Source organism: Pseudozyma hubeiensis (assembly GCF_000403515.1).
Source record: "Pseudozyma hubeiensis SY62 DNA, scaffold: PHS53, whole genome shotgun sequence".
Taxonomy (NCBI): domain Eukaryota; kingdom Fungi; phylum Basidiomycota; class Ustilaginomycetes; order Ustilaginales; family Ustilaginaceae; genus Pseudozyma; species Pseudozyma hubeiensis.
The window spans coordinates 1-131,560 of NW_012133835.1; the positions used below are offsets into that span (position 1 = coordinate 1).

The following is a 131,560-nucleotide window of genomic DNA, read 5'->3' on the forward strand; positions in this document are numbered from 1 at the left end:
CCCCCCCCCTTGCCTTGAACCTAAGCGCGCTCCCTCGGCGACTCTGCCTGCCACCGACCATTCCCACTCTTGCGCACCTACGAGACGCGGCATCTTCTTTCCTTGCGCAACAGCCCGGACGAATGAGCTCAAGATGACGCTGAAAAGCAGGGAATTCTACCAAAAAATTTCGCCATTGCAGAGCTCGTCTCGTGTCGCTGCCCCTTTGATTCCTTTGCAATCCCTTCGCCTCTGCGCCTTAGTTTGCCTTTGCTTCCAACCGACCTTTCGCTCATCTTCCCCACTTTTGAATTCGAGGAAGCGTGCGCGTGATTGCTCGACCACGACAAGTTTGAGCTTCTTCCGAACTCGAGGCAGAGAATAGGTAGAGAGTGAGAGCCAGTACCTAGCTCCTGACGGACCCTGATTCATCCTGATTCATGGTTGAGAAGTCCGAGGTAAAGCTGACTCCTGAAAGCTGGCTGAGCTTTCGTCGTCGTGGACCGGAGCGGAGGGCTTTCGAGCCTCCGTTTCCTGCAGTATTTTTGGAATTCGCCTTTTTCACACGCTGCACCGCGCTGTGGGTAACGCAGCCACGGAAACCTGCACGCTGAACCCTGCTGCAGGCTCCGTGCGTCGCACCCTTCAGTTTGCGCCACTCTCCACGCCTTATCATAACTGGCAGCACACGGCAGTCTTTTTCCTACCCTTGATCTTTTCGCTGTGGCTCAGTCTCTCGGATACTCCTTGCTGAGAATATAACGGTCGGTCAGCCTTTACTGATCGCTTATCAGCCTCCAGAGCAGCACCGCCCACCCATCTACTTCAAAGGCTCCTTTCTCACGCTCGCGCCTTCCCTCCGACCCATCATCACGATCCCTCATCAGCACGTTCGACACACCCCAACGTCGCATCACGATGTCTGCCGCTACCCAGTCCGCGCCCGTCACCAACGGCGTATCGTCGTCGCCATCCAAGGTCGCCTACGACCACAGTGAGGCGCTCAAGAAGATCGCTTCGGTACCTCTGGTGTCCGACTCGCTCTCCTTTGCGCATTCGACCATCCAGTCGCACTCGCTCCTGGCCACTACCTACGGCTACGGCGAGAACATCTTCAACTCTTCACTCAAAGCTGCCGAGCCCATCACCAACCGTCTCCACCCACAGCTTGCCTACGTCGATTCGCTCGCATTCAAGTCGCTCAACTTTGCCGAGAGCAAGTGGAGCTACCCCTTCCACGCCAACACCAAGGAGCTCATCGACGTAGCCAAGCTCCCTGCGGATCACGCCCGTGACTTCGTCCAGACGTACGCCGCCGCCATCCAGAAGGCGTACGGAGAGCGCGTCTACACCCCCGCCAAGTCGGCGTACGAGTCGCACGTCGTTCCCGTCTACGACACCGCCTCGACCAAGTTCGACGAGATCAAGAGCCAGAACGCCTACCTCCAGCGCGCGACTGACATCGTCAAGGATCTCCAGGCGAACCTCGCCAAGACGCTCGAGACCATCTCGTCGCGAAGCAAGCAGGAGGGCGACCAAGCAACCGAGAAGGCTCAGGGTCTTTCGAATGCCATCTTTGCCGAGCTTGAGCGTGTGCGATCGTTCGCACAGAGCTTGCCCGCCGAGAGCCGCAAGCGCGTCGGACCGGTCATCGAGACCTTCACCGAGACGTACGAGCGTCTCGCCAAGGAGGCCCGCAACCCCGAGGTGCCTGCTAGCACCCGATTCCTGAACGTTATCAAGTTTGTCCGTGAGCAGTCGCTCCCTGCTCTTCAGAAGGCGATCATCAACCCTCCTTCCGAGACGACGCAGAAGGCGGAGGCCAAGGTTGGTGCTACGGTCGGTAACTAAGAGCGAACGTCCGCTCTTCTTAGCGACGATTCTCTCAAGCATGGTCCATTTGCCCACACTACGGAGTGAAATACATGTGCACCCTCCGTTTCCCTATTTGTAGTTGACTGTTTCTCCGCCTGACAACCCTCAGAATACCCACAACCATGTTTTTCCATCATGATTCATCTGTTTGGTCTGCGTGTCGAAAGGTTTCCGTGTGAACGAAGGTGTATGAGCAAATGTACAAATGGATCGGCGAGCTCAGGTCGTGATTCTAGAGACGCGAAGTGGCATCTGAGGGCCTACATCTTCCTGTCCGATGACTCTGCTCCTTATGACTGCGGTTTGTTTGGCTTCGACCTTCCAATCCGCGACTGTTTCAAAGTGGAAGTTGCCCACGAGATGACAGAGCATAGCCTTGAACTCGGCGAGGGCGAATCTGTTTCCGATGCAGCCTCGGGGGCCGGAGATGAAGGTCATGAGGTGCATGGGTAGACCGTTGTGTTTTGCCGATGCGGGTAGGTCGAGCCATCGTTCGGGGACGAAATCGGCAGCGTTGGAGCCCCAAATTTCCTGGTCGAGGTTGATGGCGGAGATGGGGATGATGATCTCTCGACCGGCGGGGATGTGGACCGAGTTGAAGGTGGATTTTCCGTCGCGTGTGGGGTAGGGTTTGGAGAGAGGGATGGTGGCCGAGGTCTTGGCGACTCGGATGGTGCTGGGTACGGCGGATTTGACTCGGAAGGATTCCTTGCAGACCGCATCGAGGTAGGGCATGGACATGAGCTCGTCGTAGTTGGGATCACGCTCCATGCCTTTTCCAAAGTGGTCGTGGATCTCAGCTCGAAGTTTCTGTTGGGTCTCAGGTTGTTGTGCCAGCAACCATAGGGTCCATGCTGTTTGGTTGGATGTGGTTTCGTGTCCTGCGATGAGCAGAGTCGTGATCTGACCAATGAGTTCGGCATCGTCGAGCTTTTCACGTGGCGACACATCCGCTGCCATGTTAGCTCGCATCATCAGATGCAAAAGATCCTTGCCTGGTGTAGACCCGGTCATCGAAGACGATTCCTTTTCGTCGAAATCAGCTTTGGTGAAGCCATTGGCGGTCTTGCTGGATCCACGAGCTTCCACCTCCGCCTGCATCTCGTTTCGAATCTCTTTCTTCTTGCGCTCTACAATCCGCATCGAAACCTTTTCGAGCTCCCCGTATGCTGATTCCGTAGCGCGTTTGCGTTTGTTAGGGATGGAATCGACCCATTTCAGCAGACGGAAGTTGGACAGGTAGAGCTGCAGGAATCGGAAGATGTCGATCTTGAGTGTCAGTTTGAACAGCGTGTTGAAGGCATCTCCGAGCTCGTCGCCTGCACGTTTGACGACGAGGGAAGGGTCGACGTCGACTTTGAGAGCTTCAAAGTGATAGCCGAAGCCTGCGTCACCGATGATGTCGAGAGCTGCTCTCGTGCACCACCAACCGATGTCGATGACCGGTGCTCCCGGTCTGCTGACGTTTTGTGAATACTTCGACTGTGCGACAAACGGCTTTGTTATACCGTTGACGGCCTCTTTCTCGGAAGAAGAACGGTCTACCATCTGACCGATCTTTTCCACCAGATCCCTAGAGTACCGCATGAAGATCGGGTTCAGCTCCCGGATCGCCCCAACGTTGAATGCAGGCTGCAGAATCTTTCTCTGGCGTTTGTGAACATCGCCCTCGGCAACCAATACACCTTCACCGAGAAAGTTCTTGAGGACGAGTCTGGTGGAAGATGGTTTCTCGTAGTTGTACGAGTTGGCTGCACTGAGCAGATGCAGCATGGCTTTGGCATCGCCGATCATCAACCGAGGCGAGTAGAACAGGCCACGGTAGACGTATACCTTAGTGTTGAGCTCGCGTTGAAAAGCAAGGTGACCTTCGACGGGTGGCGCTTTGCGGATGTGGCCGAGATTACCGGTGAGGAGCGGGTAACGATCGGTGCGAGCAGGGCGAGGAAAGTGGGAGTACATGTCGGTGGCGAGGATGTGAAGTGAGATGTAGCGCCATGTTGCGATGCTAAGGAAGCCGAGGGCGGCTGTAACGACGACTAGAAGGGGGATGAGGACGAGTGAGGCCAGAAAGGAGGAGATGGGGTAGGATCGGATTAGGGAGATGGGTGGTGATAGGACAGAAAGCAGCAAAGACGCTGCAGAGGACGGTGCGAGCTCGAACTTCATCTTGTCGAGCTATGTATGGCGTGGTGATGATGACGACGACGACGACGACGATGATGATGATGATGATGGTGATGATGATGATGATGATGATGAAGGGTGGTCTTGGAGAGCGCAACCAGGGAGGACAGACGAAGCGGGCGCTTCCGTAACGGAAGTTGGCTTTATACGAAGGTAGTGTTGGTGGTGACGCCCAGAATGCTGATGACGCGGCCACTACTTAGCGGAACAAACGCGCAAATTCTGTCTGAGGCTGCAAGTGATCATGTGGTGGATGATGGTGGAAGGGAAGGGGCATGTTCAAAGCTCCGACGACGAAGATCGCAAGAGTATGGAAGCGGTAACCAATCTCCGGGACGGTCACCGCGCCATTCGGACAGCTGTCACAGCACCGCCCTCAGACAGGTTCTTCTAAACACTAGCGATCAGGGCCACTGTGCTGAACCTCGCAAAGACGGGCGCAATTGTACTGTGAAGGCGATACGCGCTGCACACCGGGGCTATCATGCATACTGCACATTGCTTCCACGGCAGCCCCGCGGATTTGTGGTGGACACGTTGTGCTTGGATGGTACAAGCGCTGGTGTTGGCGGAAGTACGTCAGCGGGATTGTGGTCACCGCCGGCTAATGTTAGACCTGCGCTTCTTCCCTCCACACCGAAAGCCGAAACTTCGGCAAAGTTGGACCCTGAAGGCTTTGCTCGTCTTTGCTTCTTGACCAACTACAACAGGCAGACACAGCACAATCAACACACTGCAGTGCGACCCTATACCGATGCGGTGGACCCTCGAGCAAGAAGTAGCGCAAAGGCTCGCTTCCAGTCTGCCCAACGCCAGCGAACTGCTCGCACAACGTGTCATCTCGCTCTCGCGTTCCCTGCCATCGGACAAGGCTTTCGTCAACGCTGCTCGAGCTTTTGGCAGATTCCAAGACAGTTTCCTCGTCGAACTGCGCAGCTTCATTGCGTCGCATCCAGATCAAGCAACGGGCAGTAGCGACAGCAGCAATGGGATCGCAACTTGCCAATCGAACCCAACGACGACGGCCGAACCACAGCGCGAGAGGGCTGGTCTTTCGACTCTAGGCGGAGAAAAACACGTCTTCAAGGCCAAACCGGCTGTGAACAAGCGCTCAGAGGCCAACAACAGCTCAGCGACTGCCATAAAGCGCCAACGTGTTTCTGGTGCACAACTGAGCCATTTGCATGATGACCTCGACTCGTCCGACTCCAAGCCAACCAACACAGACCCCATCTTTAAGGCACCGTCTAGAGCAGCCTCTGCCGTCCGGGCTCAGATGCGATCACGCGGCAGCGAGACTCCAAGTCATACCGGAGGCTTGAGCGACACAGCGGCTCGAAGACTCGAAGAGCACCGGCGAAAGCGTGCGATGGCGGCCGATGCAAGGACTGAGGCATCCAGCAAAGGGAAACAGACCGCTTCATCCAACAATGGTAGCGGCAGCGATAGCCATGTCAAGACCAGCTCGAGCTCACAGTCAACAGGACGTACAGCTGGGGACTCATGGCGGCCATCGGAGCGGCATAGCGAACAAGCTCAACGACCGAGTTTCGATCGCAGTCGCAACGACGATCAACGGCGCTCGCAGTATGGCAGAGACGATCCCCAAAGGTTGGAGAGACGCACTTGGGACTCGACGCCACGAGGCTCCACTCACAGATCGAACGGAACGGATCGCTGGACACCGCAGCGCTCAGAACACAGCTCCAGAGCACAATCATCCGATCCTTCGATCGCATCGACTCGTTCAGCTGGCTCCCGTCGCTGGGACGAAACACCATTGCCACGAGGTGTTTCTCCGACGCCCTCCGCTTTCGGTCGCGATCTCCGTTCAGAGGATCGAGCGTGGGACGAGGACGACCGTCAGCTCGATCGCGACTGGTACGACATGGAGGAAGGTGGTGTCGCCGCAGACGAGGAACACAATCCCTTCTCTCAGTACGAAGATTTGGCCGGTCAAGTCTCTGCTCCTCTCGCTGCCAAGAAGGAAAAGGTCACAGCGCGTCAAGCTCAATACAACGCCGACTCGGACGCCTGGGAGCGCAATCGACTGCAAACAAGCGGCGTCGGCCATCGAACAGCCATCGACCTCGACAACATGGACGAAGATGGCGAGAATCGCGTCCACTTGCTCGTGCATGATCTCAAGCCGCCGTTTCTGGATGGCAAGACCGTGTTCACAAAGCAGCTGGAGCCCATCAATCCCGTCAAGGATGGATTGTCTGATATGGCTGTTTTTGCACGCAAAGGAAGTCGTCTCGTGAGAGAGACCAGGGAGAAAGCTGAGCGCGCTAAAGCGGCAGGCCAGGTTGCTGCCATGGGTGGTACCACACTCGGCAACATCCTCGGGGTCAAAGCGGATGATGATGAAGACGATCCTTCCGCGGCCTCGAACGGATCAAACAAAGCAGAAGCCCAACACGCTAACGGCGACCCCAACGACACCTCGGACAACCCATCCGCTCCCGAAGGCAAAGGCGACTCACAGTTCGCCAAACACCTCAAGACCAGCACCGGCGGCTCCGAGTTCAGTCGCTCAAAAACCCTCAAGGAACAACGTCAATACCTTCCCGCTTTCGCCTGCCGCGAAGACCTCATGAAGATTATCCGCGAGAACCAGGTGATCGTCGTCGTCGGCGAGACGGGGTCCGGCAAGACCACGCAGCTGGCGCAATTTCTCCACGAAGACGGCTACACCAAATACGGCATGGTCGGCTGCACTCAACCGCGTCGTGTAGCCGCCATGAGCGTTGCGAAACGCGTGAGCGAGGAGATGGAGTGTAAGCTCGGCGGAACCGTGGGCTACTCGATTCGTTTCGAGGATTGCACGAGCAGCGACACCAAGATCAAGTACATGACCGACGGTGTGTTGTTGCGAGAGAGTCTGAACGAGGCGGATCTGGATCGGTACAGTGCGGTAATTCTGGACGAGGCGCACGAAAGGTCGCTGAGCACTGACGTGCTGATGGGTCTTCTCCGAAAGATTCTGCAACGAAGGCGGGATCTCAAGTTGATCGTCACTTCGGCTACGATGAACGCGGACAAATTTGCTTCGTTCTACGGCGGCGCGCAGACGTTCACGATTCCAGGAAGAACCTTCCCAGTCGATGTGCTGTTCAGTAAGACCCCTTGCGAAGATTACGTCGACAGCGCCGTCAAGCAAGCGCTCTCCATTCACCTCTCCCACCCCAAAGGTGATATCCTCGTCTTCATGACCGGTCAAGAAGATATCGAAGTAACGTGTCAGATCATCACCGAACGACTCTCTCAAATCGACGATGCACCTCCCCTTCTCGTGTTGCCCATCTACTCTCAAATGCCGGCCGACCTGCAGGCCAAGATCTTCGACTCCTCGGAAAATGGAGAACGCAAATGCATCGTCGCAACCAACATCGCCGAAACGTCGCTCACCGTGGACGGCATCATGTACGTCGTCGATGCGGGATACTACAAGCTGAAGGTGTACAATCCCAAGGTGGGAATGGATTCCTTGCAGATCACGCCCATCTCGCAGGCCAATGCGAACCAGCGTTCCGGTAGAGCTGGTCGAACGGGTAGCGGTACAGCGTATCGACTGTATACCGAAATTGCCTTTCGGAACGAGTTGTTCGCCAACACGATTCCGGAGATCCAACGTACGAACCTCGCGAACACAGTGTTGATGCTCAAGAGTTTGGGAGTGAACAACCTGCTCGACTTCCACTTTATGGACCCCCCACCGCAGGATACGATCCTCAACAGTATGTATCAGCTCTGGGTGTTGGGTGCGCTCAACAATGTGGGAGAATTGACTAGTCTCGGAAAAAAGATGGGAGAATTTCCGATGGAACCGAGTCTATCGAAAATGTTGATCACGAGCGTAGAGTATGGATGTTCGGTGGAGATGTTGACGATCGTCAGCATGTTGTCGGTTCCGTCAGTGTTTTATCGACCGAAGGAGAGGATGGAGGAGAGCGATGCTAGCAGGGAGAGGTTCTACGTTGCAGAGTCGGACCATCTCACGTTGCTGCACGTGTACAACCAGTGGCGCAACAACGGATACCGCGACTCTTGGTGCAGCAAACACTTCCTGCACTCGAAAACGCTCCGCAAAGCGAGGGAAGTTCGAGTTCAGCTGGAAGACATTATGAAGTCGCAAAAGCTGCGGTTGGCTTCATGCGGTACGGACTGGGATGGAATTCGAAAGTGCATCACCGCGGGGTACTTCCATCAAGCAGCGAGATCGGCGGGGATTGGAGAGTACGTCAACTGTAGGACGGGGATCAAAATGTTCCTGCACCCTACTTCGGCGCTGTACGGTTTGGGTTACAGTCCGGAGTACGTGGTGTATCATCAGGTGGTGTTGACGAGCAAGGAGATGATGAACACGGTGACTCAGGTGGATCCGCACTGGCTGGCCGAGCTGGGTGGTGCTTTCTACTCGATCAAAGAGAGGGGGAGTACGAGTGGACTGGCGCGCAAGAGGAGGGAAGGGGATCTGGATAAGTTGACGAGCTTGGAGCAGCAGATGATGAAGGACAGGGAGGATGAGGTTGTGAAGGAAAAAGAGAGGAGAGACAGAGAGAAGAGAAAGGCGGCGGGTGGCGAGACTCCGATGATCGCGACTCCGGGGGCCACACCGTTTCGGTCTCGTGCCAGGCGGTTCGTCTAGCGTTGTCTCAATGGACTTGCAATCGATTGTTCACACGCGGACCGCGTGGAGCGTGTTCACAATAAAGCTTGATTGGTGAAGTGGATCTATGAGATGACTTGACCAGACTTGACCTCTTTGCCGGTCTTTTTGATCTTCTCGAGCACGGTTTCGTAGGGTGCTGAGCCCTTGACTACGACGGATTGGTTCTCGAGTGAGACGTCATACGAGTCCACACCTGTAACGGCAATATTGATGAGAGTCAACAAGTATGAGTGAGGGCTCCTGCGAGAAAGCGGAGCCGAGAAGAATTGCCGCACTCACCGTCGAGCTTCCCGAGGACACGTGAAACGGCGCCGGAGCAGCCGGAACATGTCATGACGACCTCAAACTTGTATTCGTGCTGCGGTGCGTTCCAAATTCGATTGGGACGGACGGTGTATTTACAGAAGGCCAAGAAAGCTTATCAGCAACTATGCTTCTCTGCTGGGTGAGTGGTGAAGGTGGCTTACCTGACTCATGACGTCGAACGGAAGGAATAAAATTGATGGTGGTGAGGATCAACGATGGTGCGGGTCCACGAGTGCGAGTTCTCGGAAATCCAGGGTCCATTCCAGGCGAAGCCTGCTCTGCTCCACACGGACCGCCTCAGCCGGACTTAGGATAATTTAAGGTTGTCTGTCGCTGTGCAGTATGCGAGCTCGGAGCGTTCATGGCACGCGTAGCAGAGAAAAAGGCGCCGAGTTTGGCGTGCACTCACAAGCCAAGACCAGACAGCGGTGCCCAAACAGTGGTGTATAGTATCTTCATTCAAAGTTGAAGACGACGGCTACGTACCCCAGTGTCTGGCCTTACCTCCGTGCTGACCCTTGTACAGTCTGCCGTACGGCTCTGGTTCCTTCCAGCCCTTGAGTACTGTCTCCTTGTCGACCAAGTCGTACACTTCAACACCCAGAGGTCTGCAGCATTCCAGCGTCGGATCATCACCATCGTTGCCCTCCGAAGCGGATCCCTCTCCCCACATTGCTTTGCTCAGATCGCCTCCTGGGCAGGTGCTCAACGCACACAGCAGATCTGTCTCGGCAAAGAACTCGAAGAAGTCGCCCTTCTTGGCAGGACACGTCTTCATGAAGTACTTGTCCTCCTGATTCAGCCCCGTGCACTGGAACACGTTCAGCACGTCGTGAACGTCGCTCTCTTCCAATCCAAACTCCCTGACCGCTCTGGTCAGATTCGAGTGGCAGTGATAGTCAAAGTCTTCACCGGTGAGCATGCGGTTGACGTAGGGATCGCATCGTGTACCCAACAGATCGTGCACGCGGCCACCTTCCGCGTCCATTCCACCACCTTTACCATTCCCACCCGCTCCATAGTCGGCAAGCGAATCCCCTGTGATGGTGCACAGAGGTCGAAGGTATGGTAGGCAGCTCCAGAGCCGATCGTAGATGGAGACGTGGGCTCGTTGAAGTTGTCGTGTTCGGGAAGCCCAGAATCGCTCTCGCGGATTGGAGAGCGACCACACGTTGAGATCGCCAACTTGAGCGCCAGAGACGGCTACGATGCGACACACTTGCCCCGCTTTGACTGGCCATGCTTTGCCGCTTCGGATGGGTAGGATGAACGAATGCGAGAGTGTGCGAGAGCAAGATCCGATCCGGTCGTACAGTGCTTTGTCGACGTCGAGAGGTGTGCCGGGTAGCGCTTGATAGGCTGCTTGAGTTAGTCGCGGGTTCGAGCCGGCCATGGTTGCTGGAGGCCGATCCTTGGCTACGGTTACGCTCGTCGGTGGACTCTAAATAGATGCTGTTTCCAAAGGTCAAGCGATATCGTTGGCAACCGAGGACATGTTTCTTCTGATCGAGGCGTAGGAGTGACAGCTCACTCGTGCGACATCCAGATGCAGAAGCGACATCAGATGCAGAAGCGCCAGAGATAAGATACGAGTCACCTTCGACGTTGTTTGATCCGTTCAGGCGTGAACAGCAGCTTCTCCAGTGCCACGGCTCAACTGTTTACGACATTAGAAACAATTGGCATGAACCGGGTCGTCGGGAACTCTTGGCACGGTCCAACGTCGGTAAAACTGTCCAACTCGGCATTAGGCGCTTAGCTGACTTTATCTGACCTGCTCCCCCCGCTTCTGAGATAGTAGTTGAGCGCGTTATTAGAAAGGAGCATCAATGCGACGAGCAGTCTCTGATTCGCCAGATTGCTCAGCCAGCTGCATCCCTGCACGTCTCCGACAGCGCCACTTTTTCTGGCTGCTGTCTAAGTTCTTCATCCGAGCTCGATCGGTCGCTACTTCATCGGGACACTGCTTCTGTTGCGCTGCACGGCCACATGACATCGAGCAATGTTTCTTCCGACGCAATCGTCACCTTAGCGAGAAAGGCTTGGCATCAGATCAATTAGAAATCCGAAGCCATTGTTCTTCCAGCCTCCCACTCTTCATCTTCCCAGAAGCCTGCAACCGAACTTGTCCCTTTTTCTGAAGCACAGCGCATGCAACTTACACCTGCTCGCTCTGCCACATTGGTGGGTCAACCGTGCTGATGCTTCCTCGGCTTTTGTTTATCTTTTTCCCTGCGCAATCGGACCAGCCGGTCGTGAGCATCGTCGACCGACGCCGCCCCGCAATCGTGGACACCGTGCGTGGCTGCCATGGCCTATCTATTGTTCTCATTACAATCATGCTTCCATTGCTTTGTGTGGCATTCGAGCTATCTGGTGTGCACACCAATCAGGAAGCGTCCTTAAACCGGCCATCGAACGTGATGCAACGCTCGCAAGCAGCAATGCACCCATTGCGTCCATAGTCGCGACTCAGAGTATCGGTGGGAGCTTCGACTTCGCCACACTGATAACGGCGTGAGTGCAAAAGTGCGTGAGTGAGACCCATGATGAAACGTCGGGGAGATGATGAGAAAAGGTTTCATCATTGGTCACCGGCAACCGAGAGCAGAAGATTGGGCGTGCAGGTGCTCCAACACTCCTATCTTTCGCCAAGTAAGTAAAGCTGCTGTCGACCCACCCAACATACGAATCACTGCCTTCTGCGATTCTCTCGCCCCTCCTTCCCCACAAGGAGGTTCACTGTAGTCATCCTTGATTGGACAGCGTTCCTCATGTTCCCTCATGATCCATCATAAGATATAATGCACTGCACAGACATTCGCGTTCCCCCTTTCCTCGACACGCTCCCCCTTCGTATCTCACCTCTCGCCAACTGCAGGTCCGTTCGGCCGCAAAGATGAGCGATCCCATCACCAAGATGTCAACGCCGCCGTCACCAAGCGAAAAGGCCTCGGGTCTCTACGGAGAATCCACCGTCCTCGAGTCCCAGGTTCAGAACGACCCTACACAGCCAGTGGAGGACCATGAAGAGTACGGACTCCAGAAGGCGCTCAAGCCGCGTCACCTCATCTTCATTTCCATCGGAGCCTGTATCGGCACTGGTATCTTCCTCGGTGTCGGAAGCGCCCTTAAGAGCGGAGGTCCGCTCGGACTCCTCATCGGTTATTCGCTCATCGCTTCGGTCGTCGTCGCTGTCATGCTCATGGTCTGTGAGCTTACTACCTTCTTACCTGTATCCGGCGGACACATCCGTCTTGCCGGTCGTTTCGTCGATCCCGCCCTCTCCGCCGCCATGGGCTGGAACTACCTCATCTGCTGGACGCTCATCTTGGCCGCCGAGCTGAGTGCAGCCGCCGTGCTCATCTCGTACTGGGTGCCAACGTCGCAGATCAACCCTGCCGTCTGGATCGCCATCGGCTCCATCGTTGTGCTGGCCCTCAACGCCTTCAGCGCAGGGATCTACGGCGAGGCCGAGTTCTGGTTTGCCAGCATCAAGGTCATCACCATCATGGGTCTTATCTTTGTCTCGATCTACATCACCTCACGAGGTGGTCCCAACGGTGAATCCATCGGCTTCAGCTACTGGCGCGACCCAGGTCCGTTCGTCCAGTTCCGAGGCATCGAGGGCTCCACTGGCCGCTTCCTTGGCTTCTACTCGGTACTTGCACAGGCATCTTTTTCCATGATTGGCGCAGAGATGCTCGCGCTCGCCGCCGCAGAGTGCCGCAACCCGCGTCGCGTGCTCCCCATCTGCCTCCGCACCGTCTGGATCCGCATTGTCTTCTTCTACATCGTCTCGGTCTTCATGATCGGCCTAATTGTCCCCTCCAACAACCCCAGGCTGGGCACAGAGAGCACCGCAGCCGCCTCTCCATTCGTCATTGCCATGACCACGGCGCGGATCCGTGTTCTTCCGAGCATCATCAACGCCGCAATTATCACATCAGCGTTGTCGGCCGGATGCTCTGACCTGTACACGACGTCGAGGGCGCTGTATGCGTTGGCGCAGAAGAAGCAGGCTCCCAAGATCTTCACGCGTACTACGAAAAACGGTGTGCCGCACTACGCTGTGGCGGTGTGCTGGCTCGTCGGCTGCCTCGCCTACCTCGGCAGCTCTGCCGGCTCTGGTGTGGTGTTCAACTTTCTCGTCAACCTCACAGCCCTCTCGGGCATCTTGACGTGGGTCTCGATCGCCATCACCTACCTGCGATTCCGTGCTGGCATGCGAGCCCAATCCATTCCGCGCGAGTCCTTGCCTTGGAAGTCTCCTCTGTCGCTCTTTGCAGCATACTGGACGCTTCTCATCGTCGGTGTTGTCCTGCTGTTTTCCGGATGGGAAGTCTTCCGTCCCGGCAGATGGAACTCGGCCAGCTTCTTCAGCAACTACCTGCCCCTCGCCTGGTTCCCCGCTCTCTATGTCCTGTTCAAGTTTTTGTGGAAGACAAAGGTGGTCAAGGCTTCAGAGATGGACTTCGTCACGGGCATCAAGGAGATCGAAGAAGATCAGAGGAGGTGTGACGAGGAAGATGCGCTCAATCAGCCCACCACCATGCTCGGGAAAGTTGCCAAGTACTTTGAATGATTGTGGTCTGATCGACTTGCCTGTAGGATACTGCCAATGTACATAGATATGGTTGTCACGGCTGAATAGATTAGACTTGCCAGCTTTGCCACTTCAAACCGTTCGAATTGAGCTAAGGTCCGGTATGTTAGAGAGTCGAGGATGTATCCCGAACCCACTCGAAAGGTGGACTTTTTGTCCACAATGTGCTTTGGCCTACAATGCGGCTTTCGAGTGGGACCGACCCACTTCAGGCGACCTAGCTTGGCGGGTGCTCGAATTTCGCTGTCGGCAGTAGCCTCGAATTAAAAAAGGTTGCATACAGTATCGTGTCTCTGTGTCAATGAAATGACTCGTGTCGACTGACCGTTCTGATGCGAGCGGCGAGCGGTCTGTTACACGTGATGAGAGCTTGAATTGCACCCACCAACCATCACCTGTGGCGTCGAGGCTGCAATGAACCTGCCTGATTAGCATGGTTGGAGCAGCTTGTCCCTGACCTTCGAGCAATCCCCTCAAAGGCATCTTTGAGTCCTGATGACATTTCCTTTCCGCATCACTACCAGCCGGAACTCCTGTCTTTCCACCTTCAGCTCGATCGACTCGCATCATGAAGACCAGTCGCAAATCCCGCTCTTCCTTCGCCTGGCTGCTGCTCCTTGTTTTGATCGTTGCTGCTAGTGTCTCTGCCGCTGGAGCTCCTCCTGCATCAAGCCCTCAAGGCGGCACACCTGAGCTGAAAGAATCCCCGACCGAGTCCACCTCTCCCACTGGTCAGACCGGCAACAACGAGGGCTCGATCTCCGCTCCTGCCAGTGGAAATGACGTTCAGTCAATCATCGCCAGCTCGCAGCACACGATGGGTACATCTGACGACTCTACCGACAGTCAAGATGACGACAAGGCTTCGACTAGCGGTCCTCAAAATGGTCATCAACCTGGCGGACATCACGGTCAGTGCGTCTCCGGTTGCGCCACGCGCTCCATCACCGGGGTTGGATGCGGAAACGACTTCAGCAAGCCCGACTGCTTCTGCAAGAGCGAAAACTTTATCGACCAGACCTTCGCCTGCATCAACGCTACCTGTCCTCAACAGTTTCACGGTGCTGCCGGTGTCATCACCAGCATCTGCGGCGGAGTCGGTGTGCCCAAGCTGAACATTCCAGGCTACAAATCTTCGGGCAATTTGGAGAACATGCCGACGATCACTGATGATCCGAAGAACAACGGTACGAACGCCACTTCGACTCAGGACGGCGCCAAGGCTCCAACGCCGGCTGAAGGTGGTCAGAACGGCTCTGGCGGAGGAGCAGCTGGGGTCACATCCACTTTCAGCATGCCGGTTGGTGTGCAGACACCCGTCGCATCGGGTCCGAGCAAGAATGGCAGCGGCACTGCCACCGTCCAGGGTAGCTCTGTTGCGGCTGGTGTCAGGAGCGAAATGATCGGTGTCGCGGTTGCTCTTGGTGTTGCTGCTATGACCACCTGCATCGGAGTCTGGTCCCTCTTCTAGGCGCGAACGATAGGCTCGTCTGAATTCTCTGTTGTTGCTTTTTGTCGTCTCGTGTCGTTTTGCTTTTCACCAATGACCAAATCGATGTCTGCGTAGATGTTCTTGACTGGGATCAAAGACATGTGCAGTCTTGTCACGGCTTGTTTTCGACTGAAACTTCATAGCGTGACTCATTTGCCACTCGAGGTTTAGATTCACTGAGTGAGTTCACTTCTGTACCTCGCGGTGTATTGTACATTCCAAGCAGAAGATGTTACGTGAGATCAAAGAAATGCCTGAGATCCCATGATTCGACTTGGCCTCATCTCGGCGAAGTCCCTCGAGACCTTGTCCAGTCCATCGGAGCTCCTCTTTTGAGCCGATCCAGTGCTTCCGCTAGCAGGGGTCAACTTGTACAACTTGATACCGTGGGTGGGCACGGTGACCTCCGGCAACTTTCCAGTAAAGGGCCCACCTTGCACCTTCATCGTTTCCATAGCAACAGGCTCCGTTGGGTTCTTGCTAAAGTCAACACCTTTCCAAAGATCGTATGCATTCCAGGGCTGTTCGTTGAGATCTTCGTTGTCCAGATACTCGTCGAAGAAAATATCGTCCATGCTGATCGATACATTCTTTGGCGATTCGGAGACATTGATAGCAGCGACAGCGTAGGTTCCATTCGACAAGGCGATCTTCCACATCTGAGTGTTGCCATCCTCGTGTTGCTTCTTCCAAAGTCGAACACCAGGCGATCCCGTGGGATCCTGCGAGATGTCGATGACATGCTTGTTCTTGATGATCGCTCGAGTCTGGTTGGTCATCTTTGTGAGGTCGTTTCCGAGGATGAGGGGCGATTTGAGCATGGCCCACATGGAGAAGTGAACCAGGCTTTCGTCGAGGTTGAGACCGCGGTTTCCTACTTCGAGCATATCGAGATCGTTCCATGCACCTGGATACGCTTTCTGGCCTAGGGAGGCCGCAAAGTCGAGGATCTTGGCGATGGAGCAGTGGAACCCTTGCAAATTGCAGTGGGTGATGTCGGTGCATGGACATCGGTCGTCATCGCGGTTGAAGGTGGGGTAGATATCACCGGAAATTCGCCAAGAATTAGCAATCTCGGTTGCAAAGAGCCACGGCCAGTCCTCTCCCCAGTTGCACATGGAGTAAAGGATGGGCTCTCCTGTGGTCTTGTTCAACGCTTGCGACATCGCGTTGTATCGATCGAACGAAAGTTTTGGGCTTCCAGACTCTCCTTGGTTGAAGCAGTTGTCGTATTTGAGGTACTCGAATCCATCGGATGCCCACGATGTGGCGTCAACTTCTTCGTAGCCAAGTGAGCCGATGTGATGACCGCACGTCATGACGCCGGCCGAGGAATAGATTCTGTTGCGTTGCGCAAAAACACCTGTCAATTTGTGCTGCCCTGCAACTGCGTCCCTACCGAAACTCCCTGTACTTACCCGGCTTTGAGACCCATGCTCTTGATTTCATCGACGACAGCCTTGAGCCCATTTGGAAATTTCTCCTTGTTGGCAGGAAGGACATTGGTGCCATTGTCACGCTGATCGGCTTGCCAGCAGTCGTCGATGACCACATAGTTGTAGCCGTATTGATCTAGGTTTTCGCTCTTGATCGCTCGTGCGGCGGAAAGCACCGTGTCTTGGCTGATGTTGCAAGCGAAAGTGTTCCAGGTGTTCCATCCCATTTGTGGGGTAAGGGCGAGACCATTTTGGAGCGCTGAGGCGACGCTGGCAAATGCCAACGGCGAAAGGGTGGCAAAGGTTGATGAGAGCATGATGAGAGGTGTAGGGAAGCCTTTGGTGGCGGAGCGGTAAAGGACTCGTCTCGGAAGAGCTCTTCTTATATGTCTCCTCGAAGTAAAGTGCACCTATGGAGAGAGCTCCGGCATTGCACCTGGTGGTGCTTTCACTGTGCAGCTTAAGGCCCGGAGCACGGCGGCAAATCAGCACGAAGCACCTAGCGGCATGAGTGTGGGGGACTTGCTCGGCAGCGCGGGGTCCCCAAATTTCAAGAATCACTCGTTAGGAAGGTGCTCGAAGACCGACCGAGACCGACCACTCCTTCGTACGGATTATCCCGCCTTGCCAGTTTCGGCAATCATCGGCATGGGGAGGAAGAATCGAAAGTACGAATGTATACAGCCGAAGTCCCGCCAAGAAAGTCTTTGGTCTCCGTGCCGCAGCGAATAAACTCGACCTGATGTTCAGCATGACACCAAAGACAGAGCGGAGCAATCTCGGTGTGCTCCATGCCGCTTTTGGTCATGCATCTTCGCTTGACAGCTAAGCGAGGTTTCTCTCGACAAAAGACGGTCAATTCGGCTGTGGCTATTTCGCCGAACCGTCATCCTTGACGAGCCGCAGGTCTAACATTGTTCCAAATTTCGCCGTGTGCGTCGAAGGGTCCACCGACGCACGGATGCAGATCGCAAGGGTTCTGTCTCGCTTCTCCGCGTTTCTCCTGACCACTTGCTTGTTTCCTTTACCCAGGCTACTCTTTACTCTTGGCACGGCGGACGCATGGCCATGAAGCTCGCCGCTCGCACATCAGCATGGAGGCCGAACTGGCCAAAGAGCTGCGCGAAGCGACCGATCAACTCCTAGACATTGCACCTGCTCGACCTTCTGCCTTCGCCGCTTCGCCCCACCTCCAGCAGACACGTCGAGACGTCTCGCCTTCCAAGATTGAGCCTGCATCGACGCGAAGCACTGCAACATTCTCTGCATCTTCCAAGCTCGAGGTTCTACATTCGCCCACCGACGTCCGACCCTTCCAATGGCCAGTACCACCCACTTCCACTGTTAATAGTGGCGTAGACAACACTGGCAGCCCGTCCAACACTGTTGCATCGAGATCGCATGATCCGATCAAGATCGAGCTTGGCACAAGCCTCCTGGACGATGCTGATGACAACTTACCTGCACGCGGATTGAGCTCCCGAACGCGATCCGTCAAGGCTGGCACAGCGCAAGAACATGATGATACACAGATCCTTGCATCGTCGCATCTGTCGGATGGGTTCGACCAAGAGCTAAGAGTCCCATCACCTAGCAAGCTCAGAGTCCGCACTCCAGTCAATGACATCTACATCAACCAATACGGCGAGCGCGTCGTTCAAGGTAAGGTCGTTGGTCGCACCTTGGGTGGCAGGCCACGACCCCAGTCTCGCGAACGCGATCCATCTACAGCAGCGGACGAATGCGGTCCCGATCCATCATCCATCCTCCCGTCAACGTCAGCAAAAACGACATCTGAATCGACGACTACAAGCACATCAACTCCGCCCGCCTTCTTTCTCGAGTCGTTTCCAGATGCTTTCCAGTCTGCGGCTGGTACGAGCCCTACCAAACCTCCCCCTCCGGTAAAGAAAAAGGCGCGCAGACCGTCTAGGGGCGGTCCTCCAAGCATCATTAGAGCGCCTCGTGCTGTCGCAGGTGCTCTGACGCTCGCGCACTGGGACAACAATGACGATGTTTCTATTGTGTTGGATACCAGCTCCGACATTGCGTCGGATTTTGGCTCCCCTTCTTCGGCCTCGTCCAAACAGCTTTCGATGTCACCCAGGCCACGGAAAGCGAGGTTGTCCTCGAGCGCCTCGTCAAGGCCGGTCGACAAGAGCTTGACCGAAGGACTGCTCGGTCTTCGACTGCAAAGCGAGGATCGAAGCAAGAGTCAGTCGACCGGTAAAGACACAGCGCTACTCTCTCCCGCTGAAGGCGTCGCAACAGTGGACAGCACCAGATCTCAGCTGGAACTGCCCTCCATTCGAAGGCCGACGCCAACCATCGAGCTGAGTCAAGCAAAGGCAGATCCAGTGGTTTTGCACGGCAACAGAAGACAAGCGCGTGCGTCGGGAATGATACAACCGCAGGATGAGGCGAGAAGCGGGAGCAGCTCAAAACTCAACTCGCCAGCTGTATCGCCGCCGACCAATACAAGCGCGCTCCCAGCGACCTCAAGCGACCAATCCGCACAGAATCACGACCAGAATGGCGCGCGTACGCGGCTCGAATCAGCTTCGGAACCATCGAGTCCACTCATCTCTCCGCGTCGCGAGCGAGCTGCTTATTGGCAAAGCAGTGAACACCACGAGCGAGCCGAGATTGTCGGCGACAAAGATGATGTCGATAATGCTTCGCTCGAGTCGGCACCATCTTCGCTCATCTCGCTACCTGTTTCGACTCTCACGTCTTCTTCGCGCTCACCGAGTCACCACAGCCTCGAACGTCGACGTAGCGGCGGCAGTTCCTTTTCACATAGGCGACGTCAATCATCAGCCTCGATTCGCAACGGCTCTTCCGACGTCTTTGCGCGCGAAGTGCGCATCCGTGGATGGTCCGAAGTGGGCTCGCAAGCGCGCGGCTGGGTCGTTTTCGAACTGCGCATCATCACGAAGCAAGGTACACCTATCGTTGCGCACAAACGCTTCTCGTCGTTCGTCAAGCTAAGAAGTACGCTGCTCAACGAATGCAAGGATCAGGCAAAGTGGTTACCTCAACTGCCGACAAGAAGGACGGGGTTGTTGAGCAAGTACGATGCAAGGTATCTGGAGAAGAGAAGGAGGGCATTGCAGAGGTGGTTGGAGGTCGTGGTGTTGGATCGGGTGTGGGGCGCGAGTGAGGGGTTGAGGGAGTGGGTATTGGCGAGTGATTAGAGCCTGGCATGGAGTCGGAACGTGAATAGGAGTCTAGTTGTTCTTCGAAAGAGTGTGCTGCCCGTGTTGCTTGTGTGAGTCATGTCGTGAGTGCGGGCGGGGTGAACGGGATTCTGTGTCATATCGTGTGCAACCCAGCAAGATTTATGCTTTCCGGATTAAGCTCGTGCTGTGTCATGTCGGTGCAGCGATCTCAAGCGTAGCGTCCCGGTGTCGAGTGCGTGCAGCAAGGGGGAAAGCGACACGGCCTAAACGCGAAGCAATTCGGATCGAAACGGTATGTGTGATTTCTTGGACAATGTTATCATCGCAGTGTGTGCCTTACTCCTCGTCAGCCTCTGCCGCTGGGGCAGCGGGAGGGTTGCGGAGCAGCGAATCCTGACGAGTCTTTCCTCGTAGTTCCCATCGGTCGTCGGTGTACTGAGCGGCGTAGTAGGTGAGGACAGGGACGGTCAATCCCCAAAGAACGACATTTCGTGCTTTCGAAGGTGTCAGACGGAAGCGCTGGTACATGGTCGAGTGCATGTTTTGCCATCGGTCGAGCGCCGGATCGGCCTTGTATGGGTCTGTCGTTGTCGTAGCAGAGCGTAGCGAGGCAATGGAGGGTCAGTCTGGCTGTTGCAATGCTTACTACTGTACGACCACAGCATTGAGTTGTGCACTGTTGAGGTCGTCGTGGTGTACTTACGATATCCTCCGCCAGCCATCTTGATTGTATTTATATATCGTCGACTTGAGTAGAGGCGTACGATTTTTGCTTCTTGTGATGCGCTTGGAATGGAACGCAAAGTGGATCGCTTCTGTGGTGATGATCAGGTGCGGATGATGATGAGTGGTGTTGAGAATGTGTTGAACTGCATGAACCTCGAAATATCGCAGAATCGCGCTCGGTTCCGTTTCAGTTGGCCATCCCAGTTTTCTCGCGCGAAAAGAAGAGCTTTCCTCCACCTTGTGCAGCTGCATCGTGAGTTTGGACCCTGATTTCCCGCTCTTTTGAATTCGCTCACCCTTCGTTGCCTCTTGTTACCATCACGATTACATCTCGAAACGGTCCTCAGTATCCAAGCTCGTAAGGATGAGCGGCAGGCGCAGATCTCCACCACTGCCTCCACGGCCATACAACGATGCGCCAGCTCGTAGAGACTACAGGGACGATCGAGGTGCAGCTTCCTCTTCTCATGACTATCGAAGACGGCGCTCTCCGAGCCCGCAACATTCAAGATCATCGAGTTCGAGGTATGAGTCAGACAGACGTGATCGCGACGACAGGGACGATTGGAGAAGCCAACGCAGAGAAAGGGACAGAGATGACTATCGATCCAGAGACAGAGATAGGGACGACCGACAGCGGGATCGTGCCCCGCCTCCTCCGCGAGACAGACCAGACGCGTATCAGCAGGACGCATGCTCTTCGCGCGACTATCGCTCTGCGCCATCAAAGCCTCGCCAGAATGACGATGCATCAGTGAGCTCGAGTCGAGGTACAAACCAATCATCCGCGCCACCATCAACACGCGCACCATCGACATCAGCACCGAATGCAAGCGATACCCACAACAAGCCGATCGAACAAGAAGAGCAAGATGATGGGGAGGCCGGAGAAGAGGACGGCGACGAAGACGCAATGGCCGCCATGATGGGCTTTGGCGGGTTCGGCACCACAAAAGGCAAAAAGGTCACGGGCAACGCAGCGGGCGCAGCAGAGGTGAAAAAGGAACGCACTTGGAGGCAGTACATGAACCGAAAGGGTGGATTCAACAGACCGCTCGACAAGATCAAATAAGCCCTCCCCGAGCTCGTTGAGAACACGAGCGTGATCGACAGCATCTTCGAATTCCACTTGGGTCAACCGCGATTCCCGAGGGTGACTAGTTTGACAATACAACTTTAAGCATCTCCGCACCAACCGCTCCTGCCTCTTGAAATCTGTGCTCGAAGAAGCCCCTGGTCTCTTCAAAACGTCTCTGATAGCTGTCAAAGTTGCCAAATTGCACTGCCTGTGCCCATCCGCGGGATGCGATGACGAACTCGGTGTCGTCTGCTCTGAAGCTGTGGTCCCTTGCTGCGGCGTGGCATGCCTGACGGAGACGCTCGGGCGAGCGGAAGAGATACTCGCAGACACCGATCCATATTCTGAAGATGGGTGTCGCGGCGAGGTCGAGATGATCGTAAGGGTTGATGCCGAGCGAGCTCCAACAGTCGACAATGGCGAGTAGCGAGAGATGCGAGTTGGGCGGTGATTGACTCAACGTTACACTTGCGCCATCCCCGTCGCTGGTAGCATCTGCGTGCCCAGAAGTTGAGGTTGCTTTGCGAGCAGCCATGTGGAATCGGTCGAGCAGCTTGTCGCTCATGAGAATGGGTTTGCGCTCCTCCCTCGTGCCTGTGCGCGAGATGATGCTGTTGCTCTCCTCGTCCTTTTCCCATCCAAACACTTTCTTGCGCGCAGCAAAGACGCGCTCCATCAATTCGTCCTCTCGTTCTGCCACCATGAGCTTGAAAAGGTCGGTGCAGCTCTGAGCAAACTGAGTTACTTGTGTCTTGGCTGCAGGATTGAGGAGTGCCAGACCAGCGTAGACGTGCCATTTGGCAGAGTAGATGCGCAAGCAGATGTTGATCTTGACCGTCTCGATGCCTCCTGGGTATCGCTCCGACTCCCAAGGATACTGATTCGAGCAGCACCATGCGGTGCCCATTGACAAGAAGGCGGCATGAGTCACAGCTTGAGTATTTGCTGTGACCGTGTCGTGTTCCTCGTAGGTGAGGTAGACAAAGTTGGACTTGAAGCAGGCCATGATCCTTTCGACCAAGCGCATCTTCTCGTCGGGCGCGCGATGTTGGATAAGGATGAGCGGCTGGCCCGTCGGATCGATCTTGGGACCGTGCATGGAATGGCACGAGATGATGTAGGTATCTTGCGGGAGGTGTTTTTCGAACGCAGCCTTCTCCGGTGCTTTGACGGACGTCTGGCCTGCAACAATGGAACCAATCTTGGTTGAAGAGCCATACTGCTCGACGACCTTGTCGATGAAAGCGGCCTCGACAGAATAGATGATGTAGTCGCTTCGCCGTGAGACGAGGTGACCGTCGCGTAGAACGTTGAGCCCTGATCCTTGAAGCTCTCTGCAAAGCTTGTCGTAGTTCTCGGGTCGGTCACAGACGTTGACCTTCTTCCAGCCTGCCTCTCTCATCTTTGTCGCGTAAAGGCGCCCCATGTCGCCCATGCCGATGATGCCGATCTCGACCGTCTCCATCTCTGTTGAGGATGCCATCTTGCACAACGACTTGTGGCGCTGAGAATGATGGCGGTGATGAGGATGGTGGTGAGGAGCTGAGCAGCAGATGTGCGGCTGTCTTGATGTTTCCACGTCAACCTTGAATTCTCGGAAGAGCCCGATCGACGAGTCCGGGGGTCCGTGTGACTCTTCGGGATCAAAGCCGAAAGCAAGGAATGCCGGAATGCAGCGGCGATTTTTTTTGGTAGTGGAGAACTTTTTGCGCACGCACGGTCGCGGTCACGAGAGCGCAGACGGAGGAAACCAACACTTGGGAGCGTTTCTTCTTGAATTGGACCCTGACATGCTCTGCGCTGCGAGTGCACATGTAGCTTTCCTAGATTCAGCCATCCTTGTCCTCCTTCGCCGTCCGATCTTTGCTCTCGCTTGACGCACTTCAGCTCATCGCAAGCTGACGATCCCGACGAAATCCGAAGCTGTCCAGTCGGCAAGCTGGCCGCACGCTCATCGAGAGTATCGTCCCACGTCGACCTGAACATCGCCACGCTCAAGTATCAGCCGAGCATGGCAAAGCATTAGGCTCGCACACGTCTGTACCGCGGCAATATGGCCTTCTCTTTGCAGGAAGCGCTCGAACAGATCCGCAGCGACAAGATCAAGGACCGTCAGTCAGGCCTCGAGGCACTCGAACACATCTTCTCGGATTCCAATAATGTCGTCAACCTCGACCCCAAACAGGATGGAAAGGCGTGGCTCAAGGTGTTTCAGGCGCTCTTCGCATGCGTGCTCGCCGAGAAGGCTGCCTGCATCCGCAAGGGCTCCTTCCTCGATGCACAGCCCGTCTCCCTCGCCAGATTGCAGCGCGCAGCTCAGATGCTGCGTTCACTCGTAGACAAGGCTGCTCCCCTTTTGACTCGAAAGGTGGTCAAGGCTCTCATAACGCACATCCTCCAAATGATCAACCATCGTGGCACCCTCCTTCGACCCGTCGCACCCGCATACATATCTGCGCTATGCGCTGTCTTGAGCCACCAGCATCACGTCGACCATCTCGATCCGGAAGACTGGCGAGCAGCAGCTTGTTTATGCTTTGACATGCTTCTGGGACGAGACCTCGACAGTCCTGCTGGAGGCAGCGACCCTACCGCATGGCTGGCTTCGTTGCCGTCCTCTCCAACACTGACTGCACACCAGCGCGGCCTCAGCCTCGAGGACACTGTCACTGCGGAATGCCTCCGCCACCTTCTCGCTTCGACTGTAGCGCCCTTGCTCGGATCGAATGGCCATGGTCTCTCACTTCTTGCCGACTATACCCGATTCTTTCTCACCTTTCCAGGGGAGTCATCGGCTCACTTGCCAGCCATGACCGGATTGGTAGCCTTGGTGGAGCACCTCGAACTCAACCACCCGTACTCGGTGCTTCTTGCATCGCTCGCTCTACGATCCTCCATCATCGCACTTTGGAAGACCAAAAATCATCTGCTCAAAAAGCGAACACTATTGTTCCTGCGCATCGTCAGCCCGCTTCTGGCTTCTTTTGCAGGAGGGCAGTCCGAGATAGCGCCGTCACAGGATGGCGCTAGTGGTCAGGCAATCCGAGCCAACGCAACGATGTTTCTGCACGAAGTTTATGATCTCCTTCTTCACGATCACGACACCCGCTGGGCACTCGAACCCATCAAAATGGACGCACTTGTCTTCTATTGGCCAGCGCAACGAAGGTTCAACCCTCAACAACACCAATCAGCTCTCAGCAACGCGGCATTTGGTCTTGGGCCCATGTCGAAGGAACAAGACTCGCTCGCCTGGTGTCGGATTGGCCTGCAAGTAGAAATCTTGGATGCACTCATCACCTCAGAGTCCGCGCGGCAAGGCAACGGCGCGTCTGCTCCCTTGACTGTTCGTCAAGATGAGCAAGAAGAACCACCATCGAGCACTGCAGCAAGTCAGCGCTCCGTGCTACACCCCCGACCGTCCAATGCCAAACGCGGAGCGGATACGACGTCTTCGAGTCCACAAAAGCGAAGACGGAAGAGCCCGTTCGACGCTCAACTTAACCAGCCAGAGCGAACACACATGGAACAGTTGCTCGACACGGTGTTCAATGCTGCCTCGACACCCATCGTGGGTGCGGGTACAAGGCTCGGGGCTCTACAATTGCTTGTCTTTGTTCTCCTCACACGACCCAATCTCATCGAGCCGTCGATGCTGCTCGAAGCACGTCAGCGCTTGCTGACGCTGGCCGCTGACCCAGATCCACTGCTGGTCTCATGGAGCTTGGTAGGCCTCGGCGCGGCGGTGCTCATATCCGACCGCAGCGGGGCCGCGGATGCAGAAATCGGTCATCCGTCAGCGCGCGCTAGCCTCCATCACTGGGGAATCGCCGTACGCAAGCTAGAATTACCCGAAACTTGCCGCAGCGCTGCTTTTTTGCTCAACGCCATGCTGTCGAGGGCAGCGCTCCCTGATTCAGTGTTGCGGCCAGATATCACCCGTCTGGTAGCAGAGGTCGATCTACAAGGTCCACCGTTCCTCTGCGATACCGTTTGCCATTTGATGACATTGCTGTTGCAACGCACCACCTCAGATCGCACCTTTCTCCATCTCGACGCCCGCAGAAAGATTGGAGCCTGGTTCGCAAACTCGTATACGCCGGCAGAGGCTCCACGGTCGTCGACGCAAAGCGCAGCCGGTCGAAGCATGCAGCTGTTCACACCATATCATGACCTCCTTCGTCTCGTGGGCTGCGTCATTGCCGAGCGAGCGCTGGAATCTTCCGCTCCACAAAGTGTGGCAGCACACAACGACGAGGTGGCGACACTACTCAGTCGGCTAGCACGATTGCAGTCGTTGCGTGAATTGACATTATGCAACAAGTGTACACAACTCGAAGTCGACATCAATACTGTGAGCGAAAGGGTTACCCACGCGAGACCACCACTGCTTTCGATGGAGGATTTCGAGAGGTTGGCGGCCATCCTCGAAAAGAAGGTCGGCATCTGTTTGGACCTGCTCGACTCTCGGAACTCCGAGGATGTTCCAGTTGTGACTCACGACCGTGCAGTGTCCATGATCCACGCAGCCATGCTTGCAGTCGACGTGTGGTCCAAAGTGACAATGAGCAACAGCTCGCAGAATCCGACACGCGTCAAACGCGCCTGTCAGGTCATTGTCAAGATTGTCGATCTTGCTTCATCGTCCGAGGGCACGCTCGCACGACCGCTCGACCTTGCCCTGCAGCAGCTTCGTCGATTCGCGCCGTTTGAAAATGATGTCGCTGCCGATAACGCTGCCTCGAACAACTTGCTCGCCGTTCCCGGCTCGGCGAGTGGGGTCGCTCCTGGACCTCAGCTCGCAAAGCCGCAAGATCGCCCAGTATTTGTGGCGGATCCGGACGATTTCTCCAAGCGAATTTGGACAGCAATTCAAGAAGCGGGCATGCTAGAGACAGTCTTGTCGAGCTGCAATACGGTGCTGGAAAGGGTTGTGTTTGACCACAAGGACGGCGACAATGGTCCAGCGTCTCTTACCGCATCAAGCCTCCTCGATGCGTTCGACGACATGACCGAAAGCGCTTCCCCCAACGCTCTTCACGAGAAACATTCCAACTGCATCGGCTCGATCGAGTCGACTGACGCGATCGTGAGCACGTTTGTGCGTCTCTTGGTCGGCGTGCCTCGAATCCTTTCTACGAATGCAGACTCCCGGCGGGACGAACTGGTCTTGTCACTCTACTTCGACTGCCCGGTGGATTCGATGATCGCGTTGGCTCCAGTGCTTTTCGATTTGCTCCGCAAAGGCAAGTTTTGGATGAGCCAGCGGGATCTTGTCGATGCACTTGATCGCATCGGATCAGAGCTGCTGGCATCTTATCAGTTCGCTCGGCACCCCGCAGCCCGTCTTGCCGCCATCCGCGCAGTAAAAGCAGTCTTGCCTCTGCTATTGGAAGATTTCGACGAGCAGTCGGATCTGTTTGACAAGGTGCAGAAGCTAGCCGTCTTTTTCGCGGACCAGATTGGCCGAGTCAAGTGGCCAACGCCCTGGGGGGTGCAACTTGATTGCGCCAGCTTCTTAGCAGAGTGCCTACGACAGGATGGAGAAGGACGCCTGAGCCGATCAGGCAGCGCTCGTGCCAGCGGCTTTACCCCGCGGAAGTCTCTGTTGTGCATCAACGCAGACGCTGACATACGTGTGCGAGGTCTCGGGTCACCGATGGCGGCAAATGTGTTTGACACCGTAATATCTGAACAAGGCCAGACGTCCGACCTCTACAACGAATTTCGGGACAGTCTGCCTAGCGATTCCAGCATTCCTCAGCACATTCTGACACGAGCGCTCAGCCTCGCCAATGTCGCCATCGTCAACTCGGCGGTTCGCCAGTCGGCACTGTTCCATCTCCTCGAGATCGTCCTTGCAACCGATATGTTTCCAATCACCGTACAGCACCTGTTTGCGCAGATCGCGGCAAGACTTGGGTTCCCTGACGCTTCAAGTTGCTACCAAGCCTTTGCTGGTCAAATGACATGGGGGATGGCTACCAATAACTACGATCCGCTGCAGGTGCCTTGGAAGGTGGTCGGATTTACAAGCAAACGCGAGTGCCTCGATGCGACTTTTGCCGCTAGCGGGAGCATGTTGCTCGCGGCTCAGACGCAGCAGGGCAAGACGCAGTTCGACGCCCTCGTCCAATTGACCAAAAGGACCCATCGGCAAGGTCTGCAGGAGTGCATGCCCTTCCTCACCGCCGCCTACTTGGGCTTTGCTGTTGAAGCGACGCAGCAGCAGGAAAGGCCGGATCTGGCCTCCATTGGCACACGAGCGTTGCATGAACTGACTCAGCTCGGGTTTTCCGACAGCGCCGAGCATGAGGAGCTGCGACGAATGATCTCGGGCGCGGACGATCTGGTCGTTACCACCTTGCTGACGCTGTATTTCGAGCCAGCGGCTACCCTGGCAGAAAGTCGTCGATCGTCTCTGGCTCGGCTGACGCAGCTAGACGCTAAAGCCGGAAAAGCCCTGTCAAGCTTGACGCCAACGACCGCATCCTCTGCTCTGGTCCTGCACGAACCAAGCCGACCTTTCTTCGCGAGCGCCGTCGTTGCTGAAGCGCTTTTGGCTTTGCCAAACCTTGGCATCGAGCCATTTAGTCAAAATGTCGTCTACAACGTGCTGCGTCACGTCGTCCACCGCATTGCAACATCAAGATTTCACAACGAGCAGCTTCGCTTGTGTGCGGCGCTGCGTATTTATCTTGCAATGTGTGGCGACAGCTTCTGGGCTGATCAGCTCAATGTGCGCATCTTGGTTCAGAGCGTGGAACTGCTGCTCGATCAGCGACTCCTTCACGACGACTTTGGGCCGATCCTAATGTATGCTTGCAGCCACTCGTCTTTGGCTCAGCACAAACCTGATATTTTGGTGTCATGCATCGCTACCTGGGCAGACAAAACAGTAAAACAGCTCACTGAATCGCCAAAGGCTGGCGAATGGCTGTTCGAAGCTGCACGCGCAGTAGCCAAGGCGTCACCCATCGCGACCTCCTCCACTATACTCTTGTGGCCAGTCAAGAGCACGTCTACGGAGCATGCTGCAATCGAAGGACTCATCGATATTGATACTGTGGCTTTTGCGATGCAGGCTTGTCCACGACTATCGCTTCGCCTGCCGTCGATGTTACGTATTCGGCACGTCCTCAGAAGAACAAACAGGTCACAGCTCGAGACCTTTTGTCTCAGATCAGGCTGGAAGCTGCTCGAGCGAATGGCTAGCTCCCACGGCACGATATCAAGTTGCACCGAAGGCGAATCGCCGAGCGATGTCGTCAGCGATATCTATGCTTGCATTTCGAGCGTCGACGACTCTGTCCTGATGCAGCGTGAACGTGCATCCACCGAGCATGGACACAAGCAAGGCCAGACGGCTTCCGAGACATATCTTGCTGCCGCCGACACAAGCCAGGCGTGCAGCCTATCAGCTGCAGCTGTTCTCAAGGTACATGAGCTAACACAAACACTGCCCCTCGAGCCGAGCTACCAAGCTTATGAGACGTTGCGCAGCATTGTTGCCGTCGTTCAGGACCCTTTCATGGACACCTTACCTACCGTCAGCCGAGGAGAGATTGATCGCATTCGGCCGAGCATTAGCGCTCTGACGACTCGTGCCGCAGCTTTGCAGCCGGAGAGCCTGCCGGAGCAAGCACTGTTGGAATCCTCGACCTCATCGGAGCTGTGGATCCGCCGAATCACGGCAATCATGTGCAGCATTATCGCTTCCTTCCCGCGAAAAGACTTTTTCCGTCCCATCGGTCAATTTGTGTCGACGAACAAAGAAGCCGCCGAGGCTCTTTTCCACGTCTTGCTTCTCTGTTTCACGACCGTGGACATGGATACAAACGTCGCAACGTCGTCTGCTGGCGGAAGAAGAAGAACATCGGGAAGGCGGTCGGACTTTCAAGACCAAGCGGCTTCGCTACAGCAGTACCGTGCCGCGATGGCGACGCATTTCGACCACATACTCACCGCACAGACCGCTGATCCGAAATGTCATTCGATCATCGTCAACGCGCTTCTTGCCGTGAGGTCGAACAGACCCGTCCAAGAGGAGCCAGACAAAGTCTGCTTTTGGTTCCAGGTCGACACGGATCTGCTTGCGAAATGCTGCATCGCGTGCGGGCTCTACTCTGCCGCCATCTTCTTTGTGGAGCACGGCGACAGGGAGGCAGACGAGTCGCAGGTATCCTATGCTCCGCACATGAAAGGCAGGGCAGAGTTGCTTCACCAGGCATACATGAACATTGATGATCCTGACGCATTCTACGGCATCACGGACGGAGACGTGCGCGAGCTACTTCTGAAACGACTGCACCACGAAGGGCAGTGGCTGCGAGCTTTTCAATACCATGCAGCCGCCTATGAGGCTTCAACTTCTGATGGCGAGAGCGCCACCGCGCAGGCGGGTGCGCTCGGCGAAAGTCTATCGCAGCTGGGCTTCCAGCGTCTCGTCCACGGTGTCAGTACAGCATCGGCTTCTCCGAGCTCAGTTGGTCTGCATTTGGCCCCTGGTAATGGTGTCGTCTCTACTACGTGGGACTTGCCTACGGACTCGAGCTTGTTGCTAGCAGGAGGCGATGGGGTCGATTCGATGCTGCGCACTTTGCGTCAGGTCAACAACGAGCAAGATGTCGACAAGCCTCTCTCGCTTGCGATTCAGTCGCAGCTGCAGAGACTATGTTCCGTCCCTGCCGAGAGTATTGCCAACATGCGCAAAATTCAGGGTGACCTGCTCTCACTCGGACAAATCAAAGAATGGCGCAAAGCGTCGTCGTCGTTAGGATCAGAAGAAGCGGTGATGCACCTCAAGTCGGTGTGGACGCGAGCCGACGTCGGAGACCAATTTGAGAGAGCAGAAGCAATCCTCAACACGCAGCAGTCGTTGTTGCAGATCGCACGACAGCGCTTGCAATCAACTCAGATCGGTGACGTTCTGGACGGTCCAGCCGAAGAGATCGCTCGAGTCGAGAGGCTTCTACTGGTAAGACTCAGCCAACAAGCTCGCGAACACAAGAAATTGCAGAAAGCCATCAACGCGACTGCACGAGCAGAAAAGATCGAGCTTCTTCTGGGTGACGGTGCCAATCTGGCGCGAGAGGAGTTCGCGGCCGTGCTTTGGGATCAGAAGGAACATTCTCCAGCGATGCAGCTTCTTTCGCAGATCGTCGATGACCTGGCCATTACTACGCAAGCTTCAATGCAGCAACGACGTCGAGGCGCACGTCTCCTAGCGCTTCTGGCTCAGTGGAGAGCAACAGCGAGATCTCAGCACCCGCGAGAGATCGATCGGAACCTCTTCGAACCGGCCCTCAAGATGGTCGCCACTTCCACGCCCTCCGATACTTCCAAAGGAGCCGAAGCAACCATGGAGCAATCCGACATTTCCTACAGGTGGGCACGGTTTGCGGAAGAGCATCACCGCGGGTCGGACATGGCCGAAGTCCGGCGTCTCCGACTCTACATCCAACGTCGTGCAGAAGAGATTGCTCTGAACCAGCACAAGTACGAGAGGACGAGCTCGAAAACGGACCGCGGGAAGCTGCTTCAGTTCCAGCGTCAGGCCGAAAAGATCATTCGCCAAGATCAGACTCGTCTCACCGAGCTGGAAGCTTCAAGAACGCATTTCCTTCGCCGCAGCGTCGTCATGTATGCACGTGCGTTGAGCTCTTCAGACGCGCATGACGATGCTGTTGCTCGGCTCATCTCGCTGTGGTTCGAAAATGCGGAAGATGCCGAGTTGAACCGACTGTTGACGAATTGCCTCGCCTCGGTCCCATCGCGCAAGTTTGTTGCTCTCATGCATCAGCTTTCCGCTCGTTTGACCGAGGTGCAAGATCAGAGCGAGCCCGTGGCGCTGTTCCAATCGAACCTCAATCAGTTGCTGCTACGGATGTGCCAGGACCATCCCTTCCACTGCCTGTACGCCATCTTCGCGCTGATCAAGACGGGCGCCGATGCCAAGGCCGCTTCGCATCGCACTGGACCTAGAAGCTCTATTGGTGCCTCCGAGAATGCCGTGACATCCCTATCCCCCCCGGTCCTACGTTCGACCGCTGCGGAGAAGATCTGGAATCACGTCAAGCGACAGACGTCGCACGGAAAAAGGATCCGAATATTCGAGGAGTTGTGTTTGGCGTACGTCGAATGGGCGGAATTCGACCTCGCTTCTCGTCCAGATCGCTACTTTCAAAGCAGCGGCGCCATCAAGAAAGGCGCTCTGCGTATGCCGCCGTCGGGCGAGCTGCGGCTGGTGCGGATGCGAGACCTCGACGTTCCTGTTGCGACTGCTCGTCTCGAGATCGACCCAACGTGCAAGTACGAGAAGGTGATCTCCATTGTGCGGTACAGCGACAGTTTTACCACCGCAGGAGGAATACACTTGCCCAAGATCAGCGAATGCATCGGAAGCGATGGAAAGCGGTACAAACAGCTCTTCAAGCGCGACGATGATCTACGCCAGGACGCGGTCATGCAGCAAGTGTTCCGCATGGTCAACGACCTGCTCAAGTCGGATCGCCGCACTCGCGAGCGCAAATTGGCGATCCGCATTTACACAGTCTTGCCGCTCGGTCCGCAATGCGGTATGCTCGAGTTTGTTACGAACACGGTGCCGCTCGGAGAGTTGCTGATCGGGCTCCATGACAAATACCGTTCCAACGACATTACGCCAACGCAAGCAAGGACCAAGATGCGCGACGCCCAGTCTCTGCCCGCCGAGGCTAAGCTCGAAGCGTTCTTGGACGTCTGCGAGCAGATGCGGCCAGCGTTCCGTTACTTTTTCAGCGATGCCCAGCGCATGCCGAGGGACTGGTACGAAACACGGCTGAGGTACACACGCAGTGTCAGCACGAATTCGATCGTCGGACACGTCCTAGGACTCGGAGACCGACATGTTTCCAACATTCTTCTCGACAAGGAGAGCGGAGAATTGGTGCACATCGATTTTGGTGTGGCATTCGACCAAGGCAAGCTGCTGCCGATCCCAGAGCTGGTCCCTTTCCGTCTCACACGTGACCTTGTTGATGGAATGGGCATGCACGGCGTCGAAGGAACCTTTCGACGATGCTGCGAAGAGACGCTGAGGGTGCTGCGCGCGCACCAGGACGTGATCAAGACGGTGCTCGAGGTGTTCCGACACGACCCCTTGTTTGCATGGACCTCGAATCCGATCAAGGTGCTTAGGGCGCAGGAAGACGAAGAAAGCTCGTTGCCTGCGCTGAGCCTAGAGCGATCTGGATCTACTTCGAGGACCGGCCGATCTACGCCGGCGCCTACGCCAGCAGCGGTACAGGGGCGAGGCGCGGTCTCGAGGTCAACAACTCCGTACGCGGCTCCGACCGACGCTGCGGAAGCGGTGGGTACAGACACGGCCGAATTGAGTGCGGATAGAGCCGTGACCTCGGTGATGAGCAAGCTTTCGTCGTCGTTAAGCATCGAGTACACGGTCAACGATCTGATCCAGCAAGCGACGGACGCTGGCAATCTGTCGGCAATCTTTCATGGTTGGCAAGCTGCGCTGTGACACCTACCTTGCCACGCGACGGAGAACGTTGATACGGCGAAATGGCGAAACAACCGAAGATGTCGACCATTGTGCGTCTCGGTTCCCTGCGGGGAAAACATGTGTACCGTAATCAATATTGTTCTCGACTTGCGCTACTCACGCTCAGTATAGCTCTGAGACAGGAATCAAGCTGTGGGCCGGTGAGGGATGAAAGATGCGGGGAAAGACGGTGATTGGGCTTACGCAGGTGCTTGGCTAAGAAGATTTGGGAGATCAAGTGAGCTAGCAGTGGACATGACGTTCTCTTCAATACTCGTAACAGACCAGGCGCACCCGACATCTCGTCACACCCACCAGCAGTGGTAAAAATAGAGCTCGAAATGGGGAGAGACCTCGCGTGGGACTGACACTCAATGTGGGGTCAAGAAAGTCGCGACGGCGTTCAAGTGCTGAGCGGAGAAGGCTTTGTTGTCTCAGGTCAGACTGAAATGAAGTCGATGGACACAAGAGACGCCGACGTGTCGACCTGGGAAGCTCGACGAGGTCTGGATCGCGAGGTTGTTTTGCTTGCCGCTCGCAAGAAAGAATACGATGCAGGTACGCTTCGCGACACGGAAGCCAGACGGATCGCGAGGCAGGTGACTTGGAGGCGCTGGGGCAAAGTCTTAGATAGTGACACTCATTTCGACGGTAAGTGGGATCAGTGAGAAGATGTCCAATTGCGCGCGTGCTGTTTGGAAGATTTGGTAAGCAGAATTTTCGCCACACGCAGGCGATAGTTGGAGTACAGTCTTCGAAATTTTCACGCTCCAGATGGCGGTCAGATCCTAACTGGTGTCGAGGATTCAATTCCATCGTGGCTCTGGCGTTGGGAAAACCACTCTGCTGTTGTGGAGCCGACGCACGTACTCTGAAGCAGACAGAAAGCCTCGCCGCCTGCGGGCGGCGGATCTTCGTTTTGGTTTGCGCGTGTGACGCAGCCGCATAATCGTACAGAATAGAGCTGAGATTCGGGTCTGTCCTCGCTTAGAGGAGGAATTTTCAGCGTGATCTTAATGCCATTTCAAGGTTTTTGAAATCGGAGCCTCAACTTGTATTTGGCGAGAATACGCCCCGCTCTCCAACAACGTCACCGCGGTTCTTGACTTATTTGCGTGCGCCTCTTTCAAAAGCTTGTTTGCAGGATTTGCGGATCCTCGACACACTGCGGCCGCACTGTGCGGATTCGTTTTTGTACAGCATAGTCGGCTCCCGCAATGACAACAAATTTCCGTTCGTCAACGATCTGCCGTGAATCGTGGACACTACAGCCGTCACGGCTTTGCTCATCAATCGGACAATGCTAGTGCGCTGCCTCAGCACATGTCGCTGTTCATGGGAGCAATCTCTGCTTCGCAGGGAGCTCGGAGCAACGATGTAATAATTTTCCGCGTTGCTTCAGCTGCTTCCTCTGCTTGACAAGCTGATGTGTCCGGGGTCTGGAGCGCTTATGCATTTGCTCATCGTTTGGCCGTCTGCCCTGACGATGCACATTTCTTGCATTTGAAACGCGAACAGGTGGGCACGAAGGCAAGTGTACACAACTCGCTTGTCCGCTGCTGGTGCATGAAACCTGAGACATTGGCCTGCAGCCGCACCCTCCACCCCTCGCACAAACTTCCGGTGTCCACCCGCACACACACAAGTATACTGGGCTCGAGCCGCCACTGGATCGAGAGCAGTACTTTGCTGCGACCAGCCACACCTTGGGCATTGTGTACGAGATAGTATATACACCCCGCACTGTCAACCAGCTTCTTCCCTCTCCCCCACGACACATCCCCCCTCACATCACCAACCATGAGTGCCGCAGTTCAAGATTTTCCAAAGGACGCTGGTCGCGCTCCTACTACACGCCCTTCCATGGGCGACCAAAAGCTGACCGATGCCAAGGGACCTTCCATCGCACCCGACAATGCGTGCGACGAACCCTCGCCATTCGCACCAGGCGGATTCGGCCACAAGGCCATCGGCAAGGACCCTGTCACTGGCGAAGGCTACGACAAGGTCTACGGTGTTCGACCCAAGACTACCTGGCACCTGAAGCCCAAAAACGAGCGAACCTTGTGGGAGTTCATCGCCGGTATGGACATTGCACCTGACGTCTGCTACGCCAAGCGTGGCACCGACGAGAAGCTTCGTGGTCCGCCTCCTACACAGCCCATCTGGAAGGAGAACGTCTTCATTCTATCCACGGCTTCCCTCGCACCATTGCTCCACACCGGCTGGAACGCCGCCTTCCCCAACCACACTATGCACTGGGCTCCCGCCTGGGTCATGTACCACACCTGCTTCATCCTGTTCGCTGTCCGCATGATCAAGCGTCTTCACAAGTACATGGCTGAGTACGGCACCCTCGACGAGCAGAACCGTGGTCGTGACCTCGTCGACGACAAGCACGTCAACCACCTCGGCCAGTCCATCTTCATCTACACCATCTTCCGTACCCTCGCCCCCTTCCTGCTCGCCTGGCGCGGCGACATGAACAACATCTGGTCCGGCCTTTCCTGGGCCACTCCCCTCAAGATCGGGTGGTGGGAGATCGCTCTCGACTACTGGTTCTACCTCTACCACCGTTCTTGCCACGAGTTTGACAGCCTCTGGTTCATCCACAGACAACATCATGCGACCAAGCACCCGACGCCAATCCTGTCGATCTTGGCTGATGACTACCAGGAGGTGCTCGAAATCTTCGTCGTTCCATTCCTTGCCACCGCGATTTCGCCCAAGATGAGCTTTATCGAGATGTGGCTCGTTGTTTGCTACACCTTGTACGTCGAGGCTCTTGGACACTCGGGTATCCGCGCTTATTGGGCTCACCCCATCCTCGGCCGCGTTCTGCAGCCCTTCGGTATGGAGTTGACCGTCGAGGACCACTCCAACCACCACTTGTACGGAAAAGCTGGTATGAACTACGGAAAGCAGACCCGTGTCTGGGACCGTATCTTCGGTACCGTCGACCCTAGGCGAGAGACCCAGGAGGCCGGTATCTTCGGCTCGTAAAGACATCTTTGCCATCGGATTCCTCAAACCTTGCTTCCTAATTGTATATCTTCGTTAGTCTCTACATTTGCAGAACCGTCTTTTGCTCCCTCTTCTTCTCCAGTGGATCACATTTGAAATCTTCATATCGTTGTAACATGCTTCTTTGTCGGTAGTGTCCCAATGTGTTTGAGCACTCTGCGCGACCATCGTTTGTGTGAAACGTATGTATCGATAGCATGGCATGAACGTTGATACCAACTCGAGGGGCCGATGGATGATTGCGGAAAAGGACAGCTCGGCGGCACCCTTTTCCCGCCACTCGACACTCCACCAAATTGAACACGAATTTCAAAATCAAAATTTATACTCGCGCGGCGACTCTACTCACTGCACAAGAGGCGGCCACGGAGCTCGTTCCGCTTCCGCACCGGCTCATCACCTGCCCAATGAGGCTATCGACGCACCTCTTTCTCCGCAGCGCAGCGGCAAAGCCACTTGCTCGATTCGAAGCGGACAAGTCAGAGGACCTCAATCGAGATTGCTCATAGTCACCGACTAGACTCAAGCCAGACAGACGATGGAATCAATAGATGACAGACGGTCAAGTGGTATATGATAGCATGAGGCGCGTGTCTGACAAGTGCAAAGAACGTTCAACCTCGCGAGCGAGTAGCTGTACCGGGAGTCTTTCTTTTCGATGATGTCGGCTGTCCCGCCGTCCTCTTCCGCTTGGGAGTCTTCGAGTCGTCCTCAGCCGCCAACGTCACGTCCTGCGCTGCCGCTTCTGCATCAGCCCCACCGCCCACAGCACCACTCCCACCCGTGGCTGATCCAACTGTAGCACCACCTCGCTTGCTCTTGGCAATGATCTTATCCGCTGCCCAATTGAGATACCCTTCGCGCCCGCGCTCCCATGCTCGCTTGTCCGCTGCTTCCACGCCTTCCTCCTCCGCTTCCCCATCTCCCGCCTCTCTGCTGCCAGCCGCTGCACCACCCGGGTACAAGGGTGCACCGAGCGGATCTGCTGCGCGTAATTCTCGCAGCGCCCTAAGGAGCGGTATTGTGTCAGCTTTGAGTTTGCGAGCGTGCTGGCCGAGTGTTTCGGTGAGCACTGGAGCCGTCGTCTTGACGTCGCTACCGGCCGAGGCCACCTTGTGGTCGCCAGCGTACAAGATCGATGAGAAGCGCTCGGCAAGGCGGAGCATGCGATCCAGACTCTCCCTCGTAGCGTTCTGAGCGAGAAGCAGTTTGTGTTGTGTTGCTCTCGCAGCAGCAATCTGACGTTTGAGCGAGTCCTCGGTTTCTCCCAACTGGTAACTGCGTTCGTTGGCGCTGAGATTGGTCGAGGCGCCAACGACGCTCTTCCTCGCTGACTTGCTCTGACCCTTCGAAGATGCGGCAGCAGCGCTCGATTGCTGTGTGCGCAAGTCCAATCCTCGATGATGATCGAGCGTCATGTACTTTGCCTGACGCGAGCGGATGCCGAACACGGATCGGAAACAGTAGAGCTCGAAGGTGTCGAGAGTGTGGTCGAGCGAGTTCTCCATCAACGTCAAGATTGCATGCATGCCCTGCTCCGCTTCCAATTCGCCCCCGTCGACATCTTTCAATAGGTCCAAAACCACGTTTTCGAACTCGGTGGCGATGCTGTACAGGTGCTCGTTGGAGAGATAGACGAGCGCGTCGATGAAGGACTTGGGGTTGTAGCCGAAATGCTCGGTGAGCAGCTCGAGGTGCGCATCCGTAGAGGCCTCCTCTTTCTGCGTAGGCACTTGCTTTGCTGGATTTGATGGTCCAGCTTCCGCCGATGTCGGTGCTGGTGCCGATGCTGATTCGGTTGATGCTGTAGTTGCTGTTGTTGCTGGTTCGGCGTCTAGTGCCGCGGTAGTGGTAGGAATCGCTTTTGGCGACGCTGCTGCTGCTGCAGCTTGTGATGATCGTCTCGCTGATGGCATCTTTGTGTGTTCGAGCGTCGCTGCTGCAAAGCTGCAGGTTGCGAGACCAGGGTATATGCGGATGTGGTGACAACAGGATGATGAGGAGAAGATCAACACAAAGCGAGCTGCAGCCTCAACATGTTTGTGCAGCTCTAACTCGAAAAGTCGCGTCACGGACAACGCGTGCAGGAATTTAGCTAAGTGTTGTTACATCGAGGATCAAACACTTGTTTGATTTTTGAGAATATAAGCGGAAGCTGAGACGCAGCGGAATACGAGTCGATCACTCCACATGAGAGAGACCCGCACTTGCGCAAGTGCCACTTTTGAATTACGCAGCTGTCAAGCTTCCGCGTTGCAGAATCCTACATTCATACTCTTGCTCACCTTTCTTCAACACCATCTGCCGCATCACCACTTCGTCATCGCAGCTAGCCTCGCTCTCTTCTTCTCCGCCGCTACTGAGTGGCTTTCAGTTTTGAGGTTGCATCGATTCGCTTTTCAACACACGCGCGTCGGCAAGAAGCAGACTTCTATTCCGCATCTTGCGCTTTCAACACCTCTTCGACCTTCCAGCAACTTTGTAGCCCAAGATGGAGTGCTCCTTCGGTATCACCGGCAAAGGATACACCATCATCGCATCCGACTCGAATGCAGCCCGTTCGATCGTCAAGATGAAGTCCGACGTGGACAAGCAAAAGGTGCTCAGCGACCATCTGGTCATGACATACTCTGGTGAACCAGGCGACACGCTGCAGTTCTCCGAGTGGATCGAACGCAACAGCAGACTCTACAGCATCAGGTAGGTTCTCCCTCGTCACAAAGAGGCCGCTGGTGTTTGAAGCGTATCAGCCTCAATGCGCATGTCCAGCGTCGAGCATCACTGACCTTAATCGCCCCGCACTCTCATTCTCTTCCTTTTCATCCTGTTCGCAGAAACCACGTCGAGCTCAGACCAAAGTCAGCAGCAGCATGGATCCGCAAGCAGCTTGCGGAATCGCTGCGCTCCAGAAACCCATATCAGGTCAACCTCCTCCTGGGTGGATTCGATTTGCCAAACTCGGAGCCTGCGCTGTACTGGATCGACTACCTCGGCACGCTCGCCACTGTACCATTCGCTGCGCACGGCTACGGCGCCTTCTTCGCCATGTCGACCCTCGACCGTTACCACAGGCCCGATATGTCGCTCGAGGAGGGCCTCGACTTGTTGCGACGATGCATCAACGAGCTTAAGCAACGCTTCATTGTCGATCTCGGCACTTTCACGGTTCGTGTCGTCGACCGTGAGGGCGCTCGTGTCGTACAGCTATAGATCCGCACATGGGAAGCGACAGCTCAGTCTCCGCGTGCCGCATGACTCCCATCTTCATCATTCGACAATTGTAACACTAGCATCAACTGAATTCATCTTTCGCCTGCCTCTACGCTCGTGCTCGGCTCAGAGCAACTGTTTGCTTAGTTCTCTCTGTCTCCACTGATGAGGATTTGCTCTCTTCTTGAGCACACACTGGAACCGCTGTCGCGCCACTTGGCACATACGTCAACTGGCATGTCTCTTACGGACATCATGGTTGCAACGAGTAGTTAACGGGCAATAAGGGTTCGATTCCGGAAGGGGGATCCTGTATGGAACGACCATCGAGCATATCACCGATACCAAACCGTCAGCAACGGCATTCGCCATCACTAGGAAGTACAGCTTCTGGAAAGACGAGACAGCGAGCCTGTGTGCTGCACTGTGCTTGTCAGTCATCGTCGTCATCCTCGTCGTCGTCATCGCCATCCTCATCGTCTTCGACATAGTCAAAGGACTCGGTTGGGACCAACTCTTCGTCATCGTCGTCATTTCCGTAGTCGTGACGAGTACCAACGCCAGTATGACTTCTCGAGCGCCCACTCTCCACGTCGCTGCCTTCATCGTCTTGTTCTTCATCCGACTCTGGCGGCGGAGGTGGGTCTGGCGAGGTCATCGAGTTCAGACTGCAGTGAGAAGAAGCAGAGAAGGAAGGAGCGTCAGCATCGACTGCGCGGTCGGACGACTCGGCGTCGCTGTATGGACGTTTGGCGAGATTCGGGAGGCCCGGCAGCGCCTCTCGGCACGCCCGAAGATGCTCCAGAGCTGCGAGCTGTAATAGCCAGTCTAGCAATGCTAGCCGTGCTGGGCAGCTGAGAGTACTCACATTCTTACCAATGGCTCTGAAGCCTTGCCTGCTTCAACGAGCCGTTGTCGGAAGTCCTTACGAAGCACCTCTGCGTCAGCAAAACTTTGATATGGGAAATGCGAAGCGTGGGGAAAGGTGAGCACGGTCGTCAGTAGGTTCGCGAACTCAAGAAGCTCGAGCATTCACTCACTTGTGGATAACGCAAAAGCTGCGGAGCTTGAGCCAGTCGATGTCTTTGTGGGTTTTGTCGACCCCTTCGATCTTGGGCGCTACTTTGAGTTCGTCGTCTCCGCCCCAAAGATTGCAGCGTTGTGGGTTGGTTGCTTGCGCTTTCCCCTTGGACTTGGACTTGGCCTTGAGTTGACCTTTCGGTTCGCCAAACCACTTTACGAAAGTAGGTTCGCTCACTGCGGCTTTGAGCGCTTGAGCTTCTTGGGTGTCTTCGAGAATGTGACGACGGATGGTGGCCAGATCCTCGCGCTCCGGCTGCCAACGGCCTGCAGCAAAGAAGCTACGGCCATCAGGCTTGACGAGAACATGATAGCCTGCGAATGGGCCTTTTCTTCCTCCGCGCGAGAACGAAGCCATAAGATTCGTCTTGTAGGGGGTCTTGTCGTTGCTGAAGCGTACGTCCCTGTAAATGCGGTAAACGAGGTCCTTTGTCGGTAGCCACGGGACGGTGTCGTCTACCTTTTCCATAATGTCATTGAGCACAGCGTCGGCGAACTCGCCAAAGTTCTTCCAGCAGTACCGATAGACAGCATCATATCGAGCGAACCAGTCACGGTCGTTGTTGGCCTGCAGGTCTGCGAGGAACTTTAGCACGTTTGGACTGAGCTCTCCGCGAGCGACGTGACCGGATTGAGGTGGGCCCACCAACTTGGCGACGACGCGTGTCACACCTGGTGCCCAGTCATCGCCCGTCGAGCCGCTTACTGCGATCTTGGAAGGAGGCTTTGAAGCCGAGCTCGACGAGTGGAGTTTGCGGCGCTTGGAGCCATTTGCGCTGCGCTTGGTATCGAAGTTGTCCTGGCTCGCCTCGGACGAATCTGTTTGATCTGCAGGCTCGTCATCTGCGCTCGTTGATGCACGATCCTGCTGGTATTCGTCCTCGGTCAAGTCTTCGACTGCGTCGCCATCGTCAGAGTCTTCGCGATAAGAGAGACGCTTGCCCGTCGAAGCTCTTGCCGATCTTCGCGAAGACATAAAGTGCCATATGCGACGCCGAGGCAAAGCTTGATGTTGGCTTATGAAATGCTGGACGCTCTGTGTTGTGGGCGGGTGTAATTCTTCTAAGTTCAGAAGGACGCAAAGGATGAATTGCAAATGTCTCTGCGCTGCTTCCGTACCCCAGACAAGCTCAGGTAAGGCAGACGGACGATGATGTCGAGCGCACACTTGTTTTGCTGTTTATTCCTCCACTTGGAACTCGTACTGTCCCCGCGGTTCCAAAAGTATGCCCCGCTAAATTGACCCTTCTAATTCAGGCTGCAAAAGTCGCACGGTGAGCGGGGCATGCAGGGTCCAGCGACAAAAAAGTCCCTTTCATCTGACGCACAGACATTCTTGGTGCGTGTGTCAAGAGGCTGATCACAGCGATAGAAGCACGCTACTTGCTCTCACACCTTGCCGTCGTACAAAGTCGACTTCTCTTCTACGCCATCCCGTCGAGCTCCAACAACAAGCGCTACTTCACTACGCTCTAGCTGCTCTCTATCCACTCGGTTGCGCATCCCTGCCTCGAATCTTTTGCGTAGTTCAACACGGCCCGGTTGCGTCCGCACGTTCGAGATGAATGCCTCAGCCCACTTGCTTGAGCGTCGTCTGAGCGTCAGAAGTTCTACTTTGACGGCTTGCGCCTCCGACTCAGCCGCTCTCTGCTCGTCTATATATACCGTGAGCTGTTCCTCGAATCGTGCTCCATTCCTTCACCCGTTCCCTCCGTCCGATCCCTTCCTCGCAATACTCCACCCTTCCCACGTCGCTTATGCTCACACACTCACACATCATTCGTTACACTCGCACCAGCCATCTCCGCGTTCACAACATCCTAGATTCACTCACGCTAGGCGTGAAGACCTTCGACCGCCATGGTCACCGTCAAGAGCACTTCTTCCGAGGCTCTCACCCTTTACGGTGCTGTGCCTCGTCCCGACGCCGGCAACAAGGCCGGAAAAGCGATCCGCGTCACCACCAATCTCTTCGCTGCCACCCTTCGCGGTAAGGCTCTCCAGAGTGTCGATCTCCTCGCAGTCGAGATCAAGGCCGTCGACGAACCTGCCTCTTCCGGTCGTCCTGGTCGCTCCGCCGGCCGTGACTCTCTTCCTCCTCGCCTCCTTCGCGAGGTCTTCCAGCATGCCGTGAGCGTCGCCGCTTGCGACCAAGTCCAGGGCATCACTGATGCATTTGCGCACGCGCTCTGCTTCGATGGAAGGGCTCTCGCATACACCTGCGTGCCTGCTCCGGCCCAGGTCCTCGAGTGGGAGGTCAACCTGCCTCCCAGGACCGACCTCGCCCCGGTCCCGGGTGCTCCCGGCGCGGTTGCTCCCCCGCCTCCTCCCGCTGGTCGTGGCGATAACGACCGTCGATTCGCCATCAAGCTTTCGCACGCTCGCAACATCGACTTTCAGCTCGTGCTCCACGCTTGCCGCGGCGACCGTCGTGCGATCATGGCCCAGGCCGCCAACCCTGCGGAACTCATCCAAGACGGTCTGCAGGCTCTCGACATCGTCCTCCGCAGCGGTCTGCACGGTCGTTACATGTCCGGCACCACGCAAGCTGCCGCGCGCAAGTTCTTCGACGTTACGAAAGCTATCCCGATAGCTCAAGGCGCCGAGGTGATGCCCGGTTTCTTCCAGTCGGCCCGTCCGTGCGCAGCCGGTCTCGTCATCAATCTTGACCCCGCCTTCTCCCCTTTCGTCGCCAGTGGTCCCCTTATCGAAGTCGCCGCCAAGACTCTTGGTATGGGCGGCGGCGCCGGCGGCTTTGGCGGTCGTGGTGGTGGACGCGGTGGCCGTGGCGGACGCGGTGGTCGTGGTGGTCGTGGTGGCTTTGGCGGCTATGGTGGCGACTCCAGTGGCGGCCCTTCTGGCGGACCGCCCAGTCTCCACAGCCTGTCCGAGATGGACAAGCGTGAGCTGCGAAAGCGCCTCAAAAACATCGAGATCCGTGTCACTCACCGCGCTACCAACAAGCTGGAATCGTTCCAGGGCTTCACGCCTCGCTCGGCTCAGGACACCGTCTTCAGCGACAAGAACGGCAGAGAGCTCACCATCGCCCAGTACTTTTTCGAAAGGTACAACCACCGTCTCCGTCACCCGAACCTTCCCTGCGCTCAGCTTGGCCCCAAGAAGAACGCCGTTCCGATGGAGCTCTGCATCGTCGTGCCCAAAGGCCCGCTCCCCGCCACGAGCCTCACGCCGAACCAGTCGGCCGATCAGATCAGGTACTCGGCCCTTCGCCCAGACAATCGCAAGCGCCGAGTCGACGAGATCCGCCACGAGGTCGGCTACGACAACGACCCCATGCTGGCACGCTGGGGCATCACGATTAGTTGTACGCCTCTCGAGTCTGACGCTCGCGTCGTGAGTCCTCCTAGTGTCTCCTATGCACAGGGATCCCGAGGAGGTCCCGTGAGAGACGGCGCCTGGAACCTCGTGGGCGCCAAGTTTATCAAGCCCGGCACTGATCTCGTCACCTGGGGCGTCCTCAACTACTCTCGCGCCTCGATCAGCGACGTTCAGAACTTCGTCGTAGCTCAGGTACAGTCTCTCAAATCACTCGGTGTTCGCGTCCTGAACGAAAGACCCATCATTAAGAATCACGGTCCCGACCCGAACGCTGTCCAAGGGCAGATGCAGGAGCTCGGTAAAGCTGCGTTCGGTGCTGCAAGGGAGCTCCTTCGAGGCGGGAAGCCGCCCGCTCCACAACTCTTGATCGTGGTACTCGAAGGGCAAGATCAGTCGTTTTACAACGCAATCAAGAAGGCCGCCGCTCTCGATCTCACCACTCCCGTCGCCACGCAGTGCATCAACACGCGCAAGGCTTTCAACCAAAAGGGACAGCAGCAATACGTTGCCAATGTATCGATGAAGATCAACGCCAAGCTCGGAGGAACTAACCACGTCGTCTCCAGCGAGCGCGACCTTCCGCAATTCGGCTCGCAGACTATGCTCGTTGGTGCTGATGTCACTCATCCCGGCGCTGGATCTGACCGCCCCTCAATCGCTGGCTCGGTCGCTACCATGGATGGCGGTGCTAGGCGCTACTCGTTCGAGCTTCGTACTCAGACGAACCCTCGTGGTGGCGCTGCGCAGGAGGTGATGCTTCACTTCAAGAGCATGATTCTCGGCCACCTCAAAAAATGGCAAGCAAACAACCAGGATCGTCTTCCGGAATCGATCGTCTTTTTCCGCGATGGAGTCTCCGAGGGTCAGTACCAATCCGCGCTCGACAACGAGCTCGCCGCTATGAAGGCTGCCGCCCGCGAAATCCGACCGGACGCAAAGATCAAGGTCTCGTTCATCATCTGCGCCAAAGGCCATCACGTGCGTTTCTTTGCAAGGAACCCCTCCGACACCGACCGCTCTGGAAATCTGCCTGCCGGCACTGTTGTCGACACCAACATTGTCTCGCCTTTCGGATTCGACTTCTACCTTCAGTCGCAAGCTGGCCTCGTGGGCACCGCTCGACCTTGCCACTACGTAGTGTTGCGCAACGAGATGAACTTCTCAAGCGAGAATCTGATCCGCTGCGTCAACTCGCTCTGCTACTCTTACTGCCGCGCCACCCGAGCTGTGTCTCTCGTTCCTCCCGCCTACTACGCCGACATTCTTTGCGAGAAGGCTCGCGCTTTCGTCTATGCCGATGATGATGCCTCGACGGTGGTATCTTCGGGCTCGGGAGGTGACCGAGCTATTCGGGAGATCACGGACGAGGAGTCCAGAGCCATGATGGCCCATTTCCACAAGAACAAGGTCTTTGCCGAATGTCTCTGGTACATGTAGGTCTCCTCGTTCATCTGCTGTTGGCTCAGTCTTCGCCTCGGCAAAGATCTGTCTTGTTCGTGCTCGGTTTCGGTTCGTCTCTGTCCTGTCGCGCCTCTGCTTTCCTCGTCGCCAAAGATCGTTGATCCGATTGCACAAAGGTCCAGCCTCTGGACATCTGTTCGCAGTTGCACTAACATCGCTCGACGGTGTCTCATGCTCGTCTCGTATGTAATCATCTCGATGTGCGATCACTTGAAGAAAAAAAACAAAAGACCAAAAAATTCGCAATCCAATCCCCTCCTCATCAATGTGATTGTCTGTGGACGCGACGATCATTTGGAGGATACGTGGCCGCTGAAAGGTGCGAGGTGGATTCCCGACGAGAGACGTGCGCGATCTCATGATGCAGTCGAGGTGGCTGACTGTGGCCGTCTGTATGAATGAGCGATGGCAAGGACAAGTTCTGCCATCACAATGACGGAGGACGTCGATCCTGGCAGTGAGAACAAACCGCAGCATCGAAGTTGAGGATGGCCATGGCGCGGTGTTTGCTCAGAGTTGCATGTACTGCACCTCGGTGCGCGAAGAGTCTCGGGTGTGGAGCGACTTTCCAAAGCCTCGCTTATTTTTGGATTGACTCTGGTCTGCGCGAACCCCCTTGTATTCTCATTGTGCCACGGGCCTCGTCTTCTCTTTCATCCACGAACACGCACGCCACCCTCTCTTCACCTCTCCCTCGCTTTCAGCTCAGACTTGGTTGATAATCATGCTCTGAGTACGGCATCATCCATCTCCCCCACCTGTTCTTCGTCTGCTCAACCCGAGAGCAACAGATAGACGGGCGCCGTCCGTGGACGAACTGCGGTCAGACGACACTGGCGGTGATCTGTTTCCTTGCGTCCTGTTCTGTACAGCAGAAGCGCGCATCGTCTTCAGCAGCAGGCACACAACACAATCATGACTACCTCGCCGACGACAGCCATGTCGCAAAAGGATGTGCGTGCCGCTTCGTTGCTCGATCAAGGACGCAGGCAAAAGGCAGAGCTCGAGCGCATGGTCAAAGCAAGCTTTGCGCACTCCTCGTCATCGTATTCCGGCACCACGAACACATCCCGCGCAGGTCGCTTACATCCTAAAGACAGCACCGTAAAGATTCTCGATGCAGAGGTCGACTTTGCTCGCAAAAATGTTCGCAACACCTGGCTCAACCTGCTTTTCACCTGCACGTTTACACGCGAAGCGCAGTCGGTCGATGCCAACATCTGGAACGACACCAGCTACAACCTCATCGTCGCCTATCGCTCTTACATATCAACCGCACAGAAAGCCGTCGATCCCGCCGCTCAAGCTCCAGCGCGTCGTGGAAAGTCTGCTCAGGATGCAGCGCGTGCCAAGTCCGAGTATCGCAAGTTCCTGCTTGACGAGGAACTCTTCTGGCATGAGCTGATGGGCAGGCTTGTCCGCCTCTTTTCGCTCGACGAAGCCCGCTCCAACCTCGAAGCGCTGGGCATCGATGCCGACAGCGACGCCAATTCGTCCGTCTCATCTTCCATACCCACCGATTCCTATGCATCACGAGCCACACGCCAGACCAACGAGCCGGACGAGAGCCTATCTCAAGCCGCCTTACTGCCAGCTAAGCGCATCCACCTCATCACTCTGCTGCACAAGTTCCTCATCTTTTGCGGTGATCTTGCCAGGTACCGCGAGATGTCGTCGCACGACAATGATGCTGGCACCTCCACCATCAAAGGCGCCAAGGCCAAGCACGACTTCAGCCGTGCCTGCGCCTTCTACGAACAATCGCGCCTCATCCTGCCCGACCAGGGACAGCCATCCAACCAACTTGCCGTTGTCTCGCTCTACAGCTCCGACACTTTCGCTGCCCTGTACTACTACTACCGAGCTCTCTGCGTCAAGACGCCCTTTGCAAAAGCAAAGATCAACCTCGAGAAGCTCCTGTCGAAACCCACCTCCGCCTATCTCGAAAGCGCTGCGCGATTTGCCGATGTTGAAGATAAGCAATGGGACGCGGCAAAGGATTACCGGGCGCGCGATCCGCAGCTGGTAGTGCGGCTTTCAAACGACTTGAACCGAGCCCAGCAGTTGAGCGAGGCCTGGATCGAACAGGTCGTCGTCTTGCACGGCTTGTTCTATCGACGCAGCCACCTCGATCACATCATGTTCCTCTCTCGGTCAGTGCTCGCCACCTTCTCCACATTGATCCGCGCACGAGCGCTGCGCGCCGATCAGATCGTACAGTTCCTCGTCATCGCCCTCTGCGCATCTTGGACAACACGACTTTGGCGCGGAGCACCTACCTCGTCGAGCAGGGAATCTCCGCGCCCCTCTTCCGACGGCTCCGAGGACCGACATCGTCCAAGGGCGGTCCGCGGCGAGCGCTCATCTAAGAAACGTGCACCGTCGCCTGAAACAGCTCGCTGCGTCGAGTTTCTGGTCACTGCACATGTGCTCGGTGTCTTTCGCGAGCTAACTGCAGTCGATACAGCCGAGACTCGACAGGCGTTGGAGGCCAACCAGGAGCTCGCGGAAGCGTTGCAGCAGATGGATGAGGCGTCTGCTCCTGCCCGCAACCTCACCGCCGTTGTTCGAAGAACACTACCGGCGCTGCGCATCGTAACAAAGTGGACCAAGACACATCTCGAGTACATGCAGCGGATCCAAAAGCGAGCTCGCGATGCTATGCAGCAGTTTGGCGAAACCGATCCAGAAGTGGTGCGCTCGGACATGGAGGTGTTGCCAGATTCGGAGCGTCCGCATCCTCACCACGCTGCGTACGCAGACACGCTCGAGTCGATGGATCGATGCTGGTCGCAATACGTCGATCTGATCAACAGCCTGCGCTATGCGTTCCCGTTCGACTCTTTGCCCAACATTGGCAAGGTGGGCTCGGTGGGTGCTCCTGCGCTCTGCCTGGAGGAAGACTCGGACATGCGAGGCTTTGCGCCAACGCGCAAGGCTACCCAGTCAACCATCCCCGGCGGCACCACCATCAACGTTGGGATGGGAGAGGCATGCGCCAACGTTGAGGCGGTGCGACCAAGTCAGGTGCATCCGAACGAGGAGCAGCTCATGCGCATTGCGGATCTTATGATCGACGCAAAGGTGATCGCAGAATCGGATGCAAGCCCGATTCACTTTGACGACAACAACAACGTGTTTGTCTTTGACCGAGAGAGGGTCAGGGCGACCACAGAGGCTCGGCCTGATGCGACTGCCGCTGCTTCGGCGACACGGACGGTGCGACCAGCCTCGATAGGAGCTTCAGCGAACGAGGTGATTGGTGCGTCGATGAACAACGCCAAAGCATTGAGGCAAGGAGAAGGCGCCGACGTGAGCTCGGTGGAGCAATCGATGCGCAGTGTTCAGGTACGAGATGCTGGCCACAGCGCGGCTGGTGATAGCCAAAGTTCAGCAGATCAGCTACTGGTGCCATCGCAGGTCAAGTCCAGATCGCGTCAGAACAAGGATGAGCTGGCGCGTCAGCTGTTTGACGCTTACCCGCTGACGGCTCATTCGCATTCTGGCCCGAGCTCGAGCCAGATGGTAGCCTCAAGTTCCAATTCGTCCGCACCGGGGCACGGCAGTGAGGCACATCCACAGGATGGATTGCTTCACTTGATGTCATCTCAGACTGGTGCGGGACAACCAGGCATGGGTCAGGGCGGCAGCTATGTAGGTTCAAGTACGAGCGGCCATCACGCCAACCCTTTGCTCCCTAATGGCGCCCCGATCAGTTCCATCTGGGCGCCGCCCAGCGCTGCGGATGTGGGTGGGGTCGCAGCTGGTCTGGCTCCTCAGCTGCAGCAATATGGTCTTCGCAGCAACGGAGCAAGTATCGAGCTGTATCAACATCAGATGCAACAGCAGCAGCCATATGCGTACCAGCAACAGCCACACTGGCAGAATGGACCTTACATGCAACAACAGCACGGTAGCTTTGCAGAGACTTATGGCCACACCACGCCTGACCCCTTCAATCCGCACGTCCACGGCGCTCAACAGCCGCAGCAGCAACATCAGAACTCGTATTCGGCGTCACCTGCGCAGCAGTCGCAGCAGCGCATGACGCCTCAACCTGGTCACGCGCACGGCGACCGATTCGGGTTCGAGGCCGAACGAGACATGTACTACCCTGGACCTTCTCGCTTCCAATGAGTGGCCCAGACGGCTTTGCTTGAACAGCCGTGACGGGCTTGTATTATGATACGTTTGTCACAAGCAAAACAGGCAATCATGATCATTCACTGTCCATTGCGTTCAACTTTGCAGAGTTGATGTTTGACGAGGTGTGGTAGCTTGTCGTACGATAAAAGTTTGGTTGCGCCTGAGAAGATCCGAGAGCCATGAGAAGAAGCAAAGCTGAAAATCCAAAAGGAGAGTCACACCCACGCGCTGCTGCCGCTGCCACTTCCGCACTCTCTCAGAAAAGTCGGAAATCACCAAAGCGCAAAGCCTGGAAACGGTCAAACAACACTTTTGATCTTCTTGACCATATCCATATCAGCCCTCCCCGCGACAATCCCCGGGCCTGCTTCCGCTCATCACCCTCACAGACGATCGAAACGAGCCTCCAGAGTAGTCGCGCTTCGTGCTTGCAGCCATGCCTACCGTCGGAGTCGACAAGGAGCACTTTTACAAGGCGCTCGGGCGCACCTACACCACCCAGGAGTTCGATGAACTTTGCTTCCAATTTGGTATCGAGCTCGACGATGATACCACCGAAGAAGTAGCGAAAGCCGGTCTCGGCGAGCGCGCTCAGCTCAAGATCGACATCCCCGCCAACCGATACGATCTTCTCTGCCATGAAGGCATCTCGCGTGCACTCAACGTCTTCTTGGGCAACATTCCGCAGCCCCAGCTCAAGTTGACCCAACCCGAAAAGATGATTCAAGTTAAGCTCAGCAAAGACGTTGCTCGTATCAGACCTTACTTTGCCGGTGCAGTGTTGAGAAACGTCACCTTCACTCCAGAGAGCTATGCCAACTTCATCGACCTGCAAGACAAGCTGCATCAGAACTTGGCTCGTCGTAGAACGCTCGTTGCCATCGGCACACACGATCTGGATACCATCCAGGCTCCCTTCACTTACGAAGCGCTTCCACCCAAGGACATCAAGTTCGCACCGCTCAACAAGGACCAAGAGTACGATGCAAGCCAGCTCATGTTGCTCTACGAATCCGACAAGCACCTCTCGCGCTACCTGCACATCATCCGAGACAGCCCTGTCTACCCCATCATCTACGACTCCAACCGAAAAGTACTCTCCATGCCACCCATCATCAACTCGAACCACAGCAAGATCACGCTCGACACCAAAAACGTCTTCATCGACACCACTGCCATCGATGAGACCAAACTCAGCATCGTTATCAACATCATCGTCGCCATGTTCTCCCAGTACTGCGCCGAACCTTTCACCATCGAGCCCGTCAAGGTCATCTACCCGGACGGCAAGGAGAAGATCACTCCCGATCTCAGCAGCGTCCGCTTCCCGGCCTCGGTCGACTACATCAACCGATGCACAGGACTGAAGCTATCACCGGAACAGATGATCGGATATCTGCAAAAGATGGGTCACACTGCCACGGTCGATCCCGCCGCACCAAACGAAAAGCTCATCGTAGACGTCCCACCTACACGACCTGACATTCTGCACGAGTGCGATCTGATGGAGGACGTAGCTGTCGCCTTCGGATTCGACAACCTGCCCAAGACGTTCCCTGCGACAAACACGGTGGCTGCTCCTCTGCCCATCAACAAGCTGGCCGACATTGTTCGACGCGAATGCGCGTACTCCGGGTGGATCGAAGTGCTGCCTCTCATCCTCTGCTCGCACGACGAGAACTTCGCCTGGCTGAACAGGAAGGACGACGGATCCAGCGCCATCGTCCTCGAAAACCCCAAGACGGCAGAGTACCAGGTGGTTCGAACCACGCTCCTACCGGGAATCCTCAAGACGGTGCGCGAGAACCGAAAACACGCGCTGCCGTTGCGAACGTTCGAAGTGTCAGATATCGCCTTCAAGGATGCTCAGGAGACCGAGCGATGTGCTAGGAATCGACGACACGTAGCTGCGGTCTACTGTGACAAGACGGCGAGCTTCGAGGTGGTTCACGGGTTGCTGGATAGGTTGATGTTGAGCTTGGCGATCCCACGAATCGAAGGCTCGAGTTCCACCAGAGACAAAGGATACTGGATCGAGGAGGACGCTGCCAACGACACCTTCTTCCCCGGCCGGGCTGCGACGATCCACCTGCGTCTGCCGAAGGAGACGTACAACCCCGGCGCCGCAACCGACGCCAAGCAAGCCCCGCTGGACACGGTCAAATCCGCACTGGAGAAAGTCCTCCCCATCAGCAGCAAGGACGACCAGGTGATCGGCCACATTGGAGTGCTCCACCCAACAGTGTTGAAGAACTTCTCCATCGACTTCCCCTGCTCGGCGCTCGAGTTCAACCTCGAACCTCTCCTCTAGCCCGACTCCACATGGTCTGTACAAAAGTCACATCTCACTTTCTTCGAAACACATTCGCAAACATCACCGCTCATCATGTGCACAGCGTTCGCACACCGTCGCGATCCAAAACACTGCGAGAAACAATTGATTGATCATGGCGGAAACGATGCAGATGTTGAAACCCGTTGCTGGAGAGTGAGTGGAAGGGGGAAACCGAGAGTCCGAGGAAGAGATTACAAAACCAAGCGAAAGCATTACAAAGGGGGAAAGGGAAAAGATTTGCAGACCAGCACGGGCAGTACGGTTGAGGTACCTGCCCTTGTGCGACTGCCATTGACTGCTATGAAGCAGCATCTCCGAAAATCTAGTTGACGTAGTCTTCGACACCACCGCATTCGCACACGAGCACCCTGTCTCCGAATGCGTCATCGATCCTCGCCACGGGAGGCCAGAACTTGGTCTGCCTCAACTCCTTGACCGGGTACACGGCTCTGTCCCTGCTGTACGGTCGGTCCCACTTCTCCTCCGTGACAGTCTGGATGGTGTGCGGGGCGTTCTTGAGCAAGTTGTTGTCCTTGGGCTGCTTGCCGGCGCGAATCTCCTCCACCTCTTGGCGAATCGAGATGAAAGCCTCGATCAGCCTGTCGATCTCTTGGAGGGACTCGGATTCGGTGATCTCGATGAGCAAACCAGTCGAGATGGGCCACGAACAAGTCGGTGGGTGGAAACCGTAGTCGATCAGACGCTTGGCAAAGTCCATGACCTTGAGTCCGACATCTTCAAACTCGGCAACATCGATGAGAAGCTCGTGAGCAACACGGCCACGGTCACCGGTGTACTTGAGCTTGTAGTGGTCCTTGAGTCGGTGCGCCACGTAGTTGGCGGCGAGCAGCGAGGTCTCGGTCGACTTCTTGAGACCTCCCCACCCGAGCATCTTGATGTAAGCCCAGGCGATGGTAAGGATGGAAGCAGATCCCCAAGGAGCGGCAGAGATGGGGTCGATCGCCATCTCGCCACCGGTCGATGCGAGAGGGTGACCAGGCAAGAAGGGAGCAAGGTGCTCGGCAACGCAGATGGGACCAACACCAGGGCCTCCACCACCGTGGGGGATCGAGAAGGTCTTGTGCAGGTTCAAGTGGGTCACGTCGGCGCCCATAATCGCCGGGTTGGTGAGCGCCACTTGGGCTTGGAGATTGGCACCATCCAAGTAGACCTGACCACCATTGTCGTGGACGATCTGGAAAGCCTCCTGAATATCCTTGAAGTAGCAACCGGTGGTGGCAGGCTCGGTGATCATGGTAGCAGCCAGCTCGTTCTTGTGCAGCTCTGCCTTGGATCTAAGATCTTCGAGGTCGATCGAGCCGTCGGCTTTGGTTTTGACGGGCACGACACGCATGCCAGCCATGATGGCGGAGGCAGGGTTGGTTCCGTGAGCCGAGGTGGGAATCAGGCAGACGTCGCGCTTGCCTTCGCCCTTGGACTCGAGGTAGGCGCGAATGACCGAGAGACCGGCAAATTCACCCTGAGCACCCGAGTTGGGCTGGAGCGAAACAGCAGGGAAGCCGGTGATCAAGCAAAGATCGCGCTCGAGCTCTCGAATGAGAACATCGTAGCCCTGCGCCTGCTCCTCTGGAGCGAAAGGATGAAGCTGCGAGAATTCGGGTTTGGAGATAAGCATCATGCTCGAGGTCGAGTTGAGCTTCATAGTGCACGATCCGAGAGGGATCATGGCGTGCACCAACGAAAGGTCCTTGGCCTGGAGCGAGTGGATGTAACGTAGCATCTGGGTCTCGCTGCGGTGCGCCGAGAAGACGGGCTGCTGAAGGAATTTGGAGGTACGGGCAAAGTCGGGAATTGGAGGCAATTCGGAGGATTCGGCAGCGGCGTTGCTAGGACGCACCTGAACCGGCGACGAAATGCTGAGCGTCTCGGTGGAAGCAGCGTCGAGACCGATGCGAGAGGCAATCTCGATCAGATCCTCGGGCTTGTAGGGCACCTCGCCGGACTTGACAGGCTTGAGCGCAAAGGCGAAGACATTAAGCAGATCGGTGAGCTCCTCAATGCTGACGGTCTCGTCGAGCGTGATTCCGATACGGGTGTCGCTGATCCTGCGCAGATTGATCTCGGCCTTCTTGGCCTCTTCGTGGACGCGCACGGCACCGATGCCGGCCTTGCTGAGGTCGATGGTAAGCGTGTCAAAGAAGGCGCCGTCGCGGTTGACGACACGAACGCCAAGTTCGGTGAGCTCGTGCTTGAGGAGACGCGTGAGCGCGTGCACCTTGGCAGCAATCTTGCGCAGACCGTCGGGGCCGTGGTACACCGCGTACATGGCCGACATGTTGGCAAGAAGCGCCTGGGCAGTGCAGATGTTGGAAGTGGCCTTCTCGCGGCGGATGTGCTGCTCTCGAGTCTGGAGGGCAAGTCGGTAGGCGGGCTCGCCACGGGCGTCCTTGCTGAGACCGACGAGACGACCTGGAATCTTGCGCTTGATCGAGTCGCGCACGGCAAAGAAGGCGGCGTGGGGACCACCGAAACCAGGAGGCACACCGAAGCGAGCAGCGTTACCAAGCGCAATATCGGCACCCCACTCGCCGGGCGGCTTGATCATGGTGAGCGCCAGGAGGTCGGTAGCAGCGATGACCATACCACCGAAGCCCTTGACCTCCTTTGCGAGCGCCTCCCAGTCGGTGAGGCGTCCGTCGACGTCGGGGTACTGGACGAGCACGCCGATGATGTCCTCACGCGGGATCTGGTCGGCCGGAGGCAAACGGTGACCTTCCGGAGTTCGGAGGTCGGTAGGAACCACCTTGATACCAAAGCCCTTTGCTCGCTGACGGAGCACTGCGAGAGTCTGAGGCAGCACACCGCGGTCCACGAGGAACGTCTTTCTCTTGCTCTTTGTCTGACCGTAGGCGAGGATCATGGCCTCGGCAGCGGCAGTGCCCTCATCGAGGAGCGAAGCGTTGGCGAGGTCGAGGCCGGTGAGCGACTTGACCATGGTCTGGAAGTTAATGAGCGACTCGAGACGGCCCTGCGAAATCTCGGGCTGGTAAGGGGTATAGCTGGTGTACCAAGCGGGGTTCTCGAGGACGTTGCGGAGGATTACGGGAGGCACGAGCGTGTTCTGGTAGCCCATACCGATAAGGCTCTTGAAGGGACGGTTCATCTTTGCAATGGTCTCTGCACGCTGAGCCAGCTCGCTCTCGGAGAGAGGCTTGATCTGGTCGTAGAACGATGCGTCCTGAGCAAGTCGGACGTTGGGCGAGACAGTGTCGGCTACGAGCTGCTCCATCTCGGAATAGCCGAGCGCCTCGAGCATTTTCAGCGAGTCGCCATCGCGAGGGCCGACGTGACGAGCTTCAAAGGTGTCGAGGGGAGCGAAAATGGATTTGGCGACGTGGCGTGCACCAAGCTCGGGTGCGTTCTCGGTGGAGCTGAGCGTGGCGAGACCGCGGCGGTTGGCACGCAGAGCAGCGGGGGCAGCCGCTACCGTATGAAGACGTGCGTTGGAGCCAAGTGTGAGACGTGAGCTTGAGGCGAGTGGCGTGCTTCGGACGGACCGAGAAGCAGCGACGAATCGCGATCGGACAAGGAGCGAAGGAGCCATCATCGTTGCAGCCTTGGATCACACGAAGAATCCGAGTGGTTTTGCGATGCTGACAGAGGCTATCTGTACAGGCACACTGGTCGATGGGACCCTACCAAAGAATCCTGCGTATGCGGACAGGAAGAGGACGTTGGCCGTGACTCGTGCTTGCTGCTAGTGTGCGAGAAGCAAGATCGAGCTGTCGCTTTTGCAGAGCAGCACGTCCGTAGCGATGGAGGTGGTGGTAGCGGAAGGTAGGGACGGAGGAGGTCGACCTCCAGCACACATCGACGGGCACGAAAGGCTCGCTTTTGCTACACGGTATCCACAATCTGCTTTGTTGCTCCCCACACGAACACACACCTCACGCAGCGGCAGTCCTCGTCAGCTGTGCAACATTTGTTCGGGACGATTAGGCGCGTAAGAGCTGCAGAAGGATAAGCAACAACCGTCTCTCTCACCCGGTGCCTTTTGCAAACTTAACTTAGCCGGCAAAGGGCAACTGAAAGCCAAGACACGAGGACCCTTCTCATCGCACGCTGTGCTGTGGCGCATGATACATGTGCATCCGAGCCGTGGCAAAATTCTCTTTAAGATTTAACTGACTTATTTGATTGCAGAACCGGATTGCAGGTATCCGACACCAAGCTCGCGTCAAAAATTTCTTCGAGTCAAAAAAAGGGGTTTGTTGCGCGTGCCTGACGCTGGCTCAGAGTCGTTTCACACCGGAGAGACAGTCCCACTTTTTCACACAACCAAGCTGGGGGACTTGACATAACAGCTCGTCTTTCATTCGCTGAACTCGATAGACAGGCTCGATAGTCCTGTGCATTGTCCAGACACGCTGCTATCAAAGAAGTGTGCTCTCCCCCGCCTCCCTCGTTGATTCGTCGATACTGATACCATCGCCAGCTTATAGCGGCCGGTCAAGTGATGCTGCATTTTTTTTTTCATCTCGACCAACGGAAGGGTCGAAAAGGTCGGACGTCCCTTTTGTCAAATACCCGAGCCCGCGTCTTCGATCCATCTTGCACCTCTTGCCTCTTTTAGTAATCGCAACTGCCTGTAATGGTAAGGTGCAAAAGATCTCTCTTATCACATCTGCCGCTCTCGCGCCGTTTCTATCCGGTCATGCGATGCCTGCCTTGGACTCCGCATTCCGTTGCCATGCAGTCGATTGGTGATTCGCATCTCGATGCAGCGTCATTCGTCGTCAGGGCACCAATGGCAAAAGCTTCTGATTGGTGCTGTGCGCCTCGAGCGGACGGGGTGGGGAGCTTGATGTGCGAAACATGCGAGGTCGGCAGCAGCAACGGCAGCAGCAGCAGCTCAGACCGGCAAATCCGAAAGTGTCGCTTCTCCCGCTTCGTCCCTGTCTTGTCTGAGCTCAGGGTCCTGCACCGATTTATTCGCCGACGACGACATTGTTAGACTATTGAGCTCACCCACAGGAGGAACGATGAACAGTCTGGGCATCACAAGAACCATCACGGAAAAGGCAGGCCCTTCTGTTTGTAAGCTGTGGTCGCAAAGGAGATGTGATTGCATACGGCTCCTCAGATGCCAAAGCTGGGATACTGGTTCGCCAGCTTCCTCAACTCGTTGTCGCAGTCGACGATGCTGATCTTCTTGCCTGCCAGCACCATATACGTCTGATTTTGTGCACCCGCCGTCGTCCCCTTCGACGCACCCTGTCGACTAGCAGTCCACGTCTTGCCGTTGCTCGATCGCGAAAAGGTCTCTACGACTCCGTGACGACGCATGAGCTCCATGGCAGATGTGCAATGTGCTTCTGCCACCACCCGCACATCTGGCTCCATCTTGTCGGCTTCCTCCTCGAGCGACGATTGGAATGTCAGCGTCGGTCCGTCCACGTGCAGGAATCGAACCGCCGAGTCACCGTCCTGTCCTTTGGATTTCGCGATGCGGTCGTGGTCGTTGAGGATCCGTTGCGTTCGTCGGAGCACTTGCCAGGCATCTTCGAGTGCACCACTGGTATCCGTGCCCTCGGAGAAGAGTGTCGAGCCGGTGGTCGAGGGCACCTTTTCGATCAGCACCAGTGTCAGCAGACGTCGTGTCGTGAACGAGATCCGGTATTCGTCGCTCTGAAACGGATGCTTCTGTAGCAGCGTCAGGGTCTCGTGTGATATAGGTTCGTCGCTTTCCCCGACGTAGCATCGGATCGTCTGGAATGGCTGTGGCTGTTCGTGGCCCCAGCCGTCGAGCTCAAAATCGTGATGTTCCGATTGCACCGAGACGCCGCTCAGCGATGTGTCCACCGGATCTGGTGCTTCCCTGCGTTCGACATTGAGCTTGTTTTGAGGGCTGCTGAAAATGCTGGCTGCAGTGGCATGCTTGGGTGAAGCCGCTGCAGGGTTCGAACGAAGCGCTTTGGTGTTGTACCACGCTGCAGATGTCACCGAGATCGAAGGAAACGCTTTGGCGCTGGCGCTGGTCTTGATCGATGCGGCATCGGAGGCACGACTCTCATCCGGAGGCGAGATTGGATCGCTTCCAGAGGATTCGACTGGCACCGCTGCTGTGTCCAGCTTCAGTGAAGGCTTTGTCGGGTGATCAGGCTCGGTTGCCATCTTGCTCTTGGCTAGGAGATCTGCTCCAGAGTCGTCCGGCAGCGGCGTCGCTTCGGGTACTGACAGATCCGCCGACCGATCTTCATCTGCGCCAAGCGCTTCAGCCAGCTCGCTGACATCCACCTCAGGCTCCAGGATCGACACTTTGGTCACGACACTAGCATCGAGATCGGCGCCGTTCGTGTCGAAGGAGGCATCGGCGAAGCGGTCGCTTTCCGATACGTCTCCATCTTGCGCAGGTCTCGATGATAAAGCAGACTTGTTGTTCTCGTTTTCCTGTTTGTCAGGAACGGGAACGTTGGCCAGCCCGAGCGAAGCGCCGATGCCACGGAACGCTAGTTCAGCGCCATTCCACATCTTGCCTCCAGCTTCTTGAATCGGAATCGCGTCTGCAAGTCTCTGCTGAAAGAAATGCAGTGGGCTCGAAGATTCTGCGCTATCGCCCTCCTTAGCATCTTTCCTGCGGGTAAGAGCTTCTATCGGTGAGGAGGAGGACGGCTCTTCTTGCTCCACAACACCTGTGTTGATTGCACTGAGGTCAGAGGTGACGGTAGAGATATCTGCAGCCTCTGGCTCGGTGTTCGAAGCGTCTACCGCGGTACTTGTATTCGTCGCCTCGCTCTGGGCTGAAGTATCAGCGTTGCCTCGAAAACCGAGTTTGCCGAGGCCACTGAACATGCTGCCCCAATTGGACCATTTCGTCGAGTCCGCCGTGGTCGAAGAAGCGAAGCTCGAAGCGCTCGTTGACCGTTGCTGCATAGCAGGAGACGATACGACGCGCTTCTTGTTGGCTGTGCTGGCGGAGAGCAGTTCATTGCGCATGTCTCGTTTGCTCATCTTACTACCGGAGGTGCCGCGTTCGCGGATCGCGCCCGACGTGCCCCTTTTGCGACCATCGGAGGTGCTCGAGGCCGAAGCTGCTCGAATCAGGTCGCGTTCTCTTTCGAGACCGGTAAGGTGGCTGGCAACACGTCGAAGCAGATCCGCTTTGGTCTGCGGATCGACCACCTGGTGTGATGAGGGGCTCGACTTGCTGCGCTTGAGGATCGATCCTGACTCGTCTGCGTCTTCTCGTTCGTCCTCTGAGTCAAGACAGCCGGCGTCGGTAGGCGGCCACAGCACCAGCGTATCTAACAGCACCACCACGTCTCGTTGGCCATGTTTGCCCTTATTCAATCCTTGAGCCGCTTCCGTGTCCATCAGTTGTGCCAGCTTCGAACGAGGTGCTCTAGCGACCACTGGGAACCCATCGACGCAATCCGTGAAAAGCCCCCTTGACTGAACCACGTCTGCATTGGTCGCCAGCTCCAGATCCCAGCTCCAGGTCCAAACAGAAAAGTACTTTTCCAGCGACCTCTCTAGCCCTGCACGTCCCGCTTTCTGCGACAAGACGTGGGCAGGACATCCGTTGAGCAGAACCCAGTCCCTCCAAGCGCGTCGGATGCTTTCTTCCACCCACACGTCTGGCAGCAGTGCATCGTGATGCTCTTTGATCTGCTTTGCATTTGGTTCCGCAGTCGTTCGAACGGTGTATGGAAGGTCGATGCTCGCATGTACCCATATCCCTGGTTCTGCTTCGATGAGGACCATTCGACGTTTGCTCGAGTGAACGTTCCAGGAACGGCCCTTGCTCGGCGTGTCGGATCCATCGCCAAGGCTCGGATTGGAGACCATTTTGCAGAACTCGATCATTCCTTTGGCTACGCCGATCTGACGCAGCATTCGGTCTTTGAGCGCAGCGCGAGCTCGACTGGTGTAGAACAGAATCTGGGCGGCTTCCCTTGCTGTCTCGCGGGCGTCTTCATCCTCTGCTTCTTCTTGTGCGGTGGCAGCCGACTGTGATGACCCTTCATTGGGCAGATCTCCAGATCTCCTCTTTGCCGGCTTGAGTGCTGGACAAAAGATGGTGAAGTACGAGAGGGATGCGGGTTTAAACGTGGCATGCGATGAGGACGTAGAGGGGGAAGCCGTCGATGCTCCTAGCGAGGAGAACGATGGCAGGAACGACATCTTGACCTGCAGTCCAGAGACAGCCCAGATGGAGGTACTGCCTGCAGAAGCGCTCGATGCCGGTCCTGCTCGCGCGGTTGTGCTTCCGCAGATGGTACTGACGGATATCGAAGGTGATGGTTGGATCCGGGAAAGTCGCCGCTGCGGATGTTGGAGTGGAGGGACGCGCTCGCACAACACGCACCGCACCGGCGTTCTGCAAAATCCTTCGGACCCTGAGACAGCTGCAGTCGAGAACCTCCCAAGCTTGCTCACAACACCCTGTCCTCAAATCAACGGCACAGATGACCCTCAAACAATATTCGTGCTTTCACTGAATTCGACATGCTACACCGTATATCTACACACACGAACGACATGCTCGTCTCTTCTACGCGGCGAAGCTGCGCAATCCCGAAGCAAGCTTGCCGACTTCCGAGATCTGGGTGATCTTGCACAGCGTGCCCTTGAACTCGGGCAGGTAGCGTGCGCCTGTCAGCGGATCTGTTACCGAGCCGGCACCTGCAGCAGTGATCAGGCGGAAGCTGCCAGCGCAAATCACAAAGTTCTGCTCGAGAGGGTCGTAGCCTGGTACGTCGACAGCGTCGCGCGGGCTGCGCTCGGCCAACGAGATGATCTGCTGTGCCTTTTGAGCCACCGCCGGGGCAGGCGAGAGCTCCATAAGCCGCTTGGCAAAGCTTGCCGCCATCGCATAGTTGTTCACCTTGCGAGCTTCGGTCATGGCGCTGCGAAGCGCCAACGTCTGGTGCTGCGGCTGCAGCTGAGTGCGTGTGAAGAGCGCCGCGAGCTCGAGGTTGCGTGCAACGTTGTCTGGCTCGGAGGCAGCAAGCTTACGACGGCTGAGCTCGATCGAGACACCGAGAATGTACTCTCGGGAGAGCACGATCAAGTCCTGAATCTCGGTTGCTTCCGCCTCCGTGGCCGCCGGCGTCAGCACAAGCTGATGCAAGAGACGACGGAAGATGGTCTCTGCCTCGGCAAGCTTGTTGGCGCTGACGGCGCGGTAGCCTTCCTGCAAATCGCCAGAAGCAAGCAGCTTGACGGAGCGAGGCAGAGCAGGGTGCGCCTTGGTCACCTTGCCGTCGCTCTCCTCGTTGTTGCGGCGCAAATGCACCTCGATGGGGCCAGCGCTCGGCGCGGCAGGGAGGTAGGTGCGTGAGGACAGGTACGAGGAGAGGAAGAGCGCTTTCAATGGAGCAAAGTCGACGATACCGGCCTGTCTTGACAACAGCGTCATGGCCGTTTCGAACGATCCTGCCGCGGCGTGGTCGGCGGCTACTGGCGAGTTGCGCAGCCAGTGTTCCGCTTCAGAGCTTCCGGCACCGAGTCCTTCCAAGGGCGTCTCTTGGAGCGGTGCTACGACGGCAGCCTCCTCTTGAGGCAACGCAACTTCCTCCTCGGCGAGATCCCACGCCTCTTCCGCCTCGCCAAAGTCTTCGGGTGCGGCGTCGAAGCCCTCGTCGTCCTCTTCCTCCGACTCTTCTAGAGCCTCTCCGTCAAGCCACGACTCAATGTCATGCGTCTTGGTGCCGTTGACGGCATTGTCCTTGAAGATGGGGCCACCATCGTTGCCGGCGACAAGAGCACGGTCGAAGTAGCTCTGCTCGCTGCTCAAGATGGGCCAGTTGTGCATGTACGCTTGCGACACGGCGGCGGGAGGAACCAGCTTCGATGTGCCCTCACCCAGGTCGAGCTGGCGGTCGACTTCGGCAGCTTCCTCCTCCATACCAGCTTGCGATGCGATGGCAGCAGCGCGATCGTCGAGCCCGTTGGACTTGGCCGCAGCGTACGCCAGCGCCTCGAGACCGACGTCGGAAAGCACATTGGCACGCGCTTCGGCGTTGCCGAGGTAGAGTGCGTTGTGGAAGCGGCTGAGATGGTCGCCACGCTTGTCGGCGATGACCGACATCTTGGCAAGCTTGTCCGTGTTTCCAGTGATGAGGTAGAGGAAGCTGAGCTTGTCGAAGCTCTTGGTGCGCTGGTAGGCGCGCTCGACAATCTTGTGGTTGCCCTGGCGGAGCGCTGCCGTCGCCAGTCGATCCCACACCTCATCTACGTTGAGCGATTCGGCGGTCTCCAAGGCGACATCGAGGTTGCCGCACTCGATGGCCAGGTCGAAGCGGGTGCTCTTGTCCTGGACAAAGTGCAGGGCAATCTCAGGGTAGCCCTTCTTCTGCAAGAAGGCGATGATGGCCTGACCGACCAAATTGCTGTTCTTGATGATGCTGAGGACATCGTCGTACTTGCCTTGGACGAGAGCGAGCTTGAAGCGGAACTCGGTGGGGTCGATGGTGATGTTTTGAGGACGGGCGAGACGGTCGAGGCACGACACTGTCTTGCCCTTGACACGGGTCAGGTAGACGGGCTGCTCGAGCGTCTTGATGATGCCGTTGTCGCCCTGAGGGAGAGCATACTTGATGTGGTTGAGGGTGCTGTAAAGCAGCACACCGCTTTCGTCCCAGGCAGCGCTCTTGATGCGGATGGTCTCGTGGATGAGGTTGCTGGATCCGAACGATTTGTCGGCGAGCGTGATGGTGTGCTTGCTGAGCAGCGCCACCATGCCACCATCGATGCTCCAGATGACGTACTTGACGGGCGGGCTGGTGAGCTCTGCAAGCGTCTTCTGTTGCTGGATATCGTAGAGGATGACGCCGGTGGCTGTGCTAAGGATGAGGCTGGCGGTTCCGCCAAAGAAGATCTCGTTGGTGGGCTGAGGAGGTGTGATGGTCTTTGTGACTGCGTTGTTGAGGTCGCGAATTTCGATGGTCTGCGCGGCCTTGTCAAGCACGGCGAAACGGTTGCGGGCGACAAAGATGGCGCTGGAGCCCTGTCCGCGCTTGCCGACGCTCGAAGATTCGGCGAGGTCACCTCCAGCCTCGCGAGGAAGGGGAGCGACGTCGAAAGTGCCCTGTTCACCGTTGACCGAGGTGACGATGACGGAGCGCTCCGCCGGATTGAAGCTGAGCGTGCGCGGAGGGACGTACTGGTTGCCGAGACGCTTTACGCTGAGAAGAGCATGGTCCGCGCCAGTGCCGTAGTCGAGGGAGCGAACCTGCTTGTCGCGTATGTAGTAGAGCGTGTTTTGGTGGACGGAAAAGGCGGGACGTTCCCGCTCGAGCTTGAAGACGATGAGACCGTTGTCGTGACCAGCAGCAAAGAGGTTAAGTGTTGGGTGTGCGGTGAGCACCCAGAAGCGGTCGCTCTCGCGGCGGAAGGTCTGGACGGCGGTACGCTTGCCCATGTCCCAGACACGGATGGTCTTGTCCTCGGCGTCCGAGATGATGAGCTCGTGTCGCGGGTGGAAGAGGGCACACGAGACGTTGTTGAAATGGCCCCGGCAGGTATCGACCTCCCACGCCTTTGTGTCCGACATCCTCCACAGCTTGATCTGGCGATCGTCACCTGCGGACACGATGAGGGGCAGCGTAGGATGGAACGAGGCCCAGTTGACGCCACGGTCGTGACCCTCGAGGACGTACTTGACCATGGCATCGGTGTTGCCAAAGAGATCGGCTTGGCCGCTGTTGGCTCGTGCAATCTGCTCCTCGATGCTCATGGGCTGGGCGGATGTGTTCTTCTTGCGCAGGCCGCTGATGTCCCACACGCGCACGGTTTGGTCCATCGAGGCAGAGACGATGAGATCTTCTTTGGGATGGAACTGAGCACACATGACGTAGTGGTTGTGGCCGGTGAGGATGGCGATGCACGTGCGACTCTGCCAGTTCCAGATGCGGATGGTTTGGTCGTCGGAGGCACTGAGAATCCAAGGATGTTCATGGTGGAAGAAGACGGTGCGGACATAGTCGAGATGGCCGTTGAGCGTGAAGAGGCACTTGCGCGTCTTGTGGTTCCACACCTTGATCTTGTAGTCGTCACCACCACTGACTAGGAGCGGTTGCGAGGGATGGAAGCAGATACCTCGAACGGGGCCATCGTGCTCCTCGAGGCGGTCGTAGATGGTGCCGGTCTGGTAGTTCCAGAGCTGGATCGAGCCATTGTGAAGAGACGACGCTAAGAGGGGAAGGCGAGGGTGGAATGCGATACCCTTGACGCGATTCGACTTGGACTCGAACTTTGTGAGCATCTGCATGGTGAGTCAGACGCTTGCTCGAAAGAGTCGAGCCGCTCGATGACGATGGGAACCAAGTCAGGTAGAAGAGCGACGTGTCTGCTTTTCGTATCCGGCGTGTCTCGAAGGTCGCGCTGAGGCGGTGTGTGAGTGCTGCAGCAGCCGTCAGCGATCACCGAGCGAATAACAATTCTGGCGCTCGCAGACTAACCAAGTAGATGGTGGCGATGAAGAGGAGGTGACAGAGAGTGCTGTAGGTTGTGGTGCGAATGATCATCTTTCTCAGACAGACTTGCTCCTTGCTCCTGGCTCCTGTCGGCACTCTGCTGTCTTCTGGGCTGCCACGTCCCGATGCACTGCAGACGTGGCTCCAAGCCGCCTCGAGAATGGCCTGTGCTTGGCGTCCTGAGAGAGCGGCTCGCGCTGTCTCTCTTCTGTGTTCTTCTTACCGTCCGATTCTGAATTCGCGTCGAGTCCGAAGCCTTCAAACAATTTTAAGTGGGACCTGAAATCTGTATTCGCCAATTTCAAGCTTTGAGTCCGAAAGTGTTACTTTTGCGCGACTCTTTCATCGATGTGAGATCTTTGCAACTGTTGACTCGAATGTTTTTGGTCGCGCTTCACGTGATGGCTTCACTTCGCGCACAGAGTGTATCTTTTGTGTTGCTTTCTGACCTGGCTCTTGGCATGCTTCGGTGCCTGCCAACTCCACATGCATCTTCATACTCACGACTGTCTCTCAGAGACAGTCACTATTGTATACCCAAACGGCTTCGACGGTCAACGACGTTTGAGGATCCTCCGCCCAGTCATACGGCGCCAGTCCCGATACGCCCCCTCCTGGCCTTCTTCCTGTCCGCCATGAACTGTTCATAGCATTTGTCCGGACTACGCAAGCGGCATCTACCGACAACAGATGGACGAGGCGATGGCGTCGCATCCTTCACAGCCAGAGGCCGCTCGCGCTCGACACCGAGGGTCACGGCGTGGAGGAACACGATGCAGCCACTCGATCCCTATCAATGTGCCTTCGTTGGACTTGGGCTCCAACATGACCTTGCAGCTCGCCCACGAACACAATGGATCCATGCTTGCGCAAGCCAACGACGGCAGCCAGAATCATCGCAGACGCATATTGCGTGCGCTGCACGACCGCGACGTCGACCTCGCCAAGGCCCAGATGTGTGGACATTGCCACCAACTCACAGCAGGCCTTGCCGAGTCGCTCCTACACTACCTGCTCTTTGTCAAAGGTCAGCTTCCCGATCCTGTCAACGTTTTGCGCAAGAAGAAAAGTACGGCTTCGTCTGATGGCTCCAACGTTAAGCGTAGGCGCTCTTCCAGCAGCTCCAATCGCTCCAGGAAAGAAGACAAACTGCTACGCAAGCTGCAACAGCTTCGACAGTCGCTACAAGACGCTGTCAGCCATCTCGATTCACTATCCGACAATCACGGAGAGGGGCCATCCAGTCGTCCGCATGAACAATTGCCAAGCACAATCTCTCCGAAAGATGTGAGGCTGATCATAGTCATGGGTGCCAGCGCAACCATGCCCCGCGAGGTGTTCGTTTTGGATATGGTACAGTCCGTTGGCAGATGTCGCACCGCCGCAAGTGTTGTTCATGACACGGCTGGTCCTGACTCGTTGGGGGACGTCATGGTGGAAGACACAGATACAGATGTGGCAAGCCTTTTGTCGGAAGCTTCGAATCGACAGCGCGACGCGGCCAGAGCCAAGACAGGCAGCAATTGGGAGCGCAAGCTTGTACGGTTGCTCGTCAGCGACGAACGGCTCGAGGGGTTCATGGGTGCTCCACTCGCGCCCACCAAGACTCATGTTCTGCTCAGCGCGCCGTCGACTTTTCGCTGCCCGGGATGGTCGATACGCCACCACGTTGACTTTGATCTAGATCACCTCAACGGGCCCGACCCGACCGCGACGGACGAGGTCGATGCCGTGACTCCTTCCATGGACACCAGCATATCGCCATCCGCGCAAGAGAGTGGTACTTGCGATCGCAAGAGAGCACCTCCGAGCCCATCACAGCCTCAAGACGGAAGATGGCTCAAGAACAAGTTGGCACGCGATTCGTCCTCGTCCGTGGCAGAATCTTGGGTCGAAGACAGTGCGTCGGACCTTCTCGTCGAGTCGAGCATCAGCTCCGTCTCTGATGATAGTCGACCTCCATCGGCGGCGGATAAGCCATGGCCTGTGGGAAGCAGTCAAGCGGCCGCTGTCGCGCAAAGCTGGCTGGCAACTTGCGACAGCCCGCGATTCACTACGACGCATTCGCCGGATTGTGGTCCAAGTAGCTTAAGATCGAGTCGCACCGGATCGTCGCTTGGATCCTCGACCATTCACGCTCACGACTCGAACGATTCAGGGACAAATTTTTCAGATCGACACGTTTCCAGCTGCGAAGATCTGTCGATGGTGGCAGGACAGGCCGAGGCTCCAATGGACGACAAGGTCTGCAAGCTCCCAAATCCAGCTGTGACAACTCATGACTCCGCCCTGGAACCGCGACGCCGTTCGCGCGAGCCGAAAGAAGGAGGGCTGTTGAGCCGCAATCTGCTGCGAGCCAAGCAAAGCCGACAGAGCTCGTGTACAGCATCCGACTCGAGTTCGGTACGATCTGTCGGCTCGTCCATGAAGCGAGCACCTCGCTGTGCTGGTCTACGCATTGACTTTACTGATCCGGAGCAAACAGCGTCAATTGCCTCAACACCGCCATCAAGCTCCATTGGCACGGCCTTCAAACAGCCAAAGATCGACCGCTGCTGGTTCCAGTGCGAAGCAGTGCTCGAAGGTTTTCGTTGAGAGAGTCTAGGACGACATCCGCACCAGCCATAACCTACTTTCTTTTGTACTTCAGTATCTCGAGATCTCTGTATACCTGCTAAACGAGGGTCTCTGTGTACTTGCTCTTGGTCGCTTGGCCGGTATCTGATGTTCCCATAGTTGTGAGCCGAATCGTAAGATCGAGATCAGGATTTAACTGATGTGGACTCATTATCGTGACCTAACAACGTTTGCCATTTTTATCGCACCTTGACATGAGGCTCGCTGCCACTGATGATGCCGGCCAACGGCAAAGTGCGAATCGACGGCATCCTGCGGTCTGTCAGTCCTACGAGGCTAGAGCGTGTCGATGTTAGACAAGAAATCACCTGAAATTCGCGTTGCTTTTTATGTTTTGATGCGAATCGTAGGCGCGGGTTCAAAATTGACAAATGAAACCAATACGAATTTCTTCGCTGCTGTGCACTCCAAAATCAAACCCTGCAGCACCACACCGCGGCTCGATTCGCATCCTCGCCGCCGGGCTGGTGGGCTGCTAAAAAATCAAAACGGCGGTTTGCCCCTCTCGGCATGCGGTTTGCAAATCATCGCTAATGTGTGCAATACAAAATTGGACCTGTTTCGCTGTGTTGAATTCAACCACAACAATATAGACACTGGGATTTCGCTCCGGGTCGTCAGCAGCAGCAGGCAGTGCAACAAAGTCGTGAATTGTGCATAATGAACTGCTTGTATTCCTCTGTCCATCCTGCCAAACATACGACAGCGCGTGTTCGTTGTGTGCGGCGACGTCGGTTTGAGGGGCTGTATTGGCGGCACAAATTGTCGTTCCACCTTGCTCGTTACCTCCATCATCATCATCATCATCGAGCTTCAAATCGCGACCACCCAAGCACGAGCACACACAGATACCCCCTCTCTACTTTCGGCACCACCCACGCTTCTTTGTTTCCATCATTTGCGCCCCCTCTTCTATCCTATTCTGCCCTAGCCCACCCGGACTCGACAGCGTCACACACACGGCTTCGTCTTGGCTGATACGCACCTGCGATCCTCCAGACGACCAGATATCAGCATTCGTTTGCTGAACAAGGCACAACCTCCAATCTCGATTGCGACCCTGCAGCACATCAGCAAAGCACTGTTTGGCGCCTATCTGCAACGATTCGGTTCTCCTCCTTTCACCACATAATAATGTTGAGATTGCTGTCATCAATACTCGTCGCTACGGGCTTGCTCGCAGGCGTTTCTGCACAGACCTACGGTATCGGCGACCCCAACAATGTGACGTCGTTGCAAGGCACGTGGACCACAGGTGCAGGTCACGTCCTCACCGGTCTCAACTTTTACGATCCAGTCAACAACTCGTTCATTTACCCTGCCACCGCAGGTCAGTCGTATAGCTTTACCAATGATGGCTACTGGGAGCAGGCGCTCTACCTCTACAACACCAACCCTGCCAAGCCAAACTGCGTTTCGGCACAACTTATCTGGCAGCACGGCACGTACACGCTTAACAACAACAACACGCTCACGCTCAACCCTTTCAAGGGAGACGGTCGTCAGCAGGTGTCGGACCGCTGCGCGGAAAATTCCAACTACATCCAGTCGTACAATCAAAAGGAGAACATGATGGGATTCGAGATCCACCTCGATACGCACTACAACACTCCGACGTACATGCTCAAAATGTATCAGTTCGATGGATCTCCAAAGCCACTGTTCTACCAGGCTTTCAACCCTCCTCAGATGCTGCCGACGCAACCGTTGCACGAGGAGGTCATCGGAGAGCTCAACGGGTCATAGAGACGTACGTCGCGAACCGCCGGGCCGCGTTGACGCTACCAGCCCAAACACGCTCCTTTTTACCACCCTCTTGCAATTCCTGGACAATACCTAGCTTTCTCTTCTCGCAATTCATCGCATCTCCACCGTTCATTGTGCAGCGAACATGTGCAGCGAACATGGACATTGGGTCAGACGTTCGCACGGTTATTTGAGATGAAAGAGCCAACGCGTGTTGTACATGGCTGCTTGTGCAACTTGTTCAATCGGAACCCCTTTGACACTGGCGACGGTGGCGGCTACGAGGCCGATGACGCACGGCTCGTTGCGACCTTTGACCATGGCGTCGGGCTTCCATTTTTCCTTCTTCACCGAAGCAGGTTGATAGAGAGAATGCAGATCGGGATTGGTCTGTTTGAAGGACTGGGTGTGAGAATGTGAGGCGTGCGTCGAGCGAGGATCGCACCAGGGTGCGTCGGTTTCGAGCATAAGCCGTGACAGCGGGATGTGTTGCAGCACATTCAGATTGTCCTGCGTCTTGAGAGAGCACCCGTTGATGCCGATAAAGAGTCCGAGATCGAGCAATTCCTTGACCTCGTCGATGGTGCCTGTGAAGCTGTGGACTACGCCGACTCGCTTTGCTTCTGGATCGTCCTGGTGCAGTTCTGCGCTTTGTGATAACGCTGTATGGATCTCGTCGATGCGTGGTTTGAGTAGGTTGACAAAGTCACGATGGGCTGCTCTGGAATGCAGGAACAGCGGCAATTGAACGTCTATCGCCAACGATAACTGCGCAGCAAAGTGCTTCTTCTGCACATCGGCGGGCGAGAAATGCAGTCGATCATAGTCTAGCCCGCACTCTCCTACCGCTACCACCTTCTGTATGCTGTCGCTGCGAGAAGATAGGATCAATTCTTTGACTTTTCCTAGATACGCATCTGCTCCTTCGACGTACGACTCCATCTCTGACGTCCGGGTAGGATGACAGCCGGCAGTCGAGTAGAAGCCATCGTACGACCGAGCAAGTGACAAGGCTTCGTGTGACTCGGCGAGATTTCCGCCCGTGAGGATTTGGGAGACGACGCCAGCATTGAGGGATCGAGTCCGGACGGTGTCAAAGTCATCCTCGTGTGCTTGCTTGCCGTGGTAGTTGCCTCTGAACACGGGGTCGGTCAGGTTGACGCCGATGTCTATGAACTGCGGCTTCGTTGTCATTGTGCGAGCCACAAAGAAGGGTCTGGCGCTCAGTTTGAATGAGTGTGCGGCCCGTTGGAGGAGCATATACCTGCCTGAGCTGTTCTAGCGATGCTGCGGAGGAGTCGGATGGTGTCGAGGCTGCAAAGGAAGCATCTTCTTCTCGAGCTGCAGAACGCCTCCACACCAACACTCGCGAAATCATTTCCAATTGTTGTTTTAACACAGTCTCACACTCATCTTTCAAAATTTTCTTTCGTCCGAAATACCGTCGGAGCACGTTCCGATTCGGTGTCGCCGTGGAGCACCGCAGATCACCAAAAAGATTCGGACACCTGCCGCATCCGATCAACAACGCTCCCGCCCATTCGCCAAGCTCGTTCTGCTTCCATCGCGCTTATTGTGCAACATGAATCACAACACAACGCAGGATACTCAGACGCTTCCGCTCGATGCCCTTTCTGTGCACCTGCTGCAGTCTCGGAAGGATACAAAAGTTGAAGCGGCAGCGGCCACCGGCAAGTTCCTTCTGGAATGATCAGTCCCTTCCGATTATTTTTTAATTTGAGAAATATTTTCTTCGCAAAGTCCGACGCCGTGATGGAAGCGAAGAAATGAATTGGGGCGCTTTGTCTTTTCCTCTAAGGTCCCTTTCGGATGTGCTCCGCCGCTCTTGCTGTCGTTCTCAAGAGCTGCGCTGCATTCGGCTGCTGTGTACCGATGCCAGCCGAGCAAGACATGCGGAGTACGGTGGGCTAAGACCGAAAGACGAGAGGACCGAGCTCTGTTCGAGGCGGTGCTGCCCAGCATGCGCTTCGTGCAGGCGTGTTCTTTTGTGTTGATGTGTTGGCTTTCGAGGCTGCCCAAAAAAATCTCCACCTGTCTGCCCTTGCGCCCTTGCGCCTGTCCGACTGCGCTTTGTTGCTTGCTCGGCTTTGAAAGCTTTCCTCATTCTTCCGGCTGCGCACACTCATTCCGGCAGCGTTCCCCTGAACCCTTTGGTCACCCACCTTCCGAACACCTTCTTCTTCCACTCCTCCACTTCTACCCGTCCTTCCCGCTGTCATCCCTCTGTTTTCCTTCAACTTCCCACCACAATTTCTTCTGTTGGTATCTGCTGAAGGCATCCGCCACACCAGCGCGCTCGCACGTCAAGCTCAAGGACGCATCCTCTTGACGAGCCTTGCGAATTCGCGCGCACCCAGCTTCACAAGGCCTTCGACCTTCGCCTCCCGACTCCGATACACAAGGCCCTGCAGGCAGCGCAAATACCTCGACATGGCTTCCGCAAGCTCCTCGTATCTCGCTGCAAAGAGCCTGGCCTGGGCCAGCGGCTCTCTGGCTGCCGCCGGCCGAGCCAGACCCTCGTTGCGTCCTGGCAGCCAAGTCGATGTTCTACAGATCTTTGTGCCCGGTCTCAGACCTCCCGCCTCAAGCTTCTCGACCGCTGTCACGAAGCACTACCACCAGAGACGCAAGGTTGAAGAGACGCAGGCCCTCCTCCACCGCAGATTCGTCCGCCATCAGTCGACGGAAACGCAGCAGCGCTCTTCCACCTCGTCGCAATCCGGCAATCACAACTATCCTCCTCCAGGTACATTGTCCAAAGATGCCAAAGCTGCACCTTCTACAAGCTACGAGGGTCAGTCCGCCGGCGCTCCTCCCAAGGCACCCCAGACCATCAGCCCGCTCCCTGCCTCAACAAACACGGCAGCCGAACTCGGCTCTGCTGCCAATCAGACCGCCGCATCACAGACCATGCTTGCAGAGCAAAAAGAAAAGGAAAAGGAACTCGAGGCACAAAAGCCCAAGGGTCCTCTGGGCGCACGCATCTGGGCCAAGGTCAAGGAGGAGGCGATTCACTACTGGCACGGCTCCAAATTGCTCGCCAAGGAAGTCAGGATCTCCTGGCGTCTCCTTCGTAGACTCATGCTAGGCTACAGCTTGACGCGCAGAGAAAGGCGTCAGCTCAAGCGTACCTTTGCCGATCTGCTGCGTCTCATCCCCTTTGTGCCCTTCATCATCATCCCTGCCGGTGAGCTCTTGCTGCCCGTAGCCATCAAGATCTTCCCCAACATGCTTCCCAGCACCTTTGAGAGCAAGTTCTCGGTCGAAGAGAAGCGCAGAGGTCTCATCAAGGTTCGTCTCGAGATGGCCAAGTTCCTCCAAGAGACCATCAAGGAAGGCGGTCTGCAGGCTACCGACAAGGTAAAGACATCCGAAGAGTTCAAGGAGTTCTTCCGCAAAGTGCGCTCGACCGGCGAGTCGCCCAGTAACGACGACATCATCAAGGTGGCACAGCTCTTTGAAGACGACCTCACGCTCGACAACCTCACACGTCCACAGCTCGTCAGCGTGTGCAGATACATGCAGATCAACGCCTTCGGCACCGACAACTACCTCCGCTACCAGATCCGACACAAGCTCAACCGTATCCGTCAAGACGACATCGTCATTGGCCACGAGGGGGTCGATAACCTTTCGCAGCCCGAGCTTGTCAGTGCTTGCCAGAACCGAGGTATCCAGACAATCAACCTCTCCGAGGACCGTCTGCGTCAGGAACTGCAGCAGTGGATCGATCTGCACGTCCGAAACAAGATCAGCGGTACCTTGCTAGTGCTCAGCAAGGCCTTCAACTATGTTGCCGCCGGCAACAACGACAGCAACGCCCAGTCGCATCTCCGCAGTCTTGAGCTGACCCTCAGCAGCTTGCCTGACAACCTCGTCAACGAAGCCGAGCTCAGCGTCAACAGCGAAGGCGCCACCAACAAGCAGCGTCTCGAGGTGCTCCAGCAGCAAGAGGAGCTCATCGAAGACGAAGCCGAGCAGGAGCAAGAGGAAGCTGCTGCACGTGAGGCCGACAAGGAGCGCCGCAACGCCGAAAAGGCCCGACTCGCTCGCGAGGAGGAAGAGGCTCGATCCTTGCTGCCCAAGAAAGAGACCGACCCTGCTACGGAGGATGCCCGCATGACCAACGAGCAGCTCACCGAGCTTGGCGAGGCGCTCAGCATCCTCAGCGCCAAATCGTCCGTGCTCAAAGAGCGAGAGGAGCTTCGACAGCTCATCCAGGAGGTCAGCGGCTCCGAGGCGTCAGCGACCGCTTCCGCAGAGGAGAAAGCCGCCACCACCACAGCAGCCTCTTCGGGTTCCAGCGCAGAGGCTTCCTCTTCGTCTACCACCGACGCTGAGAAGTCCGAGTCCGCTCCATCGTCGGCCAGCAGCTCTTCTTCGACCCGCAGCATGACCAAGCGAATCAAGTCGATGCTCGAAAAGATCGACAGCCAGCTCGAAGAGTACGATCGGGACGTCGGCTCGCGCATGAACCTCATCGAAGCCTCGCACACGGGCAAGATCTCCGTCGACGATCTCGAGCAGGCGCTGCGACTCATCAAGCACAAACCTGAGGACGAGGTCATCGAAAAGATCGTCGACAAGCTCGATGTCGATCACGATGGTCTGGTGCCGCTCGACGATGTCCTTGAGTTGGCCAGGGCAGAGACGGGGTTGGGGATCTTGAGAGATGAAGGTGTCAAGGAGATTCAGGCGCAGGGCAAGGAGATCCGAAAAGGTGACGGACGAAAGCCCAAGAAGAGCGACATTGTCGAGGAGTGAAGGGCGTCCCCGCACTGTCAACACAAACTGCATCCACCACTTATTTGATTTGTCGACTATCACACGCACACTTGTAATCACCTCATTGCATTCTTCTTGTTCAAGCTCAAACACTAACTCTAAATGTGTTTGCCTACATTGTGACATTCAAAGCTATTCGTGACGACGTAGCGCTCCGCTTAGCCACGCGTCACAAGCTGCTGCGCAGTGCGGAGGCAGGTGCGGATCTGAACGCTGACCACAAGCATATCAACAGCTCGAGATTCGCGGAACCCGCTTGCCCTTCCTCCTCCATCACCACCACCACATCTCCGTCACTTATCTGCCGCCGCTATAGCCAGCATCATCGAAATCGTTTCTTCATCGCATAGCCTCCTCTACTACAGACAAATTTCCTGATCCGCAACTCGAGTCGACCTACAAGAATGAGTGACGATTGCGTCTGGATAGCAGCAAACTTCCTGGTCCCGCGCACCAAGGAAGACCTGGCAATGACGACTACGATGCTCCGGCGCATGCCGTGCTTCAGCCGCCTGAATCGATTCAGCGACTTGGACGAATGCAAGCATACTATCGAAGATGAAGACCAGGTCTGGGTCCAAGCGGTCTTCGAGGTGCCCGTACACCGTGCTGGAAGGATGCTCCAGATGCTCGGAGGATTGCCGCACTTCGGGACGATCTCTCTGCCGGAAGAATGGGAGGTGTTGGACGAGAAGCTGTCCCTGAAGTTCCACCCCAAGCTTAACGGAACGAGCAAGGGTAAAGAGCGAGAGATGGATACTGAAGGCGAGTGTACAATCAAGACTTCTCAGAGCGACACTACTGCGGTCAGCGCGCCTAGTGGAACCGGAGAAGCGAGCATGAGCAGCACCAGCAACGATCGCGGCAATCGAAACAAAGGTGGGTCCATAGACGTCATCGTGATCGATGCACAGATGGGGCAGCGTAAAGCTGAGATGATCATCCGCTGACATTAATCCTCCCTCTGAACAGGCATCGCAGACGAGACCATGGCCATTCGAACCGAGTCCGAGCAGTCCGATCAAATCAAAGCAGACATTTCCATCGAGAATGACTTTTGGGGGGTTCGGCAGTGTGTACTGCAGCCTCAAGCAAAAGCTGCCCGAGACGAGCTTGTTGTTCGGATGCGTGCTGCTAATCGGCAGCTTTACAACCGCATCCTCCGCTAGCCCGGCACCCTTCCTACTCAGTCCAGGATTGCCTGGTACAACCGAAGGGTGATCAAGCGCAATATCGAAATTGCTCTGTGTATGATGGCTCAGCTGCGTCGAACTAGGACGAAGATGGAAAGGGCTCCAGGCCTAACGAAACCACGCTCAGGACTCTTTCAGCTGTTATAAGCGTGTAGTAAACGTCCGCAAGCGATCTAACTGTGCTTTTGCTCACAAAAATCAATTGCATCGCCATGCTCTCGTCGCTACGTGATGGCCTTGATATCATGAATGATCACCGCCTCGGTGCTCGACCCCATCCAACCTCTATCGCCGCTCGCCGAGATCAAGAACTTGCAACTAGCGTCCACCACCACATGCGACAGACTGGCACCATGATGTCCCGCAACGATCTTGAACGGCACCCTCAGATCTCCTGCCTCTCCCGAGCCGGGCACGAACTCGGTATCCCAGAGTCGCAGATTGTCGTAGCTCCCGCAGATGATATGACGACGATTCGGCATGGCAGCCAGCGAGTAGACTGGACCAGAACCAGTCGGCAGCCGTAGCGCTCGGGTGAACTTTGCGCTAGGCATGCGAAGATCCCACTCGTCGACGGATTCGTTTCTTCGACCGACAAAGACTTTATCGCCAGTCGAGTTGAAGATGGCCGACTGACACCATGGCGGAACCTTGTTTGGTAATGCTAGAGAGTGGACACCGCGGGCGGGTCCATCCGAAGGTGTGTAGTTGGGACAGCGCAGGTCCCAGAGGATCACTTGACCGGATAGCGAGGTGGAGAGCATCACGTCTGGGCTGAAAGTCGAGAGGGGCGCGTCGAAGGACGAGGCGATACTGAACCCGCCAAACGCTGGTTTGGGAAGGGCTTTCTTGGGTGGGCTGCCGGCCTTGGTCGGAGAAGATTTGTGGTCGGACGCGTCGGGCTTGGAAACAGTCGTCGTCGAGCCAGTCGCGGTCGCTCCTGAAGACGAGGGCAACATTGGGACGGAAGAAAGCGCAGGCGACGCCGTTCCTGGCACAACAAGATTGCTCTGCGTGGAGGGATTCTTCATCATCGGTCGGCCTGCCAACGGCATATCCTCGTCCGACGATCCGTCATCTCCATCGTCATCCGCATCATCATCTGCATCTGCATCAGCGTCACCATCAGCATCCATTTCCGCATCACCATCCGCATCCGCATCGCCGTCGGCGTCTTCGTCTCCATCGCCGAACAACGAGTCGTCCCCATCACTGTCGTTGCCTGCAGCACCGTTGGGTTCGCTCTTGACCGTGACCGCAGCGTCCCGGTCCTTGGGTGCAGACGCAGGCGGCGTATCGCCACCGAACAGATCGTCATCACCACCGTCGTTGTCGAAATCCTGATCGGCACCCGCGACCATCAATCCTCCGGCGGTGGTGCCGCTGAGGCCTCCAGAGATGTTGTCCGGCCGGGTACCGTCGGCTTTGGTTGCTCCGCTACTGCCGTCGAGAGCCATACCGAGGCTGGCGTTGAGTTCGGCTTCGAAAGCCAGCTCTTCCTCTGTTGGGTCATCGCCAGCAACGGTGGATGGTTTGGCAGGATCGGATGTGCTTGCTGCTGGCTTGGTGTCGGAATTCTTGTCGTTCGATGATGAGGATGTTGCAGTGGCGTCACTGCTGTCTGGTAGCACGGCGTCCTGTTTTGGAGTGCCGTTGGTGTCCTTGGGAAGCGAGTTTGGTGTAGGATTCGCTGCGTCGTCCGAGGCCACTTTGTCTTGTAAAGATATCGACACCACTTCCGCTTGAGGCTTGTCATCTGGCTGATCTGCTTCTGCTGCTGCTGTTTGATCTTGCGGCGGGCCGGAATCGCCTTCTGCTGTAGATATTGCCGGTGGATCCGTCTCCTTCTGCTGTGTTGACTCCTCGTTCGACGCTGCACCGTCACCATTCGCCATAACTTTGTCGTCACTTCCCTCGTCTCCATTCTCTCCAGCAATCGACCCTTCATTCCTTACCTTGTCTTCCTCGTCCTCATCCACATGCTCAACACCATTCCCGATCGCCTCGGGATGTATGGCAACATTCACCGCACCGTTCTCCTGCCCTTGACCTCCCACGCCTCCACCTAGCGGCTTGAAACTCAAACTCGATATCTGTCCAGCATGACCATCCAACTCCCTCACCACTCGACCTGTGTTCAGATCCCACTGAACAACGCTTCTATCCCACCCGCCAGACAGCATACTCTTTTCGTCCCTCATGACTGCTAATGCCGAAACGGCACCCTTGTGCTTCCTGAAGACATGCCGTGTGACACCAGGTTCGTGCCTGACACCGAAGAGGTGAATGTTGCCGGATTCGGAGCCGCTGAGACCCCAGAGAGAATCTTGTTGTATGGCGAGGCTGTGGACTACACCTATCAAACGGTCCTTTTCGGATCCTGTAGGTGGGTTGAGTGAAGAAGAGGTGGAGCTGGTGGGGAGGTGTTCTTCGTGAGGCCAGAAGGCGGACAGAGTTCCGCCTCGAGTGATGCCTTCGACGAAGCCGTGGCGGACGTTTTGAGTGAGCATGGTGCGGCCGTTCATGGTAGCGTACAGGTCGTACTTGCGGACGTAGCCGTCGGAACCGCCTGTCAGCAGAGTCTGACCGTCGAGCGAAAGAGCGAGAGCGTGGATCTGGGAGGAGTGGGGAGCAGCGGCCATGGGCTCGATCTGATAGCCGAGAGTGGTGCTGATGCAGGATGGGGGTGGGTGGAATAAGGAACGACGAGACTGGACTTTGGAGAGGTAGGTGGTGGAGGAGAGGGATTCATCGACGGTGGAGAGGCGACGTTGAGCGGTGCGAGAGGAGGTGGATGCGTCGTCTCGATCGTCATCGTCGGCGTCCGAGTTATCGTCGTCGTCGTCGACATCGGCATCCGGGTCGGAGTTGTCCATGTCATCGTCAGCGTCGTCTTCCTGGTCGAGATCGTCGTCGTCGTAGTCGGGTTCGTCGATGGGCTCTTCAATCTGCTCCTGTTCATCGTCCAATTCCATATCGTCATCCATGATGGTGTCGTGATCAAGAGCCTGCTCTTACGGCGGCTGTGAATGGAAGGCTGAAAAGGCAGGGATTCTGCGGTAGTGTTACAATGGCTGCATTCGTGCTGAATTGAATGGGTATGTAGGGTGAACCTGTCGGTGGGTACCGAAACTTGAGTGAGCCAGTGTGATCGGATGTTCGGCCCTACCGCTGACAGTCGGAAGCGCCTCCGAGAGTGAAAGCGATATTTGGAAGGCGAGGGTGAGTTGTAGGATGATGGATTGTCAACCGGAAGAAACACAGTTTGTGGAGCCGAAGAAAGAGCAAAAGGCGGGCGCATTGGCAGTCTTTCTCGAGCCCCGTCAACGCGTCTCTGACCCGCGAATCACTTTATCGGGTGCCAATCTGCTATCGGGGCCCACCAAATACCAGATTGCGTGCATGGTCCAAGCTCGGCCAAAATCGCAGCTATCGTCACGCACACAACTCGCAACAAAAGGGGCGCTCTCTCACACTCGTCTGTCGACTGTATCTAATCGCCTCCACCCCTTCCCATCGTCCGTCGACTCACGCCTTCTTCTCGCACTTTGATCATCGCATCCCTGCGCAGGAGTCGCTTCCCACCATGTCGTCCGGCAAAGGTCAACGCGAGTCCGTCTTCCCCACACGTCAAGCCCTCGGTTCCGCCAAAACCCGTCTCAAGGGCGCACAAACCGGTCACTCTCTGCTCAAGAAGAAAGCAGATGCGCTCACCAAACGTTTCCGCACCATCACGCACAAGATCGACGAAGCTAAACGCAAGATGGGCAAAGTCATGCAGCAGGCCTCCTTCAGTCTCGCCGAGGTGCAGTATGCTACGGGTGACATCGGGTACATCGTGCAGGAGTCGGTCAAGTCGGCCAGCTTCAAAGTGAGGGCCAAGCAGGAGAACGTTTCTGGTGTCATCCTGCCCGCGTTTGAAGCCGATATCAAGGAAAAGTCGAACGGAGGGCAGGGAAGCGGTGGCGAGTTTGCGCTCACCGGTCTCAGTAGAGGTGGTCAGCAGGTCAACAAGGCCAGGGAGGTGTACACGCAGGCCTTGAAGGTGTTGGTCGAGTTGGCGAGTTTGCAGACCGCTTTCGTGATTTTGGATGAGGTGATCAGGATGACGAACAGGAGAGTCAACGCCATCGAACACGTCATCATCCCCAAGCTGGAGAACACCATCAGCTACATTGTCAGCGAGCTGGACGAGGCGGATAGGGAGGAGTTCTTCAGGTTGAAAAAGGTGCAGGCCAAGAAGAAGGAGAAAGCTGAAGCTGGAAACAAGCAGAGGAAGAAGATGGTGGATGAAGAGGACGACGACGAAGAGGAAGATCAAGAAGACGCCGAGGCTGGTGGCGATCAGGAGGAGGCGGACGCACCGTCCAACGAAAACAAGGATGCCGGAGCGCAAACGGCCAGCAAGAAGAAGAACAAGAAGAAGAAGAAAAAGTCCAGCAGCCCACCCGAAACACCCGCAGCGGAGCAGGAGCAGCAGCAACCCCACAAAGATATGCTCTCGGGTGGCAAGGACGAAGATGTCATCTTCTGAAAGCACAGCATTGCTCCTTCACTCTCTTGATCCAGTCATCATTCTTCGCTCTCCTACGTCTGCATATCTGTTCATCTTCTCTTTTCGTTCATGCACACTTTTGGTTCCGCATTTTCTGGGTTTTGTTGCATGATGGTTTGTGCGATGTATGCGTGTGGGTGCGAGGTGTTTCAAGACCAACACGCGCTGATGAGGAGGGACAGTGCGGCGCCCATCACGACGCCTACGGTGGAAGCAAACACCAGCCTTTCTTCCTGCTCGCGCGCGTATCGCTGCTTTGTAGGTGGTGTCGTTGCCTCGTCCTGCTCAACGGCGGGTACTGTTTCCATCTCGTCTGTTGGCGGTGGAAGCAACGGCGGAGAATCCATCTCCATATGCCCTGGATCTATCCCGCTCGTGAAACTCCTCAGCTCGCCCCTGAACCCCTCGACACTATCCAATATCAACCTCCTCGACTGCTCCTCCGCCGCAACCAACCTCTGCTCGAACGTCTCGGCCAACCTCCTCCTCTTATACGGTTCCACCAACAAAATCGCCAGAACGAACAGCACCGCATTCAACCCTGCCACGAGCAAACTCCCGTACGTGCTCATACCTCTCATCCTATCCGACCAGATCTGTTCCTCATGGTACCTCACCATGACGGCCTTCATCAGCTCGTCGAAACACGCCTGCACCTCGGCCTCGCTCCTCTCCAGCTCCTTTTCCGCTTCGGTCTCCTGACGACTCAGTGCGTGTTCTTTGCGGAGCAACTCGGTGTAGCGCGAGAGATCGGATTCCGTCCAGGAGTTTTTGCGAGAGAGGAGATCGTTGGTCTCGCGTTGGGAGGTGCTGCGAGACTGGACGGATTGGAGGTAGGCTTTTTTGGCGGCGGACGCGAGCGTGCGTGCGGACTCGAGAGAGGTCTCGAGGAGTGTGATGCGCGACTTGAGCGTTTCGATAGCCGTGTAGCCTGTGTGCGTGTTGTATTGGGTGGAGAGGTTGGAAATCTTGGAGCGGAGTCGGGAGATGAGGGTTCGAGTGTGATCGGTGAGGGTGGAGAGGGTGGTTGACAGCGAAGAGGAGGATGTGAGACCGTCGAACGAGGGGAGAGGGGTGTTGCGAAGGCGGTCAAACATGGCTGATGGGGTATTAGGAGTTGTGTCTGATGCCGCTGAAGAGGGTTTCGAGGAGGGGTTGGAGCTAGATGATGCTGATGGCTCTGGTGCTTTCGACTGCTCTATCGCTTGATCTCTTGTATCTGAGCTGACGTCCTGCTTGTCCGATGCTTCCACCTGCTTGTTGTGTTCATCGTGCTGGATTCGGGTGCTATCAGAAGCATTCTTGCCTTTGACGTCGTCCGCATATCGAGATATTGAATGGGCTGAAAAGGCACGATTGCCAAAAGCTATACATTGCACAGCCCTTCGTGGTCCTGATTGCTGTGCCGGAGCTCGTGCTTTTGAACCATATGATCTGCACGCCCATTCATCCTCTTTGCCAATGCGAGTGTGCCATCGAGATGCACTCGAGATGATCGGTACCGCGGTGGTGCTAGTGCTCGGGCCAGCTCGTGCCGCCAACGTCGGTGCTCTTGCTGCGATCCTCCACACGCTTGTTGCGAGGATCGGTCCCATGACGTGCTACGATGGTCGACGCTGGGAAGAGTGCGGGACAAGTGTTGGTTTGGTGTGTTGGACCAAACCTTGAAGCTTCGCAACCTCGCCCGATTTGGTGTCAATTAAATCGGGGCTCAGCTCAATTAACGCGTCCGACGCCTCAAAAATGACGCGCGCCGCTGCTTCTGAGCGCAAACCAACACTTTCCGCCCAACGAACTCAGCCATTCATCCTTCCCGCACATCCTACCTTCTTCCATCCCTGTTCCCACCAACCACATCACTCATCCTCAACCGCAATCAACCTCGTCATTCAAGATGGAGAAGCCAACGCCGCTCATCAACTCGTCCATGCTCTCCCAATACTCCGGTCAGACCGTCCGCATCGTAGGCAAAGTCCAGAAGATCACAGGCAACACCCTTCTCATCCAAACCTCCGACCAGGGCAACGTAGAGGTTGCGCTCAACCCGGATTCCGACATCACGGGCAGCACCTACGTCGAGATCACCGGGAAAGTCAGCGAAGGCGGAAGCGATATGGATGGCCACCTGATTCGAGAGTTTGCGATCGTCGATTGTGGAGATGGTGTCGGTAAGTTCAGTGCAGCGGTGAGACGGCGATGGCAAACAGGCAAAGAGTTCGCTGACACGATATCACACTTGCGGTATGTAACAGATATGACACTTGTGGAGAACGTCGTACAGATCTCGTCGTCTTTCCCAAATCTCTTCACTGATTCCACTTGAAGTGGATCCGACAGCCTAGTCTCCTTTGTTCTCTGCATTTTTGGCCCTTCGAATGAATCCTTGCATAGCTATCTCTACACGGCATGGCAGTCACGATCGTGCTATCGTCACAGGCTGAGCATCTCTATCGAAACCCCCCCGAGGCATTTCAGAAAGTCTCCGGCGAACATCACGAAGGATCACACTCTCGAACAGTCTCTACGGTCCGCGGCAAACATCATTTCGAAAGCCAACTCGATTCTATCCACTGTACACGCTCCCCAACTTCTCGTCCCAGCCTGCGTCGCCCTTCTTTGGCTTACTTTCTTCCCCTGTTGTCCGCTCGATGTACTCCAGCCCCCTATGCAACTCCAACCAAGGCTCCGTGCCCTTGACATATCTGGCACCCAACCATCCAAACACCTTCTTCTCCGCCACGGCAGCCACGTACCCCATCCACAAAGCCACGTTGACTTTCCATCCACCTTCCCCCTCCCCATCCTTCCCCCCATCCGAAGCCGAACCTGCACCCCAAGCTTCTAAAAGTCGCGCTGCCCGACCCCTATCCGCTTCCTCCGCAAGCAAAAATTCGAGATACCGCCTCCTCACCCCGCTCCTCGACAACCCGCGATCAGGTCCGGCGAAGAAGTCGTCAAACAGCTCGACAGAGTTGACCCCCCACCGTCTGGTTGCGATGCTTCCGAGAAGTAGGGCGAGTCGAGGCGGAGCGTACGTCATGAGATCCACGTAGATGCTGTGTGATCGAGTGAAGAGAATCAAGTGTTTCTCCTTCGAATCGGCTGCCGTGGAAGAGCTTGTGATAATCAACCCGGGATCAGCTGGATCCGTCGACCTCACCTCTACCGTCCATCTCTCGCCTCTTTCCGCTTGCAACTCTTGCACCCGCTTCTGCAGTACTTGAGCCACGAACTCCTTGGCCACGCCTTCGGCCCACCCGGCAGGTGGGTAGAGCAGTCCACCGGCGCTAGAATTTGCACCCGCAGCGGCAGATCGATGCGCCTGAATCCGGTTGACAGCAGGTGGAAGTCCCACGCCATCGTACCCTGCCACCTCCTGCGCCAGAACCTCTTCGGTGACTTGAACCATGTCCGGTCTGCCGAAAGCGTCCAGTCTCTTGGCAAAGTGCAGTTTGGCAGCTTGGTACAGGATACGTGCAAATGTGAGGAAGAGGTCGAAGGGTTGTCGGAGGATCGCTGCGTAGAGTGTTGCTGGGGAGAGGGGACGTGTGTGTCTGCCTGTCGAGCGATGTGGTTTGCTGGAAGCTGGTGGTGTGGAGACCGAGTCGAGCGTGGCCATGAGCTTCTTGACCAGCTTTGTGGGTGAGGATGGGTCGTCCGATTCGACGAGAAGCAACAGTCGGATGCCGAGGTTGAACGTGAATCCGTCGGCGAAAGGCTGTTTGAGGAAGAGGCGGTAGTATCCGCCACGGTCGTTGAAGGGGGATACGTGGAACGAGCGTGGGAACGTCCATTGGTGGTCGTAGCCGCTCCTTTTGCGCTTGCTTTCGGTGCGTAGAGTGTCTGGGTCAAGCTGCTGCGTGACTTCGTCGGCATCTTCATCCTTCCCTGCTTCCAGAACGTAAACATGTCGTTCTCCGAACGTGTTGTGCACCTCCAACACAACCAGCCAAAAGTCGCCTCTCGTCTCCTCGTTCTTTCGCATCGCCTTGCCTTCGCTCTCACCGTACCCCGCGGGACGAAAACAGTAATGCACGGTCAACGGGTTGATCCCCGTCAGCCCTACAACCGATGGCATCGTGACCGTCCACACCTGTCCCAACTCACTCCTCCAATCCTTGTCCCCCACCACATCCTCATCCTGAGGACCTACAGTCAGAAACCCTCTTTCTCTCAACTCGTACGCCAGCTTCAGCAGTATCGATCCGCGAATCCATTCTCCCCTCCCCTCATCCCCCACCGGAATGTGGTTCCTCAAATATCCGTCAGGATGAATCCCCGTCCAGCTCCACGTGTACCGATCATTCCTTGCCCTCTTCTCCTCGAGCTTCTTCCTCTCGATCCTCTCCGCCGCCCGCATCTTCCTCTTCCAGTCATCCCCATCCTCACTACTCGCGACGGTTCGGCCAGCGGGTGTGACGTTCTTCCTCCCGGCTAGTGCGGATTCGTCGACGAACTCGGGTTGAAGCACGCCACCTTTCCAGGCGAAGGCGTGACCCGTATCGAGGAGGCGGGTTTCGAGCTTGTCGAGGCGGAGGGCGAGGTAGAGCGTGTTGTAGCGAAAGGCGTGGCGCGAAGGGGTGGGTAGGAAGCGCGCGTGGCGGGTGATGGCGGGTACGACGAATGCGTTGGTGGTGGCGGAGGAAGGGGAGGGGGGAGCGAAGAGGAGTTCGAGGAGGAAGGGGAGCTGTTGAAGGGAGAAGAGGAGGAGCAGGAGGTAGAGGGGGATAAGGTAGGGGCTGCGGAATGAGATCGAATCGATGTTGGGTGGGAGCGACCAGCTCGTTGTCGCAGAGGAGGACGCGTTGGACGACATGGTTGTCGGTCTGGGCGAGGCGACGGGGATGCGGGTCGTCTGCGAATGGATTCTATGGTGGGGTTGCGTTCATTGTGCGAATGATGTGGATGAAGGCGAGGAAGAAGGTCCAAGTGGGATGGTTTTGGCTGAGCACAGACGTTGCAGAAACACCGAAAGCCTCCACACTGCCAATCACCACGTTCTTCTCAGGGTCCATCTTTGTTCGTCCCAACACAACCACCATCCATCTGTCACCCTCTGCACGCTACCGCTTTCACTCCGCCCCATCGCTCGACCATGTCACGCAAAGGAAATCTCTCCTCCCGCTCCCTGCAGTACACCGCGCCCTCCACCCCCAACTTTCTCAAAGCGCTCAAAGCCCAAGTCGCCACCAGCGAACGCTACAACACCACCACTGACCGTCCCCGCGATGAACTCGACAGCCTTGTCACCTCCACTTCCTCATCATCTTCAAGCGGAAAGAGGCGGAAGCGCGACGACAATCAAGAAGACGAAGGACTCGATAGCGAGGACGAGATGAACGGTGCGCAGGTCGTCGTCCTCAAAGAAGGCAAGCATCTATCCCACGACGAAGCGTTGATGCTCAAACAATCAGCCACCGCCACAACACGGTCGAGTCAAGAGGAGGCAAAGAGGCCAACGCAGAACATCGCATCCTCAAACAGTGCTGATGCGAAGGCGAAACGGCGCAAGCCCATCGGTGTCCAAGATGAAGCGCAAACCGATGCTTCTCTGATCCCCATCCTCGACGAAACCGCTTCAAAGAAACGCACCGCCGATCCACTAGCCGACGTCAAACAGCTCATCCGTCAGTCTCGTCCCCACCCAAAGCACAAGCAACAAGACAAACCCCGCGCCAAACAAGCACAGACCAAGAAACTCAAAGCTCAATCTGGCAAAGGTCTCAGCTTCAACTTCGACGACGACTAAATCCCTCCCTCGAATCACACTCCATCCTCCACTACGAGGTATCATTGTTGCATTGAATCAAAATCCTCTAATCTATGCTATGCACCGGGTGTAGTCTATAGTCCATACTCGTCGCTCAATCTCTCCAACTTGTTATACATCAAAAAGATAATCGCACTCGACGGCGCACTCCTCAAACAGGTCACGCCGCAACCGGCGTACAACCCCCTGACGCCCCTGGTCCTGTAGATGTTCTTGAACGTCTCGAAGAATCCTGTTCCCTTCCACTTCTCGCCATGAACGCGGTTGACTGCGCGCATCTCCTGTTCCGTCTGCATGGTCGACTTGACCGAATCGGCGGGGAAGAGCACCACGTTGTAGCTGATCCCGGCCAGCGCACCTGCTCCGACGAGCTCGAGCGACGAGAGGTCCTTCTTGGTGATGTCGTCTCGCTTCTGCAGGAGCTTCTTGCGCGAGATGAGGTAGCGAGAGCACGATTCGAATGCGAGGAACCAGGCTACTCCACCACCTGTTTCGCGAAGCAGCGTTCCCGTCTGTCCGAGCCACAGTCCGCGGATTCCGTCGGTGGCGACGGTTCGACGCAGCAGCGCGAGCGGTCCATCGAGCGTCTTGATTGCTTGGGATCGCGAGCTTGTCGAAGCAGCAGCATTTCGCAACGCGCTCGTGTGGATCGATCGTGACTGTTGCAGCGCTGCCTGAACAGGACCACCCCTCTCCGCCGCCGCGGCCACCGACGGCGCCTGCTGTTCCCTCGTAATCATCTGCACCTGCATCTTGCACTTGATCAGCTCGATCGGCGTCAACACCACACTCGTCACCATCCCAGCCCCCGCCGCCGCGATCGCCAGCTGCGGAATCGACAACGGCTTCTCCGCATCCTCCTTGGCTGCCGACCTGCCGCTCCTCTCCTCCCCATTCACCCATCGGATCGCCGACTGGATCTGGTTGTACGTGAAGAACAGACACGCGTTCTCCATCGTCGCTCCAATCACGGGCATGCTCAGACCCCGGTACAACCCACGAACCCCTTCCTGCAGATACGTCTGCTTGAAGCAATCGAACGCACCCGCGTAGCGTCTAGGTCGATCGGCGGATTGCGTCTGCAATCGAACCTTGACGAGGTCGAAGGGGTGCTCGAACACCTTGCTCACCATCCCTGCGATCGAGCCAAAGGCGATGTCTTTGGATGCTTGGCTGAGACGACCCGAGGACGAGATGGGGGAAGCGTTGGCGAGTGCGGGTCCTTCCTCTTCATTGGGAGAGTGGATCATGTATCGTCGCGATGTGTCCTCCAATATGTCTGCAGGCCGTTCACCGTACATCGGTTCAGAGCCCTCGGTGACGCGACTCCAGCTTTCCTCCAAATGCTGTCGTGGAGAATCGCCTTCGTCCATGGGCACCGACACCTCATGGCGGTGATTCGAGGCGGGGTCCCTGAAAGAAACAGCGGCCATGGCGTCTTGCAGCGCTGGTACCGACGCCGAAAGCGGATCCGTCACGCTATAGCGCTGCTTGTTCGAACTGCCTTCCAAGAGCGTCTCGATCTCCACGCCGTTCTCGTGGTCAAAGTGATGGCTCGATGAGAGCGTAGCTGCAGAAACGCGGGCCGAGTCGGGCGGACTAGTACCTGACGAGCTGCCGGAAGGCGTGGTTCGAGCAGCTGATGCCGAGGAGGAAGAGAAGGGTCGTGGATGAGATACACCTTCTGGAAGCGCCGACGAGACGCGATGAGTGCGAAGCATCGGGCTCGGGATGCTGTCGAAGGCCGAGTGGGCGGCGGGTTCGATGGCAAGACCGAAGGAAGGACGCTTGCGTCGCGAAACCGAAGAGCCCGAGACAGTGAGCCGATGACCTGCACCCGACGGACGGGAAGCAGTTGCAAAGCCAAGAGCCGTTGCTGAGGAATGCGGCTGCGCGGCAGTGAAACGCCCTTCTTGGAGGTTCTCGAGTGATGACGACTGGATCAGCGGCGAAGAGATGGAAGGTGCACTGAGCCCAATCGACTGGAAACTGCCGCTGCTGGCGAGGTGAGGCGATGTGGAGCCGTCACCGGTTGCAGGGCGTCGAAGGGAGCGCGAGCTGTTCTGGCGAGCGGCAGATTTTGGCGGACGATGTGGACCCGAAAGGACGGGAGGTGCAGGGCCCGAGACGAGGTGGTTGTCGGAGACCGATGCAGACGGAGGCGCGGTGGTGGTGGACGCGCCGGAATTGGTGAAGGAATGGTACGACTGATGCGAGTGTTGCGAGTGTGACTTAGGCTGCGAATGCGGATTGGACTGGTGAGAGTGGTGTGACGAGCCAGACGACGTCGAGACGACTGGTGGTGGAGAAAGGGCAAGGTGATGTGCAAGTGGGCCCGAGGGTGGACGTGGAAAGTGCCACGAAGAGCGCCCGTGCGTGGAATTTTCGATAAAATTTGTCGCTCCGACTGCCGCCGCATGAGGTGCCGGTTCCGAAGAATCGGAGTCGAGCCGAAGACGCGATGCGCCCTGATGGCGATCCAGATGGTCAGCTCGTGCTCGTGCTGCTGCTGCCATGCGATGCAAATCCGAAGCACGCAACGTAACATCGGCAGCATCGGCTTGCTCGTTGTCGTTGAATACACCGTCCTGAAAGTGACCCGAAAACGTGGAGGATGTGACCGACAAGGGCCGCGAGATGACCGCGCCCGATACTCGCTTGCCGGAATGCGACTGTGAGCTGTTGCTGCCGCTGAGCACGGGCGAGCCCAAAAAGCTCGACCAGGGCCTGTTACCCACCAGGCTGTTGAGCGATCGACGGCTCGCATGACCGCGCCTGCTGCTCGCTCCTCCCGCGGGTGGAGGCATGTGGATCGAAAGGCCACTGGAAGACGCGTCGGACGTCTGACCGTCGTGGATGCTGCCGAGCGTTGTTTGCGAGCCCAAAGACAGAGCGGGACGATGCGATTTCGGAAACGACACAGCACCATCGCCCGTAGCTGAACGTTCAAACGAAGCTGAGCTGGAGTGAGGTGTTGACCGATGCGATTCGCGCGAGTAAGGCCTATACGTCTGCGACTGGAACCCGAACGGCGCTCTCGATGTCGCAGCGGCGTCGTTCGCTGCGAACTCGCCAGAAGCCACGCCTGCGACACTGCTGCTGTTGCTCAGAGTGGCGAGCATCTCGACGCCCTCTACATCATCAGCCTGGTCGTGTTCAACGCGACGCAAATGCGGATGGACCGGGATCGAGTGTGCTGCCTTGTCCGAAGACGAAGCATCGTCGAACATGTCAAACTCGGAGCGGTTCGGGAGCCCGACCGGAGCAGGTGCATTGGCATACAGCGCGCGGTGCTCTTTGATGGCTTGCTCGGTGGACAGAAACAGGGGACCTGCGTTGCCAGTGAGCCTGCGAGCTTGCTCGTGGGAAATGTGCTCGATCACGCTGTTGCGATTGCGCTGGTTGGAGGCAGAGCGCAAAGTCAGCACATCGCGCAGTGGCCGCCTGCCACCATCAATGCTCTTGGCTCGCGAGCGCGGCGAGGGAGGCGCGATGGGCGCGATAGGACGCGCTCGATCCGAGGCGGAGGCCACGATCCTTGAATTCCGATTGGGAGAGGCAAAGCCTCGCAAGAGGTCAAGAGACGGGGATTTGCGTGCCATCCTGGGCGACGCGTCCAAAGGCGCTTCTGGAGCAATATGCGAGCTTTCGGCAATGTTGTCCGACTCGACCGCGCCAGCAGCCAGGCCTGGAAGGTGTGACTCGATATTCGCGGACGGGAACGGCAAAAGTGGAGGTAGTGAGGCATCATTGGCACCAACATATATCTTGGAATCCCTTTCGCGCTTGTTCATGAGCTTGCGCAGACCCGAGACCAGACTGCTCCTGTTCTTGGCGTGTTTGCGAGGGACCGAGCCGGACGCGATCGATGAGACATTAGTGTCGGTGACAGGCGATGCAGCTGTGCCTGCGGCGCTTTGAACGCCTTGGCGATGAGGTTGCTGTGCAGAGCTGGTTGTAGACTGCGCGGCATGAGCGGTAGAAGAAGCGATCATCGGCGAGTCGAGCACACGGGCGATTGAGTGTCGATTCCGATCGCTTGTTGCAACGCCATTCTCAGCTGTCATCTGTGCCAGGATGGGAGATGCGGTTCCAAATTGGTTTTCTCCGAACAACTCTGGGCTGGAAATGCGCGAAGAAGGGGACGAGATTGCAGGAGCGAGCGGGCTGCCAGCCTGTGCGCGGCTGGTGCGACGATCGAATGTCGACAAGGAGGGAGTCCAAGCTGAGCCGGTGGCAGCATTGAAGCCGGCGGTAGAGTTGGAAGAGCTGGTTCGTTGACGAGCACGGGGGCTCGTAGTACGATCGTCGAACGAGCGAAAGACAAAGCCAGAAGCTGGAAAGGAAGAAGAGCTGTGAAGCGAGGGCGAGCGTGGGTATTGGTCCTGGATTCCAGCTGATCGAGGCGAGTCGCTTCCAGCGTGGAAATTGGGAGTGAGCATGGGACTTGAGCCGACGCTCGAGTGCGCACTGTAGCTACCGCCAGTAGATTGGCGCACGTGTGCATTGCCGAATCCATGTGCGCCAACTAAGGACGTCGAAGATGCCCTGGACGAGACAAGATGAGTCGCCGTGGAAGCGAGCGTAGAGGAGGAGGTGGAGGGGCGCGGATAGACGAGGGCATCGTCGATGCGTCTCTGCTCGGGAAGGTCTGGGAGCACGGTGGTCGAGGGCGTTTTGCGCATAGAGCGCGTCCATGGTCGATTAGAGGTGGAGGAGAAAGCCGACTGAGGTGGCAGCGGTTCGTACGAGGCGAGCGGTGTGGCAAAGGCAGACGCAGCATCGATCGTGTGCATGAAGCTGCCGGGACGCGACGAGGAGAGCGAGGTGCGAGATGCTGAGCCGTCGATGTTGGAGATGACGGGTGACTCGAGAAGAAGGGGCGAATCGCGAGCGACGTCTTGGAGGAAGGCGGCATCGTTCTTATCCCACATGCCATCGTCGATGCTGTCCTCGGGATGAGAGGCGCTGTCGCGCGATTGGATGCTGCTGAAACGTTGACGTATGGTACCCCATCGTGGCGCCTTTGTGGTGCCGATGGACGGCGAAGCCAAGCTTGACGTCGAAGCGCCAAAGTCGAAATTAAGGCCAGCGACACCAAGGCCTGCCGCAGCGACTGGCGAAGGATCGAGCTCGGACGACTTGATCATGGCTCGAATGCGCGATGGCTTGGCTGAGGCTGAATCATGTGTGCATGCTCGGGACGTGGTGTCGACATACGATGACCGGAGGGGATGCGGTAGTGAAAGTGATCGAGAGGGAGAGAGTTGCCACTGGTTGGAGGAGCAGCAGTGGTATATACGTTGGAGACTGTCTCAAAGTGTGGATCGAAAAGTGCACAATTGCGGATGCGTGTGCGTGTGCGGGTCGGATTCCGAGCGATCTAGACTCGAAGGAGCTTGAATTGGGCGCGATGAGACCTAGATGCGATGCGGAGTTGTGAGAGATGGCTATCGCGACACGAGATGGTGTCGTAGTCGGAGGATTGCTTGGTGAGAACAGAGTGAGCTACGCAAGCGGATCATGCTCCGATGTGTATTTTGCTGTCGGCCGTTCAGGATTGAGTGTGGATAAAAAAAGACCAACACTTTCAGTTGTGCAGTTGTACAGCTGTCTTTTTTGGTGGAAGCGCAGTTTCGCGAGACGGGGCTGAATCAGGGCAGCGGCAGCTAAGGAAGCAACGCAGCAGCAAGCAGCCAACCCGCATCTCGCCATTTTTAATTTCCAAAATCAAAACTTGCCTGAATTAGCCAGGAAAGCCCCTTTTCTCTTTCGGTGTTTGCGGCAGGTGACGACGGGGCGAGAATCGTGTGCGCGCCCCGGCCTTCGGGATCACGAGCGGGATCGCAAGCGGGAAGAGCGCATTGCAGATCCCATCATCCCAGCACACCTCTCAGCCGCGTCGCCTAGGCCGCGAAACGGATTCGGCAAGCAAAACCTTTTTCTCACGCCGCACGTCGATCCGTCATCAATCAGGGCGTTTTGCATGATCGTCACCCTGCACTTGCCTGCATCCGAGGCGGGTCACAATGAGCACATCGAGCTCTCTGCACTGCACTGAGCGAATCGAGATTCCCCATTGTTACGCCCTGCTACTGAGGGATCGGCACACTATCTGCTTCACGTCACCAAACAACAATTGCCCGCTTTCGGTAGCAGACGCAGTGACCTCACCGCCGATTGTCGAAAGCCCTGACCGTCGTCATCGTCATTGGAACTACTTTGCCAAACTTGACCGAGATGCTTTCAGGATTCGTCACCTTGACGAGCCAAGCTTGTGTCTCAACACAGACAGACAGGCAAACGAGACAACGGCTTGTTTTCTTTTGTTTCCAAAAAAGGAGGCGACAAAATCAGGCGAGAATCACGATTGCATGCGGAATTGGAGCAAGCCAATGAGACAGGTCTGGACCGAATCCTCGGTTCACACCCACGCATCGCCCACACCCCTGGAAGCACATGGAGAAGCACATGGGCATCCTGACTGTGATCCTGGCTTGCCTGGCATGTGTCCAAGGTCTCTCTGCGCACAGCAAAGCCGACCCGCGCAGCTGAAGCCCGGTCTGCCTTCTGATTTGCTGGTTTCCGCATTCGCTCGTCCATCCTGTCCGCACGACAATCTGTTTTCTGTCCGTCACTCGTCAGCTCGAACCTTGGAGCAGGAGCAGCGTGGTACGGTCTAAGGGTCTAACGTGAGATGAAATAAGGTGATGTGTTCTGAAAGAAGGTGTAACATTCTACTCCTTTGTTACAAAGTGGAGGACTACAGTATTCCGCACTTTTTCCTCGTCGGTGCGTCATCTGTTTCCGCGTTTCACACGCTTTCCCCGCAATCGTTGCCTTGACATCTTCCTCCATCCAACCATTCTGACTTCCATCTCATAGAAACTTCTCATAAAGGGCAACATGATGGGCACGCAAGACTCGGTCGACGTGCTACTGCTGGGCTCCGGGTGGACCGGGTCCTTCCTGATACCTCTTCTCAAACACACACGCCTCACCTACGCCTACACATCGCGCTCTCCACCGGACGAGAAGCAGCCCCACGACGACCACAAAATCCAGTTCGAGCTCACCGATCCCGTCACCAGGGAGTCCCTCGAGCCACTTCCTCGAGCATCCACCGTCGTCATCATCTTTCCCATCAAGAATCTCCAGCAGGTAGATGACCTCGTCAACGAATACCAAGACTTGCACGGTCCCACCCGATGGGTTCAGCTCGGAAGCACAGGCATCTGGGGTCCAGGAAGGAGCTCCTCCTCGTCTCCCTTCGACACCACCAATGCCAGAGCTGCGGCTGAACAACGTCTGCTCGATATCACCTCCCTCTCCGCATCGAAGCAGGCAGGCGCAGCAGCTGTGCTGAACCTCGCCGGTCTGTATGGTGACCAGCGACAACCCAGGAACTTTGCTTCACGCGTAGGAGCGTCCAAGGAGCTGCTTTCCATGAAGGGCAGCGTTCACTTTGTCCACGGTCAAGATGTCGCAAGAGCCATTCTGCTGCTCCACAATAGCAACCGTGCAGGCTGGGGCCGTCGTTGGATCGTGTCGGATACAAAGGTGTATGATTGGTGGCAGCTTTTCCGCTTCCTTCGACCGGCGCTGCCGGAACACCCGGACGACAGTCCAGAGACGGCTCAGCGATGGGTCAGAGAGCTGATGAATGAGAACAAGGTCGATACGTTGCCCCGTCCCATCGCCGAGTCACCGGGTCAGAATCTGCCTCGCTACCTCGAGCGCGCTTTGGAAGGACACGAGTTCTGGGACCTCTTCGGCGAGAAACCATCCGTCAATTCCGTGTATCGAGGCGGTGAGCATGGACTACGACCCCACCGGTCTCAAGCCAACGGTGTCAGCGTCGAATCGACCAGCGAAAAGTTGCCGTCGCGAGATCCACGCTACGACAAGCTCGTCGGATCCAGCACTCAGTCCTTCGTCATTCGAGGGTTCGATCCTACCATCCCCCACGAACGTATTCAAGACCTCATAGACCGAATCGAGCAGGACTGTCAGCGTCCCCTTCCATCCAAAGCCACCTTCGAAGGCGACCACCCTCACCTCGGACTGACCCACGACCGCTTCGTCGCTCTCCGAGACGCCTGGGTCCCCTTCCTCCACTCGCACCCTTCCACACCTGCCACCGAACTCGACGAATCCATCTCCATCCGATACCCGACCCGCTCCGGACCCGACCACGACACCTGGCTCGCCGAACAAGCCCGCATCTCCTCCTTCGACCACTACAAAGTGCTCATCGAGGACGTCGATTTTCATTTCATCCACGAGCGTGCCAACCCGCCAACCGTCGGGTTCAACACCAAGGTGATCCCGCTCCTGCTGCTGCACGGATGGCCGGGATCGTTCCACGAGTTTCTGGATGTCATCAAGCCGCTGGCGCATCCGGGCAACCTGACGCCGGTGCACTTTGATGTCGTGGTACCGTCGCATCCTGGGTACATCTTTTCGGGCGGTGCGAACGGGTTGGCGAGGGATTCGAGGAGCGGCAGGGTCGTGGGCAGCCATTCGGGTCCGGATGGCGATCTGTTGGTGAAGGACGTGGCGAGGATGATGCACAAGTTGATGTTGACGCTGGGATACAGGAACTACGCGGTGCAGGCGGGAGATTGGGGTGCCGCCGTACTGAGGAGTATGGCGATCCAGTTTCCGCAGAACGTCAGGGCGGTACATTTGAACTTTTGCCCTAGTCAAGGTCCGAATCTGGTTCTACCGGTGTTGGGAAGGGAGTTGACGCCAAAGTGGGTTTTGAGACTGCCTCACTCGGTGTCGAAACTGCGATACTCAAAACGCGCTTTGGGGATGTTCGAGGAGTACACTTCTGGCAAGAAGTCGAGGTCGTTCTGCGGGATGGGGTGGTTGATCGGTCAAGCAGCAGAAGCGGCTACCGAGATCGGGTGGAAGTCTTTCTCGAAGCTCTCGCTCGGATCGATCCCGCCACCACTCTCGAGCGAGGAACGAGAATCCCTTCTCCGCGGTATCGAGTTCGCATCCACGGGAAGTGCCTACGCCGCGATGCACGCGACCAAACCATCCACCCTCGGCCTCGTGCTCTCCCGATCACCCCTCTCCACCCTCGCCTGGATCGCCGAAAAGATGTACGCCTGGACAGACCAACCCCCGACCCACTCGGTGATCCTCACCAACCTCACGCTGTACGAGCTCACCGACACCATCGCAGGCTCCTTCTACCCCTACCGAAACCGCGATCCCCGCGGACCATCGGAGATCGCCAGCGATCCAAACAACTACATCCACCAACCGACCGGATTCTCCAGTTTCCCGGAGGAAATCATCCAGGCCCCGAAAAGCTTTGTTCAGGCCAGCGTCAATCTCAAGTGGTACAGGAGGCACGAAGAGGGAGGTCACTTTGCTGCGTTGGAGGTGCCGGCGAGGTTTGTGGAAGATGTGCTGGATTGTTTTGTGGAGATCTGGCCTTGTTAGTCGACACACGTGCTGACGAAGCGTGGTGGCTTACTTTACATCGTGTTCAAGGGACGCCGATCGAGCGTTAGGCAAAGATTGTGATTACGAGCAAGAGAGTGAAACTGTTACACATGGGAAACATACGGATAAGATTGGAGCGGCGGAAAGAGTGTTGTAAAAGACGGATTCGGTTCCCAGTGCCATCAGGAGGTCCGTCACAGCAACCCGTCCTCCTCCTTGAGATTGAATCCCAAGCTTCGACCACGTTCGAAACAATCTACCGTTGGAGAACCGTTTTTGCTCGAACACACCTCCGAGTCTTATCGATCTCCACTCGCAACGCAGAGCTCCCAAGAGAACTACGATACGATTTCCTCTTCGTCCCATCCCCTTCATCCTCCGCCTCCAAATCGACGTCCTCAACGACGATCATGCACGGTGGAGCATTGCCATTTTTCCTGCCCCCATCGCGGTATGTCTCGCGCTCGACACGCTTGATCTCGATCGGAACCTGACTGCGAATCAGATTGACGCCGATAGCCGACCGGAAGAGGGGCTCTATAGAGATGATCCTGCAAAAGAAGATGTAAAACACGCACGTCATGAAGATGATGCAGCTGACGATGATGATCGAGTCACGAAGCGTTGAGCTGATGTTTCCACGCTTGACCTGCTTGGGAAAGGAATTGGCGACGATGTAGATCGGCACCATACCGAATCCAGGAGCGGCAACGGCGATCAGCCAGATGTAGCCCTGAGCGAACAGCGTCATCTTCCAAATGTTCAAGGTGAGATCGTTGGTGCTGTTGTTGGTCTCTTCGGTGGGCCGACCCTTGGTGACCAACCACCAGGATTTGCGGAAGTAGCCGTACGAAGAAGGAGGTCGAGTCGGACAGCGGGAGCATGCGTAGTTGACCAGACTGGAGCTGTTGGGGAGGCCGTAGATGCAGCAAGGCACCCAGATGCCGAACGCGGCGATGGTGGATACGATCAGATTGATGCAGACGTATCGATGCGATTCAAAGTAAGCGGCTGCTACTCGACGCGAGGCCCAGATGAGTTGATCCGAGGCCTGGGTTGCTCTAAAAGCTGGGTCGTCGAGACGATGATGACTCGCTGCCACGATGGCGCTGACAATGTCGGCAGGGAGGATTTCTCTAGCCAGATGTTTGGCGTGAAAATAGGCATGACCGGCAAAGCCAGAGAGGACGCATGTGGTGACAACAAAGACGACCGGTGTTACAAAGAGCGCCGCGTTAGCGATCAAGGCATTCTTGATCACCGGAAGATAATTCCACTTGTTGCGGTGCGCAGCGCTAAACGGAGACAACGGCGATCTAGGGCTGCAACCCAAGATGAAGCCGTGCAGTCCCAGCTCGGCACCAAGAATGAGAGGTGCAAACGGCAGTGGAATGGTCCACCACCACGCATACGAGGGGATCTTGACAAACGAAAATGTAGCGATCACGATGGCCGTCACAACCCACGCGAACAGATACCCCGCCACGCCGAGCACCAAACAGAAAACTGCGTTGGTCACGTAGAACGAGCCAAAAGGCGAGTCCCTCCTGTTCAAGAGCCAAAGGTTGCCGAACGCTTTCTTCCTGATGAGCAGGATGAAACTGATGCCAATAGCCAAGAGGCACTCGAACTGACTGATGAGCAGCCACACGCGATGTCCAGTCGTCTCGGGTACGTAGATGACCTTGAAAAGGATGTCGATGACCTGCGCTTCGGTCTGACCGCGATGCAGGAATTGCATGCTACGAGGGCTGATGGGATGCACCAGGCTCAATGCAGCACTCGGCATGTCGAGGCTGGCGGTAGAGTTGAACTCCATTGTGTCCAAGAGGTGTCGAAGCCAAAAAGACGAAGCGAAATGGTGCGGAGAAGGACAGGAACGGGACGAAGGGGCGAAGGCTGTTGACGAGGCCTCGCCTATGTTCAACAAAGCGTTTATGCTGCTTTTGAGATGGCTCGAAGGAGATCGAAAGCCGACTCGTGAAAGACCCGAGCTTCAATGCTTCACTCTTCTCGCAGAGAGTCAGAGCAGATAGTAGTCGGGCGGTGAGCCTTGGAACTAACTTCGATCCAAAGTAGGCGTAGCCGAATCGGTTCTGAAAACAAGAATTCCAGAGATGCAGAACGAATCCATCACAAAGATAGCTGCGATCTCCCGAGATGGCCGGGACCATGTGCACGTATGCATCGCAAGTGCACCATCCGAGAAGCCGGAGGTCCAAGCCCTCGACCGAGCTCAAGATTTCGAAACAAGCGAACGCACTGTCGGACAGCATAAGAGGGGCACGAGCCTTCGGAGATACCTTTGGGGGTCCAACCATCTACTAGCACTAGCGACGTGCGTCGACGCTATTGTTGCCGTGCGAGATCCTGCATATGTGCATTGCTGGGCCACATCATGATTTTGGTTGGAGCATTGTGCGACGATCTGATTGGCAGTGTGCAATGGTCACATGTTCAGCTGTCCTGATGTGGCTTGATTGCAATCGCACGGTGCAGGGATGGTTAGACTCGCACGTTCCCGCGCCAATCATGGACTGTGTGCTTCGGAAGGACGCCCCGAGATGGATAATGCGACGACTGACACGTCGCTGGTGGCGGCGACGTTGACGACGGACGTGGAAAGCTTCGAGCACCACTTTACGAGGATCAAAGCCGCGCCGTGGTCGCCATCGAAAATTCTCCGAGAATGGTCATGTTTCGACAGGCGGAGGTCCGGATGGCATTGGTGCCTCGCTGGCTATCATCGCTGGCTATCATGATGATGAAATTGGTGGGCGGAACAAACACTATTGGCATACAATGGGGATTTAGACTCGAAATTGTGCAGCTCATGCCGTCGCGGGAGGCTTGGTGACATCAAAGTTCACTCCCTCTTGCACCTTGCCGTCGGCGGTCTTGATAGTGATAGTGCCGTCCTCGTTGCCAAAGTAGGCGGACCTGCAAATGTTGCAAAAGAGACCGACCTCTAGGACACCTGTGAGCAGCTTGATGCGCATGAGCAAGTCGGAGGGATCTTTCATCTGTGCTTCAGGGAAAGGGGCGTCGATGCAAAAGTTGCCATTGTCGGTGACGACGGGACCGGCTTTGGCCTTGCCCATTCGCAACACGGGCTTTTGCGCACCCATCTTGTTCAAGTTTTGCAACACCTTGGCATAGGCGAAGGGAGCGACCTCGATAGGGACACCTTGCAACCATTTGGTGCCGAGCTGAGAGCCGTTCTTGCGGTAGTCAGCCACGACGACGAATTCGTTGGCGGCTTCTGCGAGCACCTTTTCGCGGAGGTGGCAAGCTCCGCCACCCTTGATGCAGTTGAGAGCGTTGTCGACCTCGTCGGCGCCGTCGATGGTGACGTCGATGCTGGGGAAGCTGTCGACATCGCCGAGACGGAGGCCTGCGTTGATGATGAGCTCGCGCGACTGGAAACCGGTGGGCACGAACCAACGCTTCGCATTGACGTCGGCACCCTGCTGTGCGATGCGCTCGACGACGTAAGGGACGGTGGAACCGGAGCCGATACCGATGATCTCGTGCTGTGGCTTGACGTGGTTGTCGACGGCAGCGTAGGCAGCTGCACGCTTAGCGGCCTCGACACCGGACAAGTGAGGAAGCTCTGTGCTCTTGAAGGCGGACGAGTTGGAATTGGCAGCGTGAGCGGCGCTGGCAGAGGTGGTGGGAGCCATGTTGCGAGAACTCGATCGTAAGACCGAAAAGGTGGGATGAGCGCAAAGACGTTGGGGATGGATGCAAGGTTGTGCAGCTAGCTTCGAGCTACGAGTGATGAGACAGCGATGGAAGATGGGAGTATGAAGGGCTAGCGAGAGAGACCTGGATCGCATCGACGGTGAAGTAGGAAGGAAAGGCGAAGATGCGCGAGATGAACCGATGTCGAAGAATGAAGCGCTGTGCACGGTAACGAGCTGGACGAAGCACGTTGACGTCGATCCGCTCCCAACTCGACAGCGGCTATCTTTTGAACTTCTCGAGCTAAGCTCTTACATAAGCGGCTGTCAGCTCACAACTCAAGGGTCCGGCTCGGAATTTTTTTGCGAAGAAATGCTCGAAGAAGCTCCACCCACGCTTGCCAAATTTATGCTTTCCACCGTAGAAGACTGGCGGGGAGCTGAAAAAAAAAGTGCAGCAGCAAAGCACCGTCTGCTCAGCTATTCAGCTTTCCTTCTATTCTGGCGACCTCCTCCTCCTATTTCTCTCCTCTCTCATCCTCTGCACACCTCTCCGAACTGTAACGGACCACCCGACACTGTTGAAGAGAGTGCTATTGGCCCTGAAGGCGATAAGGATCAACACAGCCCGTGCTTGTCGAGCACAGTCTGCTCCACCAGAGCGGTCCCTTTTTCCTGCGCCTGACACCCTCTAATCGGTCACCGTCCGCGCCATCGATACCATCACCGCAGGTCACGGCATCACTTGCTGACTCAAAATGGCCTCCCTCGATATGGATGCTTCGGCAGGTGCCGCCGCCGCTAGCCTCGACAGCCTGCACAGCGCGCTCTCCAAGATCCGCCACCACACCAACTCGAAACTCGAGAATCAAAAGGGCCCTGCTCAGCTTCTCGTCGCCGTAGAAGCAACGCTCAGCGAGCAAGATGCGAACAAAGGCTCGACATCCACATCGGGCGCAGCCACATCTCAGCATGCTTTCGTACAGCGTGCACCAGCAGAGTACTTTCTCGCTCTAGAGTCGATGCTCGAACTCGCCAGATCGCCCTCGTCGCCTCCCTCGCTCCTCAACAACGTTCTCTACCTCTTGTCCATCGTCGCGCCCAACGTATCCTCAGGTATTACCCGTGCAAAGCTGAGCACTATCGTACCCGCCGTCGGCAAGCTGCTCAGCTCGCCGCACCCGTCCACCTTCAACGTCAACGACACCTCGGCCGCAGAAAACTACGCTTCGGCGCTCAAATCGGCGCTCGCCATCCTTCAGGCCATCTACACTGCCTTCGAGGCAGACGTATCCATGCTCGAAAAGGACGGTCCGTTGCGCTCATGCTGGGCAGCTGCCCTCAACCTCTGCGCCGATTCCCGCCCCAAAGTTCGAAGACGTGCACAGCTCCTCGTTACCACCATCCTTCCCACCACAGCAGCCGCATCCGTCAAGCCGTATCACCCTTACCTCAAGATCACCTTTGACTGGGTCATCTCCACCTTGACCCATGTCGCCGATGCTGGCTCTGTCTCTGCCTCGACCGCCTTCAAGGACAAGCACAAGAAGAAGAAGGATGACCCGCTTCACCCCAAATACGACAAGAAGTCCGGCACTGCCAAGCAGGCGCAGGCCGCCGCCGCGCTCCGACAGAACCAGGGCGACACCGCTTCCGTCGGCATCTGGGTGTGCGGCTTTGCCAAGCAGACCATCAACATCCTCCCCATCGCCCAGGTCGACGACCTCGTCGCTGCGTTGCTCCGCTTACCAGGCATTCAGAATCCCTTCTTAACTGTAGCCGCTTTCGACGTCTTTGAGGCTTTCCTCAAGACTTGCCGACCCAGCATCTCGTCCGGCGTCGCGCAAGCGGATGCTCTCCTGATCCAGTCGCACGTCACCTCGACTCCCAGCAGCATCGGAGAAAAGACGCTCGCCAGCCTGCTGGAGTCGCTTCGTTCGCCTGCCTTTGTGCCATCCAGCGCCGACGTTCAGCTGCTGCCTGCCTACCTTCGCGCGCTCGAGCACGCCATGTCGGCCTACTCTCGTTTCGAACAAGGCGCGCCTGCTTGGCGTCTCGCTCCGCAGGTGTGGAACGACGTCTTTGCACTCTCCCTGTCGGCCAAGTCGGATGCTTCGCGCACCGCCCCTGCTGTGCGCTCCGCGGGTCGAGACACTCTGATCGCGCTCCTGCGCTACTGCGTGCCCGACGCTGCCGTCGCCGATGCGCTCAAGGCGTCCTTTGCCAAGAAGAAGGCCGCCAACGCTCCCCTCCTCGACATGATCCAGTCGATCGAAGACGCGCTCGGTAAGGACTCGCTCCAATACATGCACTCGCGCGCCGAGATCCTCTCTGTGCTCGCCTCGCTCATCGCACGCTTGCGATACCACACCGTGCCCAAGACGCAGCCTCCTCACCCCGCCGCCGCTTCGCTCACCATGCACATCGTGCAGACCATTGCACAGCTGCGCCAGGAGCCTACTTTTGAGCATCGCGAGTACGCTGACACGGTCATCGCCACCGCCGTCGAGGTCTGCGGCCCGCGTCTGCTCCTCGAAGCGCTGCCGCTCAACCTCTTTGGCGAGGCCGACGGCCCCGGCCGAGCTTGGCTCCTGCCGCTCATCCGTACCAAGATCAACAACACCGAGCTCAGCCACTTTACCGGCGATCTCGTCGCGCTCTCGGAAAAGATCTTCTACAAACGACAAGAGGCGGAAACCGATGGACGTCCCGTCGAGGCAAAGATGTACGAGGCGCTCACCGAGCAGATCTGGGCGCTGTTCCCCGCGTATTGCGCCATGCCTCGCGACCTCATCTCCGCCTTCACCCGACAATTCGCCGAGCTGCTCACCAATGTGCTGTATACGCAATCCAACCTGCGTCCCTCGATCTGCCGCGGTCTCCAGGCTCTCGTCTACCGCAACGAGGCGCTCGTCTCGTCCGGCGCACCTTCCGACTCGCTCAAGCACGCCTTCGGCCTCGACCAGGCTGACGGCAAGGCCAACATCGCCCACCTCTCGGCCATCGCCCCCAACCTACTCGCCGTGCTCTTCAACGTCTTTTCGCAATCGCCAGGAGAAGGCCGTGGCTTTGTGTACGACACGATCGCCGCGTACCTGCGCGTCATGTCGCCACAGGATGTGCAAAACACCTACGTCAAAGTCAAGACGACGCTCGAGCAGGCGCTGCCCACCCTCTCCACCAAGCAGAAGCGCAACCAGAAGGAGAGCCTCAACGCACCTCCGCCTGTGCCCTACACCATGCTCGACCTGCTCTCTGCGCTCATCCCCCACCTCGACAAGAGTGCCCAGGGCTCGGCCTCCGACTTGTTTGCGCTCATCTGCCAGGACAACGTGCTGCGCTCGCACGATTCGACCGTGCAGAAGAAGAGCTACCGTATCCTCAGTCGCTTGCTGGAAGGTGACGCTGGCAAGCAGATTTTGCTCGTGTCTGGCGACGGCAAGGCCGCCAATCGTGTCGGTGAATTGCTCGAGAAGCTGCGCGACTCGACGGCCAGCGTTGCCCTCGGCGCCAAGCGCGACCGCGTCCTGCTTCTTGCCACGCTCGTGCCCAACATCCCCTCGGACGAGCTTCACCACTTGCCCAGCATCATCCCCGAAGCCGTGCTCGCCACCAAGGAGGTCAACGCGCTGACGCGACAGAACGCGTACGAGCTGCTCGTCCAGATGGGCAACAAGATGGAGCAGGGCGGCGTCATCAACCGTCAACTCGTCGACGGCCACGCTGCTGCTGCTGCCGCCGCCGCCGCTGATGGCGAAGACGAAGACGATAGCGAGATGGCCGACGCCGGAGTCGTTTCGGCTTCGATTGGCGAGTACCTCACCATGGTCGCTGCCGGTCTCGCCGGCACTACGCCGCACATGATCAGCGCCACCATCACCGCCCTCTCGAGGCTGGTGTACGAGTTCAAGGAGACGCTGGAACGCGAAGTGCTCGACGAGCTGCTCAGCACCATCGAGGTGTATCTCCAATCGGCCAACCGCGAGATTGTCAAGTCGGCCATCGGCTTTGTCAAGGTGGCGATCGTCGATTTCAACACGGCGCTGATCGACGCGCACCTGCCCAAGCTCATCCCTGCGCTGCTCGGATGGTCTACCGAGCACAAGCAGCATTTCAAGGTCAAGGTTCGTCACATCTTTGAGCGTCTGCTGCGTCGCTTCGGATTCGAGCGCATCTACCAACTCACGGACGAGGACAACCGCAAGCTGATCAACAACATCCGCAAGCGTAAGGAGCGAGCCAAGCGCAAGAGGGCCGATGCTGCTGCCGAGCGCGAGGCTGGCGTTCCGGAGGACGATGACGAGCCAGGACTTGCGCCTCGCATTCTCAAGACCAAGGGCGGCAACGATGCGTTCGAGGAGGTGGTGTACGGATCCGAGTCGGACATCTCGGACTCGGACGAGGACGGTGACGACGACGACGATGGCGCCGCCGCCGCCGACGGACGCAAGGGAGGCACAGCAGCTGCTCTGGCTCGCAACCGCAACCGCAAGAATGGCGGCGATGGTGAGGAGAAAGGCGGCCGAGGCAACCGTCGTCGCGCCAAGCAGCAAGACGAGGCCTACATCGAGATGGACGATGACGACGACGTGCCCATGGATCTGCTGGATCGCAGCGCCACAGCGCGCATCTCTTTGACCAACCCGAACGCCAAGAACGGCGCCAACGGCCGCAACAAGAAGCGACAACCTGGACAAGAGGCGAGCAAGTTTGCGCTGGACGAGGAGACCGGACGCATGCTCATCGACGACGACGACGCCCCCTCTGGCAAGCCATCCGCCGCCAATTCGAAGCGAGTCTCGTTTGCGACCAGTGGAGCCGACTCTGCGCCCGTCGACGTGGACGGCGCGGGCACAGCGTACATCAACCAAGCGCGCGGCGTCGACGGCATGGCCCAGGTACGCGGCGGAGCGGTCAAGTTCAACAAGAACAACAAGCGAACGCGCGAAGCCGAACGCGAGATGGAGCTGGAGCAGATGGCGGTGGAAGAGGCGCAGGATCGAGCGCGACAGGTGCAGAGCGGCAAACAGGCGGCCGCACCGTCGGACCGAAAGAAGCGCGTCAAGGAGACGATCGGTAAAGAGTTCCGGGCGAAGCGCGGTGGCGGTGATGTGATTCGCAACGGAAAGAGTCCGTACGCGTACGTGCCGTTGAGCGAGGTTGCGGGTAAGAAGGCGAAGAACAGCGAGAATGTATCGTACACGGGCAAGGGTGATAAGAGTCGCAAGCAGCGTCGTTGAAGGGGGTGTTGGTGAGGTTGTAAATACAGATTAATGCTAGTGGTACAAGTTGAGTCTGGGAGTGCAAATCTATGAGCGTGTGTTGGGTTGATGAGGTGGTCGTGGATTGGAGGGAGCAGTCTTGGAGACACGCAGTCGACTTCGTTGCAACATGGCCTGAATGGGATCGAGAGATTTGGCCTTGGCTGCAGGTTGTTTGACTGGTACTGAAGCGGACACTTCCTTGGTCGCCTTTTCAGCCTGGAGTTGGTCATGGTGAACCCAAAAGCTCTTGCCGTAGTTGATGAGCAGTTCTTGGCCCTTTCGAACCAATCTGGTGGTAAACAGACCCATCTGAAATCGCTCGACACCGTCTTGCAGTTGGCTGAAAGATCGGAACTCGACGTTGGGTTTGAGGGCGATACCACGGTAGTCGTTGACGAAACGTGATTCGTTGCCCCAATAGCGGCTGTCGAGGTAGAGGGCGGTTGCGTCATGCTCGTCTCCTCGCTTTTCCTCTAGAGACAGAGCCTGAATCTGCTTGGTCACATCTTCGGAGCTATCCGACGGTGGGGTAGAAAGCCTTGGGTCGTGACAAAGGCTCAAGTCGTAGGTCGAATGGAAATCTGCATCCGTCTTTGTGTGAAGTACGCCGAGGTAGGGTCTGATGAACGTATCCGGTGAAATCTCTTGTGCGGCAAAGAGACCGTGCGATCCCGCAGCAGGATGACACGTCAAGTTGCGGCTGGTGGAGTGATAAGAATCTGCACACCAAGGAGTGAGCTCATCGATGGGACGTATGGCAAGTGAGATTTCCTGCTGTATCGATGTTGTATAGAGTGTGTCGGGACGTCCGTCGTTGTGCGTTGCTTGTGGGACGGAAGCGGGCGTGCTCGAGCCTGCAATGCTTTCGCTGTTCGAGGAGAAACAAGGTGGCAGAACGTATTGCTGAGCTATCGAGTCGGGCACTGAGGGAGCGACCAGGTTCTGCGTGATGTAGACTACATTGTCCGGCCAATCCGATGGCACTTGGAGGCTAGCTTTGTCGCCGGACTTCGGCGGTTGCGAGGATGAAGCGTTTCGGCCACGAGCTTCTGCATTGAGCGTTGAGTGTAGACAAGGTCGTGGTGTATGGGTGGAGGCGAGAGATGCATTCCGCAGCGAGTTGATGCCCTCAGCCGAGCTGATCTGTGCAGATGTTGCGCCTACCATCGTTGATGTCGAGTGACATGGTTGAGAGCCAAGCCAAGAAGGAAGGAAGGTTTTGGCGGTCGCTTCTTCCATTGGACCCTGAACGAATAAAAGAGCGCCGTGTTAGACCTTCAGAACTGTACAGCTCGAATCTTCCGCGCCAATCTTTTCTACGTTGCATCGCAGTGACAAATTAACGCTCTTTCTTCTCGAAGGATTGCAGAATTGCAGCATCGAGTCACGGACCAGGTGAACCGGTTTTTAATTTAACGAAAAATTGTTTTCGTTGCTTGTTCACATGACAGGCGAGCCAATGCTGAGAGTGCGTTTCTACCGCAGGGGACCGCAGCGAACCGGCTCGATTGGTCTTGTTTCAAGCGGACACTTCATGACGTTTGTCAGGCACTTCTTCTTGCCTTTCTTCTTGCCTTCATCAACGATCTTTCGCTTCGCTCCGCGCCCATCGCTACACCAAGCCAAGCACCACTCGACTCTCGACTCAGCATCTTTCTACACCACCGTCCTGGCACTCGGCATCGCTGCCACATTTTCTCCTTCACCATGGCGCCCATGATCCCAGGCGACAAGTACAAACCCTACAAGCCTATCGACCTCCCCAATCGAACATGGCCCACAAAGACCCAGCACAAGTCTCCCATCTGGACCTCGGTCGATCTTCGAGATGGCAACCAGGCTCTCATCAACCCCATGTCCGGTGAACAGAAGCTCAAGTTCTACCAGAAGCTCGTCCAAGTCGGTTTCAAGGAGATCGAAGTCGCCTTCCCCTCGGCTTCCGACACCGACTTTGGCTTCGTGCGTCACATCATCGAGAACAACATGATCCCCGACGACGTATACATCCAAGTCCTCACCCCTGCTCGCGAAGAGCTCATCCGACGCACGTTCGAGTCCATCAAGGGCGCCAAGAACGTCATCCTCCACATGTACAACGCCTCCTCGCCCCTCTTCCGCAACGTCGTCTTCAACAACTCTCGCGAACAGACCATCGACCTCGCCGTCAGGCACACAAAGATCGTCCGCGAGCTCGTCGACGAATACTCCAAACCCGAGAACGGAGGCACCAACTTCAAGTACGAGTACTCGCCCGAGACCTTCACCCAGACCGAGATGGATTTCGCCGTCGAGATCTGCGAGGCAGTACGCACCGCTTGGGGCAAAGCATCTCACGCCAACCCCATCATCTTCAACCTCCCCGCAACCGTCGAGGTGGGTCCTCCCAACCACTATGCGGATCAGATCGAGTACTTTTGCACCAACATCACCGACCGCAGCTCGGTCATCGTCTCGCTCCACCCGCACAACGATCGTGGATGTGCGGTAGCCGCCACCGAGCTCGGCATGCTCGCCGGCGGTGACCGGGTCGAAGGCTGTCTGTTTGGAAACGGCGAGCGTACGGGTAATGTGGATATCGTCACCCTGGCGCTTAACCTGTTTTCGCAGGGCATCCAGCCAGGCGAGCTGGATCTTTCCGACATTCAGTCTGTCGTCGACGTCGTCAGCGGATGCAACGACATCCCCGTCCACCCACGTCACCCTTACGCCGGCGATCTCGTCTTCACCGCCTTCTCCGGCTCGCACCAGGACGCCATCAAGAAGGGCTTCGCAGCGCAGGCGAAACGCATCGCCGAAGGCGACAACACGTGGGAGATCCCCTACCTTCCCATCGACCCGATCGACCTCGGATGCACGTACGAAGCCGTCATCCGCGTCAACTCGCAGTCGGGCAAGGGCGGTGTTGCGTACCTCGTGGCGCAGAGTTTGGGTCTCGATCTGCCGAGGAGAATGCAGGTGGCCTTCTACCAGGTCGTCCAGGAGGTGGCCGATCGCACGGGCAAGGAGATGACAACGGAGGACATCACCAGGATTTTCACGCAGACGTATCACTTGTCCAGTCTGGCTTCGCTGCAAGCTGGCGTGGGGGCGGCGAGCAAGTCCGAGGCTAGGTTCACCCTCCGCGGCTACTCGCTCTCTGACGATCTTAGCAGCAGCATCACCAGCGACGACGGTGGCGAGCAAACTCCCAGGCATCGAAGGTTCACTGGCAAAGTGCTCTACCAGGGCAAGACGCACGAGCTCACAGGTACCGGCAACGGCGCCCTCTCCGCGTTCCTCGATGCGATCGAGTCGACCTTCGGCATCAAGGCCGAGATCCGCGAGTACAGCGAACACTCGATCGCCTCTGCCAAGCAGGTCGGCTCCGCAGGCGCCAGTGGAAGCAAGGCCCAGGCGGCGAGTTATGTCGAGCTCATCGATCCTGTGGCCAAAGAGAGTGTGGGCGAGAAAAAGGTGCAGGGCTTCTGGGGTGTAGGTATCGACGTGGATATCACCACTGCGGGATTGAAGGCGGTGCTCTCGAGCTTGAGTAATGTCGTCAAGCCCGAGGGGGTGATTGAGGATGCGGTGGATGTTGCTGCAGGTGGCAAGTAGGTCAGGCGAGCGAGGTCACTCACGAGCAAGCTTTGTTCAAAATGCACAAACTGCACAAAACACCGATGAATGCGAAATTCCTTTCTCCTTTACCGCCATTGAGATGCCCGTCTCTCTCCCGCCTCGACTCAGCAGACAACGCAGTCCTCGCTCAACTTGAACCCGAAAATCTCGTGATCGACCTGCTTCTCGATCACCCTGAAATCCTGCCTACTCTTGAGAAACTCGTACAGCTCCTCCTGCCCAAACACGAATCCGTCCTCCCTCTGCTGTCTCGCCACACCACCGCTGGTGCCCGAATCTTTTTTCAGTAGCGAGATGAGCTCCTTGCCGTCGACGATGTAGTAGTTGGCGAGCGTTTTGAGCGAGTTGTACAGCTTCGACAGGTCTTGGTCTTTGATCTTGAGGCCAGCGATGAAGCTGGCGATGTGGTTGAGATCCGAGATCAACTGGAACCCACCGACCTGGCTGATCGTCAGCGACTTGAGGTGTTTCGTCAGGATGTGGAACAGGCGAGATGCGACTTCGGTGTAGAACAGATCCAGGATCTCGCGGTCCGTGGCTCCGACGAGCAGAGAGCAGTGGTACGCGAGCACCGAGAGTGTCGATCGGGTCGCCAGCGTCGCCGAACCGAGATCGACAATGCTCGAACCAGCATAGTCCATCGGATCGCGTTGCGAGAACAACACCCACTCGGCCCGCTTCATCAACAAGTCCACCGACACCGAAAGACCCGATGCAACCGATTCGTCCAGATTCGCCTCAAATGACTTCTTGGCTCGAACCACCGAGTTGAGGAAATCGTCGACGTCCAACCGTACAACAGGCACGAGTGTTTGCGAAAAGTACACCGAACACAGCTGCGAGATGGTATCGGCGATGTGCGTCAGTTCGAAGAATTGAACCAGCGGCAAGACTTGTGCTGAAGTCGACTGGGATTTCTCGGCGCTGGTGTCGTCATCGCTGTCAGAGAGAGGATTCCACTGCTTGATCTCCTGCGTGGCTTGGTCGAACCCAGGTGCGATGTGCTGCTCTCCGAGCACTTGAAATAGGGAGAGGCACACTTCTTCCATTTCATCCTTAACTCGTCGTCCGTGCAGCGTGGTGGGCGGATACACCATGAATGCTTCCATCCTCTTGAGCGATTCGCGATGAACTTGGATCAGCGACAGAGCCGTGTCGAGCGAGAGCAGCAGTTGAAGTCGTTCGAATCCGTTACTGAGTGGAGCTGTCTTCGGCTGTTCTGTCGAAGCCACCGCAGACTCGTTTGTCGTCGTCGTTGTAATTGCTGCTGCTGCTGCAGGTTTGGAACCGTTCGTGCTGGCATTCGTCTTCACGCTCGCATCCCAGGCTCCGGCGTCCATGCTTGTATCGGTGCTCGAGTCGTTCCAAGTTGGTTTGGTGGCGAGGCTGGCGCTCTTTTCGTTCCATTCGTTCTGAATGCTCGTGTCAGCGAAGCCGCCAAAGTCGTCAAATTTCTCGGTAGCCGAGCCAACCGCTCCATGCCCTTCGTCGTCGCTCTCGTCGTCACTACCGATAACATGACCTTCAGGACCGCCGAGTACCTCTTTGCTGAAATCGACGTATCCATTATTTGCTGCTGGAACGGCCCCTCCGACTGCTGGAGTGCTGGACCGTTGAGGTGTGGCGATGGCCGAATTGGAACCGCTGGCATTGCGTGCACCCGTCGCCGAGCTCTGCTGCCACTTGAGGGGGTTGAGCTGGCTCAAGCCCGTGCCCGCCGTGCGAATAACAGCGCCTCCCACTGCCCCTGCTGCACGCGGTACCACAGTGACCGGCATCAACAGCACATCCTTGAACCCGCTGAGGACGTTGCGCTTGACCTGTGCTGGATTGCTGCTGGCCAAGAAAGCCGTGTCCATGGTCTTGCCCTGCTTGACGCCGCCACCAGCTCTACCCGCCGATCCGCTTGCGCCTTGACTGTCGTTACAGATCTCCACCATGACGTTGCGCACCCAATCTCGCTCTTCCTGAAGGTACTCGTCGAGATGCGCCTCGAACATGGACAGTACGATAGCGCGGCAGCGTGCCGGCGTCACAGAGTCCGGATGCCGCGGTTCGACCTTTTCCACCGTGTCGGCCACCTTGAGCGCCTGCGAGAACGTCGCCGCTGCTGCTTGCAGATAAATGTGAAGATCGATCGATCTCGCTTTTGTGAGGACGCCGTTGATGTACTCTCCCACGACCTCGTTGGTGACGCGACTTGCGAATGCGAGCAGGACCTGCTGCTCTGGGGGAAAGACGCGCGCAACCAGCGAGCCGTCGGTTTGCAGGTTGGCGAGCACTTCTGCCATGAAAGCATCCATGGCGGTGAAGTCGAGTGCAGGACGTGTGTTGGTCGATGTGGAAGCAAAGTTGGCTTCGGGTCGATGCGTGGAGCTCTTGAAGAGCGAATCGCGTTTCTCGAGAAAGCTGAGGGCGGCGGCATGACCGGGACGTTCAAGCAGAGCCAGAAAGTTGGTGGTCTCACCATCGGCTGCCACCGAATTCGCGAGATGGAAGTCCGACTGGGCTGAGGGTGCTGCTGTGGATATGGCGAGGTTCCATATCAGGGCAGCATGCTCGTGCATGTCGCTCTCGGCGCGCTCGACGGCTTTGGCGACGTCCATGCCTCTTTGGCCAGCACGCAACGCATCGGCGCGTCTCGCATCGGCTCCCTCGAAAGCTGACAGGAGGACACCTTCGAGATAGTCAGCCGCTTGGCTGATAGACATGCGCAGGCGCCACTGGTCTTGGTCAAAGTCGTCCGAGGAAGAGTCTCGTTGTGCGGACGCTGCCGGAGCGGCCCTGGCAAAGGAACCGAGGACGAGCGGCCCTGTGAAGCGGGCCACATTGCAGATCAACTGTGCCTGAGATGAGAGCGACGAAAGGCCCGGATCTGTAAAGACGAGCGAGGCGGTGGGCGAGGTCTCGAAGAGGAGGCTTTGAACGAAAGGTTTGAGGAAGGTGGCTATGCGCTTGAAGGTCTGATATGCTGAGTCGGCGTCGGTGCTCGGCATGGGAAGCTTCGACTCGGCACGATATGAAAAGACGGGAGCGGAAGAGAAGCTGTGGCCAGACGAGCTGGGCTTTGTGGAGACGAAGTTGCCAAAGTTGTCGTCATCTGGAGAAGTGATGGTGGCCGCTTCGAAATCACCAAAGTCGTCGTCGTTGGCGGCCAAGGTGGAATCGGCGTCGAGGGATTTGGGCAGCTTGCCCGCATCTGGTCTGGCTGCGGACGAGCTGGCACTGCTTTTGCGATTCGAGCGGGACTCATCTTTGCTTGCCCGTGATGTGGCTGGGACTGTTGAGAGATCCGGATTGTAGCGAAGGTGCCGCCCAGGGACTTGCTTATACTGGAGGAGAGCGAGTTTTTGTGCCCATAGCCTTTCATCGGCTACAAAGCGAGCCAAAGGTCTAGCAGCTAGCGCGCAGCTGGGAAGGTAGGCCACTGGAACGAAGCTGAGGATGCGCTGGACGACGGTGGACGGCAGAGATCCTATTGAGAAGGGATCTAGGGAGACATCGTTGACATGGTTCGAGGCTGATGCTGTTGTTGTGGTGGCGGCAGTGTCTGCAGAGGTGTTGATCCTCCCTGAGCCCTTTGATGTTGGGACAAGTGGGGCCCAGGTGGTCTCCATGGTGAAGCGGACGTTGTAGGAAGATGGTCGGAAGGCAAGAAGGAGGAAGAGGATAAAGAGTGAATGGCGAGTTGCAATGCGGTGCAGCTGCTCCTCCACCTTCAAAACGCCAATTAAGCTCAGAAACGCGCACAGACGGCCACACCGCGGAATTTTCCTACTCGCGAAAGGACAGAGTGTGATGGTACAAGGAAGAGGTATGATGAGATGCAAGTGAAGCTAACGCTGGCTACTGTGATGGAGTGGCGTGAATGCTATGATGGCTCATGGCCTGACATGGAACCACCTTCTTCGCTGAGACCACCGTCGCTGAGACCGTCGCTCAAGACCTCGCTCAAGCCGTCGCTGGGCGCGTCGCTCAAATCATCGAGCTGTCCACCGGCGTGCGCAGGCGAAGCGGTCGCGCTGGCTGCTTCTGTACGAGCGGAAGACCTCGTGGTGCGCGCACTCCTTGCTTTCGAGGTGCGTGCTGCTGACCTTGGCCGCGAATCGACGGAGTGGCGTGTGACGGAAGATGCAGACTTGGTAGCTGCGTCGCTCGACTTGCCCAACGCAAAGTCGAACCAACGCTTCCACGACTGCGCCCTTTTTGCTGCAATCTTTTCTGCTCGACGTCGTTCGAAGGCGGCTCTATACTTTTCGTAGCCCTCTCGAAACTCTGGGCTGACCCTGCTGCTGAAGATGAGCTCGCCCCTGGTGTTTTGCGCAGGTGGTATGGACGACGTCGAGGTGCCAGTCGACGCGATGCGATTGGCACGAGTGTTGAGGTACATGTTGAAGTTGCGCAAGCTTCGATTCGCTTGCGGGACAAACTTGTTGGCCGAGCGGATGCGTTCGGCGTGCATGCCACTTGCAAAGAACAAAAACAGCGTGGTGAGGCAGATCATGAGCACAGCTGCGAGGCTGTACTGCAGAAACACTGACGTGCGTGGAGAGATGACCACCAGGTGCGACAAGCACAGAATGAAGCTTACGAAGCCGAACAGCAGCATCTCGTACTTGCGCTTTCGCGCCTGGAGTCGCGCCGCATTCTGCTTGAGGCGCTCCTCGAAGATGAGCAGGTCGCGAAAGGTGGCGGCATCGGCGGCGGGATGGAACGGTGTTTCTGGCTCCTTTTCAGCGTCGCGTTGCTGCGTGCGGCCTCGGGCCGATCCCTTGGGTGGCATGTTATGCCATGGCTTTGGAGGTCGTAGTTGGCGTGGTAGGGACGGAAACGATGATCGACGTCGACATTCTCCCAAATGTGGAGAAGCGTCGCCGATTCTGCTCTAACATTCGCACCAGGACAGAAACAAAATCTCAAGAGCGAAGCATGGTCGGTCTAACAGGCTCACTCCAAATCCCCATACAAGTCTCGCACACCCTTGCCTCCTCCCTTCCATCAGTGGACCGACCGGCTATTGCGGCTCGGTGTTTTGCCTCTCGTGAATGCCTGCACGTCCTGACCTGCTCAAAGCCGTCGAATGTCTCTTGATGAAATGCACCATTCGGCCATCGTGCGCGGGTGGAGCGGCTCGAGGTTGACCCTTATGCGAGCTGCACGGGTAAACGTGGACCACGGAGCAAGCGAGCGTGTGAGGAGGTCGAGGTGGGCACAAGGGTACGCCTGGCGAAAAGATGCGCTCCCCACGTCTTTGCGTGAGAAGAGGCTTTTCTCCCAGTCGGCTATTCTTTCCGCAGTGCTCGCCTAGGATCGCACCGCATATCGGAACATGTTGGAGACAGTCACTTCTGGCTCTCGCCTGTGCACACGATAGAAGAGGCAACCTATGAAGCGGTGTGCGGTCGACACGAATCTGGTGTTGCTGGCTGTCTCGATACGAACAATGGGAGTGGCAACAATCAGCGGTCTCCTGGACTTTTTCACGTCCGACTAGGAGCGTCGACGGAAAAATTCGACGTTTGCGGACACAACAAATTGCCACTCTATCGTGACGGGCGGAGTTTGTCGGTACAATGAACACTGTACTCCCGCTCTTCGGTCACATCGGCTTGTTGTTGCAACCCACGTTCTGAACGATCGAAGCTAGGCATGCATGTTGCTGCAATACAGTCGATCATGATGCGCAAGATGATGCGACCTTGTGAGCTGATGGTGCTTCGGCTTGGATGCGAACCAATATATGGGTACGCCAAGCGCGCACTGAAAGGAAAAGGCGGCAAAACTGTAGATGTCAAGTGATCTGAAAGCTGCAAAGGAACAATGGAAGCATGCAGTCCAGTGCCTTGACCTCGCTGACATGGAAACGTGCCGATCAGGCTAATGTACGGGAGAGCCGTTTCCGTTGCGGGCCTGATGACAGGCGACGATGCTGCCCAATGTGGCTGTGCACTCGAGGAGGCCAGGGCGACGGGCGTGGTACGATTGTTGCCGGTCAAGACCCGAATGGAAGAAAAGAATTCTCATGCTGATTGGCGGCCCTTGCAGCTCGTCTTGTTTGTCAGACAGACAGGCGCAGCAACCGAGCACCTGTGGGCGGGCGGATCCGACTGCAAGAAGCTCTTTCGAGGCGAATCGCTTATGCGACGCTAATGTACGCGTTCCAAGCGTGTCTCTGACTGCCGGATTTCCGCTTCTCTTTTTTTTTGTGTGGCGCACTGGACGAGAACCAAAGTGTTGGTCTCGCTTGTTGCGGCTCAGTACGTGTGCCTCGCTTCTGTAGCCGCTTTGTCGTTCTTCTTTTGTCTCTGGAGCCGACCTTGTTTCATTTACACTTCCCTACAAGCTCCCTGCTACTGTAAGGCAGCGATCTATTCGAGCTGACCCAATTGCCGCCTGTCTCAGATCGCAATCTACATTCAGCCTGAGTCGACTTGTCAGCGAGCGAGCAGAGTGTCAGGCATCGAAGAACAAAATCCAGTCGTCCCAATTTGGCAGCTTTTCAACCTATCTTTCCAGGTTGAGCTATCCATAATCAACCTCGTTCCTTTTCTGTACGAGGCGGAGTAACGCAAAGCCTTGCGGGAAGAAGCGGGAAAACGTCACCGAGACGGACAAATACAGGCGTGGGACGATGGTTGCATGATTCCCAAGCTCTCGGAGCCTGCTGTACGATTTGGCGTTCCGATGGAAAAATCCTCTCCAGGTGTCACGACCACTTTTGCTTTCAATTGGTTGTAAACGCTTTTGTTCCGATGAGATTTTTTCCGCGCAGGGCGGTGAGACCCTTGATCAGCAATACATCTGCCGAGCCGACTCCCGCTTCAGCTGCGTGTCGCCTTGCAGGATCTGCGCGGCTGCAGCTGTCGTCTCCCGCCCCGGCTGCCCGTAACAGTATCTCGGATGGTGTGCCTAATCGGATGTTGCTCTGCTGCGCCCTCTCGACTGCGCCAAGCCGGCGGGGCTGGCTGCTGCTTTCCCTGCTTCTGATCCGCGCGCATCAGGGTCTAGACTTGGCTATCCACCAGAGTGACATCTATACTGTACCCTCTCCTTGCATGCTCATCTCGATCCGCTTCCCTTCCCGCCTGTCAAGCGTCGGCGCCACTCTGCACGAGCTCATTTTGTGCCTGTCGATACGCCCATTGTTTGACCCTGAGCTTATCCTTGGCGGATTTCCACCTCCGTGGACCCTCCTCAGCCCCACTACAACAACCACCCTGTCCAGCAGAGACTGAGCGCAGCAACTCAGCCCGGGTCGAAGTCCTACCCTTCTATAAGACCGCTTCTCCATCTTCTGTTCGCCAACGTCATCGCCCACGACCCTTGTCCACCACCACCACCACCTCTTTCGTCATTACTGTCATCTCTGCTTCGATCATCCCGATCTCACATCACCACCCGCAGCCATGACGGCCTTCACCAATTCCTTTGGTCGGTTCGGCTCGATACGCAAGCGCGACACCTCCAAGAAGGCCGTGCAGCCCATCGACGTCGCAGCAGCAAAGCAATACGATCAACCTGGGCCCTCCTCTGCCGCTTCCTCGGGTCTTTTGACACCGCGGCCTCATCACTACCGCAGCACCACGCCTTCGCCCGCGACACCAGCTGCTTCCACTTTTGCATCCGGCTCCTCCGCCCCATCGAGCTCACGCATCGTCTCTTCGCCCACCTTTGTATCCTCCTCCGCTTTTCGCGCCGATCTCGAGGCCATCACGCCGCCCCTCAGCCCCGTACAGCCTCACAGCGCCGCCGCGGCGAGAGCTACAAAGTCGCCCATCCGTCGCGCCCTCTCCCGCTCGTTCTTCTTTGGCAGCACCCACAGCAGCGGCGCCACGACAAGTGCTCAGCCTGCACCTGCTGTTCACATCTCTTCCCCGATACCAGCAGCCGCATGGGGTGTCGGAACAGCTCGCGCTCCTCGTCCCCAGCGCCCTGCTCGTCCAGTCACTTCTCCAGCGACAGAACTCTCACCAGAGCCCCATGCTTTCGGATTCGCCTCGTCGGAAATGTCACGCTCCCGAACCGCCGGTGCCATCATGATCAGCCCACCCGCGGATGTCAACACACGAAGGCGGAGCAGTACGCTCATGGCGCCCGTCGAGCTTACAGGGAGCTGCGAGGACAAGCAGCGTTCGCTCTCCTCGTCCTGGTCGATACGATTCTCCCGCACCCCTTCGCCCGTCCCCGACGCGCAACCAGGGACCAGTGCGCCCTCTGCTGGCGGGGCCCGCGCATCTCTTCGCTCCATCCGACAAAGGCACACGCGCAAGTCGATCCACTCCATCCTCGGCTTGTCCCCTCCGACCACCTCGAGCGTCCCACCTTCGACCACCGCCTCGCCTCTACGACGTCGGCTCACCCGATGCGCCTCGGAAGAATCCTTCCACTGCCGCGGCCCAGGTTTCGACGCTCCCCCTGCCGCCGACACCCGACCGAGCGTCGACGAGGATTCTTTGGACATGTCTTGCTTGCGGCCTCGCCCTGCTGCTGCTGTGCCACGCTGCGTGTCGCTGTATTCGAGCTCGTACCCGGCGGATCTGCCGTCGAGCGGTGCGAGACGCATGAGCGAGTTCACCATCGATGCGTACGAGGAGGCCACTGAAGCCAGCGACGAGGAAGCACTCGATCGTCTTGGTGAGCTCGAGCTCGAAGCAAATCACGACTCTGACTATCCGCTTGCCGGGCTGGGATTGACAGACTCTTTGCCCGCCACACCCCGAGTCGCACCAAAGCGACTTTCAGCTACATCCCAAATCTCGCTCGCCGAAAGCATCCCTACTTCCATCGCGTCCAGCTCCACCTCGTCGCTCTCCCTCTCGTCGGTGGGGAACCACCTTGGCAATTCCATACCGTCCATGCAGAACTGGTACTCCACCTGTCCACCGACACCTCCCTCCTCGATCCGACTTCGCTTGGCATTCCGATCTCTACCATCTCCCTCCCCAGCGGTGCTGATCGACAATGCAGTCGAAAAGGGTAGACCGATATCAAGCGTATTCATCTCGTCCAACTCGTCCGTGTTGGACCTCAAGGAGACCATCTCTGCTCGAATGCGCGAGGTCGGGTATAGGATCTCACCGCGCAACCTCACGTTGACGCTGCATTTGAGCGACGACGTAGCGAAGGGCAAAGCCAAGACTGCATTGGGTGTGATGCTCGAAGGAGACGAGCGCAAGGTGTTGGATGACTCGGGCAGGATGTTGTTCGAGGAAGGTGTGCAGGAGGACGATCTGGTCGTGGTCGAGTGTGATCCGGCCAAGGTGCTTTGGTGTATTTAGACGCGAAGATGTGTTTAATCAGTGAGCTAATAGATGAGCTGGTTGAGTGGAGTGAAGAGGTTTGGTTGCTGATGAAAAGGAGCAGATCGCTACCGACGTGAGAACTGTCGGAGCGATACGATGCGTGAGATGCTCTTCGCGGTCATTGAGTTCAAGCTTGCACAGAGAACCTCTGCAGAAGGCAAGACCGCTGTCAAGGCTGTTCAAACTGATAGCGTCGACACGAGTAGGAGGCGTACCATCCGCGGGTACCCAGAGGAGTTGGCCATCCGAACGATTTTCTGAGCACGCTGTATGGCGTATGCTCCAATCAAATTTCAATCAAGAAGCGTTTACAGGATTATCGAGTGAAGCGGCAGCCACTGACATGCAAAGTGGAAAGGAAAAATGTCGACGGCGCTCGTTGCGGATGTGATGGGCTTAGCTGACGGTGGTTTCTTTGACGATAGTGACTCTGATGCCGGCGTGGTCGGGCGAGTGGTCGCCTGCGCTGGAGTGCTTTTCGTCGGTCAGTGTTGCCGACGAAGCGGAGAAGCTTGGTTCCTGACGAACACCCAACTTGTCGCCCAGGAACGAGATAGTTCTTCTCGAATCGCCCGTGCCCCTTCCTACGCCACCAGCACTGTTCGACCCTGAAGACATGAGTCGCACGTGTGATCTGGCCTGGCTGATCTGCGACTGGACGGCTGTCTCCTGATCGTTTGCCCTCGATTCCGTCTTGACTTCGCCCATTCCCGAGACAGCTCTGAAGATGTCATCCAACGTCATCGTCGCTGAAAGCGCTATGATCCAAAATGCCGTGATGAACGCCACTGGGATGACCCAACCAAACGCCAAATCGATCGTGTTGCGCAGCGACCTTCCCTGCATCAATTTACGGCGAGGTGGCCAAGTATGCCGGAATGAACAGGAAAAGTGCAGCACCGTTCATCAACCATACAGCCTGTGAATGTCCTACCATCGTCACCATCCACATTTTCTTGAACGCATGGTACTTTGAGTCGTGCAGGTTGCGTGGTAGGCCTAGACGGTAGAGCAGACGAAGGTTCGAGAAAAAGCCCCCATCCTTGGCGCAATTCGAAGGTAGAGGACCGGGATAGATGTCGCAGACGTGATTGATGAGGAAGATTTGATTGGGTACGGCGTAGAGCAACAGGATGAGCACGATCAAGCTGATCATGGCGGTAAAGGAGAGATATGCCATGCTGCAGAATCGATACACGTTGAGCAGGTCACTCCATCCGACTCGTGCAAAGGCAAGCATGGCCGTGGTGGATACTTGATCTCGCCATTCGTGGGTGTGGTGTCGCTGTAAAACGTCGCCACTGAAGTCATGGCCTGGTTTGTGGGCTCGGTTTCGCATGTCGAGATTGATCAAACGAACGGTGGTGTTGAAGACAAACGCGATGAGCGTGACGCCCATGAGGAAGCTGTTCACGAGCCGGGCCGAATGTGGGATGGGCAGGTGTATCCTGCTCAGTTTCGGAGAGGGTTGAATGCTACCGCTGAAGTTTGAGATGGGAGAGCGCGGACTGCAGGTGAGCGCAAAGCCGTATGCGCAGAGGAAAGCGCCGATTGCCAACGGTAGCCTTTCGTCGGCATAAAGGGTAGCGCAAAAAGAACCACGCGTGGTACGCAGCATGTCAGTTGAAATTCCAGGTGATACATGTTGACGGCACTTACCAAGGATAAGGAATCAACCACACGATATCCGCATACGTCTTTCCCATCATGTCCATTGCCACAATATAGGTACAGTACCCGGCCCAAAACAACAGATACACACATACACCGAACAGCAAGATGCACACCGCATTGGGTACGATAAACGTCCCGTACTGACTGCGTCGCAAAGAGAAAAGCGTCATCTTGCGCGCTCTACCTTTGCAAAACACGACGTAGGAGCATACACTGAATGTGACGAGGCACTGAACCACATCGCTCAGCATAAAGACTTCGACGCCGGTGCTGATGCCAGGACGGAGAAGAGGATTCATGAAATCGTACAGTGCTCCGTTGGTTAGAGTGGCATGTTGAGGGAGGTGTAGATTGTCCGGATGAATCGTGCGGAAGAGGTTCGGTACGTTCGACATGTCGTGTGCGAAGGGAAGGTGAGCGGCAGTTGTACAAGCGGGGCAGACAATCGAGATGGCGGGCGAAGCAAGGATTGTGAGGAGCATGCAAGTGGGGGGAGTCCAGTCAATGAGCAAAGTAGACGTAGCAGTATATATCTGACAGCAGAGCGACGACTTCGAGCGAGCACTTTGTCTGTCGCGCCACCTTTGTGAACAGCATCTCGCTTCGTGTTTGGTTCCATGCTAGATTGCTGCAGGCGCTGGATGTGGCAAGGGGATGTTCGGCGTCATGACGCCTGGGGCGCCGCTTCTCGACTCTGCTATGCATATCTGCACCCTCCTCATGGTGTCCAAAGCTTCAGCACGAACCGCTCCCATGTGACAATAGAATCCAGCTAAAATTTTCCATTGAGCCAAGACCTCTTCCTCTGCTGCGTCCAGAGACAAGAAACTCTGGCGCGACGTTGCTCATTTCTAAATGCTGGACCTTGAAAGCGACGTTGCCAGCACAGGGACTGCGCAAAACACCTATTTTCCAATGATGGCCCAACTTGACAGATATTGCCAACACAATCACGCGGGTAATTTGGTGATATCCGCTCAAGCCCATTCGGCTTCGGTGGCGAGCGCTGCATGCATTTCCCAATAGAACCGAGCGTGGGAAAAAAAGCATTGACCAGACCGCAGAGGCCAAAGAGTGCCTCGGTATTTGGGCGTCGAAGAATACCGTGCCATCCATCTGCAATGACGCCCACATCTTAGCCGAAAGAACCGAGGCGTAGCTGCAGTTCGCGGAGCAGTTGGCTTCGTTAATAATGTCCCCATACTCAAATTTCTCAGTGGCACTACGAGAAAGATCACACTGAAAGCAAAATGGGAGAACAGATGCGTATTTCAAATTACCGACGGCAAAAATGACATCGGAAAAGGGAAAAATGATTTTGGAACGATTACGGAGAAGAAGAAAAAATGACCGGGTCCCGAGAAACCCGCGCGACCGAAACCATCATCTCATTTAGAGATCCTCGAGCTCGTCGGCGGAATCATACGTTCCAGCCTTCTTCTTTGCCATGCGTTCTTTCTTCTTTTTGCGCGCCTCTGAGGCTGACTCCTTCTTTACCTTCTTGACAGCAGCGATTTTGTTGCCTAGAGCGTCGAATTTGTCTTCCTCGTCGTCCTTGGTCTCAATCTTGGTACCCTTGGAGTTGCTCTCGGTCCAGTCGTGTCCGGATGCCTGAAGCACACCGTCGGACATTGCCCAGATTTCCTTGCAGGTGCCCTCAGAGAACTCTCGCGAGTGGGTGATGATGCCGACACCTCCCTGGAAGGATTCGATGGCCTTGATGAGGGCGGCGAGCGATTCACGGTCCAAGAAGTTAGTGGGCTCGTCGAGGATGATGATGTGGGGACGGCGCCAAGTGGCGGCGGCGAGGACGACCTTGACCTTCTGACCACCAGAAAGACCGCGCATGGTGTTGTGCGAGGTGAACTCGCGCTCGAGACCAAAGTCCTCGAAGTGGTTCTCGATCTCCTTTCGTACCAGGGGTCGGTTCATACCGAGACGCTGAGCCTCCTTGGAGTCGAAAGCGAGCACGGCACGCTCGAGACCGCGGTTGATGAGGTCGTCACGAGGGATCCACTGGTTGTCGGCGGACGACATGTTCTTGAACGAGACCTCGTACTGGAACGAGTTCTTCAACTTCTTACGACCGACGATCTCGTCAAAGAGGCGCTTGACGCCCTCGACGACGAAGACCTCGCCCTGCTTCTTGGCAGCCTCCTCTTCGGCGGTGAGGGCACGGTTGGACTTCATGTGCTCCTCGAGATCCTCACCGGTCTGGTAACGCCAGAGCATGTAGTCGAGAGGAGTCTTGTCGAGGTGCTGGTCGATGTGGTGGAACGCGTGCTGGGCGACGTAGCCGATGACCAAGTTGGGGTGCTTCCACATCTCACCAGAGCCGGGCTCGGTGTCACCGACGACGAGCTTGACGAGCGTCGACTTGCCCGAACCGTTGGGGCCGAGAATGGCGACACGCGAGGCGAGCGAGAGCTGGATGCTGACACCCTTGAGCTGGGGAGCGGGGGTGCCGGGGTACTGGAAGATGACGTTCTTCATCTTGACAAGCGACTTCTCCTTGGTCTTGACACCGTCGAGCAGAGGCGGGTCGGGGAGCTTGAACGAGTAGTCCTCGCCAGTGTTGAGCTCGGCGTAGGCACGGGCCTCGGGTACACGCTTGACGAAGGCGTCGAGGTTACCCGGGTATCGCTTGATCTTGAATCGGTTGAGGTGGAGGATATCGGTGCAGACGTTGTTCAAGAAGCCAGAGTCGTGCGAGACAATGATGGCGGTGGTGGTCTTGAGGTTGGTGAGGTAGTCGGTGATCCACTTGACATTGACGACGTCCAAGTGGTTGGTGGGCTCGTCGAGCAAGAGAATGTCGGCCTTGAACAGGATGGCACGGGCAAGGGCGACCTTCATCTTCCAACCACCAGAGAGACCGGCGATGGGCGAGTTCTGGCGAGCTTCGTCGAAACCGACCTCGTGAAGGGTCTTGATAGCCTCGTCCCTGGTCATGCTGAGACGCTCATCGGCGACGATGTAGTCGAGAACGGTCATGAGACCCTCGGAGCCGTCCAGGTCGTGCTCGACGTACCAGGTTCGGACCTCCTCGGGCGAAGGGAAACCCTCGACCTGGCCGTTGGTGATGGCACGCATCAGGGTCGACTTTCCGGAACCGTTACGACCGCAAAGACCGTACCTGTGACCACGCTTGAGACGGAGGGTGGCGGTGTTAAGCAGGATCTTGGCACCGTAGGCGAGCGAGAACTGACAGTTGCAGAGGTCCTCTCCCTCCTCCTCGTCCTCGAAGATCTCGACAGAGTCACCGGTCGACTTGGCGAGCGCAGTGAGGAGGGTCTTGGAGATAGCCTTGGCCTGCTCGGGCTTGGCGGCCTTGATGAGGGTGATGAAGGGGATGAGGGTAGACTCCCACTCGGTGAGCTCGAAGTTGCGGGCGTTGGCAAGGTTGGCGACGAGGACAGCAAGGTAGGACGACAGGTTGGCCTGCGCCTGGAGGCTGTGCTCGCCGAGGGCCTTGTTGACCTGCTCCTGAGTGGCCTTGACATCGACGTCCTCGAGGGGCTTGACGTCGGAGCCGTCGCCTTCGACCTGGCCGACGTCGCGGAGGGTCTTGATGGCACGCTGAACGACGGAACGAGCCTCGGGGTCAGCGAGGGTAGACTCGATCTTGATCAAGCCGGGGAGGAGCTTGCCGAGGAAAGGACGAACGGTGCGCTCGTTGTCGACGAGCTTGGCCATGTTGTCGATGATGACGGCGACCTTACGCTTGGTGGCGGTGGGGCGCTCGTTGAGACCACGCGAGAGAAGGGGCACCATGAGAGCAAGGGTGGGGCTGTCGACCTCCTGGACGAAGGTGGTGGCGGCAAGGAGCTGGATGGTCTTGGGCACCTCCTCGACGGGGTGGATGAGCGAGTTGATGAGGGCGGGGATGAAGCGCTCGATATCCTTGTTGGAGATGAGGGCGCAAAGCTTGGTGAGAGCGGCGCGCGAAGCCTTCTGGACGTCGGTCTTGGTGTCCCAGATGACCTCGGTCATGACGGGGATGATCTCGGGCATGAGGGCAGCCATGCGCTCGGGGCACGAGGTGACGAGCTCCTCGAGGATGGCAATGCAGCCGGTCTTTACCTGCCACTTACCAGCGGTGCGGGCCTGGTCGAGGACGACCTTGAGCACCTGCTGGGTAGCCCAGGGGGACATGACCTTGACGAAAGCCTTGAGCGCCTCGAGGGAAGCCTTCTGGACGGCCTTCTCCTTGTCGCCCATGGCCTCGACGAGAGGGGTGAACAGCTTTTCAAAGATGAAAGGCTCGACCTCGTGACCAACACCCTGCTCGCAGAGATTGGAGAGGAGAGTGCAGGCGCCCTCACGAGCGGCGGCGTTCTTCTTGTCGCCGAGACCCTTGAGGATAACGGCCTCGATGCCGAGGTTGGCGAGAGCGGCAGGGCCCTCAATCTTGACGAGGTTAGTGAGCTCCTGTGCGGCGTTCTTGTCGCCGGAAAGAAGAGCATCGTTTTCGGCGCTGGCCTCCTTCTTCTCGGCAGCGGCACCGCTCTTGGCGGCAGCGCCAGCGGCGCCCTTGACAGCCTTGGCAGGGACGGTGGCGGGGACACCGGCAGCGGATGGTGCGGGAGCCATATTGATGTTTTGTTGTGGTGAGGAAAGAGAAATACGAAGGGGTGGCGAAAGTGGCTACACAGGATCACTGATCGCAAGTAGCAAGCACCAACACCGAATGTGTGAGGGAGTCTGTCGAGGTGAGATCGACTTTCAGCTTCTTCTGACGAAGAAAGAGTGAGCGTGTGATGCGCTCAACGAAAAAGAAATGATGAACAGCGCTATACGTAGCTCTGTGTAATGAAAGCGGATCGCCAGAGGTGGGGCGAGAGGGAGGGATATGAAGGTGGTGGTGAGGAGAAGAAGGATGCGAGGGAGTCTTTCGGAATGGTATCGTTCGCACAGGATCGCACAAGCTTGATCTGCAAGAAAATTTTTGCAGGCACAGCAACACAGTGTCCGACGCTGCCAGCCGTGAAAGGAAAAAGGCACTGAGCTCTGTTGGATTTCATCGGGGCACGCTCAGCATCAGCTTCAGCTTGACGAACAGCATCTACGCTATCACCACTGCGGTGCGCTGTGCAACGCTTCGTCTTTTTCTTCCGAGTGGCGAGCAGCGAGCCGTTCGACGGCACTCGAGCCCCAATCAGAAAGTGCGTTCGTTCCTTGCGAGCGCCAACCAACACCATCTCGAGATTTTTGGCAGTGACACTGGAAAAGTGCCTTCACCACGACGGAGGGCGGACGTGGCGGAGAGAAAATTCGAATTTTTCGACTCCTTTGCCACTTCTTCCAATTTCCCCAAAATTTGATTTCAAGGGAGGTGCGCGCTGATTAGAAACTCGTTGGCTGGGTTCAAGTGGCAACACGGAATTTGAATTCGAGAATTGAGGGTCGCCCTATCATCCAGCCAGCTCACAGCGTCAACGTGTCTTGCCAGAGGTTGGAGCCGAGGATTGGAATCGTGCGTAACAAATCAGATCACCCGATGAATCTGGTGAGAGTGACTCCCGATCTAAGTCACCCTCCACATGCGCGCGACTCAGCACGCCAGCTGCTGTGAAATGTCAGAGTGTCAAATGGTGCTGCCAGGGTCCAACAGACTCAGCAACAACCACGCTCCTGCAGCAACCATCACTTCGCCCATCTACGCACACCTCGCCATCGATCAAGAGTGTTGCGTCTCCGCCGAGGCACACTTCTGCCCCTCGCGGCTGATCCGCCATCATGAAGTTCTACATCGATGAGCTGCCCGTGCTCTTCCCCTACCCCAAGATCTATCCCGAGCAATATGCCTACATGACCGATCTCAAGCGCACCCTCGATGCTAACGGTCACTGCGTTCTCGAAATGCCCTCAGGCACCGGCAAGACTGTCTCGCTTCTCAGCCTCATCGTCTCTTACCAGCTTTTCCATCCCGCCAAGCGCAAGCTCATCTATTGCTCGCGTACTGTTCCTGAGATCGAGAAGGCGCTCGCAGAGTTGAAACGTCTCATGGAGTATCGCGCAAGGTACAACGTCAAGGAAGGCGAAGACTCGGAGGTGCTCAAGAACGAAGCAGAAGGTAGCAATGGACCGGGAGAGCAAGATTCCGAGATGAAAGGCAGAGGCAAAGCGGGTGCACAAATGGAAGACATTCTCGCGCTCGGTCTCAGTTCACGCAAGAACCTCTGCATCCATCCCGACGTGAGTCGCGAGCGCAAAGGCAAGGTCGTCGACGCACGATGTAGAGATATGACCAGCAGCTGGGCCTGCGAAAAGGGCCGTCAAGATCCCGGCAGCGTCGAGCTCTGCGACTTCCACGAAGAGCTCGGCAAGATGGAACCGGGTCAACTCATCCCGCAAGGCGTCTGGACACTTGAAGAAGTTAAGGAGTATGCCCGCGACAAAGGCATATGCCCTTACTTTGCCATCCGACGCATGATGCCCTTTGTTGACATCGTCATCTACAGCTTTCACTACCTCCTCGATCCCAAAGTGGCAGAGCAGGTGAGTAAGGAGATGAGCAAGGATGCCATCGTGGTCTTCGACGAGGCCCACAACATCGACAATGTATGCATCGAATCGCTCTCCATCGACTTGACCAGGCCGATGCTCGACAGCGCATACCGAAGTATCAATCAGCTCTCGGATCGCGTCGACGAGATCAAAAAGACAGATGCGTCCAAGCTGCAGGACGAGTATGCGCGATTAGTCGAAGGTCTGCAGGAGCAAGGTGAGCAGAGGGAGGCCGAATCGTTCATGGCGAATCCAGTACTTCCTGACGATCTGCTGTCAGAAGCGGTGCCGGGTAACATCCGTCGCGCCGAACACTTTGTCGCCTTCTTGAAACGATTCGTCGAATACCTCAAGACGCGCATGCGCGTTCTTCACGTCGTGGCCGAAACTCCGGCGAGCTTCTTGCAACACTTGAAGGACATCACATACATCGAGCGCAAGCCACTGCGCTTCTGTGCCGAACGACTCCGCATGCTCGTCGGCACGCTCGAGCTCACCCGTCTCGACGAGTTCTCGGCATTGCAAAAGGTGGCATCGTTCGCGACCCTCGTCGCCACCTACGACAAAGGTTTCCTGCTCATCCTCGAACCCTTCGAAACCGAGAACGCCACTGTGCCCAATCCGATCTTCCACTTTACCTGCCTCGATGCGAGTCTCGCCATCGCACCCGTCTTTGAACGCTTCTCGAGCGTCATCATCACGAGCGGAACCATCAGCCCTCTCGACATGTACCCCAAGATGCTCAAGTTTGATGCGATAGTGCAGGAGTCGTATGCCATGACGCTCACTCGTCAATGTTTCCTGCCGCTCGTCATCACACGAGGCAGCGATCAGGTCGCAATCAGTTCTCGCTTCGAGGTGCGAAACGATCCCGCCGTGGTCCGCAACTACGGCAGCATCTTGATCGAGTACGCCAAATGTGTCCCGGACGGCATCGTCGCCTTCTTCCCCTCGTACCTCTACATGGAAAGCATCGTAGCCGCTTGGCACGACATGGGCATCCTCGACGAGGTGTGGAAGTACAAGCTCATCTTTATCGAGACGCCAGATGCTCCCGAGACGAGCATCGCGCTCGAGAACTATCGACGAGCGTGCGACAACGGTCGGGGAGCCATCTTGCTATCCGTCGCGAGAGGAAAAGTGTCTGAGGGCATCGATTTCGATCACAATTACGGGCGCGCCGTCATCATGTTTGGTGTACCTTACCAGTACACCGAGTCGCGAATCCTCAAAGCTCGACTGGAGTTCCTGCGCGACAACTTCCGCATCCGAGAGAATGACTTTTTGACCTTCGACGCCATGCGACACGCTGCTCAGTGCGTGGGACGCGTACTACGAGGTAAGACCGACTACGGTCTCATGGTGTTCGCCGACAAGCGATTCGCGCGTGCCGACAAACGCAACAAGCTGCCCAAGTGGATCGCGCAGTACATCAAGGAGACGCATTCGAATCTGTCGACAGATATGGCCATCGTCGAGTCAAAACTCTTCATCCGATCCATGGCGCAGCCGTATCCGGAGGGAAAGAACGGCGTCAGTCTCTGGGAGCTCGCCGATATCGAATCACGTCAGGCAAAGGAGCGCGAGACATTTGCCAAACTCATGGGCGGTCAGCTCAAAGTGGATGCCAATGGAGAAGTTGTCGACAAGGATGACAGCGATTCGGACATGGAGGGTGCCGACGTCGGCAAGCAAGAGGACGATTTCGACAAGGAGTTCGGTGGGGGCGATGACTTGGCCCAGATCAACGAGCTCGATGAAGTTATGCAGGATGCGTGACATCAGCCGAGCACTGTACTGTAGCACATCATTTGAGGAGCAGCACATGCTCGAGCAATGTCGGATTCGTTGCTTGTGACACGTGATGCACGGTCATCGGACTGTGGTTGATGCGGATAGCAAGCTTCTGAATGAGTCGATCTGGGCGTGTCGAATGCCTCATCGATGTTGAGTCATGACGACTGCAGCTTTGCTCGAAGATCAATGCCGCCGAGCGACGGCGGACGGCGGACGTCGGTGGTCGGGTCTCAGGCGGCCGTTGTCCAAAAGGTTTTCTTGTTTCGGCACAGTCCCGCCCTGCTTGCGCATATCATAGTTGCACGAGTTCTGTCTCAAGATTCGGTGTCGTGTGTCTGTATCTCGTTCCGCTTCTACCATTAGCTTGAAATCGAAGTCTTATGTGTCATAAACTCACTAACGCATGTGTAAACCCTAATGCGTTGTGTAATTGCTGACGCCCACCTCTATCGTGTGGATGGTGCAATTTGACAGGACCTGTAAGCCTTTTCTCTCCCATTAGCCCCACCATCGGGCAAGATACCATGAGCAGCACAGTGATATTTCAGAATCGAGTTAGATGGTCCCACAGCGTCTGTCGGGTGTAATGGAAGACAGGTATAAGGGAAAGCTCAGATGGGTTCGAGGGGTTCCGGAACCATTCGACCTCGACACTGATCGCCTCCACAATCAGGCCGAGGTCTTGAGATTGGTGTGGTCGGAGGGATACAGGCTCGAACATCGACGAGCGACAAAGTGCGATACACAGCACAACTTCCAGGAGGGCCCTCAACCCGCTTTCGACCTGGAAGTTGCAGCTCTGAGAGGGTTGTCATCGTACTCTGCTGCGAACAACAGCACTTTCACGATGCAAATCGTGTCTACGCAGTCGTATCTGAATGGCACGATCCGACGATGCCACGGTACAGGGCTCAAGATGGTCAGCTCCCTCCGCCATTATCTTCATCCTCTGTGCTGCTCGTTCGCTCATGCCATACACGGCCTGCAAGCGAATCACGGCTCCCGTACTTCGGATCCCGAAACGCTTGGCGACGAGTTCAATAAATAGGCTCAACAATTTGTGTTTGAATCAAAAATTTTCTTTTTTATCAGGAGGGCTGACCGGCGCATCATTGCAACGCTGAGCGTCAACAAGCATCTCGGATATAGGTACTCGCACGTGCAGCAGGTGGATCCAAGGCTGTCACTGGAGGCGGAGGAATTGGTTGCGATCCGAAAGGTGGACGTCCATCAGAGGGACGGTTTGGATCAACACATCCATGTCAACGTTTCCGATCACAACAGACGTTGTGGAGCCAGCTGACTCGGGTCTGACATGTATCTGTACTGCATGTTGAACTACTTTCTTTAATGGTCTCTCTGCATATGATGATCAGGCAGTGTATTTATGCTCAACTCCTTGCCTGACAGAGAGTGGTCAAGAACACAGCAAAGCAGCACCGTAGGAGGGTTTACAAGTTCGAGAGAGTTGGACAACAACTGCCCGACAAAGTTTGTGAGAGCGCCAAGGGTTACGGCGTCTTCAGCGCTCGCACGATGATGACATCACCTTCTCCAGATGCCGCTTCGGTTGCCTTCTCCCACTCGCATTTTCACTTTGGCGTGTGGTGTCCTCGAGGCCAAAACTTCTCCGCGCCGACCGCTGACACGCTTCAACGGCAGACACAGCAATCGCTCCCAGCAATCACCAGATTCACTCGCTGGTTGAACGGGGTTGTGGACGTTCACGTCCGTTTCCCCATCGATCCCATGTATCCGACGGCTTCTGCCGACCAGACCTGATTGATCAAAACGAAAGTGTATATTCCTCAAAAATGTCCCCATTTCTAGTGACACACGAAACACCCTTGTAGCATGGCCACTGTCCGCTGCGTCCATTCTGTACCTCTATGCAATCGATTCGTCGCTCTTCGCAGCAGAACCCGACCACTGTCGCTTCATCTCGTACTGATCGTTCGCCTGAGCATCTCTCCCCCACTCCCCCTCATCTATTCTCGAGACCACGCCATGGGTAACCACGATCCCCGTGAGGTCAGCACGTCCGTGATCGAAAGTCCGCCTTCCATCCCAGTACTGTCTCGTGATAGTCTGCGTACCCACACCATCTTGGTCTCGCATGGGTGCGGCCGAAGTGACCACCATCGCTGGTGCTGCAGGCCTCGACGCTGCTCCGCTCTTGGTGGGACGGATACCGCTGGCTGAATCGGTGACGATCTCGTTGATCTGCCTAGCGTTGTGGATGCCGATCTCGTGGGCCTTCTTTCCAATCTCTCTGAACGCCTTTGATGCAACAATCGGTGGGATGCAAAAGCCCAAGATAGTTCCCAGATCTTTGTACGCTTCATTGGGGAAACTAAAGTAGGCGGTGATGAGGAAGACATCGGTTCCAAACTGAAGGGCGTAGAAGTGGAATCCTTGACGGATCAAGAAGCCGGAAAGACTGAGGTTGTTCGCTCCAAAGCGTTGACGCTTGGTGTTGAAGATCGAAGCGAGTCCACCTTCGAGCAGCCGATGAAGCGTGAGCAGAAGAAGGGTGAGATCCAGCGTCATGGACAGCGTCTTGTACGTGATGTTGATGACCTTGGTCCTTGTGAGGTGTTTGTGCGAGACAAACAAGCAAAACTCAGTACCCTCGATCCTCACCCCTTCCCCGTAATTGGGAATGCACAATGCTGCAGCGATCAACACCATCCCGAAAAAGATCCCCAAGGGAACACAGACCTTCCTCTTGAAGGAATACAACGCCATGGTCCTCGAGACGAAGATGTACGCGACCGAGTCGAGCAAGAACATGGCCAAGATGTCGTACACCAGGGGAATCGGTGTACAGTTGCCGAGTTTGAGCAAGGGAAAGCAGAGGATCAGGGTCATGACGACGACCGAGAGGTAGCGACAGCAGAGGTAGGCGGAGCGAGAGGCGAGGATGGCGGGTTTGGACCAGCCTGGTTTGGTGACGAGACGGTAGTCGAACCGGAGGTGGTTGAAGAGGTCCATGGTTAGAGCGCCGAGGCAGAGGGACATGATGATCAGGAGGATGAGGTAAGCTTTGCCGTCGGAGGGGGAGAGGACGTTGAAGACCGTCTCTGCTGATGCGACTGGGATATCCATCGTGAAGGATCGAATCGAACAGGCCACAGAAGGAGACAAGATGGCGACTGGAACGGCGATACGCGCTTGACTTCGAGCACAGTGTATATATCGAGGGGAGTGCAATGAGATGGAGAGTGGGCATTCGTACGGTCTTGCTCACGATTCGGTCTCTCTATGTAGATTCCAGCGATGCCGAACCCGGTCTTTCGGGCTGTCCAAGCTCGAAGTCACCAGCACAGAGCTTCGCGTGGTCAATTGAGCGCCAGCTTGGCCCCTACAGCAGCATTTACATGGCGGCTCGACCGCCTGTCACGACAGAGCAACAGAGACACGGACAACGCTGCATCCTCTGCAGCGGACGTTCCCCACCCGCTATGTCTGTATCTCTGCAGCTCTTCCTATCAAACTCCTCATCACAGACTCCCTCAACCTGGCCATCATCTTGACAGGCCTTTCTTGTGCTGTACTAGATGCAGGCTCAGCACCGCGCATCCCGGTTGACCGGGTTGCCGGCTTCCAAATCGTAAGAGCATGCACACCTGCATCCGTTGGCTATTCTTCTCGTTGCACAGCGTGCGACATTTCATAGCGTGTGTCAAACGTCCAATCATAGATGTACTGCACCTGACGACATCGGCTGAAACAATGGTCGATGTATGCGTGTGTGTCTGCAGCCTACAGTACTCTCTCTGGGCTTACGCGATCGACAGGTTTCCGGTAGCGAGCAGAAAAAGGCAAAAAAGCGAAATTTCAAACACGCATGAAGACAATGAAGACAATAGGCATGCGTGTCGATTCCCTCATTCGTCCCGCCTATTGGATCGACAGCAAAGAAGAACAAAAGAGAAAGCGTTGTCATACAGTCTTGGAAGAAAAAAGCCATACGACGGTTACCGGCAGACAAAAGATGATGGGAGTAACACCGAAAATCCTGGTTTCAGCTTTTGTAGTCTGCTTGAAGACGCATGCTTGCACTTCCACAGAAAGCGATATGGATGCAGTGGACGGGGATACTGTATGCTTCATGTGTGCCTGCAGTAGCGAACGGGTTTCTTTCCCTCGGGAAGCGTTGTCACAGTCTGATCGATCGCTTTTTCCGACCACAATGATCACGCCGTTCACCGTGTCAACCACTGGATCTTACGTCAGCACCCGAGATTTTCGATATTGTGGATGAGTTTCCTGGCGTCTATGCTCGACGTTGTCAAGGAACCCTTCCGCATGCAGCCAGGACAATAATCGGATGGACTCCTTTCCCTCACAGTCCCTCACATCGCTGATCACCTTCGCTACAAGCGATCGGCGATGCAGCCTTTCAAGGTCTCCACAAATTCACCTTCTGTCAATTACCACGAACAACTCAATGATGTTGTCGAAGGGCACTGAGGTCTGCGTTCCAGGATAGCATGCTCTGACATAGCGAACGTCGGTCGTCATCCACTCTTGAGCTGCGCCGTCGAACCATCCCTCGCCTCTCCCTCATTTCCATCGCTATCAAACATGTCACCCAACAAACACGCATCGACATCCGTCCAATCCACCTCTTCGTCCCTATAGTTCGCCTCGAACGCATTCTGACTGACGCCGTTCAGGAACGGAATCAACTCGGCCACGCTCTCCACGCTCCTCAGCCTGCCGATCTGCAGCCTCCTCTTGCCTCCCGCCTTCCCGCCGTTCCCATTGTCCACCACGCCGCTCGCCCCGTCCTTCCCACTGCTCGCAAACCGCGCCGCCAACGCATCCAACAGCGTCGCCGCCACCCAATCGTCCGCCGGATACATCGCATCCACCGTATCCGTGACAAACAGCCACTCGTTGACCATAAACTCCTCCGGCCTGACCAACACGAGCAGATCCAACAACTTCAACGTGCTCACCAACAACCCCCTCCCATCCACGCTCGCCATCGACTTGCCCTCTTCCTCGTCCATCACGATGGAATCGTACAACCGCATCAGCTCGGTCATCAACACGGGCCAGAGGTTCGTCAAGTTCCTCGCCGAAAAGCGCACCAGCACGACCCTCAAGCAGAGGTACACTTCGGCTTGAAGCAGTTCCGATACGGACGAGCGAAGTAGATCCACCAGCTTCTCCTGGATCAGAGGCAGTTGAGTTAGGAATGCATCCCTTTCGCCCGAGAAGAGCGTGAACGAGAGCCGACGAAGGTTGAGCGCGCGCGAGAGCATCTCGAGTTCTCTGTTGGCAAAGATGTTGGCGGCACCGGCAGTGGCACTGACCTTGGCTAGCAGGTCGACTACGCGCTCCTTGTCCTGCATCATCAACGCCAGCACGATCGGCTTCCACCTCTCCGCCTTGCCCAGGTGCATCGAAAAGAAC

General features: G+C 56.6%; 53 protein-coding genes across 53 annotated transcripts in view; 28 read left to right on the top strand and 25 right to left on the bottom strand.

Moving 5' to 3' along the window:
* Window positions 1–897: 897 nt before the first annotated feature.
* On the top strand, window positions 898–1,830 carry PHSY_005739 (lipid droplet-associated perilipin protein; the record flags this gene model as incomplete). The annotated part of the gene is made up of 1 exon (XM_012336347.1): window positions 898–1,830. One exon carries the CDS (start codon window positions 898–900, stop codon window positions 1,828–1,830), a length of 933 nt encoding a protein of 310 aa, XP_012191737.1.
* Window positions 1,831–2,073: 243 nt separating this feature from the next.
* Window positions 2,074–4,023, bottom strand: PHSY_005740 (hypothetical protein; the record flags this gene model as incomplete). The annotated part of the gene is made up of 1 exon (XM_012336348.1): window positions 2,074–4,023. The coding sequence occupies one exon, from the start codon at window positions 4,021–4,023 to the stop codon at window positions 2,074–2,076; it is 1,950 nt and encodes a 649-aa protein (XP_012191738.1).
* A 772-nt stretch (window positions 4,024–4,795) lies between these two features.
* On the top strand, window positions 4,796–8,692 carry PHSY_005741 (pre-mRNA splicing factor; the record flags this gene model as incomplete). The annotated part of the gene is made up of 1 exon (XM_012336349.1): window positions 4,796–8,692. One exon carries the CDS (start codon window positions 4,796–4,798, stop codon window positions 8,690–8,692), a length of 3,897 nt encoding a protein of 1,298 aa, XP_012191739.1.
* Window positions 8,693–8,778: 86 nt separating this feature from the next.
* Window positions 8,779–10,415, bottom strand: PHSY_005742 (hypothetical protein; the record flags this gene model as incomplete). Its single annotated transcript, XM_012336350.1, has 2 exons — window positions 8,779–8,909; window positions 9,527–10,415. The coding sequence occupies 2 exons, from the start codon at window positions 10,413–10,415 to the stop codon at window positions 8,779–8,781; spliced, it is 1,020 nt and encodes a 339-aa protein (XP_012191740.1).
* Window positions 10,416–11,921: 1,506 nt separating this feature from the next.
* Window positions 11,922–13,607, top strand: PHSY_005743 (amino acid transporter; the record flags this gene model as incomplete). The annotated part of the gene is made up of 1 exon (XM_012336351.1): window positions 11,922–13,607. One exon carries the CDS (start codon window positions 11,922–11,924, stop codon window positions 13,605–13,607), a length of 1,686 nt encoding a protein of 561 aa, XP_012191741.1.
* Window positions 13,608–14,196: 589 nt separating this feature from the next.
* On the top strand, window positions 14,197–15,099 carry PHSY_005744 (hypothetical protein; the record flags this gene model as incomplete). Its single annotated transcript, XM_012336352.1, has 1 exon — window positions 14,197–15,099. One exon carries the CDS (start codon window positions 14,197–14,199, stop codon window positions 15,097–15,099), a length of 903 nt encoding a protein of 300 aa, XP_012191742.1.
* A 263-nt stretch (window positions 15,100–15,362) lies between these two features.
* PHSY_005745 (alpha-galactosidase) lies at window positions 15,363–16,783 on the bottom strand (the record flags this gene model as incomplete). The annotated part of the gene is made up of 2 exons (XM_012336353.1): window positions 15,363–16,461; window positions 16,539–16,783. 2 exons carry the CDS (start codon window positions 16,781–16,783, stop codon window positions 15,363–15,365), a joined length of 1,344 nt encoding a protein of 447 aa, XP_012191743.1.
* Window positions 16,784–17,650: 867 nt separating this feature from the next.
* PHSY_005746 (sorting nexin-like protein) lies at window positions 17,651–20,005 on the top strand (the record flags this gene model as incomplete). The annotated part of the gene is made up of 2 exons (XM_012336354.1): window positions 17,651–19,641; window positions 19,942–20,005. 2 exons carry the CDS (start codon window positions 17,651–17,653, stop codon window positions 20,003–20,005), a joined length of 2,055 nt encoding a protein of 684 aa, XP_012191744.1.
* Window positions 20,006–20,074: 69 nt separating this feature from the next.
* On the bottom strand, window positions 20,075–20,278 carry PHSY_005747 (hypothetical protein; the record flags this gene model as incomplete). Its single annotated transcript, XM_012336355.1, has 1 exon — window positions 20,075–20,278. The coding sequence occupies one exon, from the start codon at window positions 20,276–20,278 to the stop codon at window positions 20,075–20,077; it is 204 nt and encodes a 67-aa protein (XP_012191745.1).
* A 550-nt stretch (window positions 20,279–20,828) lies between these two features.
* On the top strand, window positions 20,829–21,536 carry PHSY_005748 (hypothetical protein; the record flags this gene model as incomplete). The annotated part of the gene is made up of 1 exon (XM_012336356.1): window positions 20,829–21,536. One exon carries the CDS (start codon window positions 20,829–20,831, stop codon window positions 21,534–21,536), a length of 708 nt encoding a protein of 235 aa, XP_012191746.1.
* Window positions 21,537–21,621: 85 nt separating this feature from the next.
* On the bottom strand, window positions 21,622–23,528 carry PHSY_005749 (prephenate dehydrogenase; the record flags this gene model as incomplete). The annotated part of the gene is made up of 2 exons (XM_012336357.1): window positions 21,622–23,177; window positions 23,261–23,528. The coding sequence occupies 2 exons, from the start codon at window positions 23,526–23,528 to the stop codon at window positions 21,622–21,624; spliced, it is 1,824 nt and encodes a 607-aa protein (XP_012191747.1).
* A 67-nt stretch (window positions 23,529–23,595) lies between these two features.
* Window positions 23,596–33,060, top strand: PHSY_005750 (potential phosphatidylinositol kinase; the record flags this gene model as incomplete). Its single annotated transcript, XM_012336358.1, has 1 exon — window positions 23,596–33,060. The coding sequence occupies one exon, from the start codon at window positions 23,596–23,598 to the stop codon at window positions 33,058–33,060; it is 9,465 nt and encodes a 3,154-aa protein (XP_012191748.1).
* A 395-nt stretch (window positions 33,061–33,455) lies between these two features.
* On the top strand, window positions 33,456–34,336 carry PHSY_005751 (hypothetical protein; the record flags this gene model as incomplete). The annotated part of the gene is made up of 2 exons (XM_012336359.1): window positions 33,456–33,639; window positions 34,215–34,336. 2 exons carry the CDS (start codon window positions 33,456–33,458, stop codon window positions 34,334–34,336), a joined length of 306 nt encoding a protein of 101 aa, XP_012191749.1.
* Window positions 34,337–34,881: 545 nt separating this feature from the next.
* PHSY_005752 (C4-methylsterol oxidase) lies at window positions 34,882–36,084 on the top strand (the record flags this gene model as incomplete). The annotated part of the gene is made up of 1 exon (XM_012336360.1): window positions 34,882–36,084. One exon carries the CDS (start codon window positions 34,882–34,884, stop codon window positions 36,082–36,084), a length of 1,203 nt encoding a protein of 400 aa, XP_012191750.1.
* A 635-nt stretch (window positions 36,085–36,719) lies between these two features.
* On the bottom strand, window positions 36,720–38,021 carry PHSY_005753 (hypothetical protein; the record flags this gene model as incomplete). Its single annotated transcript, XM_012336361.1, has 1 exon — window positions 36,720–38,021. One exon carries the CDS (start codon window positions 38,019–38,021, stop codon window positions 36,720–36,722), a length of 1,302 nt encoding a protein of 433 aa, XP_012191751.1.
* A 575-nt stretch (window positions 38,022–38,596) lies between these two features.
* PHSY_005754 (20S proteasome subunit) lies at window positions 38,597–39,315 on the top strand (the record flags this gene model as incomplete). Its single annotated transcript, XM_012336362.1, has 2 exons — window positions 38,597–38,805; window positions 38,940–39,315. 2 exons carry the CDS (start codon window positions 38,597–38,599, stop codon window positions 39,313–39,315), a joined length of 585 nt encoding a protein of 194 aa, XP_012191752.1.
* A 433-nt stretch (window positions 39,316–39,748) lies between these two features.
* Window positions 39,749–41,371, bottom strand: PHSY_005755 (hypothetical protein; the record flags this gene model as incomplete). Its single annotated transcript, XM_012336363.1, has 3 exons — window positions 39,749–39,983; window positions 40,184–40,267; window positions 40,356–41,371. 3 exons carry the CDS (start codon window positions 41,369–41,371, stop codon window positions 39,749–39,751), a joined length of 1,335 nt encoding a protein of 444 aa, XP_012191753.1.
* Window positions 41,372–42,255: 884 nt separating this feature from the next.
* Window positions 42,256–45,171, top strand: PHSY_005756 (argonaute-like protein; the record flags this gene model as incomplete). The annotated part of the gene is made up of 1 exon (XM_012336364.1): window positions 42,256–45,171. One exon carries the CDS (start codon window positions 42,256–42,258, stop codon window positions 45,169–45,171), a length of 2,916 nt encoding a protein of 971 aa, XP_012191754.1.
* Window positions 45,172–46,134: 963 nt separating this feature from the next.
* Window positions 46,135–49,332, top strand: PHSY_005757 (hypothetical protein; the record flags this gene model as incomplete). Its single annotated transcript, XM_012336365.1, has 1 exon — window positions 46,135–49,332. The coding sequence occupies one exon, from the start codon at window positions 46,135–46,137 to the stop codon at window positions 49,330–49,332; it is 3,198 nt and encodes a 1,065-aa protein (XP_012191755.1).
* A 445-nt stretch (window positions 49,333–49,777) lies between these two features.
* PHSY_005758 (phenylalanyl-tRNA synthetase subunit beta) lies at window positions 49,778–51,652 on the top strand (the record flags this gene model as incomplete). The annotated part of the gene is made up of 1 exon (XM_012336366.1): window positions 49,778–51,652. The coding sequence occupies one exon, from the start codon at window positions 49,778–49,780 to the stop codon at window positions 51,650–51,652; it is 1,875 nt and encodes a 624-aa protein (XP_012191756.1).
* Window positions 51,653–51,998: 346 nt separating this feature from the next.
* PHSY_005759 (glycine dehydrogenase) lies at window positions 51,999–55,244 on the bottom strand (the record flags this gene model as incomplete). Its single annotated transcript, XM_012336367.1, has 1 exon — window positions 51,999–55,244. The coding sequence occupies one exon, from the start codon at window positions 55,242–55,244 to the stop codon at window positions 51,999–52,001; it is 3,246 nt and encodes a 1,081-aa protein (XP_012191757.1).
* Window positions 55,245–56,444: 1,200 nt separating this feature from the next.
* On the top strand, window positions 56,445–56,651 carry PHSY_005760 (hypothetical protein; the record flags this gene model as incomplete). The annotated part of the gene is made up of 1 exon (XM_012336368.1): window positions 56,445–56,651. One exon carries the CDS (start codon window positions 56,445–56,447, stop codon window positions 56,649–56,651), a length of 207 nt encoding a protein of 68 aa, XP_012191758.1.
* A 125-nt stretch (window positions 56,652–56,776) lies between these two features.
* On the bottom strand, window positions 56,777–59,821 carry PHSY_005761 (hypothetical protein; the record flags this gene model as incomplete). Its single annotated transcript, XM_012336369.1, has 1 exon — window positions 56,777–59,821. One exon carries the CDS (start codon window positions 59,819–59,821, stop codon window positions 56,777–56,779), a length of 3,045 nt encoding a protein of 1,014 aa, XP_012191759.1.
* A 370-nt stretch (window positions 59,822–60,191) lies between these two features.
* Window positions 60,192–63,911, bottom strand: PHSY_005762 (vegetative incompatibility protein HET-E-1; the record flags this gene model as incomplete). Its single annotated transcript, XM_012336370.1, has 1 exon — window positions 60,192–63,911. The coding sequence occupies one exon, from the start codon at window positions 63,909–63,911 to the stop codon at window positions 60,192–60,194; it is 3,720 nt and encodes a 1,239-aa protein (XP_012191760.1).
* An 895-nt stretch (window positions 63,912–64,806) lies between these two features.
* Window positions 64,807–66,711, top strand: PHSY_005763 (hypothetical protein; the record flags this gene model as incomplete). Its single annotated transcript, XM_012336371.1, has 1 exon — window positions 64,807–66,711. One exon carries the CDS (start codon window positions 64,807–64,809, stop codon window positions 66,709–66,711), a length of 1,905 nt encoding a protein of 634 aa, XP_012191761.1.
* A 258-nt stretch (window positions 66,712–66,969) lies between these two features.
* Window positions 66,970–68,499, top strand: PHSY_005764 (hypothetical protein; the record flags this gene model as incomplete). The annotated part of the gene is made up of 3 exons (XM_012336372.1): window positions 66,970–67,014; window positions 67,685–67,862; window positions 67,937–68,499. The coding sequence occupies 3 exons, from the start codon at window positions 66,970–66,972 to the stop codon at window positions 68,497–68,499; spliced, it is 786 nt and encodes a 261-aa protein (XP_012191762.1).
* A 186-nt stretch (window positions 68,500–68,685) lies between these two features.
* Window positions 68,686–69,693, bottom strand: PHSY_005765 (hypothetical protein; the record flags this gene model as incomplete). Its single annotated transcript, XM_012336373.1, has 1 exon — window positions 68,686–69,693. The coding sequence occupies one exon, from the start codon at window positions 69,691–69,693 to the stop codon at window positions 68,686–68,688; it is 1,008 nt and encodes a 335-aa protein (XP_012191763.1).
* Window positions 69,694–69,783: 90 nt separating this feature from the next.
* On the top strand, window positions 69,784–70,173 carry PHSY_005766 (guanine nucleotide exchange factor; the record flags this gene model as incomplete). The annotated part of the gene is made up of 1 exon (XM_012336374.1): window positions 69,784–70,173. The coding sequence occupies one exon, from the start codon at window positions 69,784–69,786 to the stop codon at window positions 70,171–70,173; it is 390 nt and encodes a 129-aa protein (XP_012191764.1).
* A 113-nt stretch (window positions 70,174–70,286) lies between these two features.
* PHSY_005767 (hypothetical protein) lies at window positions 70,287–73,284 on the top strand (the record flags this gene model as incomplete). Its single annotated transcript, XM_012336375.1, has 2 exons — window positions 70,287–70,422; window positions 70,796–73,284. 2 exons carry the CDS (start codon window positions 70,287–70,289, stop codon window positions 73,282–73,284), a joined length of 2,625 nt encoding a protein of 874 aa, XP_012191765.1.
* Window positions 73,285–73,709: 425 nt separating this feature from the next.
* On the top strand, window positions 73,710–74,474 carry PHSY_005768 (transcription factor; the record flags this gene model as incomplete). Its single annotated transcript, XM_012336376.1, has 2 exons — window positions 73,710–74,184; window positions 74,278–74,474. 2 exons carry the CDS (start codon window positions 73,710–73,712, stop codon window positions 74,472–74,474), a joined length of 672 nt encoding a protein of 223 aa, XP_012191766.1.
* Window positions 74,475–74,722: 248 nt separating this feature from the next.
* PHSY_005769 (hypothetical protein) lies at window positions 74,723–77,485 on the bottom strand (the record flags this gene model as incomplete). Its single annotated transcript, XM_012336377.1, has 1 exon — window positions 74,723–77,485. One exon carries the CDS (start codon window positions 77,483–77,485, stop codon window positions 74,723–74,725), a length of 2,763 nt encoding a protein of 920 aa, XP_012191767.1.
* A 599-nt stretch (window positions 77,486–78,084) lies between these two features.
* Window positions 78,085–79,032, top strand: PHSY_005770 (V-type proton ATPase subunit D; the record flags this gene model as incomplete). The annotated part of the gene is made up of 1 exon (XM_012336378.1): window positions 78,085–79,032. One exon carries the CDS (start codon window positions 78,085–78,087, stop codon window positions 79,030–79,032), a length of 948 nt encoding a protein of 315 aa, XP_012191768.1.
* A 170-nt stretch (window positions 79,033–79,202) lies between these two features.
* Window positions 79,203–80,648, bottom strand: PHSY_005771 (hypothetical protein; the record flags this gene model as incomplete). Its single annotated transcript, XM_012336379.1, has 1 exon — window positions 79,203–80,648. The coding sequence occupies one exon, from the start codon at window positions 80,646–80,648 to the stop codon at window positions 79,203–79,205; it is 1,446 nt and encodes a 481-aa protein (XP_012191769.1).
* Window positions 80,649–80,947: 299 nt separating this feature from the next.
* Window positions 80,948–81,376, top strand: PHSY_005772 (single-stranded DNA binding protein 12k chain; the record flags this gene model as incomplete). The annotated part of the gene is made up of 1 exon (XM_012336380.1): window positions 80,948–81,376. One exon carries the CDS (start codon window positions 80,948–80,950, stop codon window positions 81,374–81,376), a length of 429 nt encoding a protein of 142 aa, XP_012191770.1.
* A 240-nt stretch (window positions 81,377–81,616) lies between these two features.
* On the bottom strand, window positions 81,617–83,869 carry PHSY_005773 (hypothetical protein; the record flags this gene model as incomplete). Its single annotated transcript, XM_012336381.1, has 1 exon — window positions 81,617–83,869. The coding sequence occupies one exon, from the start codon at window positions 83,867–83,869 to the stop codon at window positions 81,617–81,619; it is 2,253 nt and encodes a 750-aa protein (XP_012191771.1).
* Window positions 83,870–84,148: 279 nt separating this feature from the next.
* Window positions 84,149–84,802, top strand: PHSY_005774 (indoleamine 2,3-dioxygenase; the record flags this gene model as incomplete). The annotated part of the gene is made up of 1 exon (XM_012336382.1): window positions 84,149–84,802. The coding sequence occupies one exon, from the start codon at window positions 84,149–84,151 to the stop codon at window positions 84,800–84,802; it is 654 nt and encodes a 217-aa protein (XP_012191772.1).
* Window positions 84,803–84,897: 95 nt separating this feature from the next.
* On the bottom strand, window positions 84,898–89,973 carry PHSY_005775 (hypothetical protein; the record flags this gene model as incomplete). The annotated part of the gene is made up of 1 exon (XM_012336383.1): window positions 84,898–89,973. The coding sequence occupies one exon, from the start codon at window positions 89,971–89,973 to the stop codon at window positions 84,898–84,900; it is 5,076 nt and encodes a 1,691-aa protein (XP_012191773.1).
* Window positions 89,974–91,729: 1,756 nt separating this feature from the next.
* PHSY_005776 (epoxide hydrolase) lies at window positions 91,730–94,282 on the top strand (the record flags this gene model as incomplete). Its single annotated transcript, XM_012336384.1, has 1 exon — window positions 91,730–94,282. One exon carries the CDS (start codon window positions 91,730–91,732, stop codon window positions 94,280–94,282), a length of 2,553 nt encoding a protein of 850 aa, XP_012191774.1.
* A 259-nt stretch (window positions 94,283–94,541) lies between these two features.
* On the bottom strand, window positions 94,542–96,104 carry PHSY_005777 (fructose 1,6-bisphosphate aldolase; the record flags this gene model as incomplete). Its single annotated transcript, XM_012336385.1, has 1 exon — window positions 94,542–96,104. One exon carries the CDS (start codon window positions 96,102–96,104, stop codon window positions 94,542–94,544), a length of 1,563 nt encoding a protein of 520 aa, XP_012191775.1.
* Window positions 96,105–97,116: 1,012 nt separating this feature from the next.
* PHSY_005778 (potential ribose-5-phosphate ketol-isomerase) lies at window positions 97,117–97,968 on the bottom strand (the record flags this gene model as incomplete). The annotated part of the gene is made up of 1 exon (XM_012336386.1): window positions 97,117–97,968. The coding sequence occupies one exon, from the start codon at window positions 97,966–97,968 to the stop codon at window positions 97,117–97,119; it is 852 nt and encodes a 283-aa protein (XP_012191776.1).
* A 593-nt stretch (window positions 97,969–98,561) lies between these two features.
* PHSY_005779 (ATP-dependent RNA helicase DBP7) lies at window positions 98,562–98,942 on the bottom strand (the record flags this gene model as incomplete). Its single annotated transcript, XM_012336387.1, has 1 exon — window positions 98,562–98,942. The coding sequence occupies one exon, from the start codon at window positions 98,940–98,942 to the stop codon at window positions 98,562–98,564; it is 381 nt and encodes a 126-aa protein (XP_012191777.1).
* A 48-nt stretch (window positions 98,943–98,990) lies between these two features.
* On the top strand, window positions 98,991–103,208 carry PHSY_005780 (ribosomal RNA-processing protein; the record flags this gene model as incomplete). The annotated part of the gene is made up of 1 exon (XM_012336388.1): window positions 98,991–103,208. The coding sequence occupies one exon, from the start codon at window positions 98,991–98,993 to the stop codon at window positions 103,206–103,208; it is 4,218 nt and encodes a 1,405-aa protein (XP_012191778.1).
* A 69-nt stretch (window positions 103,209–103,277) lies between these two features.
* Window positions 103,278–104,399, bottom strand: PHSY_005781 (hypothetical protein; the record flags this gene model as incomplete). Its single annotated transcript, XM_012336389.1, has 1 exon — window positions 103,278–104,399. One exon carries the CDS (start codon window positions 104,397–104,399, stop codon window positions 103,278–103,280), a length of 1,122 nt encoding a protein of 373 aa, XP_012191779.1.
* Window positions 104,400–104,948: 549 nt separating this feature from the next.
* Window positions 104,949–106,826, top strand: PHSY_005782 (2-isopropylmalate synthase; the record flags this gene model as incomplete). Its single annotated transcript, XM_012336390.1, has 1 exon — window positions 104,949–106,826. One exon carries the CDS (start codon window positions 104,949–104,951, stop codon window positions 106,824–106,826), a length of 1,878 nt encoding a protein of 625 aa, XP_012191780.1.
* Window positions 106,827–106,954: 128 nt separating this feature from the next.
* PHSY_005783 (hypothetical protein) lies at window positions 106,955–114,141 on the bottom strand (the record flags this gene model as incomplete). Its single annotated transcript, XM_012336391.1, has 4 exons — window positions 106,955–110,624; window positions 110,945–111,735; window positions 112,167–112,340; window positions 114,118–114,141. 4 exons carry the CDS (start codon window positions 114,139–114,141, stop codon window positions 106,955–106,957), a joined length of 4,659 nt encoding a protein of 1,552 aa, XP_012191781.1.
* A 115-nt stretch (window positions 114,142–114,256) lies between these two features.
* PHSY_005784 (hypothetical protein) lies at window positions 114,257–116,128 on the top strand (the record flags this gene model as incomplete). Its single annotated transcript, XM_012336392.1, has 1 exon — window positions 114,257–116,128. One exon carries the CDS (start codon window positions 114,257–114,259, stop codon window positions 116,126–116,128), a length of 1,872 nt encoding a protein of 623 aa, XP_012191782.1.
* A 420-nt stretch (window positions 116,129–116,548) lies between these two features.
* PHSY_005785 (low-affinity glucose transporter HXT3) lies at window positions 116,549–118,221 on the bottom strand (the record flags this gene model as incomplete). The annotated part of the gene is made up of 3 exons (XM_012336393.1): window positions 116,549–116,992; window positions 117,087–117,717; window positions 117,812–118,221. The coding sequence occupies 3 exons, from the start codon at window positions 118,219–118,221 to the stop codon at window positions 116,549–116,551; spliced, it is 1,485 nt and encodes a 494-aa protein (XP_012191783.1).
* Window positions 118,222–119,218: 997 nt separating this feature from the next.
* Window positions 119,219–122,419, bottom strand: PHSY_005786 (hypothetical protein; the record flags this gene model as incomplete). Its single annotated transcript, XM_012336394.1, has 1 exon — window positions 119,219–122,419. One exon carries the CDS (start codon window positions 122,417–122,419, stop codon window positions 119,219–119,221), a length of 3,201 nt encoding a protein of 1,066 aa, XP_012191784.1.
* A 200-nt stretch (window positions 122,420–122,619) lies between these two features.
* On the bottom strand, window positions 122,620–123,027 carry PHSY_005787 (calcium-translocating P-type ATPase, SERCA-type; the record flags this gene model as incomplete). Its single annotated transcript, XM_012336395.1, has 1 exon — window positions 122,620–123,027. The coding sequence occupies one exon, from the start codon at window positions 123,025–123,027 to the stop codon at window positions 122,620–122,622; it is 408 nt and encodes a 135-aa protein (XP_012191785.1).
* A 538-nt stretch (window positions 123,028–123,565) lies between these two features.
* PHSY_005788 (DNA repair helicase) lies at window positions 123,566–126,115 on the top strand (the record flags this gene model as incomplete). Its single annotated transcript, XM_012336396.1, has 1 exon — window positions 123,566–126,115. The coding sequence occupies one exon, from the start codon at window positions 123,566–123,568 to the stop codon at window positions 126,113–126,115; it is 2,550 nt and encodes an 849-aa protein (XP_012191786.1).
* A 604-nt stretch (window positions 126,116–126,719) lies between these two features.
* On the top strand, window positions 126,720–127,436 carry PHSY_005789 (hypothetical protein; the record flags this gene model as incomplete). The annotated part of the gene is made up of 2 exons (XM_012336397.1): window positions 126,720–126,730; window positions 127,226–127,436. 2 exons carry the CDS (start codon window positions 126,720–126,722, stop codon window positions 127,434–127,436), a joined length of 222 nt encoding a protein of 73 aa, XP_012191787.1.
* A 584-nt stretch (window positions 127,437–128,020) lies between these two features.
* On the bottom strand, window positions 128,021–129,241 carry PHSY_005790 (hypothetical protein; the record flags this gene model as incomplete). The annotated part of the gene is made up of 1 exon (XM_012336398.1): window positions 128,021–129,241. One exon carries the CDS (start codon window positions 129,239–129,241, stop codon window positions 128,021–128,023), a length of 1,221 nt encoding a protein of 406 aa, XP_012191788.1.
* A 1,415-nt stretch (window positions 129,242–130,656) lies between these two features.
* PHSY_005791 (hypothetical protein) overlaps window positions 130,657–131,560 on the bottom strand; it is a gene marked incomplete at both ends in the record, with an annotated part of 5,730 nt that continues 4,826 nt past the window's right edge. Inside the window, one exon of the mRNA XM_012336399.1 lies at window positions 130,657–131,560. This exon is cut by the window's right edge and continues 4,826 nt beyond it. Coding sequence (XP_012191789.1) covers window positions 130,657–131,560 — 904 coding nt within the window.